Below are 144,179 nucleotides of genomic sequence, written 5' to 3'. Positions count from 1 at the left end.
CATCTATTTCAAAGAAATCAAAGAAGTACCATGATCGTTCTACCACCTTTACGGGATATTTTGGGAAAAAGTGAGGCTCTCAACGTTCTAACCCGAGATCTTCGTCTCCATTTGTAACAAGTGTGGGAAGTGTCGGTAACCCCAAATTAAGGTGTAAACACTGTAATAAATTTTATTTTGGGGAATGCTGTTTGAGAACTGGAGCATGTTATAAATGTGGTTCTCTTGATCGTTTTCTTAAAGATTGTTCGGAAAGGATTGAAAAAGATACTGATCAGACTTTAAAGCCAAGCAACCCTAATGCGAGAGGTAGACCTCCTTGATATCCTGGAAATGTCAGTGGTAGTTGAAGTGCTACAAAAGATTCAACAGTTAAATCTGAGGCACGAACACCGGCTAGGACATATACTATACGTGCAAGAGAGGATGCCTCTGCACCAGACGTCATTACTAGTATATTTTCTCTACTTGATACTGATATTACTGCTTTGATTGATCCTGATTCAACGCATTCATACATATGCATGAACTTAGTGTCTGTTAAAAATTTACCTGTTGAATTCACTGAATTTGTGGTTAAAGTCACAATCATCTATTTCAAAGAAATCAAAGAAGTACCATGATCGTTCTACCACCTTTACGGGATATTTTGGGAAAAAGCGAGGCTCTCAACGTTCTAACCCGGGATCTTGGTCTCCATTTGTAACAAGTATGGGAAGTGTCGGTAACCCCAAATTGAGGTGTAAACACTATAATAAATTTTATTTTAGGGAATGCTATTTGAGAACTGGAGCATGTTATAAATGTGGTTCTCTTGATCGTTTTCTTAAAGATTGTTCGGAAAGGATTGAAAAAGATACTGATCAGACTTTAAAGCCAAGCAACCCTAGTGCGAGAGGTAGACCTCCTCGATATCCTGGAAATGTCAGTGGTAGTCGAAGTGCTACAAAAGATTCAACAGTTAAATCTAAGGCACGAACACCGGCTAGGACATATACTATACGTGCAAGAGAGGATGCCTCTACACCAGACATCATTACTGGTACATTTTCTCTACTTGATACTAATATTACTGCTTTGATTGATCCTGATTCAACGCATTCATACATATGCATGAACTTAGTGTCTGTTAAAAAATTACCTGTTGAATTCACTAAATTTGTGGTTAAAGTTTCAAATCCCCTGGGCCAGTATGTTATGGTGGATAAAGTTTGTAAAAACTGCCCGTTGATGGTAAAAGGTTATTATTTCTTGGTTGATTTGATGCTATTACAATTTGATGAATTTGATGTGATTTTGAGAATGGATTGGCTAACCTAACATGATGCAGTGATAAATTGTAAACAGAAATACATTGTGTTAAAGTGTTAGAATGGTGAGTTACTCCATGTTGACTCTGATAAATTGGATGGGTTATCTAATGTGATTTCAGCTATATCGACTCAAAAATATATCGAAAAGGGATATGATGCTTATTTTGCATATGTGTTAAATACTAGATTTTTTTCTAGGGACAACACCGATATCTATAGCACCTTACAGAATGGCTCCTACTGAATTGAAAAAGTTGAAAGCACGGTTGCAAGAATTGATTGACAGAGGCTTTGCTCGACCCAGTTTTTCACCTTGGGATGCACCGGTTCTATTTGTAAAGAAGAAAGATGGATTATTGATATTGTGTATAGATTACAGACAACTTAACAAAGTCACCATAAAGAACAAGTATCTACTACCTCAAATTAATGATCTATTTGATCAGTTGAAAGGTGCCACTATATTTTCAAAAATTGATATCCGTTCTGGCTATTATCAGCTACGGGTGAAGGAATCAGATGTGCCAAAGACAGCTTTCAAAACTAGGTATAGGCATTATGAGTTTCTTGTAATGCCGTTTGGTTTGACAAATGCACCTGCGGTATTTATGAATCTGATGAACAAAATTTTTAGACCATATCTAGACTGGTTTGTAGTGGTATTTATTGATGATATTCTAGTATATTCTCGAGATGAAATTGAACATGCTGATCATTTAAGAATAGTGTTGCAAACTCTGTGTGAAAAGCAATTGTATACCAAATTTAGTAAATGTGAATTTTGACTAAGGGAAGTTGGTTTCCTCGGACACATAGTATTTATAGAAGGTATCCGAGTGGATCTGAATAAAATTTCAGCTATTGTTAGAAGTTCCGTGGGATTGACTGGATATTATCGGAGATTTGTTAAAGGATTCTCAATGATAGCTTCCCTGATTACTCGATTGTTGCAGAAAGATGTGAAATTCGAGTGGTCTAATAAATGTTAGTAGAGTTTTGACAGATTGAAAGTCTTATTGACGGAAGTACCAGCGTTAGTTCAGCCTGAATCGGGTAAAGAATTTATAATTTACAGTGATGCATCGTTAAATGGTTAGGTTGTGTATTGATGCAAGAAGGTGAAGTAATAGCCTATGCATCAAGACAACTAAAACCACATGAAAATAATTATATAACACCCCTTACCCGTTACCGTCGCTGGAACAGGGTACAAGGTATTACCAGAACATAACACATACCATTAAACATAACCGAGATAGAAATATGTCATCCAATTTGATAGTGCATCTTATAACATATGTCTTGAACAATATTAGCCAACTTTAATGGCTTGTAATGAAGTAGTGGGTCGAAATCAGAACCAATATTTTAAACCTAGGCGTTATGACACGTAACAAAATAATTAAGCCTACTATACATGCCATAATTCAAAACGTTTAGTTCAAATACCCTAAAGTATTGATAGTGCGGGTAGATCTTCACGATCCGTAACTCCTGAGCAAGCTGGAGGACACTATAAGACAAAAGAGAGAAAACAAAGTAAGCTTATAGCTTAGTAAGTAAGGATGTAAATAATAATTAAAGAATCTAATATGTTTACACAACAATTCAAGTATATCTACTTTAACTTCACTATTCATTCCACTTTGATTAAGCTGTCTCTGCTGCATCATATTCACTAAATAAATCATAACTCGAGTTACAAAACTCGAAATTCAAATCTGTAAAATTTCCCTGAATCTAGACTCATAAAAATTCTTGCTAAATTTTTTCTATAATTTTTGGTTCAGCCGATTAGTACAGTTTATTAGTTAAAGTTTCCCCTGTTACACAGCTCGACTGATCTGACCTCTGCTCACTACGAATTGAATTTCTCTCAGTACACAGTTCAAGCAACCCTGAAGTATGTTTCATTTAAAACTAGTCTCAATAAGGAATATATGCATGTAAACTATATTTCTTAATTTACTTTGTACAATTTTTAATGATTTTTCAAAGTTGGAACAGGGGATCACATATTCATCCTGAGCAAGTCACGTACAATTGTAAATATCTCAAAATATAGAATTCCTTTGCTTGCTCTATTTCTTTTATATGAATGTAGACTCATTAAAATTTAATTTCACATCTCATTCAACCTCTAATTATATTCCTCCTATTTTTGGTGATTTTTCAAAATCACGTCACTGCTACCATCCAAAACAGTTTTAATGCTAATTTCACTCTTTCACACATTCTTTATGCTAACCTCATTTTATCTTATATATGTATATACCACAAATCATTTTCACCACATTTCATTCACCATAAGTGTATGTCCAAACCACAATGTCACCACAAAACCATCCCATTGAACAATTCGGATCAATCCTCGATATTTAGTGGTTTCAGCACACAGCCCCACCATCATACTTCATTTAGTTCGGCTCTCTTGTACACATGGTGAACACTTAGTACCACTCATGCGACCTAGCCGATTTGTCTCGTAGCTCTCTTGTCTACATGGTGTCCTTCACTTGGAATCACGCATGCGACCTAGCTACATTTATCTTTCACGTAGCTCTCTTGTCTACATGGGATACATCCCGTATCACACATGTGACCTAGCTACTACATGGTGTCTCGTAGCTTTCTTGTACACATGATGTGCACTCAGCATCATACATGTGACCTAGCTACGCTCCCTCTATTTTATTCGATCTCTCCAATGTTCAACCGGATCTCTCTCTATATTTATTTCCATTCTTCCAATAGTTGATTTATATTTTAACATCGCTTAGTATATTTATATAATAGGCTGAAATATAAGAATGTACATGAAATTATTGTAATATTTACATACAAACTTACCTTGGTGCAAAATGTGGAAATTTTGCAATTTAGTCCAAAACTTTTTCCTTCTCCCGTTCGAGGTCAATTCCATGCCTTTCTTGATTATGGAGCTTGAAAGTTGAAGAAACCCTAGCTATGGAGAGAGGGAGAATTCGGCAGCAACTAAGGAGGATGTGATAAATTTTGTGTTATTTTTCCCATTTTATTTCATTTAATATCCAAATGACCAAAATGCCCCTCCTTACTAAACTTTCAAAAATTCCTTCCATGTCCTAATTTTGTCCATGAACTTAAAATTGGTCAAATTGCTATTTAAGACCTCCTAATTAATATTCCAAAGCAATTTCATACTAAAAACTTCTGGGATGCAAATTTTGCAACTTATTCGATTTAGTCCCTACTTTCAATTTAAGCACTTTAGGCATAGAATTTCATCACGAAATTTTCACACAATCATGCAATCATATCATAAACCCCAAAATAATTATAAAACAATTATTTCTATCTCGAATTTGTGGTCACGAAACCACTATTCCGATTAGGCCCTAATTCGGGTTGTCACAAATTACCCGATACGTGATTTTAAATTAACAGCCACGGTTTTTGCACTAAAAATTTGGCGGCATTACCTGTTTGGTGAAAAATGTCACATCTTTATTGATCATAAAAGTTTGAAATATCTAATGTCACAAAAAGACTTGAACTTGAGACAGCGCATGTGGCTTAAGTTATTAAAAGATTATGATCTGGTTATTGACTATCATCCGGGAAAAGCTAATGTGGTTGCAGATACTTTGACTAGAAAATCCCTATTTTCTTTGCGAGTGATTAACACCCGGTTGTCTTTATCTGATGATGGTTCAGTTATAGCTGAGTTAAAAGCTAAACCGACATTTCTGCAATAGATTTGTGAAGCTCAAAAAGATGATAGGAAGTTACAAGCAAAACGGATACAGTGTGAATCAACTTCTGATTCAGAATTTCAGATTGGGTCTGATGATTATTTATTATTCAGAGGCAGAATATGTGTATCTAAGAATTCAGAACTGATACAGAAGATTCTACTTGAAGCTCATTATTGTAATATGTCTATTGATCCTAGTAGTAATAAAATGCACAATGATATGAAAAAAATGTACTTGTGGCCGGGAATGAAACGAGATATTTCTAAATTTGTATGTAAATGTTTGATATGTCAGCAAGTAAAAGCTGAACACCAGGTGCCTTCGGGATTATTACAGCCAGTTAAGATACTAGAATGGAAATGGGAAAGAATTACCATGGATTTTGTATCAGGGCTACCCCTGTCTCCAAAGAAAAAAGATGTTATTTGGGTAATTTCCGACCGATTGACAAAGTCTACACATTTTATTCCGGTACGTATGGATTTTTTCTTGGATAGATTGGCTGAATTATATGTTTCTAATATTATCAGATTGCATGGAATGCCAGTTTCTATTATTTCAGATAGAGTTCCTCGATTTACATCCCGATTCTGGAATAAGTTGCAAGAAGCTTTGGGTACACAGTTACATTTCAGTACTGCATTCCATCCTCAGACTGATGAACAATCAGAAAGTGTTATACAGATTTTAAAAGATATGTTTCAGTGTTGTGTGCTTGAATTTGAAGGTAACTAGGAAAAGTATCTACCTTTGTTGAATTTTCTTATAATAACAGAGTCCAGCATTAAAATGACACCGTACGAAGCTTTGTATGGTCGGAAATGTAGAACTCCATTGTATTGGATAAAGCTCAGTGAGAAAAAAATACACGGGGTTGATTTAGTTCGTGAAACTGAAGAAAATGTGAAAGTAATTTAAGATAGTTTAAAAGCAGCCTCATATCGTGAAAGTTTTCTAAATATCAAGTGGGTTAAAGAAATAACCCAATCTTTGAGTAAATGTAACTGCAACAGTGCAACTACGAAGTAAAATTAAATATGGTTATAACATACATGGTTATAACATACTTATAGTCCTTGTAATTTTTGAAGATTAGGAATTCGGTCTTCTATTTTTAAGAAGTGTTAACAGTTGGACTTGAATTTTAAAATTTAAAAAGTAGAGGGACTCAATTATTAGAAATACGTGTATAGGGACTAAATTCTTAATTTTCAAAAAATACAGGGACTATAGGCACATTTTAACCTTAAAAAATATATGAGCGTATACGTGCAGGTGCAGGGTTGAGGGAGTCCATGCACCATTCATTGGCTGTGGAGGCAGGCAGCAGGTAGGTAGGTAGGTAGGGCTGTGTAGACATATATTAAAGTAAAAAAGGCCAACAACAACAGTACACCCCAGCCAACTCCATGTACAATTTGATCTACTTTCCCTTGTTGGAGACAGCCTCTAAATTTTGCAAGCTGTCGGCCTTTAAACCTTAAAAGTATTGGCTGGCTAACTAATTTCTGGTTTTTGAGTCGGAATACGCTTTGTATCTGCTATATATAACTGGACGAGGTTTTGGCGACACATGCAGATAACGAGAGAGGTTGAATTGAGTTTTTTTTTATATAAATTTTGAATATTATACAATATAAAACAATAAAATTCTTTGATTTGATTGTGGTAGCCATAACCTCTTCTTTGTGTTGAGAACCAAAAACGGTGGGTTGGATAGATTTTTATGGTTTGGCATGAGAGAGGTGCTATCAATCTTATCCAGATTCTTATTCTTCAACAATCAAACGTTCAACAGTGGCGATTGTCCGCACTTTTGCCTTTGAGAGGGTACTGCTGAAGTGTGATATTAACCGTTGGATGTATCTAAATATATATTCCCATCAAATCTAAGGAGATGATCAAATAGTCTCATGGTGGTGAGTTCCCCTAAATATAAACACATTTTCCCTTTACAAACCATCCACTGAACATGTTTAATTTATAAATGGTAGTTATATTGTAATTTTAAGTGTATAAACATCAAGTTGATATGCTATCTCCTCTGTAAACTAACTCACCATCTGAGTTAACCCCATTAACATGGTTTCCCCTACCTTCGATGTTCACCATTGAAAAGTTCCCAAATTGTCTTTCTGTGGTTTCAACCATTGAGATACTTCCTCAACAATCCCACATGAAAACCCGAACTCGGATGTGATTTTACCCATTCTGAGATTATCGTTGGGTAACTCTTCAGTGCTACTCTCCGTTCTCCAGCAGGTTACCGGCGGTGTATTGTTCGTCTCCGTAGCGCAAATCAGTTCGTCGCTGACAAAGAGGGATTGGAGGAGGACGATATCGTTATTGTAGAGGCGTTTACCGGGTAAAGACAACAGAGAAGGCTGTAACCGCCGGACCAGAGTGCGCAAAAGCTCGTTCGCCACCAGCGACGGCGGAGTAAGAGATGTTAGGGGCAATTGGGATGACAGCAGGGGAGGAGGAGAAACCACCACCGGCGCGGTAGCAGATAATTCTCTGGTTTATAATTTTAACGAAAATAAAAAAATAATTCAACTAATATGAGTGTTTAAATTATATTTTTATTTCAAGTGTTTAAAATAAAAACTTTTAAAATTATTGATCATATGTGTAATTTATTTTAAATTATAATTTTTAAATTATGACTTTTATTTTAAAATGGTCTTCAAATTTTAAAATATTTTAATTACATTCTTAAAATTTTAAAAGTATATCAATTAAGTCATTACATTAGTGACACATTAGTTTGTATGTGGGATAATTTAAATTTGAAATTAAAAAATGAAATTTTAAAATAAAAATGGTTAAAAGTAAAAAAAAAAAAAAAAAGAGTGTCCACTGCCATGATTTAAGCAAGCTCATACGAAGTTCTCATTTGTTGGAACTAATAAGCAATTGAGACTTTTAAAATTTTAACCCAAATGTCAATATATTAGATCTCACACAATTGATATACTCTAAAACTCAAAATCCATAATTATAATATAATTGCATATGAAATTATACTAGCAAAATTTGCTGTTTTACTTTTATATATAAATATATATATATATATTAAGACTTTTTTACTTTTCTAATTTTAAATTATGTCATGTAGGATTTGATATATTATTTAACGGTAAATTTAATAATTTCAATAATAGAATGACTTAATTGACATAACTTTAAAAGTTTAGGGATGTAATTAAAACATTTTAAAGTCTAAGGACCTTTGATGTAATTTATCAAACACTAATTATTATAAAATTATCAATAATACTCGAGAAAGAGATTCTCCAAACAAGTAACAAAACATAAAATCGAATCATCTTATATAATGCGATAGTTGGAGAAAGTATTATGCAATATGATTACTAATAAAACTAATAAGAAAAATAAACATACTATGCAATTATCGAGTTACTCTAGCATTACATATTTGTGAGGTTATTCACTCTTTTACATTTAACATGTATTATTTGTTATTATCTATTGGTTATTGATTAAGTATAAATAATTAATAATAAATATGATCTAATTTAGTATAAATAATTTATAATATATACTATGTAATTTAGTAGGTTAAAATATATAGGAAATTATCTCTCATCAATCAAAATTTTTAGCTCTCAACATTTCCTGTTTTTGTCAATTTGTCATTACCTTTCAAAAGTCAATAAAATATTTTAAAATAATTCTTTTTATATTTTAAATAAAAACATAAAATTTATTTTAAAAATAAAATTATGAAAATAACTCTTTAAAATTTAAAAATAAAAACTATTTTTAAAATATAAAAAAATTTCTAAAATTTGATGTTATTTAAACCGAATCGGGTTGGCCAATTGGACTGAGAATTGGTTGGGTATCGGTCCAATGAGAGGTAAAAGACCAATTGACCCACAAATTGGCATGGACTGGCTAAATTCTACTAAAAATTTGATTGAACCGACGATTGAACCTATTTGAACTAGTCTAACCAATTGGTTCCTAGAACAAATGATCTGACCAGTTCAAAGCAAATAAATTATATATAAAAGAAACCAAACATCACAATATTTAAAAATAATAATTGGTTCAACTACTAGTTCAACTAGTTTTTTTAGCTCGATTCTGTAACATCCCTAACACCCCTTGAGATGAGAATATTGTTATTTCAAGATTTGCATATGTTAGAATCTTCGAAGTAAATAAATATAGGAATCATGGGTGCTAGTAGAGAAGGTAGTTCGATACTGTAAGGAAATTAAAAAGACTTTTACATTTAGAGAAATTATTTGAGTTATTGACTAGGACCTAGTTTGGATGGGCAGTGTGTTTACCTCCGGTGAGGTTAAAAACAGTGGTGGCGGTGAGATTAGTTACTGTAGCGGTGAGATTAGATACTGTAGAGTGATATTAGAAACAATGGTGGAGTGTGTGTTTGGATTCAAACGTAGTTGTAGCGGTGAGGTGAGAATAAAAAATGACTATTAAGGACATCAAATTAGAATTGATATATAATAGAAGTTTTTAAATTATTTTACATTTTAAAATTATTAAAATATGTGAATTATAAATTCATTTAATAAAACATTAAAATGTATCTTCTAATATTTTATTATAAATATTTTAATGAATTATATAATCAATTTAAATTATTTATTAGATAAAATGATAATTTTTAATTTTTTATAATTAAATATTATTTTATAACAATGACAAAAATTATTTTCACAAATAGTAACATTATACTTGGATCAAATTTTGAAGTATCTAAAAGGATGATTTTAATAAAAAATATAGTAACATAAAACATAACAAGTTTCATTATTACTAGAAATTTGGTTATGATACAAAATGTTTTTATAAATATGGATTCATTAAACTAGTTGCAATGGTTTTATGTGTGTTCACCTTTCCGTCCGATATAAAGTATTTGACAAGAAGGCGAAATGCATGCTTTTATGTGTGTTCCATCTATGGCCCCAATACAATCCTTTAAAATAAATACAAGTAATGAGATAAAAGTTAGAAATAATTTATATTTTAAAAATATAAAGATTGTGTAAATTTTACCTTAAAATGAGGCCAATATCTTGTATCATGTCGAATATGGTTCAGTACTTCCTCGAATTGACCTTCAGTGGGTTTAATCGTGTCTATTCCCATTCGAGCAAATATATGCAACATATCAGTAAAAATTTGACTAATAGTTTTCCCAAATCGTTGAAATCACTCTGTTGCATTTGAATTTGATTCTCTATTTCCAAGAATGTACAATGATAATGCTAACTTCTGCATCGCCGATACTTTCCCATGCTTTAAGCCATAATTTATTTGCAAATCATGCAACAAGCTGTGAAATATATTTTTTGGCATCCTAAAACTATTCATGCAACGATCATCATGCCCATTGAATACTTCGTCCACCCACATTTGACCTGTATAATTTGAATCCATACGTGGTTGTATAGTGAAATAAGTTTCATGGTGTACCCATACACTCCTTAACATATATTCTTCCTCTTCATGATAATTGTTATGCTCAACTTGGGTAATAATTGTGGCTATTCTTCGTTGAGCTTTTTCACTTAATTCAGGGGTATCATAATTCATATCAAAACTATTATACGTATTGTTAAATTCATCCATAACCTGAAAAAGTAATCAAATGAAAATAAATTAATATTTTATGACATTCTATACAACACCGAAACTTGAATAAAAGCATAGCATAAAAATACCAAACATAAAAAATATCATACATTAGTTTTACATATAAAAAAGTAGTATAGTTATATTACAATAATAATTCTAAGGAACTTATGGTGGAGGTGGTTGAGGGTATGGTTGGAAGGGAAATGAGGATGTTGCTACCAAGGATGAAAATGATGCAATTGAATTTTGTTCAGCATACTCACGTCGAAGCCACCAAACCCTAACATCTGGATCTAATTCAAAAACACTTCTCATTTCACCGGTATTTGGAACATTTTGATGGCAAAATAGTATAGTTCATCTTTTTTTGGAATTTCATCTCCTAAAGCACGCAAAGCATCCATTACATTTGAAATAGTATATTGAGATTGAGGAAAAATAATTTCATTCACTGACTTCCTTGGACTAGCCATACTCTTACACAATTTCTCAATTTGAGTAGTTAATGTATTTCTTGGCGATTTTTTACTTGAACTTGGCTTTTTTCATTTACCGTGTACAGCCCCAAGTGTTTGCTTTCTTCGATTAGGAGTTTCATAAGAAGCGTTTGATGGTACCTTATTAGGTCCGTCATTAGGTGTATCATCTCCCATAGGAACCCTACTTGGAAGAACACCAGACGAAGGTGCCCATGCATTCTCTCCAGTGGCTACAATGCCACCAAACATTTGCCACGTTAACTCATTCAATCGTGGTTCAATTCCTTTCTTCTTAAATCCTTTAAAATCAAGATTTTCCTACATAACATGTTAAATGTTAAATGTTATACTAAGATTTTTAAAATTGTAAATTATTAATTTCAATAAACTTTATGCATTAAAATAATGATAAAGTTAACACTAACCTATATTTTTTCATCCCACCATTATTCAGTAGCATCGACCGTCTTTTTAGATGGACACCATCCAATACCTGTAGATTCCTTAAGCAACTCCCTCCATAACCTCCATTCCTTTTTTAATGTATCCCACTTATTTTTCAATTGAGGTTTTCCATAATTTTTTTGTGTTTTTGCTTGAAAAAGAGCAATGACATTTTCCCATCCTTTTTGAGTTTAGATGAGTTGTCGGTCTATTACCAGCATTGACTTCATTCACGCAAATTGCACAAAATATCAACGTCAACTCATCATCCCAAATAGCTTTTATTGCTAAGGCATTGTCTCCCTCCACAAATTTTCGTGTCTTTGCCATCTATTATTATTATTTTAATTTTAAATGTCAACCAACATAAAACCATAAATATATAATTAGATATAATAATATAGTTTCATAAAAAATAAGAATAATACATCACGAATGGATAAAAGCCATAAGATGAACATTAAAGAAAAAATTCTCAAAGATCCATGGTAAACAATAACGAGGATATAGAAAGGATAATTGATTATGACTATCTTTTCAAAATGAATAAAAGCTTTTTTAGAGACATTAAACTACATCTTGCTTTTGGATGGATTTAGATAGCTGCTTTTGTCGCTGCAGATATTAAAATCAAAAAGGGGAAACATTAGGATAAATAAAGAAGAGACAAGAATCACTAGCAGATTCAAGAAGCAACCATCGTTGTACTGCTTGAAGCGAAATTGAATGAGAGATTACATAATTGGTTTTCTGAGGGCGCCTTCCTTCCTGACTCTTTGTATTACCACAAGAACATCGCAGAATTCAAATTGTCAAAGAAACCATCGTTAGAGCTTTGTTTGCATGTTCTATGTAGAAGTCTATGACAAGAAATTAATGAAAAATACCTTCAAAAAGCAGTCTTTAAGAAAAGCAAAGGATAAAATGTAGTAGCCAAAACCAAGAACAAAGCAAAAAAGAGGGGAGAAACCAGCAATAATCACTGTTTTAGTTCTCAAATATGAAAAACAAAACGGCTGTTTTGTTCTCAAATCTGAAAACAAATAAGGTTGGGAAATAAATTAATTTAACTTTCAAGGATAAAATGGTAAAATAATAAATAAAAGTATGGGTATTTTTTGTCTGCCAAAAATACCTACTGCCCCAGTAGGTAGACTGGAGCTTTTAGCACTAGTCAAGATATCTCTATCCAGTATAGCACGTTTGTGCCACTGTAAGTGTCCCAAACAGCCATCCAAATCACTGTGGTGCAGTGAGATTGAAAACCAAGACAAAATTATATGGAAGATTCCAACGCACTGTGTGCGCGATGAATCCAAAGGAAGCCTAAATTGTAGTAGTGTGAAAAGTGTTGGGGAAAAAGTTTGAGCATTAAAAATAAGAATTATTAAATTAAAGTGAGAAAGAGGAAGGACTAGAAGTGTAACTATACCATAAAAGTGTCATAAAGCAAAGATAAAATCATAGAGATTGATAAGGGGTAAAATGGTCTTTTCATAATAGATAACTAAGAAAAAAATACTTATATTTATTGGAAAATGATGAACCTTTAAATGATGTTGGAAATTTGGAATAAATTGGGGCTGTTAAACTTGTAATGATGATGGATAGAATTTTTTATATAACATTTAATATTTTATTTATTAAGTTAATTAGATAATTCAAAAGAAGGATGTAGAATATCACCATTTTTTTCTCTCCATGTTCACGTCACCCTTGTTTCTTATTTGAACAAAATTTCATTTTATTTCATTTTAGTCCTTTCCACCATTTCCAAGCACCTCAACTTTAAAAACTTTAAAATTTTCTATGAATTTTTAATGAAATCAATAGCGCAATCTCATAACAAGTTTAGTTTCTTGTAAAGTTAACTAGTACTCATATTGAAGAAGAGAGAAAAGCAAAGTTAGGGATTTGGGGAAAAGTTCAAGGTAAGGATGAGAAGATATCCTTAAGATTTTCAAGTTTATTTCATTAAAAATGCATGGAAGTGATATGTGATTATTGTTTTGATATTAAATCTTGTATATGTCTGATATGTTAATGAAGAGAAAGATAAGAAAGGTGATCAACAAGGTCTTGATAAGGGGAAAGAAGTAGCAAAAGAGTGAAGAAGAAGAAAGAAACGCAATTAAGCACTTGATGGTAAGTACTTCAAGAATTTTACAGTACCTATAAAAAAAACCTAAGTAAAAATTTGTTAAAATAGTTATAGTAATACTTATGGGATTAATCTATATAAGAAAATTTTGATAGCTATTATGGAATTTATTTAAAAGTAAAGGAGATAGAAGTTGAATTTAAATAACAAAGTGAATAACTTATGTGTAGTGTATTTGAAGTAAAAAGGACTAAACTCAAAAGTGCATAAAAGTTAGGTAAGTGGAATAAAATAATTAGATATAAAAATTAAATGAATTTTTAAAAAATAATAAATTAAATGTCAAGTGATATTTTGCATATGTAGGCAAGATGTGAACTAGTTGAATATAAATGACATATCATTAGGAATCTTTTATACGCGTTAGTGATAGTGGCACTTTAGTGCAATTCAGTGATTCCGTACTTCGATGCTAGTGACAATGGCATTTAGTACATTTCATTAACTCTACACTTCGGTGTAAGATAGTGTATGTGTCACGGGCCATAAAGTTCTAGCCCCATGACATATGTACATTTGTGCTAATGATTCAGTGTTCATTCCACATATCCTACGTGGTTTATTAAGCTTACAATTGGGCTAAAAATTTAATGGTAAGTGGACTTAATAAGGAAATAAGTGACTTATAAAATGTTAGTTCGAGATTTTACTATTGTTATTCTCTATTTAACTTCATTGTATGTTATTATTAATTCATAAATTTATATGTTAACATTGGTTGTTATTGGGGATCGACTCGTATAAACAATGAGATAATAAAAGTGGAGAATAACAAACAGAAATATTTTACTTGGAAATCCTTCAAAGAGGGAAAAACCATAGGCAAAGAAGGCTTCGGCTTTTCACTAAATGCGCAAGCAAACAAGACTACAATATGGAACAAATTAACCTAAATGTACTAAACGTATATTACCTAAAACCTCGAATACAAAGCTCAAAATCCCAAAGAATAAACCAGTAAATAAAACTCTAAATCTCATAGGCACTCATAAAAGAGGTATAAAATACTTTCCACAATTACAACGAAACTCTCATCAAAACTTATATGCAGCTACATCTTGTCGCCTCCAAAGAAAAATAATTTTTTCTAATTGGCATCTTGAAACAGGGATACAAGGCCCCTTTAAATAGGCTAAGATTAGGGTTCTAATCATACTAAAATATCATTAGAATAATTAGAGTTTAACTAGGAAAATATAGTAGAGTTTAATTGGGAGAAAAATACGAGGCACACCCCACAAATCTCCACATTGAGTCTTATTTATCACGCCTCTTTTTTCATTCCCCGTCATAAGCTTAACTCAAATTTTGGATAATGTCAACCAAGTCTAAATCGTGTTTGAAATTAGAAACTGAAAGACTCTTAGTCTTCAAATAAAAGTTTTATAATGCAACAAGGGCCAATAATACTTGAACAAGAGAGAAAACATCAACTCTCACCATTTAACTGTAACCCTCTGCAACCAATATTGCCTCAAAACATTCTGCGAACTATCTGGGTCCTTAAAATGAGATTTTTCTCTAAATCAGGCACATGCTTAACATTTGGCATGACTCCACCTTCAATCATATTATGTGGAGAGTAACGAATCATCACCCTTGTCTTCTGCGACATCAGCTACCTCTGTAATTATCTAAAACTACCAAAAACTAAAAATTTGTGGTCCATCGAATTTCTCGATATCCAAAGACATTGTTGTGCCACCAAACAAGTCGATCTACGAAAGCTAAACTATAGCTCTGATACCAATTTATTGGAGATCGACTCGTATAAATTAGGAGATAAAAAAAGTCGAGAGTAACGAACGTAAATATTTTATGTGAAAAACCCTCAAAGAGGGAAAAACCATAGGTAAAGGAGGCTTCGGCTTTTAACTAAATGAGCAAACAAATGAGAGTAAAATAAGGAGAAAATTAACATAAATGTACTAAATGTACATTACCCAAAACCTCGAATACGAAGCTCAAAATCCCAAAGAGAAAACTAGTAAACAAAACTCTAAATCTCATAGGCATTCACAAAAACCATAGGTAAAGGAGGCTTCAGCTTTTAACTAAATGAGCAAACAAATGAGAGTAAAATATGGAGAAAATTAACATAAATGTACTAAATGTACATTACCCAAAACCTCGAATACGAAGCTCAAAATCCCAAACAGAAAACTTGTAAACAAAACCCTAAATCTCATAGGAATTCACAAAAAGGGTATAAAATACTCTCCATAATTACCACAAAACTCTCACCAAAACTCATATGCGGCTACATCTTGTCACCTTCAAAGAAAAATCCTTTTTTCCTAATTGGCATTGTAACACCCCTAACCCATATCCATCACCGGAATGAGGTTACGAGGCATTACAAAATAAATACAAATTAAACTGACTTTTCTTACATTTCATATCATCAAGAATATCAAAGAATTAAAAACTTATCAAACTCAAATTACCGCAATTTACTATTTACAATTTAAAATACATTAATCATAATTCCCATGCAGAAATGATCATACTTTGCTGAATGGATATTGCAAATAAGCACATTCAAAATTTCAACTAATTCAATTCAAACAATATCAAAACTCAAATGATCATTGTAACGCCCCGTACCCGAGACCGTTACCGGAGTCAAACACGGGGTGTTAACGGACTTAATTCATTTGCTTACACAGTTTATTTTAAAATTTCCAGACAAGCCGTCTAACTGCATCACAGTCACTTTAAAAATCATATCTCGAGTTCCAAAACTCGAAAACCAATTCCGTAAATTTTTCCTGAAACTAGACTCATATATCCATCTAAAATTTTTTTCTAGAATTTTTGGTCGGGAAAATTAGTACAGTTTATTAGTTAAAGTCTCCCCTGTTTCAGGGTTTGACTACTCTGACCTTCATGCATTACGACTTAGATATCTCCCTGTACAGGGATTCAATACTTATGCCATTTATTTCTAATGAAACTAGACTCAAAAAGGAATCTTTACATATAAATCATGACTTCTAATTATCTCTGGTTAATTTATAGTGAATTTCCAAAGTCAGAACAGGGGATCCAGAAATCACTCTGGCCCAGTTTCACGAAAACTTAAACATCTCATAAATTACAGCTCATATGGTTGTTCCGTTTCTTTCATATGAAAATAGACTCATCAAGATTCGATTACATAATTTATTCGTTATTTAATTACATTTCTACTATTTTTAGTGATTTTTCAAACTCACATCACTGCTGCTGTCAGTATCTAGTTTAAGGTAAATTTCACCTATTTCATAGTTTTCCATGAATCAACTAGCCATTTGTCATACATAGCACCAAAATGATCGTGATTAACCATTCCAATGGCTAATCATTACCAAGCATTTCCATACCACTCAATGAATAATATACAAAATGATTATAATGCTATGCTCAAAATATATATAAGCCATTTTCGCATGGCTATCCGAATATATACATTACCAAAAGGTACTTGATTAACAACAAAGGTCATCCTATACATGCCATTATCAAAGTTCAACTAAAAGAGTACCAAAAGGGCTTTGATAGTGTGGACGACTTCGACTTTGACACTCGAGTCCGATGGTGACGAACAAAATCTATAAAAGAGAGAATCAAAGCAATGAATAAGCATCTTAATGCTTAGTAAGTTTAAGTAATGAAATTATTTACGACTAAAGTATAGCGTTCATATGACTAAATGAATAATTGCATATACGCATGTTCCCAAAATCATACTTACTTCACGCTTCCACCAGTACATTCATACACAGGGGATCAAACCTAACTAAGGCCGGAAGTTTGTTAATCAATTGAGCGAATACTATTTAAAAGGAGTCAACTTTCCGATGCATAAACGAAACATACCTTATCGTTTGGATTTTATGAGCGTATTAATTGAAATTATTACAGCAAGATCGCTCATTTCCAAACCCAAGTACCTTCGGGATTTAGCGGATATAACAACTCGCACAAATGCCTTCGGACTTAGCTTTGGATATAGTAACTCGCACAAATGCCTTCGGACTTAGCCCGGATATAGTAACTCGCACAAATGCCTTCGGGACTTAGCCCGGATATAGTCACTATCACAAATGCCTTCGGATCTTAGTCTGGTTATCATCCGAATAATCATGCACATATATCAATAAATCATAACACATCTATATTTCATTTTCATTACTAGAATTCAAACACAAGACACTTATCAACCATTACCATTTTTGGCTCAATAGCCACATGCTTTATAACATAATCTCTATACGCATTCAGCTGCCCGTCATAAGTATAAACCAATTACCTCAATATATAATTCAAGTCGAATCATTATATCACCGTTTATTTGTTATGCTTATATGTCATGACTTAATCAAATCATAAACTAAGTTCCATTACTCGAAGACTTACCTCGGATGTTGTCGAACGACTTCAATGGCTATTCAATTACTTTTTCCTTTCCTTTATCAGATTTAGTTCCCCTTTGCTCTTGAGCTCAACCTAGTTACAAGCATGGCCGAACTTCTTCAAACCTTTCTTTCTTTCTTTTACTTGGTTTTTCGGCCAAGAAGAACCAAACTCTCCCTTTGTTTTCATCACCCCTCAATTTCCAGTACTTTATTACTAACCTTTTATTTTATTATTTCTAACACAAAATATTAACACAAAATGTTTATAATATGTTTTAACCCATAGCATGGCCGGCCACTACCTAAAATTTTGGGTAATTTGACATGCAAGTACAAGTATTTTCTAACATGCATTAATAGATCCTTATAGATTAGCCTATCACATTTCAAAAGTGTCACACATAAGTCCTATTAACTAAATTCACATGCAATCGACTAAATCGAAGCTTAAAACTTTCAAACATTCATATTCACATATTTTTGACAATAAATATTATATTCAAATACTTCGCTGACTCGGTTTAGCAGTCCCGAAACCACTTTCCGACTAGGGTCAATTTAGGGCTGTCACAACTCTCCCCCACTCAAGAAATTTTCGTCCCCGAAATCTTACCGGTAAATAGGTTTGGGTATCGTTCTTTCATAGAGTTCTCGGTTTCCTAAGTAGCTTCTTCGATCCCGTGTTTGAGCCATAACACCTTTACTAACGGAACCCTTTTGTTTCGCAACTCTTTCACTTTACGAGCTAGGATACGAATCGGTTCTTCTTCATAACTCATATCGGCTTGAATTTCAACCTCGGAGGATTTATTATGTGAAGGATCGATCAGAACGTCAAGCATCGAAACATGAAAAACGCTGTGAATCTTCTCGATATCGGGGTAAAATCAATCTATATGCCATGGACCAACTCGTTCGGATATTTCAGATGGCCCTATGAACCTCGGACTCGGTTTGCCCTTACGGCAAATCGAGTATCTTTTCCAAGGTGAAACTTTAAGAAACACTTTGTCTCCCATCGATACTCAATATCTCTTCGCTTTTAAATCCGCGTCGACTTCTCGACGATCCGATGTCGCCTTCGGACTTTCACGAATTATTTTTACTTTCGCTCAAAGATCTTTAATCAAATCAACTCCGAAAATTTTACTTTCACCGAGCTCGGTCCAAAACAATGGTGTACGGCATTTACGACCGTACAAAGCCTCGTAAGGTGCCATCTTAATACTTGATTGAAAACTATTGTTGTAAGCGAATTCAATCAAAGGTAAATACCGCTCCCATGTACCACTAAACTCAAGGATGCAACATCTCAACATATCCTCGAGTATTTGAATTATTCGTTCGGATTGACCATCAGTCTGGGGATGGAAAGCGGTGCTAAAATGCAACTTGGTACCCAAAGCTTCTTGCAATTTCCTCCAAAATCGCGAGGTGAATCTCGGATCTCTATCCGACACAATAGAAATGGGTACCCCATGTAATCTTACAATCTGAGAAACATACAATTCAGCTAGTTTATCCAATGAATAATCCGTACGTACGAGGATAAAATGAGCCGACTTAGTCAGTCTATCAACAACAACCCAAATCGCATCTTTCTTACTTGCCGACAATGGCAACCCAGATACAAAATCCATCGTGACTCGATCCCATTTCCATTCAGGTATCATGATCGGCTGAAGTAAACCTATAGGCACTTGATGTTCCGCTTTCACTTGTTGACATATTAAACACTTCGAAACAAAATCGGAAATGTCTAGTTTCATACCATGCCACCAAAACTGACGTCTCAGATCGTTGTACATTTTCGTACTCCGGGTGAATTGACATTCGGCTACAATGAGCTTCGCTCGAATCATCAAAATAAGTTCAATTTCTTGGAACACACAAACGACTTCGAACCTCAAACAATCGTCATCGTCAATTTGAAACTCGATTCCATATTCAAAACACATTCACCCGCTTTTGCAACCAATTCATCATCAACTTTCGAGCTTCACGAATTTGATGAATCAACAAGGGTTTGGCCTTTAATTACGCTACTAACACATTGTCGGATAGAATGCATAAGTGTACATTCATCGTCAGAAGCAAACGGTGATTTACGACTTAAAGCATCCGCAACCACATTAGCCTTTCCCGGGTGATAGTCAATGACAAGCTCATAATCTTTTAACAACTCAAGCCAACATCTTTGTCGCAGATTCAAGTCTCTTTGAGTCATCAAATATTTGAGACTTTTGTGATCCGAATATACATGGCACTTCTCACCAAATAAGTAATGTCGCCATATTTTCAGAGCGAATACGATGGCAGCTAGTTCGAGATCATGGGTTGGATAATTTCTCTGATTTCTAAATGCCAACATATAGTTTTATATCATCGTTCAGTCCATCTTCGAAACGTTTACACATTACAGCTTCTGAAGAAATGCATTCTCTAGCGTACCGGCTAAGCCTTACAAACTTTCGTTCATAGTCAGTAACCGACATGGAACCTTTAAGTTCAAGAAATTCTTTCCGTTTTTTATCAATGAATCTCTGGCTGATATACTTTTTTCGAAACTTGGTTTGGAAAAACTCCCAAGTTACTTGCTCTCTGGGCACAACAGAAATCAACATATTCCACCAATATAGGCAGAATCACGTAGCAAGGAGATAGTACACTTTAGGCATTCATCGGGTGTGCAAGATAGTTCATCAAGTACCCGAATAGTGTTGTCCAACCAAAATTCAGCTTGCTCGGCATCGTCATTGTCTCGTAGCTTTAAATTCAAGAGCCGTGTTTTTAGATTCTCATCAACTGGGGCTTATTTAACCTTATTTGGTCGATTCACGGAGGTCTCGCAGGTGTAGGAGCCAGTATTAGTCGGGAATGGGGTTTGTGGAACACCGTATTAGTTCGAATATACCGATTGAACCAATCATTCATCACGCTATAAAAAGCCTGTCTAGCTTCATCATTCGACATTAGCAATAGGTTGAGAGTCCACCGGTCTGTCCCTTGTACGGAGCAGCGCTACACTCTCAAGATCATCACCACCGCTTCGGTTGGGATCGGATCCATTTCTATAAGTAAACACATTTTTAACGCGTAAATCACCACACTATCAAATAAACACATAACGGCATGTATAGCTAGACCCGAACGTATTACGGTAGTCCTAGAATCGACTAAACCATAGCTCTGATACCAATAAAATTGTAACACCCGCACAGAGACCGCACGAGTCGAACACGGGGTGCTAACGGACTTAATTCATTTGCTTACACAGTTCATTTTAAAATTTCCAGACAAGTCAGCTAACTGCATCACAGTCACTTTAAAAACCATATCTCGAGTTCCAAAACTTGAAAACCGATTCCGTAAATTTTTCCTGAAACTAGACTCATATATCCATCTAAAAATTTTTTTCTAGAATTTTTGATCAGGCCAATTAGTACAGTTTATTAGTTAAACTCTCCCCTATTTCAGGGTTTGACTACTCTGACCTTCATGCACATATAAAGCATGACTTCTAATTATCTCTGGTTAATTTATAGTGAATTTCAAAGTCGTAACAGGGATCCGAAATCGCTCGCCCTGTTTCACGAAAACTTAAACATCTCATAAATTACAGCTCATATGGTCGTTCCGTTTCTTTCATATGAAAATAGACTCATCAAGATTAGATTACATAATTTATTCATTATTTAATTACATTTCTACTATTTTTAGTGATTTTTCAAACTCACATCACTACTGTTGTCAGCATCTAGTTTAAGGTAAATTTCACCTATTTCATAGTTTTCCATGAATCAACTAGCCATTTGTCATACATAGCACCAAAATGATCGTGATTAACCATTCCAATGGCTAATCATTACCAAGCATTTCCATACCACTCAATGAATAATATACAAAATGATTATAATGCTATGCTCAAAATATATATAAGCCATTTTCGCATGGCTATCCGAATATATACATTACCAAAAGGTACTTGATTAACAACAAAGGTCAGTCCTATACATGCCATTATCAAAGTTCAACTAAAAGAGTACCAAAAGGGCTTTGATAGTGTGGACGACTTCGACTTTGACACTCTCGAATCGGATAGCTGACGAACAAAATTTATAAAACAGAGAATCAAAGCAACAGAATAAGCATCTTAATGCTTAGTAAGTTTAAGTAATGAAATTATTTACGACTAAAGTATAGCGTTCATATGACTAAATGAATAATTGCATATACGCATGTTCCCAAAATCATACTTACTTCACGCTTCCACCAGTACATTCATACACAGGGGATCAAACCTAACTAAGGCCGGAAGTTTGTTAATCAATTGAGCGAATACTATTTAAAAGGAGTCAACTTTCCGATGCATATACGAAACATACCTTATCGTTTGGATTTTATGAGCGTATTAATTGAAATTATTACAGCAAGATTGCTCATTTCCAAACCCAAGTACCTTCGGGATTTAGCCGGATATAACAACTCGCACAAATGCCTTCGGGACTTAGCCCGGATATAGTAACTCGCACAAATGCCTTCGGGACTTAGCCCGGATATAGTAACTCGCACAAATGCCTTCGGGACTTAGCCCGGATATAGTCACTAGCACAAATGCCTTCGGATCTTAGTCTGGTTATCATCCGAATAATCATGCACATATATCAATAAATCATAACACATCTATATTTCATTTTCATTACAAGAATTCAAACACAAGACACTTATCAACCATTACCATTTTCGGCTCAATAGCCACATACAAAGGGCATGATTTTGATTTGCTTTATAACATGATCTCTATACGCATTCGGCTGCCCGTCATAAGTATAAACCAATTACCTCAATATATAATTCAAGTAGAATCATTATATCACCATTTATTTGTTATGCTTATATGTCATGACTTAATCAAATCATAAACTAAGTTCCATTACTCGAAGACTTACCTCGGATGTTGTCGAATGACTTCAACGGCTATTCAATTACTTTTTCCTTTCCTTTATCAGATTTAGTTCCCCTTTGCTCTTGAGCTCAACCTAGTTACAAGCATGGCCGAACTTCTTCAAACCTTTCTTTCTTTCTTTTACTTGGTTTTTCGGCCAAGAAGAACCAAACTCTCCCTTTGTTTTCATCACCCCCCAATTTCCATTACTTTATTACTAACCTTTTATTTCATTATTTCTAACACAAAATATTAACACAAAATGTTTATAATATGTTTTAACCCATAGCATGGCCGGCCACTACCTAAAATTTTGGGTAATTTGGCATGCAAGTACAAGCATTTTCTAACATGCATTAATAGATCCTTATAGATTAACCTATCACATTTCAAAAGTGTCACACATAAGTCCTATTAACTAAATTCACATGCAATCGACTAAATCGAAGCTTAAAACTTTCACACATTCATATTCACATATTTTTGACAATAAATATTATATTCAAATACTTCGGTGACTCGGTTTAGCGGTCCCGAAACCACTTTCCGACTAGGGTCAATTTAGGGCTGTCACAATCATGTTCCATAATTATCAATTTTGAACCAAAACTTGTATTTATATATATATATAAAACCATGTTCACATATTTAAAAATTCTCAAAGCTTGTTTCTCTATATCAATCACCTTGATGCCATTTTTATAAATAAATCATATTTCATAATAACACATCACTGCATACATCAATTATATGTCAATTTCCATTTTTTTACTTTTGTATCAAGCAAATCAGTTATCAACATTTGCACAAACTCATATTAAAACCAAATGAAATCATATTGCATAATTTAATATACAATTACACATGCAACTTGAGCACACTATAACATGGCTGAATATACTAATATTTCATATATATATATATATATATATATATAGTATGTAACCTACCTTAAAGTTAAAGGCCAAACTTAACATTTGAATACAAACTAAAACAATCAACCAAAATAATCATGAAACACATTAATTACTTACCATTTAACAACCGAACTTATCAAACTGATATACAACCATCCGTCACTTTAATTATATCACATTTCATAATCCCGTCATTAACATATATTATACTAAATACATATTATACTTATTAACTTTCATAGCCAAATCATGTTACTTAAAACTACACATACATTCAAAATTCCCATCACCGAATTTCCAAAACATAACTCATTAAAAATTTTAACTAAGATCATAGAAGACTAAATTTTAGCATAATAAGCAAACCATTTTCAAAACACATGGTACCTGTAACATCCCGATTTTGGGCCTAGTCGGAACAGTGGTTTCGGGATCACAAATACGATCAGGAAAATTTCATTTTGACTATATTTTTATGGTATACAATTTTAGGGAATGATTTCATGAAAATTTCGTTCAAAAAATTCGATGTTTGGGCACTCAATTTGGTCAAAAGGACTAAATTGTAAAAAGTGCAAAAGTTGAGTTCTACATGATAGAGGTGTCTAATTGTTATTAAATTTTAAATTGGATGTCCTTAAATGGTAATTAGAACATTTTATAACTTGTTGTACAAAAATGACCTTGGTTGGGTAAAATTTGAAAGAATAGTAAAAAATACATTTTGGTCAATTAGGGGTAAAATGAATTAAAAGACAAATTTTAAAACCCAAATGTGTCCCTTTCTTCTTGCTTCAGTATAATATACCAAGAGCAGCCATGGATAGGTTTTTACCAATCTACCAAGCTCAATAGTAAGTGATTCCGAGCTCCGTTTTTAACGTTCTATGCATTTTTGAAGTCTCGGTAACATGTTCTAGCTATTTCTACCATTTATTTGAGCTAGGGTTTGTGTTTAAAAATTTAAACATGAATTATATGCATGTATTTTGATGTTTAATGGTAGAATATGAAGTCTCGGCATGTAATAAATGACTTTTACTAAGCGATTTTCGATGAAAACGTCCGAAAGGACCGTTTTGTAAAAGTTGTAAAATTGGTCATAAAAGGGTGATTTAGTGCGAATTGGAGGATTCCATAGTTATGAAAAAGATTCATCTAGACTTAAAATGTAAGGAAATTGGATAAAAATCATTTTACGAGCATTGGGGAAAAAGTGAAAATATGTGAAAGTTTAGGGGTCAAAATGAAAATTTGCAAAAGTATGATTTTTAGATCCATATGAATAATGTGACTAATTATTAGGCTAAATGTGATATTATAGATCAAGGAAATTGAGATTCAGGCTTAAATCAAGAAAATACAATGTTATGGACTAAAATGGTAAATCGCCGTTTTTGGATCCGAGGTAAGTTCGCGTGATTTAATAAGGCTATTATTCATGTTATTATTGTTATACATGAAATATATATTTTTATAATTGTATTGAATTTGATGGAAATAGAAATTTGGTGGAATATGATATTTTAAATGAAATGATTGGTTACCGTGTAAATGAGGTCCTGCATGTGTTGCAAAAAGCTTGTCCCGAAGGGTAATCCTTTTATCTCATTATGAAAAGGAAATGCACACCTTGTGTGTACAATGTGAAAAGGGATAGCTTCGGCTATCAAATGTGAAAAGGGATAGCTTCGGCTATCGAATGTGAAAAGGGATAGCTTCAGCTATCGAATATAAAAAGGGATAGCTTCGGCTATTGAATGTGAAAAGGGATACCTTCAGCTATCGAATGTGAAAAGGAAAGGTATACTTTGTGTATACCACTAGAAAAGGAAAGGTATACTTTGTCTATACCATTTGCAAAGGTTATGTACACTTTGTGTGTACACTTGGAAAGGTTAGGTATACTTTGTGTATACCACTAGAAAAGGAAAGGTATACTTTGGTATACCATTTGAAAAGGTTATGTACACTTTGTGTGTACACTTGGAAAGGTTAGGTATACTTTGTGTATACCATTTGAAAAGAAAATGTATACTTTGAGTGTACCACTCAGAAAGAAACGTACACCTCGAGTGTACAACTGGAAAAGGAAACGTCCATCAGAAATTCAATAATTCAGCGGTAATGACATATATAGTGATATAAAGAAAAATGGCATGATAAACTCATCTATGCTTAGTTGATTTTTGTATGATGCATATGGTTGTCCTATTTGGATGAGTAGTTGTGCTAAGAGATAGCACAGGTACGTACTCGTAACTCATGAGTATGTGCTTGACATGTGAAGTGAAATGGACTTGTGCTAAGAGTGCAAATGAATGAGTGATATTTATGAAAATAATTTCTTTGACAAACTTGTGATGGTTATCATTATGTTGCACTAAGACAGATTAGGACAATAGCAGTGGTATGAATTTGAAAATCCACTAAAAATATTGGAAATTGAGTTAGAGGCTGAATAAAATATGGAATTAAAGCTTAATGAGTCTAGTTTCACATAAAGGAATAGGTGTATGCAAAAGAATTTGTTATTAGGAGATATTTTAATTCTTGTGAGATAGAGTCAGAATGAGCTCGGAATCCCCTGTTCTGACTTGGGAAAATCACTAGAAATTTTAAAAAAATAATTATGAGTTATAAATAATATGAATCAAATCATTAATGAGTTTACTTTCAGGATATAGAGACGAAAACATTATCCGAGTCTCGTACTATGTGATAAATAAATTTTAGTGAAGAAAGGTCGAAGCTGTCAAGCAACAAAACAGGGGAGATTTTGAATAATAAACTGTATTTATTGGCTAGGCCAAAAATTCTTAAAATTTTATGGTAATAATATATATAAGTCTAGTTTTAGGGAAAATTAACGGATCTTGATTTGGAGTCTCGTAATTCTAGATATAAAAAATTTAATGACTATGACTCGAGAAAATAGCTTAGCTGAAATTTGAATAAATAGAAAGAATTTGAAAATAACATGTTATCATATTGCTTATTATTTTCATGTGAGCTTAATAAGCGTAAAGCTTACTCCTTTCCATTTCTTTTAGTTTTTTCAGGTTAGCTCGGGGTTGGAGATCGTCGGAGGCAGCATCACACTATCGAGCCATTACCCTTGGAGTATTGACATGCGTAAGTTAAATGTTTTCAAGTAAGTGGCATGTATAGGGACTTAGTTTTTCTATGATTAATATTATTATGATTAGCCAAAGGTATTGGCTTATATTGATTTGTTGTTTATAGCCATGAGATTTGGCTTATAATGATTTTGGCTTGTAAGCCTATTTATCCATGATATGTGTTAATGTCTTGTGATTGTGCTCGTTCACTATTTATGAGGAGTATATGGCATATGTACATGATGAAGGCCTTAGGACCGTTCGAGGTGGTCATGGTCATAGAATGATTGTGTGATATGGTAATAAGTTATTAGTGCCCTGAACATGGATGTCGATGCATAAGTTAATAACCATAATATAATGGTATAAGTGATTAATAAGATAAAAAGGTCAAAAGTATGTGTGCGCATGTGAAAATGACAAAAAGGCTTGGAAATTAACCTAAGTTTTGACCACACGAGTAGAGACACGGCCGTGTGTCTCATCCGTGTAGAGGACACGGCCTCTCGCCAGGGGCGTATACCATGGTCATGTGCCTTTAAACGGTTGTTGATCTCACAAACAGAGAGTTACACAGGCTGAGGACACGGGCATGTCCCAAGCCACACTGACGTGTGTGACCACACGGCCCAACCCACACGGGCGTGTGACTCTTAAAAGCAAGAAAATTTTGTTAAGTTGCCTAAAGATTTTCAAAATTCTCGGTTTAATCCGGAACCACCCTGATTTTCAAAGATTTTCAAAGATTTTTAAAGCAAGAAAATTTTGTTAATTTGCCTAAAGATTTTCAAAGATTTTCAAACTAACTCATACTTGAACGTTTAGCTCGTTTAACGTATTCAATTACCACATCAGCATAAAATCATTTAGGCATAAGCTTATAGTAATTCACCGGCATAAAGTCTGGTAGGCATAAAGCCCGTATCACACACCAGCATGAGGCCTGCTAGACTCAAAATCTGATTTTATACATCCGTAATAAGCCTGCTAGGCATTAAGCCCAATTTAATTCACCAACACAAGCCTTGCTAGGCTCAAAGCCCGAATATCACCATTATAAAACTGTCTCATAAACAATTCATATATCGAACATTTCAAATATTGCATATAATTCATACGGACTTTCAAATGTTATAACTCAATCGAGTTAAACTCAAATACGTTATTTCTATACTTTATTACATACGGCTAACTCAACCATAAATCCATTAATTCCAAATCAGCATATTAAACTAAGTTACATTCAAAATTAACGATGTTTAATTGCTTAAAGACTTACCTCAGACAATGAAAAACCGGTACGGATCAGCTAGTAGACAACTTTACTTTTCCCCCGATCTAAATCTAATTTTCTCTTTTCTTGATCTAAATTAATATAAATTAAATTTATTAAATCAAATATTCAACCAAATTCATCCAAAAACACACAAACGGGTAAATTACACTTTTACCCTTGATATTTCATATTTTTCACAATTTAATCCTAATTGCATAAAATACAAAATATGCAAAATCTCACAACAACATAGTTAGGCCGAATATTCCTTATACTCATAATAGTCCATATATTTCATTTATTTCACATTTTAGTCCCTCAATTTATTATTTTTATAATTTAGTCCTAATTACTCAAAATCATCAAAAACTCCAATATAAAACATGTTAATCTAAAACATATCTTTAATATTTCATCATCAAACATCACAAAACACAAATATTCATCAATGGCATAACTCAAAACATTCATCAAAATCAAAAATTCTAGCATGGGTCGGATAGTATTCGAAGCAACGATCTCAAAAACGTAAAAATTATCAAAAACTGAACAAATTACATACCTAATTTGAAGAACACAAGGGCCGAACTTTGAAAACTCTTTCTTTATATTTTTCTTTGTTATATTCTGTCAAATGGATGAACAAATGCATGGATGTTTTATTTTATGTTTTATTATAATACATATTATTTTACATTTTACTAATTTAACCTTTATAATACAATTAGAAAACCATATAATAGTTGTCTTTTACCATCCATCATATTATATCATGGTAAAATTGCAACTTAAAGCTTCCATATTAAAAGAACAACCACTATTCAGCCCCTTCACAAATAACCACTAAATTTTCATTTTACGCGATTAAGTCCTTTTATTAAATTAAACACACAAACAATTAAATTTTCATATGAAACTTTCACACATACAAATTCACATGTAATAAACATGAAAAATAATATTTAAATATTTTTCTGACTCAGATTCATGGTCCCGAAACCACTGTTCCAATTAAGGTCTAAATCGGGCTGTTACAACTCTCCTTTCTTAGGGATTTTCGTCCCCGAAAATCTTACCAGTGAATAGGTTTGGGTAACACTCTTTCATTGTATCCTCTAACTCCCAAGTTGCTCCGTCAACCCCATGTTTATGCCATAGCACTTTCACTAACGGAATTTTCTTATTTCGTAATTCTTTAATCTCGCGAGCCAGAATACGAATCGGTTCTTCCTCGTAAGTCAAATTTGACTGAATCTCAATCTCTGATAGACTAATCACATGCGAGGGGTCGGATCTATATCTCCGAAGCATCGAAACATGAATTACATTATGGATCTTTTCTAACTCAGGTGGCAACAACAATCTGTACGCAACTGGCCCAATTCGTTCGATAATCTCATACGGCCCAATAAATCTCAGACTCAATTTGCCTTTACGACCAAATCTGAGTATTTTCTTCCACGATGAGACTTTCAAGAAGACTTTATCTCCAATCTGAAACTTTATATCTTTCCGTTTCAAATCTGCATATGACTTCTGACGATCTGGTGCTACTTTCAGACTTTCACGGATCACCTTCAGTTTCTCTGATCAAATCGACCTCGTGTATCTTATTTTCACTAAGCTCAGTCCAGTACAATGGTTTACGACATTTACGACCGTACAAAGCCTCATAAGGTGCCATTTTGATACTTGATTGAAAGCTGTGAAAACTGTTATTATACACAAATTCAATCAAAGGTAGGTATCGTTCCCATGTACCTTCAAACTCGAGAATGCAACATCTCAACATATCCTCAAGTATCTGAATGATTCACTCGGACTGACCGTCTGTCTGGAAATGGAAAGCAGTCCTAAAATTCAATTTGGTACCTAATGCATCTTGCAGTTTCTTCCAAAACCGCGATGTAAACCTCAAATCTCTATCGGAACAAAGTGAGCCGATTTAGTCAATCTATCCACAATAACCCAGATTACATCTTTCTTGCTCGATGTCATAGGTAAACTAGATACAAAATCCATCATAACTCTGTCCCATTTCCATTCAGGTATCATGATCGGCTTGCCACCAATAGTGTTGTTTCAGATTATTATACATCTTCGTACTACCCAGGTGAAAAGATAGCGGACTGTTATTAGCTTCGTTCAAAATCTTTTGGATCAATTCTGAACTCATCGGAACACATATTTAGTTTCTAAATCTCAAACAGTCATCTGCATCAACTCGAAACTCTAAATTCGCATTTGAATCACACTGAGCTCGTTTTGCTATCAACTCGTTATAAACCTTCTGGGCATCACAAGTTTGTTGAACAAATAGCGGTCTTGCTTTCAATTCAGCTATTATCGAACCATCATCAGACATAGCCATATGTACATTCATTGCACGCAAAGCAAATAGGGATTTTCGACTTAGAGCATCAACAACAACATTATCCTTTCTCGGATGATAGTCAATTATAAGCTCGTAGTTTTTTAATAATTCTAACCATCGGCGTTGTCTCAGATTCAGATCTTTCTGAGTCATCAAGTATTTCAGGCTTTTGTGATAATAATAAATATGACATTTTTCACCAAACAGATAGTGACACCAAATTTTCAATGCAAATATAATAGCTGCCAACTCTAGGTCGTGTGTCGAATAGTTCTTTTCATGTGGCTTTAACTGTCTCGAGGCATAAGCTATAACTTTTTCCTCCTGCATCAATACACAACCCAAACCATTTAAAGATGCATCACTATAGATAACAAAATCTTTACCCCGATTCTGGCTAAACTAGCACTGGAGCTTCGATTAAAAGGGCTTTCAACTGATCAAAGCTTTTCTGGCACATTTCTAACCACTCAAACTTAACATCTTTTTGCAATAGCTTGGTCATCGAGGTTGTAATCATCGAAAACCCTTTCATAAATCGTTTATAATAACTAGCAAGTCCTAGAAAACTTCGGACTTCAGAAACGTTTCTTGGAGGTTTCCAGTCAAGTATTGCTGAAATTTTGCTCGGATCAACCCGAATACCTGATGCTGAAACAACATGTCCCAGAAAGCTAACTTCATGTTACCAGAACTCATATTTACTAAACTTCACATACAATTGTTTTTCTCGCAAATTCTATAACACAAGTCTCAAATGCTCAGCATGTTCGGTTTCATCACGGGAGTAAATTAATATATCATCAATGAACACAACCACAAATCGATCTAAATACTACCTGAAGATCCGATTCATCAAATCCATAAAAACAGCAGGTGCATTAGTAAGTCTAAACGGCATAACCAGAAACTCATAATGTTCGTACCTCTTTCGAAAAATAGTTTTTGGCACATCGGAGTCTCTGACTTGTAACTGATAATAACCCGATCTTAAATCTATCTTCGAAAACACTGAAGCCCCTTTCAACTGATCAAACAGATCGTCAATCAGTGGCAATGGGTATTTATTCTTTATAGTCACCTTATTTAGCTGTTGGTAATCAATACACATTCTCATAGTTCCGTCTTTCTTTTTCACAAATAGAACTGGCGCACCCCAGTGAGAGAAACTCGATCGTACAAAACCTCTATCTATTAACTCTTAGAACTGTGCTTTCAACTCTTTTAATTCAGTACGTGCCATCCGATACGGAGCTATTGAAATCGGAGTCATTCCCGGTACTAACTCAATACCAAATTCTACCTCTCGGATACGTGGCAAACCTAACAATTCTTCAAGAAACACATCCGGATACTCGCACACAACTGGTACGGATTCAATCTTCTTTTCAGTTACTTTACTATCAAGCACATAAGCAAAGTAAGCTTCACAACCTTTTCTCACATACTTCCGAGCTAACATCGAAGATATTACTGCTGGTAAACCACTCAAATCATTAGATTCAATTCGAATAATCTCATTGTTCTGATATCTCAAATCAATGGCCTATCTTTTGCAATTAACAACAGCATCGTGTAAAGTTAACCAATCCATACCTAGAATTATATCGAACTTGTCTAAAGGTAAAAACATCAAATCGGTCAGAAAGCATAAATCTCGAATTATCAACGGGCAATTTTTACATACTTTATCAACCAGAACACACCGGCCCAGGGGATTTGATACTCGAATCACAAACTCAGTAGATTCAACAGGCAAAGTCTTACTGGATACTAATGTTTCACACAAATAAGAATGAGTCAAACCAGGATCAATCAAAGCAATAACACTAGTATCATAAAGAGTGAAAGTATCGGTAATAACATCAGGGGAAGAAATATCCTCACGAGTGCGTATAGCATATGCTCTGGCAGGTGCTCGAGCCTCAAATCGAACTGCTGTATCTTTCTTCCCTCTCTGACTACCACCTACATTACCCGAATGCCTGGGTGGTCTACCTCGCGCTAACATATTACTCGGTCTTGCATTCTGAACAGTGTTTTGCTCGGCTAACATCGGACAATTTCGGATAAAGTGATCCATCGATCTACACTTAAAACAAGACCGATCATGCAATCTACAATCTCCAGAATGCCATTTACCACAATACTTGCACTCGACTCTATTCTGTCGAACATTGCCAACACTAGCTATCGAAGTGGCTCGTGAACTCACAAAGGGTCGGTCTCGATCTCGTCTAGAAAACCCCGCAGTCTCACTAGATCGACTGGAATCATCTCTGAACTTCTTCAATGTTGAGTGAAAAGTCTTACCCGATGATCTTTTACGGGAATCTCTAGCTTTAAAATTAGCTTTTCTTTTCTCTTTCCCGAGCTCTTCAGCTTTGCAAGCTTGCTCGACAAGTACCGCGAACTCTTTGATTTCAAGTATGCCAACCAGCAATTTAATGTATTTGTTCAAACCGTCTTCGAATCTTTTACACATGATAGCTTCAGTTGAAACACACTCACGGGCATATCGACTGAGCCTCACAAATTTTCGCTCGTATTTTGTCACAATCATACGACCCTGTTTTAGTTTGAGAAATTCCTTGCGTTTCTAGTCAATGAATCTCTGACTGATATATTTCTTACAGAACTCAGTTTGAAAGAATACCCAGGTCATTCGCTCCTTCGGAACCACCGATACTAGTGTATTCCACCAGTGATCTGCAGTGTCTCGTAACAAGGATATAGCACATTTGAAGCACTCATCCAGGATACAAGATAACTTATTAGCATCATCATCATTAGTTGCTCTGAATTCTTTAGCCTCGTGTTTTCTGATTTTATCAACAGGAGGCTTGCTAAATCTCATCGGATCAATCATCGGAGGTACCACAGGTATCGGGGATGGATTATTCAGGGTGGAGGTTGTTGTCTAGCCAGGTTAGTTCAGATATATTGAGTGAACCACTCATTCATCATTTGATAGAAGGCTTGTTTAGCCTCCCCCTCATAACTACTCGAGATCGGCCGAGATTTAACTGGCGTTGTCCCATGCGCGGAAGCAAGCGCTACACTCTTTACATCATCAGCTACAACTCTGTCGGATCCATTTACTATACGAAAACACATTTTCAAATGTCAGAAGTCATCACACTATCGCAGTAAATATTATGGCATGTATAGCTAGATTCACACATACTACGTTAGTCCTAGAATCGACTAAACTGTAGCTCTGATACCAATAAAATGTAACACTCCTAACCCATATTCGTAGCCAAAATGGGGTTACGAGGCATTACCAAATAAATACAAATTAAACTGACTTTTCTATATCAAAGCATTAAAAACTTATCAAACTCAAATTACCGTAATTTACTATTTACAATTTAAAATACATTAATCATAATTCCCATGCAGAAATGATCATACTTTGCTGAACGGATATTGCAAATAAGCACATTCAAAATTTCAACTAATTCAATTCAAACAATATCAAAAATCAAATGATCATGTTCCATAATTATCAATTTTGAACCAAAACTTGTATTTATATATATATAAAACCATGTTCACATATTTAAAAATTCTCAAAGTTCGTTTCTCTATATCAATCACCTTGATGCCATTTTTATAAATAAATCATATTCCATCATAACACATCACTGCATACATCAATTATATGTCAATTTCCATTTCGTTATTTGTGTATCAGGCAAATCAATTATCAACATCTGCACAAACTCATATTAAAACCAAATGAAATCATATTGCATAATTTAATATACAATTACACATAGAACTTGAGCACACTATAACATGGCCAAATATACTAATATTTCATATATATATATATATATATATATAGTACGTAACCTACCCTAAAGTTAAAGGCCAAACTTAACATTTGAATACAAACTAAAACAATCAACCAAAATAATCATGAAACACATTAATTACTTACCATTTAATAACCATCCATCACTTTAATTATATCACATTTCATAATCCCATCATTAACATCTATTATACTAAATACATATTATACTTATTAACTTTCATAACCAATCATGTTACTTAAAACCACACATACATTCAAAATTCCCATCACCGAATTACCAAAACATAACTCATTAAACATTTTAACTAAGATCATATAATACTAAATTTTAGCATAATAAGCAAACCATTTTCAAAGCACATGGTCCCTGTAACATCCCGATTTTGGGCCTAGTCGGAACAGTGGTTTCAGGACCACAAATCAGATGAGGAAAATTTCATTTTTTACTATATTTTTATGGTCTAAAATTTCACAGAATGATTTTGTGAAAATTTCGTTTGAAAATTTCGACGTTTGGGCACTCAATTTGGTCAAAAGGACTAAATTGTAAAAAGTGCAAAATTTGAGTTCTACATGTTAGAGGTGTCTAATTGTTATGAAATTTTAAATGGGGGCTTAAATGGTAATTATACCATTTTATAACTTTTTGGACAAAAATGGCCTTGGTTGGGTAAAATTTGAAAGAATAGTAAAAAGGGCATTTTGGTCATTTAGGGGTAAAATGAATTAAAAGACAAATTTTAAAACCCAAATGTGTCCTTTTCTTCTTGCTTCAGTAGAATATACCAAGAGCAGCCATGGTTAGGGTTTGGCCAAGCTACCAAGCTCAATAGTAAGTGATTCCGAGCTCTATTTTTAACGTTCTATGCATTTTTGAAGTCTCAGTAACATGTTCTAGCTATTTCCTCCATTTATTTGAGCTAGGGTTTGTGTTTAAAAATTTACCCATGAATGATATGCATGTATTTTTATGTTTAATGGTAGAATATGAAGGCTCAGCGTGTAATAAATGACTTTTACTAAGCGATTTTTGATGAAATCGTCCGAAAGGACCTTTTTGTAAAAGTTGTAAAATTGATCATAAAAGGGTGATTTAGTGGGAATTGGAGGCTACCATAGTTATTAAAATGATTCATCTAGACTTAAGATGTAAGGAAATTGAATAAAAATCATTTTACGAGCATTGGGGAAAAAGTGCAAATATGTGAAAGTTCAGGGGTCAAAATGAAAATTTGTAAAAGTATGATTTTTAGACCCATATGAATAATGTAACTAATTATTAGGCTAAATGTGATATTATAGATCAAGGAAATTGAGATTCAGGCTTAAATCAGGAAAATACAAGGTTATGGACTAAAATGGTAAATTGCCGTTTCTGGATCCGAGGTAAGTTCGCGTGATTTAATAAGGCTATTATTCATGTTATTATTGTTATACATGAAATATATATTTTTATAATTGTATTGAATTTGATGTAAATAGAAATTTGGTGGAATATGATATTTTAAATGAAATGATTGGTTACCGTGTAAATGAGGTCCGCATGTGTTGCAAAAAGCTTGTCCCGAAGGGTAATCCTTTTATCTCATTATGAAAAGGAAATGCACACCCTGTGTGTACAATGTGAAAAGGGATAGCTTCGCCTATCAAATGTGAAAAGGGATAGCTTCGGCTATCGAATGTGAAAAGGGATAGCTTCAGCTATCGAATATAAAAAGGGATAGCTTCGGCTATTGAATGTGAAAAGGGATACCTTCAGCTATCGAATGTGAAAAGGGATAGCTTCGGTTATCGAATGTGAAAAGGGATAGTTTCGGTTATCAAATGTGAAAAGGAAAGGTATACTTTGTGCATACCACTAGAAAAGAAAAGGTATACTTTGTGTATACCATTTCAAAAGGTTATGTACACTTTGTGTGTACACTTGGAAAGGTTAGGTATACTTTGTGTATACCACTAGAAAAGGAAAGGTATACTTTGTGTGTACCACTCAGAAAGAAACGTACACCTCGAGTGTACAACTGGAAAAGGAAAGGTCCATCAAAAATTCAATAATTCAACGGTAATGACATATATAGTGATATAAAGAAAAGTGGCATGATAAACTCATCTATGCTTAGTTGATTTTTGTATGATGCATATGATTGTTCTGTTTGGATGAGTAGTTGTGCTAAGAGATAGCATAGGTGCGTACTCGCAACTCATGAGTGTGTGTTTGACATGTGAAGTGAAATGGACTTGTGATAAGAGTGCAAATGAATGAGTGATATTTATGAAAATAATTTCTATGACAAACTTGTGATGGTTATCATTATGTTGCACTCAGACAGATTAGGACAATAGCAGTGGTTCGAATTTGAAAATCCACTAAAAATATTGGAAATTGAGTTAGAGGCTGAATAAGATATGCAGTTAAAGCTTAATGAGTCTAGTTTCACATAAAGGAAATGGTGCAAGCAAAAGAATTTTGTATTAAGATATATTTGAATTCTTGTGAGACAGAGTCAGAATGAGTTCAGAATCCCCTATTCTGACTTGGGAAAATCATTAGAAATTGTACAGAAATAATTATGAGATAGGAATCATATGAACGAAATATTTAATGAGTCTACTTTTAGTATAAAGAGACGGGAACATTATCCGAGTGTCGTACTATAAGATAAATAAACTTTAGTGAAGAAAGGTCGAAGCTGTCAAATAGCAAAACAGGGGAGAATTTTAATAATAAAATGTATTTATTGGCTAGGCCATAAATTCTGAAAATTTTATGGTAATAAGCTATATGAGTCTCGTTTCTGGTAAAGTTAACGTATCTTGATTTGTAGTCTCGTAACTCCAGATATAAATAATTTAATGACTGTGACTCGAGAAAATGGTTGAGCTGGAATTTGAATAAATAGAAAGAATTTGAAAATAACATGTTATCATATTGCTTATTATTTTCATGTGAGCTTAATAAGCGTAAAGCTTACTCACTCCTTTCTATTTCTTTTAGTTTTTTCAGGTTAGCTTCGGGTTGGAGATCGTTGGAGGCAGTATCACACTATCGAGCCATTACCCTTGGAGTATTGACATGCGTAAGTTAAATGTTTTCAAGTGAGTGGCATGTATAGGGACCTAGTTTTTCTATGATGAATATTGTTGTGATTAGCCAAAGGTATTGGCTTATATTGATTTGTTGTTTATAGTCATGATATGTGGCTTTTAATGATTTTGGCTTGTAAGCCTATTTATCTATGATAAGTGTTAATGTCTTGTGATTGTGCTCGTTCACTATGTATGAGGAGTATATGGCATATGTACACGATGAAGGCCTTAAGACCGTTCGAGGCGGTCATGGTCATAGAATGATTGTGTGATATGGTAATAAGTTATTAGTGCCCTGAACATGGATGTCGATGTATAAGTTAATAACCATAATATAATGGTATAAGTGATTAATAAGATAAAAAGGTCAAAAGTATGTGTGCGCATGTGAAAATGACAAAAAGGCTTGAAAATTAACCTAAGTTTTGACCACACGGGTAGAGACACGGCTGTTTATCTCATCCGTATGGAGGACACGGCCTCTCGCCACGAGCGTGTACCTTGGTCGTGTGCCTTTAAATGGTTGTTGATGTCACAAATAGAGAGTTACACGGGCTGAAGACACGGGTGTGTCCCAAGCCACACAGACGTGTGTGACCACACGGCCCAACCTACACGAGCGTGTGACTCTACAAAGAAAGAAAATTTGGTTAAGTTGCCTAAAGATTTTCAAAGTTCTCGATTTAATCCTGAACCACTCCGATGTATGTTACAGGCTTCGAAGGCCTATATAAGGGACGATATGCATGTGTTTGAGATGTTTTAATTTTAGGCAAAAAATTTTGTGGCCCAATTTTGCATGTTGTGAATGTTGAAGTCTGGTAACATCTCAAACCCTATCCCGACGTTAGATACGGATGAGGGGTGTTACAGTACCTAACACAACATTACACATACAAGGCATATAACTACATAATTAGGGTGAACACGGACCATACTTAACATAACTGAATTTAACATCAAGCTATTTTTGCATGGCTATTATACAAACCAAAATCAAACATTTCCAAAACACTTTCTAGCCTATACATGCCATAGTTTGAGTTAAAAAATTTAAATACCAAAGCTGTAGATAGTGTGATGAACTTTGCTGATGATCCCCGAGCTTGTAATATGAACCCAAAATTTATAAAACAGAACAAACATAACACACAGAGTAAGCTAACTTAACTCAGTAAGTCATAAGCAAATGAACATTCCAATAATATTATCAACTTAATTAAACCAAGCCAAATTATAATATCATAACACATTAAGTCCAAACGTATGAAGTTCATATTATATATATATATATTTGTATTTACCTTCATTCTCAAATAATCACCTTGACCGAATGCTCATAAACATATAAGCTTGTGTGTTACAGCATAGTTTCATATTCATATATTAGATATGAAATAGAATACATGTAATCATGCACGCATATTACTAAGTTTCATATCAATGATAATCTTAAGGTCTAATACACTTACCTTGTTTTAAGTAAACAACAAACTAACTCATACCTGAATGTTTAGCTCGTTTAACGTATTCAATTACCACATCAGCATAAAATAATTTAGGCATAAGCTTATAGTAATTCACTGGCATAAAGCCTGCTAGGCATAAAGCCCGTATCACACACCGGCATGAGGCCTGCTAGACTCAAAGTCTGATTTTATACACCAGTAATAAGCCCGCTAGGCATAAAGCCCGATTTAATTCACCAGCACAAGGCTTGCAGGCTCAAAGCCCGAATATCTCCATTATAAAGCTGTCTCATAAACAATTCATATATCGAACATTTCAGATATTGCATATAATTCATACGGACTTTCAAATGTTATAACTCAATCGAGTTAAACTTAAATACGTTATTTCTATACTTTATTACATACGGCTAACTCAACCATAAATCCATTAATTCCAATTCAGCATATTAAACTAAGTTACATTCAAAATTAACGATGTTTAATTTCTTAAAGACTTACCTCGGACGATGAAAAACCGATACGGATCAGCTAGTAGACAACTTTACTTTTCCCCCGATCTAAATCTGATTTTCTCTTTTCTTGATCTTAATTAATATAAATTAAATTATTAAATCAAATATTCAACCAAATTCATCCAAAAACATACAAACGGGCAAATTACACTTTTACCCCTGATATTTCACATTTTTCACAATTTAATCCAAATTGCATAAAACACAAAATATGCAAAATCTCACAACAACATAGTTTGGCCGAATATTCCTTATACTCATACTAGTACATATATTTCATTTATTTCACATTTTAGTCCCTCAATTTATTATTTTTACAATTTAGTCCTAATTACTCAAAATCATCAAAAACTCCAATACAAAACATGTTAATCTAAAACATATCTTTAATATTTCATCATCAAACATCACAAAACACAAATATTCATCAATGGAATAACTCAAAACATTCATCAAAATCAGAAATTATAGCATGGGTCGGATAGTATTCGAAGCAACGATATCAAAAACATAAAAATTATCAAAAATCGAACAAATAACATACCTAATTTGAAGAACACAAGGGTCGAACTTTGAAAACTCTTTCTTTATCTTTTTCTTTGTTATATTCGGTCAAATGGATGAACAAATGCATGGATGTTTTATTTTATGTTTTATTATAATACATATTATTTTACATTTTACTAATTTAACCTTTATAATATAATTAGAAAACCATATAATGGTTGTATTTTACCGTCCATCATATTATATCATGGGAAAATTGCAACTTAAAGCCTCCATATTAAAAGAACAACCACTATTCAGCCCTTTCACAAATAACCACTAACTTTTCATTTTACGCGATTAAGTCCTTTTATTAAATTAAGCACACAAACAATCAAATTTTCATACGAAACTTTCACACATGAAAATTCACATATAATAAACACAAAAAATAATATTTAAATATTTTTATAACTCAAATTCGTGGTCCTGAAACCACCATTCTGATTAGGGTCTAAATCGGGCTGTTACAGGCATCTTGAAACAAGGATAGAAGGCCCCATTAAATAGGCTAAGATTAGAGTTCTAATCATACTAAAATATCCCTGGAATAATCAGAGTTTAAATGGGAAAATATAACAGAGTTTAATTGAGAGAAAAAATACAAGGCACACCCCACAGTTGCTTTCAATGGTAAGTTTAATTTTTGATGTACTTACTAAACTTTTATAAGTTTAACGTGTTATTTTTTTCAACACGTAGGTAGAGACTCAAATTGAAGCTTTAGAGTGAAGATATTACCTCAACTCATCACATCACATTCCAAAGCTTGGAAGAGAGTATAGGTTATGGCATGTACATAGGTTAAAACAAAGTATGTGTACAAGATTTCTAGATAAAATTCTTAATGAATCTTGATCATTTTGTTAACTTTATGAACTTAGTTAAGCTTTAATTGAGTTATATGTTGAATTATATGATGTTTTGATGCGGTCGTTGAGAGCACCAAAAATAACCTATTCCCTGTAAAATAATAAAAATAGAAAAAGAATAGTAAAGAGAAAGTAGGGTCGAATCCTCAGGGACCGGATTATACGAATGCTTGTTTCTCGAAATCCTGGGCAGAATTGTGTCAAGAAAACCTACGTTCCTGGAAAAAATAAAAAAAAAATAGATTTTAAGAATTGATTTTGGAAGCGAAAATAAAATTAAAACAGATTTTAAAGTTTACTGAAATTATGATTACGAAAATAATAAAAATAATAAAGAGAGTTTTAAGTGAAAAGAAATTCTTATGGGAAAGTTCCAACCTCCGGTTGTCTCATTCCGCCTTGGGCTCAATCCTTGGCTTTCGGATGATCCTTCTCGACTCGAGTAAGCCAGTTATAGTGGAAGAGGACGCCTCGACCACCAGCTCCAAAGATTAGACTTACGATTTTAGGGAACCCGACTCTAGCCAAGAATCTATGCTAGATCAACGCTTCTCAATGGCGAATCCACGCCATTTTGTCTCTTTGGCTCGCCAACCTCGACGATAAGTTAACGAACCGACTATGCAATCCTTCCAAAACATACAAAGCGCCGCCTTTGCATATGCTGAAAAGCTTACTTCTTAAGGGCCATGGACTAAGCGTCGGCCAGTAGTCTTGAGAAACGATGAATACTTGGCGAGAAGGCTAAGTACGGATTCTAGGCCTCAAGAACCTTTTCGGGAAATATTGACAACTTTTGGCTAGAAGGGTTTTAGTGGCTCATGATAATTGTGGGAAAGAAAATAAATAAATATATGGAAAAAGAAATTTTATTGAAAAGAAATATGAAAAAACAAAAGACTTTTGGGGGAGAGTGTTTTCAGAAAAATATCCTCCTAATAGAGTCACTTCACCCCCTATTTATAGTGCTAGGGAGATAGTCTAATTGAACTTAAATTCTAAAAAGATAAATACATTTAATTAAAGATAAATAAAGATAATTAAAATAAAATCCTAAATTTGAATAATCCTAATAATTATCTTAATATTAATTATCCTAATAGAATAAAAGAAAATAGAGTCTTCCAAAATAAAATCTCTTCTATTTGCTTTTAAGTCCTTGTGCCTTCCATGTTCGCACTTTTGGCACCATATTTGTCCCACGTTGCATATTGGACCATTTAATCTCCAAATTGACGCTTTTTCCCTTGAATTTACTTTTCACCTCCAATTTAGTCCCTAAAAGATAAAAAGACATAAATAGCTCAAATTAGTAGGCTCAAGCTCAAAATAAACACATGATTAATATATAAAAACACGTCATTTTAGAGTATTATCATGTTTTGATGGAGATTTATGTTTTTTAATGGTTAGAAGTGTTATGGAATAGCTTATGAGAGTTCAAACTTGGTTTTTGGTGTTTCAGATATGTTTTGGGTAATCTGCCATCAATATCGTGACATTGGATGACATAAGAGTAATTTGGCCTTAGTGTCACGACACCACAAGTCAGTGTCGTGATATTAGAGCATTCTGCCCTTAGTGTCGCGACACCCATTTTCTTGTGTTGCGACATTGACTCTGATTACCCTTTTTTGACTTAAATAAGTCTTGAATGGTCCCTGTTTGTATCTAAACTTTAAAGAAAGCCTAGAAATAAATTGAATAGCTTCAAATTAATCTATTTATGTTAAAATAAAGTTCTGAAATTGATGTTCAAGTTAAGTAATTTTAGGGTCCAAATGTGACATCCCTTACTTGGGATTTTTCAGTTCATAACGGGAAGGGGTATTACATGTTCAACCAGTCCATACTAGTTCGCAAGTTAACCATGGTAATCGATATTGTTTAGATACCGCCCATACTGGTTGGAACACTTTGTTTTGGTTGTAATCCAGAACAATAAACTTTAGGTTCAATTCCGGTACAAATTCCTATCAAAATTGATGCATACTAGTTGATTTCACTTGCACGGTTGGAATATGGTGTACCAACCAATACTAAAAAGTTAATCTTAAAATATATTTTAAATTTAATTTTTATTATATATTTGTACAAAAATAATTTTAAAAATATTTTTATTATTTATTTGTACCAAAATATAATTATAAATTTAATTTTTGCTTATTTATTTTGAGTTTGTTTAATGATGGATTGCATTTGTGAAGTTTATTAAAGAATATTATATATAATTGATGATTGTTTTTGGTATCTTAAAATTTACATATGGTGAGATTTGAATCCATGCCATCAATATTTTCGAAAAATTTCTTTACCACTTCAACCAAAATTTTATTTTTATGAATATTTTATATTAAAATTTATTTAATTTCATTGTTTGATATTTTTAAATACTTTTTATGTACATATATTAAATGTTTTTAAATAATAATAATAATAATAATAATAATAAATCAAAACTATACACCGAAACAAATCGGAACTGTTATGCACCAGTATCAGTTACTAAAACATCCTAAATAAAATTAACGAAGAAGAGTAAGAAGGTAACTTTTGTTTTTGATAAAAAAGAATAAGAGATTTTTGTTTCACGTGTATTCACCCATTTCTGTACTTCCATACTTGTACTAGAGTTTAATCAACTGAATATATTTAAAATTCTTTTATATAATTAATATATTTTAAATTTCATATTATAATTCATAAACATTAATTCTTTTAGAGTTCATTATTATTTCTTTCATCTTTAAAGTTTAAATTTAAATTTTCAAAGTTTTTGAAAATAGAATATATTTTCAATAATATATTTCTCAAAATCTAAAAAACCCATAAAAATGGTTGTCCAAATATGTAGCAATTATCAGATATACCCTAAACTTTTGGGTAGTGAGTACTTTGTGTGTCTTCTGTTTTTGTGCAATGCAATGTAGTAGTACATATGCAACACAAATCGGGTAATATTTGCTGCCCAAATATTGAACAAAAGCTTGTGTTTGGTTTCTTTTTCCTTGTAGAATGGAATGAGATGGTCTATGGAGCCTAGTAGTCCTGAAAGAAAAAGAGGGAAAGGGACTTATTTGCTTTTCCTTTTTTTTTTTTTTTATATAGGTACAGGAAATTATTTCATAAATCATTCATATCACGTTATTTATGTGCCTAATTAATTAAATTTCTCTGTCCCATATTTATTTTTACCAAAAACTTCCAAATTACCTAATTTATTTTTCTCCAAATCAGTTAAATTATTTTATTTGCTTGGCTAAAGCTTGCCGAGAATCCAGGATTTCCAGCTAAAACTACTTCAAATGTCAGACGGAAATACAAACATCCTTCTGAGTGTTTGGCTAACTGACACTTGATAATTCCTTCTTTTTTTTTTATATATATATGTATATATTCGATAAAACCAGTGAAATATGAACGGAAATACAAACATCTCTAATTTTTTGGAACTCCATTTGACTCAGCTTAGAAAAATCCATGTATATACGAAATACTCGTTTCTTTATATATATAAGAATCGACCCAAGTGCTGAAAATGAGAGGAGCAACTTAAAGAATTGATTTGGCATAGAAATGGTATTAATTTGTAATTCCATAATCACTGATTCTTTCAGTATCTTTCCGGTCTCATTCAAAGGTGGTCGTTTCTTAGCATCACTGCCATTGATGAGATTGCTGTAAATAATGGATTCTTGGCAAACCACACCTGTCCAATGCCAGCAAGCAAATTAAGGCTATTAGGTCTTTCAATAGATTTGGAATAAGATTTTTGTTCACTACCATAGAAAAAATATATGACATGGATAGATTTAGTTGGTTAAGCTCATAGATGATGTGGTAAAAAAAAGGTGTATAAATAATGTCTCCAATCAAAAGGACTAAGAAGACTCATCACAGCCGGTCCTCGTCTTCCAGGGTTTGCCCTACCAATTTTATGCAGCAAATGCAAGTCCTTAGATAGTAGATACACTATGAATTAACACAGTACATAGATGAGAAATGAATGCAGCTCTTTCTTGGTAATTGTTAAAGCAAGGAAAAAGGAAAAGATGGCTACGAGTAGCAATGGGAAGCATATAAAAAATTCCCCCGATCTTAACGTCCACCGCTCCACCACTAATAGTAGTAAAGCCAAATGTAAAATCCCCCTAAATTTTAAACCCATTACATATAGTCACCACAATTTCGAGCTACTATCTCAGGTCTAAAATGTTCTAATCCTCCATTTTTTTTTCTAGGAATTCTAGAAATTGCCTTTCCTTTTCTTTCTAGTCATGTTTTCCCAACTTAGCAACCTGTAAGATAAATCATATTCCATCATGCCAAGGCAAAAACTGATGTCTTTCAAATCACCCTCAGCTCCCGGAAAGTTTAGCAAGCATAAGCTCTCCAATGCACAATTAGTTTATTATTAGTTACTCGCTGCAACACTTTGAGCACTCACAGCTGTTCCCTCACTGCTGAATACCTGTGACCGATTATTGAACTCCCCAGATGATGATCTATCTGATAGTCCAGCACAAGCATCTTCTTGGTTCCTTGAACCACTCACGTCAGCAGTTCTCTGATCCAATGAAATATCCTGAACACGGGCAACCAGCATATCCTGACCAGACATGGCAGGGAACTTAACAGAAGGTGGCAGGATCCATTTCATCCAATCAATCCGCTTCCTTACTTTTTCACCCTAAAATGTAAATTCATAAGTGAGTAAAGAAAAAGAAACAGTATCATGTGGAGCTCAGTTCTAACAGAACATCAAGTTGTAATCTGTATGCACATATGTGCATGTCTTGAAGACGGATTAGAGAAGCACATATTAAGGGGAAACATTTCATTATTGACCAAGCAGTGAGGAACATACAACCCAGGACTTCAATCTAGAAGATACCTGCACTTCCACAACTGTTGAACTTCGCAGAGCATCCCGTATAAGCTGAATATTATCTGTCAAAAGTGAAACCTGAAAAGAAGAAGCCATAGAAAATGTTGCTTTTGCAGAGAGTCCTAAAATAAGCTCACCTTCTAACAGTAGGCATAGCAATAGCATCAGCATACATTTCACAAGAAAGAGATGTAAATTTTAGAAACCAAACACAAAAGCTAGACTTCCAGAGGAAGAGTATATCACTTCTACCTATAGGACTATCATTGCTCACTACCTTACCTGGCAAAAGGTTTAAACATTATATGATCAAATCCTAAAATATTTAATTTAAGAGAAAATTTCACAGAATAATCAAGTGAGTAAATTTACACCAAAAAAGAGTAAAACTTCAACTGGTAAAAGAAGAATATCATCTATCTGACACAGGCAAATTCTGCTCAATTAAAAACGTTAAGTTTATGATCATGTAAAGAATATACAATTTTTAATATTTAAAAATTATAAAACTTAAAAAAAAAAAAAGCAAAGTCGTTACCCGTTGTGGTTGATCCAGCTCTCCATGAATTAAAAAAAAAAAACCATTGGTAGAATTAGTTGGAGCAAAAGCAAATGGAAGGACTACAAGATCCAATGTACCTCAATACAAGTAATGTAGACAGGTGCCTATGCACTAAATATCTCTAAAAATAGAGATTACTTTGAATAGTATCTAAAGGGTGGGCATGAATGCGTATAAGTGGGAAATGTCCATTTATAGCAAGACATGTATGAATTTGTAGACCGTATGAGCATGTGTTAACTGAATGCTAATGTAATGTATACATATACAAACAAGAAGAGAGTATAAGAAATTGTGATTTCTTCATCATTGATGCATATAGATAGTCAATGATAGACACCTAACATGCGACATTACCTTTACCTAACAGGATATCACAATCAGAAAATGAAACCAGCTCCAAAGCCTCTAGAAGCTTACCTTTCTAAAGCCAGCTATTAATTTAATAGGAACCCATCCCTGGTCATCCATGTTCTGCCGCAAGTAAGTGTCCTTGATAAGATTTTCATCACTACCATAAAGATACAGGCAGTTAGCCTCTTATCTGACATAAATACCAAGATGTTGCCATAGAATTAACCAAGCTGGCCTAAGTCAACATGCAAAAAAAAGCATAACCTGAAGTAATAATCAATCTGATTCACTATGTTAGCATGCAACTGGCGGTCTGGAGGCTCTGGAGCAGGGAAAAGCACTGGGGGCATTGGAGCAACAAATGGCACACCTCTAAGTGATTCTGGAGGAGGAGCAGGTATGAAATAAAATTGAGATGCCAATTCTGCAAGAAGATAGAGAAATAGGGAAAACTTAGAATTCCTCCCTTCCTCAACCAGAAAAAGCAAAAACAATTAGAAAAATATAGCTTACCAGGATATCCTACAGGAGTGCCAAATGGCCGTACAGGTGGAGGAGCAATAAATGGTGCAGCATTAGGAGGTGGAGCTGGTGGCTGATGCCTCATTAACCTGGGAACAACTCTTGGTTGCATATGAGCATCCCTGCTATTAAAGTTTCGACCATTCCAGTCTTGATTTCCTAGGGCTGGATTGCGCCTACCTCCATAATTCTGATGGTGAGAGCCATCTCCTCGAGGACGCTGCCCAGCATTACGATGTCTGAATGAATTCCTTGGGTGATCATTACCAGCCAGTGACACAAATCCACTTCTCTGTATCCTAGAAGATGGGCCATTCACAGGTGCTTCAACTAGAGGACCTTCAGGTGGTGGCTGCAGGAGTCCACCACTAGATGCTGAGTTATTACTATTGCGCTTCATTGACCTCTGGCGTGCAGGCATTGCATGGTTTGGTGTTGAATTTAAATTCAATTTTTCAACGTTCTTGGCTTGTTTCTGTGAAGATGATAACACTGATGTGCTTCCACTCCCCTACAGGTTATGGGACGTAGCAAAACCATCAAGACTAAGGCTCCATTTGGGTTTAACTACAGCTGCGGTACAGTGCATTTGGAGTGCTGTTTTCTCCAAATGCACCATTGTTACCCGTTTGGCAAACACCAGTGCAGTGGAAAGTTAATCACAAATCTCACTGCACTCTTAGTGACTGGAGCATTATGGGTCCAGCGAACACTGATGAAAATTGGACAAGAGTGTGCTTGTCTTTTACATTTTTTCTTTTGTCCTTGCACTTTTAGGATTTATGTATTGTAGTAGATAAATATATATTACACTATTATCATATGACATAATTTATTGTTATTTCTGTTAAAAATAATACAATGAATATTATAAGTATTATTTCTTCAAATGTTAAGTGTTTTGTTCTATTTTTAAATTTTAACACATAAATTATAATTCTTATTTTAATGTAAAACAATGTATAAATATTTTGATAGAACAAAATTTTTAAAATAAATATGAATACATAAAATAATTTATAGATATTTATAATTTCATACTAGTAATAGTCATTTCCATTTTCATTTTCATTCCCATTTCATCGCTAGCACTGCATTTGGATCCAAACACATATGCCACCATTAATTTAAATCTCACTGCTACAGTAACTAATCTCACCATCATTGTTGTTTTCCTGATCTAATTGGAGCTAATCTCATTGCCAACCCAAATTGACCCTAAGTAGCCTCAAAGTCCAAACAAATCCAATTTACATGATATAGATCTTTGAATAAGTAAAGATCTATCATTCAGATTCCTTCAAATGATAAATAAATTCATGCATAAAATCTATTATTCAGATTCCTTTAAATAAGACAAAATTCAAGTAAACCCTAAAGTTAGATTAAGGGTTTAAGATACTTACCATTTTTCATCCAAATAAGACTCTCTGTAGTTAATTTCTTGCTTACCAAACAGATAACTAAACAAGTTGGAAAACTAATTTCACTTACATTCAGTTCATTTGAAACATTTATTTTCAGCTACTTAAAAGTTGGTAACAGAACATTCGAAATGATAACGATTAAATTGAATTTAATAAAGAAGGCCTTAAAATTTTAGAAACAAACCTGGGAAAAGGGGACAACAGAAGGAGATCCATCCGGTAAAGCTCTGGATGAATCTGAAGAGGGTTTCGAAGAAACCCTAGCGGACTTAGACAAAGCAGGCCACGCGTCGGCCTCTATAACGGGACCAAACTCGGTAGCGCCGTCGGAAGGCTTGTTCCAAGCTGGCCTCTTACCGGCATTGCCATTGGGCCCAGCACTCACGTTGTCTACGCCTTCGCCTTCGACCGCCGTGGTAACAGGTGGTTCAATCACAGCCGTCGATGACGAAGAAGATGAGGAAGGCGATAAAGGAACACCAGCGAGCGGTTCCGATTCTCCAAGGACGATTTGGGACCAGGAGGCAGAAATAGGCCTCGTGGCAGGATGTGATTGGTCAGGGCAACCGGGAGAGTGATTAACTGCTGTCAGCACAGCGGAGGTACTGAAATTAGCCATATTAATATTTGCGCCCATATAAAACCCCAATTACTTTTAATTTTCTAAGGGGAAAAGTTCATCGACGGAGAAAAACACTTGAAAACAGAGAAGAAAATGTTGATTAGTAAATAAAATTTAAAAAAATAATGGGACGAGAAAGATGGAAAGTGAGTTCAATTCAATGCTCTGGTTATGAAAATTTTGGGATTTTTCAGGAAAAAAAATGTAGGGATTTAATCGAAGAAAAACGAATGCTACAATAATAATAGTTTAAAAAATAGAAAAAGGGGAAGAAGAGGAACGGAGGCTCTGTAGGACTGTAACCTCGTCTACTCTCTCTCTCTAACAGTTTTGCTTTCCTTATTTCACGTTTTCAGTATTCTTTGAAATTTAGCTTAGTAAATACGTAAGTTAGAATCCAATAAAAATATTCCACGTAACCATGTTAACGGGGTCATAAACCATCGAATAGCTGAAATATATTATATTTTTTACAAAAATAAATTATGTTTTTTTAAATATTTTAATATAAAATTAATTCGCCGAATTTGAAAAATTTGTTAGATTTTAAAAATATTTAGAATTTTTAGCTGATTTTTGAAATATTTAAGAAAATAGATCAAATTTAGAGATAATATGGAGTGAAAACACATTCTATAAGATGGTTTTTAACTTTTAACACACCTCTTTCAGTCAGATAATTAAATATTAATAGTTTTATCTTCAAATCACAAGTTTGATTTCTCTTCTACTTCAATTTGTATTTTTATTTAATTTGTTTGAAGCTTTACTTTTATTTTAAATTACTATTTTTAATATATTAACTCTTTTGGTTAGATGATTAATTAATAGTGATTTTATCATTGAGTTCAAGTTTCGATTCCTTTTTTAAATACATTTGTATTTTTTATTTTATATTGTTTTAAGCTTTTTATTTTTAACTGTTTTTAATTAATAAATATATTGTTTTCAAATTATTTATTTTTAATTTATCTTTTAATTAATACTCTTTTACTTAAACATAAAATAAGTATTGCAAATTATATAATAAAAATATATTTTGATAAAATTAATATTTATCATTATATTAAATATATTTTATTTTGTAAAAACATCAACTAATATTTTTTTATATTTTTCTTTATATATAATATTTATATGTGAAATATTTACTTTCTCCACCTATATTATGAGTATGGTGATTTCTAATATTATAAAATTAAATAATTATTTCAAATATCATTATTATTTTTATATGTAAAATATTTCAAATATCATTGTTTTTTCATCCACATTATAGATATGATATTTCAAATATTTTTATAAGTGAAATATTTCAAATAGTTATTTCAAATACACATACAAAAATATATAATACTGAAATTTACAACACTCGTGATATGAATTGAAAATAAATATTACACATATAAAAATTATATTTACTAAAACTGAATATTTATAATAAATATTTTATTTTATAAATAAAAATTTATTAATTAAAAATTAAAAATTTAAAATAATATATTTATTAATTAAACAAAAATATAAATATGCTTAGAAGAGGAAATTAAACCTAGGATTCAATGATAAAATCATTATTAGTTAACCATCTAACCAAATGGGTTAATCGTTAAAAATAGTAACTAAAAATAAAAGTAAAGTTTGAAACAACATGAAATAAAAATATAAATATGTGTAGGAGAGAAATCGGACCTGGGACTCAAAAATAAAATCACTATCATTTAATTATCTGACCAAAGGAGCTGATATATCAAAAAGTCAGAGAGTGTACCCTATAAAAAAGTTTTCCCTAAATATCCCAAAAATTGACCCAAAACCTTAAAAATTTTCAAAATAAACATTTTTTTCAAATTAAAAAAAAATCAATTACTTAAAATTATGACACGAAAAATTTATAAGAATATGTTGGAGAAAAAATTTGAGAAACTAGGTTGTTTTTCTAAAAATTTATTGATCTACACTGTTTTTGGAAAGAGAAAGGAAAACGCACCTTGTAGGACGTGTTTTCAGGAGAGAAAATAAAAATGCATACTACAAAGTGCATTTTCATTGATGTGGCAATGAAAATGCGCCTTGTAAGACGTGTTTTCACTTAGCTAATTCTTTTCCTTACGGTTGGAAATTAGAAGTTTGTAGATTTGTTTTTGTTTGTGTACATGGTTATAGTTTTAAGGAATGTTTGAATTTACGATGATGTCGTGGAGTTGGGTGACCTACAAATTTCATCTGCCATTTGGGTATAGAGCCATCCCCTGGGAAACCAGATCACGGTTCAACTCAAGGTCCCAGTTGGCGGTGATTATATGGTCTAAAGTTGAAGTGTAACTTAGTCTTGAAGTTTACAAAGGTTATGTTGTCAAAGAATGAAGCATAACCTGGGCCCCAATTGACAATGGTTAAGCAGACACGACAACCAGTTTTTCCTCGTCAGAGGAAGATGCTTTATAAAACCCAAACAGGCGTACGAAGAAGAAAACTGCAGTGGCCTTTTAGTATAATCAAGTATTTCATTTTATCCATGTCCACCAAAGGTGGTGGCCCCGTTATTATAACATGTGACATAATTGGGGTGTAATATGTTTTACTAACAGAGTCATTGCTTTTGGTGGATATGAACAACATGAATTACTTGATTATATTGGAAGGCCCCTGGGTTTTTCTTCCTCACACTTTTTTATGAGTTTTATAAAGCATGCTCCTATAACGAGGAGAAACTGGTTGTCTTGTCCGCATAACCATCTTCAACTAGGGCCTCAATTATGCTTTATCCTTTGACAACATAACCTTTATAACCTTGAAGCCCTAGTTACACTTTAATCTGAGATGGTATAATCACCGCCAACTTGACCCTCGAGTTGCAACCTGAAAATACGATGAAAATAAAATAAAAGTAAAATCCATATAGAACTAGACTTCTTTTATTTTATTTTAGAATAAGGTTTTTAAACCTTATTAAACTCCATCTATTTTATATTGATTAGGATAAGGTGTTTCAATCCTACTAGAATATGGCTTTGCAAGCCTATAAATAGACATAGTCTATTCCTCTTGTATTTGAGTAAAAATTTTTCGACATAGTAAATTTTCTTCTCCTCTGCTGTGGTTTTTTTCCGAAAGGGTTTCACGTAAAATTTATGTGTTCTTTATTTTTATTTATTTTATTCTATTTTATTTTTTCACAAATTGGTATCGAGCTTAGGGTTATTCATCTCGATCACGGTAATGGCGTCTTTGAAGTATGAAATTCATTGTTGGATCGCAACACCGATTTGCGTTGTGGCAAATTAAGATGCAAGCGCTTCTTGCACGATGGATCTAGAGGATGCCCTGCTAGGATAGATAAGATGCCTTCGACATTAACAGATGAAGAGAAGAAGCGTAAGGATCGAAAGGCATTAACACAATTACATCTGCATTTGTCCAACGAAATTTTGCGAGGATGTGATGAAAGAGAAAACCGCCATTGCATTATGGAAGAGGCTAGAACAAATATGTATGTCGAAAACTCTAACAAGCAAGTTGCATATGAAGCGGCGTCTTTATGCTCATCGTTTGGAGGAAGGTGCGTCAGACACGAACACTTAACAAAGTGTTTAAAGAAATTCTCTCAAACTTGGAGGCCATGGAGGTTCAAGATGATAAGGAAGATCTAGGGTTGATTCTACTTTGTTCGTTGCCCGTCTTATTCAACCTTTAGAGACACGATTTTATATAGCCGCGAGTCTCTCACAGTTGATGAGGTTTATGATTCTTTAACCTCGTATGATAAGATGAAGCATCTTGTGGTTAAACCCAACTCTCGGGAGAGGGTCTCATTGTTCGTGGGAGACAAGACCGAATGTTGATGATGATCGTGGTAGAACACGAGAACGGAATCCTCGTGGTAAATCTAAGGGTAGATCGAAATCTTCAAACAGAGGTAAAACTTGCAACTTCGCAAGAAGAAAGGGCACATTAAATCTGAGTGCTATAAGCTACAAAATAAGATTAAAAGGGAGGTGCGAATCAAAAGGAAAACAACCGAAAAATTCGGTGAAGTGATGTTGTAGAAGACTACAGCGATGGTGAACTTCTAGTTGCTTCATCAATGATTCTAAAGTAAGCGAGGTGAATACTTGATTCAGTTGCACCTTCCACATGAGTCCCAATCGAGATTGGTTTACAACTTATGAAACGAGATCTGAAGGTGTTGTTTTGATGGGAAATAATGCTTCATGTAAAATCGCAGTGTTGGAACAATTAAAGTTAAGATGTTTGATGGAGTTGTCGAACACTTAGTAACGTCTGGCGTGTTCCGAATTGAAAAGAAATTTAATTTCGTTGAGTACTCTTGATTCAAAAGGGCAGATACACAATGAAAGTGGGTTTTAAAGATTTCAAAGGGTCCTTGTTGTGATGAAAGGGCAAAGAAAGATTGCCAAGTTATATGTTTCTGAGGTTCTCTTCATTCTTGGTGATGCAATTGTCGCTTCCTCTTCCTTGTCGATGATGATATTACTAAACTTTGGTATATGCGCCTAGGGCATATGAGTGAGAATGGCATGGCGAAATTAAGCAAAGAGGACTTCTTAATGGGCAAGGAATTTGCAAACCGAATTTCTGAGCACTTGTGTTTTGGGAAGCAAAGAGAGTTCGATTCACTAGAGGAATCCATAACACGAAGGAAACGTTGGAGTATATCCATTCGATCTGTGGGGCCGTCGAGTGCCTTCGAGAGGTGGAGCTAATTATATGCTAACCTTTATTGATGATTTTTCCGAGAAAAGTTTGGGCGTTCTTCCCAAGCGAAAAGCGATGTGTTTTCCACATTTAAGTCTTGGAAAATTATGATTGAAAAACAGACGGAAAAGCAGATAAAATACCTCCGCATGCACAATGGCTTAGAGTTACGCTCGATGAGTTTAATAGATTGTGCAAGTCGAAGGATCATGAGACACTTGACGATTCGTCATACTCCACAACAAAAGCGGCGTTGCGAGCGAATGAACGAACGATCATGGAGAAGGTTCGATGTATGTTGTCAAATGCCAACTTACCGTCATTTTGGGCGAAGCGACCTCTCTTGCATGTTTTTGATCAACCGATCTCCATCCGTTGCCATTGAGAAAAGACTCCACAAGAGGTATGGTCCGTAATCCTGCTAATTATTACGATTTAAAGATTTTTGGGTGTCCTGCGTATGCTCATGTTGATAATGGAAAATTGGAACCGAGATCCATTAAATGCGTTTTCTTGGTTATAAAGTGGTGTAAAAGGCTATAAGTTATGGTGTCTGAAAATAGAAAAGTTGTGATTAGCGAGAGATGTTGTTTTTGATGAAACTGCTATGCTACCTAACTTATCTCTTAAAGACTCTTCCAATAAAGAAAACCAAAAGCGGTGGAGCATCGATTAATACTGAAATCAACTCCTCAAGCCAAGACAAAATTGAGAATAGAGTTGCTTCTTCACCGCAATACTCTATCGCCAAAAACAGGACAAGAAGAGAAATTAAACCTCCAAAGAAGTATGCCGAGGTTGATCTAGTTACTTATGCTTTAAATGTGGTGAAGATATAGATGCGAATCAAGAGCCATTTAATTATTCGAGGCGATTAGTGTGAAGACTCGAAAAAGTGGATGTTTGCTATGCAAGAGGAGATGGAATCACTCCACAAAAAGCAGAACATGGGATCTTGTAAAACTTCCTAAAGGTAAAAAGGTCATTCGTTGTAAATGGGTGTTTAAAAAGAAAGAAGGGACTCTAGGAGTTGAAGAACCCGGATATAAAGCAAGGCTTGTTGCAAAGGGTTACAGTCAAATTCCGAGTGGACTTCACGATGTGTTCTCTCCGGTTGTTAAGCATAGTTCGATTCGAGCTTTGCTTGGTATTGTTGCCATGCATGATTTGGAGCTTGAGCGGTTAGATGTAAAAGCGCATTTTGCATGGAGAACTTGAGGAAGATATTTACATGCAACAACGGAGGGTTTTATAGTCTCGTAAAAAGAGGACTATGTTTGCTTGTTGAAAAAGTCCCTTTACGGTTTGAAACAATCACCAAGACAAGTGGTACAAGAGGTTTGATTCCTTTATGACTTCTCATGATTTCAAAAGAAGTAGTTTTGACAGTTGTGTCTACTTTAAGAAAAAGCAGTGATGGTTCTTTTGTGTATCTACTTCTTTATGTTGATGACATGTTGATAGCGACAAAAGATAAAAGAGAGATAAGAAAGGTTAAAGCCCAACTAAGTGAAGAATTTGAGATGAAAGATTTAGGACCAGAAAGAAGATACTTGGTATGGAGATTCTCGAGATAGAAAAGCAAGTAAATTGTACCTAAGTCGGAAGGGTACATTGAGAAAGTTCTTTGCGGGTTCAATATGCAGAGTGCTAAGCTCGTTAGTACTCCTTTAGCGACCCATTTCGGACTTTCATCGGCCTTATCTCCTCAATCGATAATGAGATTGAGTACATGTCACATGTTCCATACTCTAGTGCGAGGGATCTCTCATGTATGCTATGGTTTGTTCACGTCCGGTTTATCATATGCGATCGGTCAGCTTAGCGATACATGGCGAATCTGGTAAAGAACACCGGAAAGCGATTCGATGGATTTTAAGATACTTACGAGGCACTACTAATGTTTGCTTACAGTTTGGAAGAACTAAAGATGGAGTTATAGGGTATGTTGATGCTGATTTTCTTGGAGACCTTGATAGAAGAAGATCTCTCACGAGTTACGTCTTTACAATCGGAGGTTGTGCAATTAGTTGGAAAGCCACTTTGCAAACTACGATCGCTTTGTCTACCATCAAGTTGAGTACATGGCGATTCATGAGGCTTGTAAAGAAGCTATTTGGTTGAAGGGACTATTTAGTGAACTCAATGAAGACCTTCAAATCAGCACGATATTTTGTGACAATCAGTGCCATCTTTCTTACAAAAGATCAAATGTTTCATGAGAGAACAAAACACATTGATATTCGGTATCATTTTGTTCGTGATATTATTGCTCGTGGTGATATTGTTGTGAGCAAAATTAGCACTCATGAAAATCCTGCAGATATGATGACTAAGTCACTTCCTATAACCAAGTTTGAGCATTGCTTAGACTTGGTTGGTGTTCATTGTTGAAGTTAAACCCTTAAGGGTTTTTGGAAGAGGTGAAGAACTTGTTTATTGAAAGTTCGCGATGAAGAACTTGTTCATTGAGAATTTGTGTCAAGGTGGAGATTGTTAGAATTAAGTGACCCAAATTCTTATTTAAATAAAATACGATGGAAAATAAAATAAAAGTAAAATCCATATAGAACTAGACTTCTTTTATTTTATTTTAGAATAAGGTTTTAAACCTTATTAAACTCCATCTATTTTATATTGATTAGGATAAGGTGTTTCAATCCTACTAGAATATGGCTTTGCAAGCCTATAAATAGACATAGTCTATTCCTCTTGTATTTGAGTAAAAATTTTTCGACATAGTGAATTTTCTTCTCCTCTGCCTGTGGTTTTTTTCCGAAAGGGTTTCACGTAAAATTTATGTGTTCTTTATTTTTATTTATTTTATTCTATTTTATTTTTCACACAACGTAATCCCAGCTTCCCGAGTGATGGCGTCATACTCACACGGAAGGTGAAATTTGTAGGTTATCGAGCTCCATGACATCACTGTGAACCCAAGAACCCAAGCACAACTTAAAATTATGATTATGTCTTCCTTAAAGCAAGAGAAAAATAAATCTTTAAACCAAAATTTCAACACGTAAGAAAAAAAAAACAATTTAGAAAAGACTGAGATGTGGGTGAGTAAGGGATAAAGAAGGAGCATTTATATAGGGGAAGGGGCGGGGTATAAAGGAAAAAAAATTTATCTCGGGAATCCCAAGTTGTAGGGGCTCAAAAGTAATCAAGTTAGGCTAGTTGAAATGGCCAGAGAGGAAACGCTCCTTGTAGGGGCGTTTTCATCTGACATGGCAGTAAAAACGTGACCTCATTTGCATGTGCGCATAAAATAAATGATTTTATAAAATAATTTTAAAGCGCGGTTTTACTACAAACGTACAAATTACTTGTAATATTTGTAATGTTACAATGGAACACTGGAGTATTCTAAGGATCGAACCCAAAGGAGATGGCGATTGAGTGATAAATAGCATACATTATAAAGTCTAAGTGATTACTAATATGATTTTTATAGTACAGCAAATCATAACAAGAAAATTTTACAAGAAAATTAAATATGCTAATCTAAGAACCAAATTATAAATAGTACTGTAACACCCCTAACCCGTATCCGTCGCCGGACTAGGGTAACGAGGCATTATAGAACATAAGTACAATTCCGAACATTCTCATGTTAACACAGTTCTTATTCATATATATATACAGATATATCATTAAATTAACTAATTAAACTATTCAATGATTAAAACAAAAATGTACTATTTTAAACTAAACAAAAACCAAATTAATCTTTACTTATTCGACCGGCCAAATTACCTATACAAACTTATTGATTTCGGTTAATTAACAAGCCACATAATTAAGCATATTTTTATTTTATAACCAAAACATATGTTCAAAGAATATTATATACATATATATCTAGAAGTCATGCACTTATATATATATATATATATATAATTACCACGCCATGTATAAAAGCATACCAAAATTATACATTAATAGAACCCACAAAACTATATACACATAATCACTCAATTTGATCAACTTATATTCGACATTTGTACATTATATCATGTGCAATCAATTTTATAATCGTAATTAAAGTACTAACATATACATTATACAACTTTCATATAACATTAAATCACTTTAAGTACACATACATTTACCATGCAAACTATACCAACAAAATCAATTCATATTCGAACATCCACGTATCTCATTAACATTTTTAAAACATTAATAATCAAACCAATTTCATTCATTAAAACATAACATAACCTATTTATCCATATCATTTACGAATACAAGCACATAACATAACTTATAATCAACCATGGTACTCGGCATAATAATCAAAATAAACTTAAACTATAATTTAACCAACACCGAACTCAAGCATAGCAATTAAGCCATTTTCGCATGGCTCACATTTAACATAGACCAAAAATACAATATTCCAAAACATAATCTAGTCTATACATGTCATAGGTTCGAAAATTCGCTTATTAAAATACCGAAGACAGTCGATAGTGTGAAAGACTTTGCTGACGATCCCCGAGCTTGTAACTTGAATCCAAAATCTATAAAACAGAATAAACATAACACACAGAGTAAGCTAACTTAGCTTAGTAAGTCATAAGCAAATAAACATTTCAATAATATTATTAACTTAATTAAAACAAACCAAATATCATTATATATCTAAATATACTTCCACACATTTACACAAACTCACAAAACAAAATTAAACTTCGTATACCAACATCACTCATTTGACCAAATATACAAGATCAGATATAATATCACATGTGTGCTTACCTATATGGCCAAATATGCAAGAACAAATTTAATATCACATATGTGCTTACCTATATGGCCGAATATGCAAGATCAAATTTAACATCACATATGTACTTACTTATATGGCCGAATATACAAATTCAAATATAATATCACATTTGTGCACACTTTCATGGTCGAATATTCAAGATCCAATACAACATCACATATGTACATACCTATGTGGCCGAATATACAAGGTCATTTAGGTCAATTTTACTTGCTCAATTCCCACATCAACTTGAAATCTTATAGGCATAGGCTTGAAAATAAATCACCTATAAAACCTAGGTTTTTAGGTCTATTCGATTTAGTCCAATTTATTATGATTTAGTCCATTGTCCAAAAAATCAATTTACCCACATCTTGATCAACCAACCTCCTTTTTAGGTTTAGCTACTCATGTTAAAAATGAAGAGAATGGATATGGAAATGAGAAGCAAGGAAGTCATTGAAGTGAAGCTTAAGAAAAATATAAAAGTTTGGATTTTTATACAAGAAAACTTAAAGAACATGAAACTAAAGGCATTCAACAAGAAAATCTAAAGCAGTAAACATAAAAAGAACAAACTTTAACTAATTTAAAGTAAAAGAAACTGAAATACATTAGACTAAAGCTAGAAATATCTTACAATCAAGGTACAATGTGTAACGACTAGATAGTCACGGATATCGAAAAGTGTATTTTTAGGTCTTTGTTTCTGTAAAACGGATTCGTAAATATTTTTTAAAAATATTTACGAAGTTAATTGTGTGGTTAATTAGGTTTTGGCTAGGTGAATTAGCTTGAATTATAGGTAATTAGGTATAAGGACTAAATTACATAAATAGTAAAAGTTTAATTATAGATTAGAGAGAAAGTGAAGGACTAAATAAGTAATTAAGCCAAATTTTGAAAAAAGTATGGTAATGGAAAATTTCATGTGTAATAATAATATACATATATTATAATAATTATATACATTTACTTATTATTTAAAAATTATTATTATATTATTATATTATTATATTATTATATTATTATAACTAAAACAAATAAATAAAGAAACAAAAAGAATAGAAAGAACATAATAGAAAATGAAACAGAGAAGGGGAAAGGAGAAAGAAAAAGAAAAGGAAAAATTAGGGTGTTAAGGTTCAAACTCAAATTGGTAAGTCAATTTAGTCTATTTTCTTGAAAGTTTCATGTTTTTAGAATCTTAGAACTAAATACTACTTGATTTATGTGGAAATTTTAGAAATCATTAGATTTTTAGATGATGTTCATGTTGAATAATTTAAGTAGTTAGGCTTAAATTGATAGAATTTTAAGTTAGAAATGGAAAAAAGGATTGAATTGTAAAATAAATTTTAAGTTTTGAGTAATAAGGACTAAATGTGGAAATTTTCAAAATTTAGGGTTTTATGGTGAAATTAGAGAGTTACGTTTAGTTTAAGTGGAAAATTGAATGAAAATATAGAATAAATAGTGAAGAAAATAAAGTTAGTTTAGGTTAGGGACTAAATTGGAATTTAGGCAAAAGTTGAATATAAATTGAAATATTCAATGTGAAATTGTGTTGTATTGATGATTTTTAATTGTTTAATTTTTGTAGCTAACGTTGTACCAAAACCTCGACTAAGAAGGGAAAGAAAAAGTCGACGAAGAGTAGTTGGAAATTCTGGTTTGTATTTCTATAATACAAATTTAATAATTAATTGTTATAATTATTACTTAATGTGTATGGTAAGTGAATTGAGGTAAGTAATTGATATGATGATATTGAATTGAATTGAATTGATCTAATGAGTGTCTGTGATTATTTGAATTTATATGAATATTGATTGAAATTGAAAAGTGATTTGAAACCCTATTAACGATATCGGGCTGAGTCGGATATAGATGGCATGCCATAGGATTGGAAGAGTTCAGGGATTATTTCGACTTTGAGTCGATTAGACACTGGGTGTCACATTAATACTTCGGATAAATTCAATTAGGTACTGGGTACCAATTTACTTCGGCATAGCCGATGAGACACTGAATGTCAACTTGATACTTCGATTTATCCGATAAGGCACTAGGTGCCAAGCTAGTGTGTTTTGGTTGGATCCGTGTATCCGTCCGAGTCATGTTAATAGGGGTAAATGAATAAAACAGTGTTGTGATTGAAATTGATTGGAGAATTGAATTATGGTTGAAGTCATATGAATTATGTTTAATTATGAAAAGCTATCTGGGATAGAAAATGAAGAGAATTGAATGTGTGATATATGATTATCTATGAATTGGTTAATTGAGTGTTGATGGATATTGTATGATTTTAAATGTACAAGTTATAATATTTTCTTAAAGTATTCGGATTATAGAAATACCACTGAGTTCATACTCAGCGTACGGTTTATTTTTCGTGCGCAGGTTAGGTTAAAGTCAGACTGACGATTCAGCATCCATCAGAGATCCCGAACTCAAAACATGGTGAAGCATATTACTTTTTGATGATGGCATATACCTAGGATGTGTGTTTGTCATTTTGGGAAATGTTTGTAAATTATGTTGTAATTTGATAATGGTTGGTTATTTATATATGATATGTTGAAGTTATCAAATGATATGTTTTAGTAGAAAATTAGTATGAAATTAGAATTGGTTTGAATGGTGTTCAATTGGATTGATTTGAATAATATATGTGAAGTGCCTATGAGGGTACATTGAATAGGTCATTAAATTGATTGTTTTGAATTGTTTTAGATGTATTTGAATATGTTTTGGATTGGTTGAACTATTGGTTTTTGAGTTGCTTGTTGCTCAAGATTGCAGGGTTGGTAAACTTGATGTTTAAGGTTCATTTTGAGTCCACACGGCTATCACATGGGCGTGTGGTTCAGACGTGTCCAAGCAAACTGCTCAGATAATTTCACACTGGCAGAGACACGGGCATGTGTCTCATCTGTGTGAGGCACACGGTCTAGGACACGGGTGTGTGGCTGGCCGTGTGACTTAAGTCAGGGAGTTACACAGGGTCGGACACAACTTAAAACACAGGCATGTTTGATGGCCACACGGGCGTGTCCTTTGACCACACAGATGTGTGACCCCTGCACCTAGGAAAAATTTTAAAATTTCACGAAAAACTTCTAGAGTACCTAATTTGGTCCTAATTTTTTTCTAACACGTTTTTTGAGACTCGAGGGCTCATTAAAAGGGCTATATGATTGAATTTTGTTGTTTATGTGTGAATATTTATGTAATGTTTGTATTTGATCTAAAAGGTCTGGTAATGCTATGTAACCCTATTCCAGTAAGGGATAAGGGTTAGAGGGTGTTACACAATGACTGAAAGTGTAAATGAATATAAGCTAGAGTGATAACTAATTTAACCAATACTAAGAACACTAAGAATAAGAAGTACATGTAGAAAAATAAACTTTAAAATTAAGAAAGAAGAAAAAAAATGAAAACCTTAGAAAAGGTGCAGAAAAAATTAAGGAAAAACCTAAAGAAACTAAGGCTAAAACTAAACTAATGTGTGTGTCTCTCCTCTTCAGCCAAAATTGGTTGTTTTAGGCTAAATGCTGATGAATTATTTTTGCCAAAATTACCCTTATACGGGCCTTGGGTGATTGGTGGACCCGATGTCCCCTTTTTGTCCAATTTTGTTCCCCTCACGATGTCAGTGTTGCGATACCCAGAAGAAGATATTGTGATACCTCAGGAAATTTCGAATTTTGGGGTTTTCTTTGAAGGGTGGATATAGCAATATCCAAAATGGATATCACGATACCACCGATTGTGGTCTCTAATCTTCTATGTTGTTAGATGTATCATGATTCCAAGGTATGGATATTACGATACTCTTTCCTTTGGTGTCGTTTTCGCTCGTTTTCAATCTCCAATACATCTCGACACCACTCAACCACATGTTAGGCCCCCCAATGACACCATTGGCCAAATTAGGTCACAAAATAAGTAAAAATGAGACATTTACACTTGTTAACTAAAAATCTAAAAATTACGAAATACTCTGAAAAAACGCTACTTTACTGAACTCAATTACTTCAGTATATGCACACAACCAATGAGCATCGATGAGAAGAGCTAATGACTACATGGTAACTCATGCAATGAAAACACTAATTTATTCATTTTTTTTTCTATAAAGTCTAAGTTAATATTAATTATTGAAGTAAGATATATTATAATACGCAAGACAAAGTTTTAATTTTTTTCGAACCTTCTGAGCAATTCTTTACTTTCTAAAAATATTGTACTTAACAAATGGACGAAGGAAAACTTAAATGAAAAAATAACATAAATAATTGTAAATTTTAAACTCACGATATGATTTTGTATCAATCAAACCAATTTAATAAATTTGTTTCGTATATTTTAAATAAGTGTACATTTGGGGTGTAAAACAAAGTATATAAAAATTAAAAAATTAAAAAATAACATAATCATCAGCGTCCCAAATGTGTGCTATAATCAAATAGGCGTTGGGCACGCTTAGGGTTCTGTCGTAATATTTAAGTTGGCGACTCTTCATTGATTCGTCTTCTTCTTCACGTGCACGTCAGGGTTGATTGTCACAATCAACTGCTTCGCCCATCGTTGACTGCGACCATGTTGTAGTTGCCCATCGTACATCCCCCATGTTTGAGTCAATGGTTACAAAGATAACCCACCTAGGTAGAACAAAGATGTTGGTAGTGCTTGTGATATTATCATTGGATGACTATATGATGTCACACGGGCCGCTTGTGGATGAATGGTGAGAATTTTAGGTGATACTGGATACGTCAGTGTTGTTGGCGGGACCGACATGTAATATGATACAGTGGGTGGCAGTCGTGCAAAATATATCCCTAAAGAAGGTGTTGATGTAGGGAATGATTGTGTGTGCTATAGTGCTTGTGTAAAATAAACTAGTGTTGAATGTGTTGATGCAAGAATGATTGTACATGCCGTAGTGCTTGTGTAAAATAAACTGGTTTTGATGCGGGGAATGAATGTGCGTGCTGTAATGCTTGTGACAAAAAAAAAAGGTTAGACCCAAAAATAAATTAACCATACTGATTGGGAGGTTACACGACAATTGGGTCATTAGGTGCAGATGAAGTAGATCTTGATCTTGCCACAACATCTTCTCTCGATCTAGGATTGATGGGCCCTTGTCTTGGCCTCTTGCGGCGACATTGTCTACTCCTTTTTAAAGCCGCCAATAGATACGACTTGTCGTTATGCCTAAATCAGTCCATGTAATCTAGAGATGTCACCAACTCCAATGTGAGAAATGGTTCACGCGCTGAATGTTGGAATGTTGGCCAACTCCTTTTTGAAGCTACCACATTTTGATATACTTATTGTGGAATGTTGGTCAAGCTTTCTTGAGTTTCCCTTGCAAGTTGATCTTATGCAGGTCATCGAGCTCTTAGGTGGCGGTGGAATACGTTGCGTACACCCAAACTACCACATCACTTGGTTAGATTCATACATCACGATTGTTGCAAAAATGATCAATCTCACTTTAACATGTCAGATCTTTTGATTGGCCAAAAATTCAATTGGGACACATTCTTGAATACTTGGATCCGCATATGGCAACCGTACAAACTTTAGTACAAATTTCTAAATTTTAGCACATGTCTAATATTAAATTTCAAATACTAGAATAAAAAATCGATAACTTTGAAATTTATAAACTAACCTCCTTTTTGGTTTGTTGATCTAATGCTAGTCGAATATCCTTGAGCTCGGTCGATATACTGTTGTGTCTCGCAGGGTTATTCCACCTTTTCAAGTAATATGTTATTTCAAAATTACAATAACGAAAAATAAAAATGATAATGATATTATCAAATGAATTTTACCATATTAAGAGTGGGAATTCGTAAGAGAATTTCACTCAGGAGCGTAAAAATGGAAGAAGGAGCATAAAATAGCCAATTTTAAATTTTTTGGATATCATCGCTCAACACATTTCTCGGTATAATGTCACTAGCACCGCTGATCCCCAACTAAGTCATTCTGCTTCTTTCAAGTCTAGTAGTAGTAGTCACCTTAAATGTACCAGATTGTGAGATTTATCTATCATTAGCCAACCCTCGATCAACCTCAAGATGAGTGCATGTGCAAATTGTTCCTTTTCAACACCACTCGCAGAAGCCTCGATAGTTTGAAAATTATCCTCCAACCACTCGATCCGGCTACCCCTAAATTTGTTCGACACCTTCCCTAATAGTTGCTCACATGTTACACTACAATCAACACTAATAACTGGCCTCATAATGACTTCCCCATTGACCAGTAGACGAAGTTGTAAACTAACGTCCTCTAGTGTAATTATACACTCGTCGTATGGAAGATGGAATGTGTGTCTCTGGTCTCCATCTTTTGACCAAAGCACTGATAAGTGGGTGGATCCAATTTAACCCCTCTGAGCATGTGAGCCACGTATAAAAATCTTGCATCTCGCAAGTGTTCATAAATAACATTCAGTGCACCTCCACTTAAATTGTTTATGTACGTCTCCAAAATCAAACCTTCGAGCCGAGTATATAAACATAAAAAATTAATAATCTAAACAACATAATAATTAACTATTTAAAATTAAATAATTTAATAAATTTTCTTATCATTTGTAATTGAACGTCGGAGATATTTTTGTCATCCAAACAAATAAGTTGATTTGCCGTTTAAAAATTATAACGAATAAAAAAATTAAAAATATAATTGAGGATTGAGAATATAGGATGGAAGAATGAGTATTGGGTATTTGGTTGCAAAGAATGAAGTTTGAAAGGGTTTATAGACGCATCTTTCTTCCTCTCTTCAAAAACAATACAAATCAATAAATTAAAAAACAAAAAAAAAAAACCCTTAATTTCTCAAAAGTTTTTTCACATATTCTCATAAATTTTTCATTACTACACCATAACTTTTAAAACCTAACTTTATCCAACATTTAAAAAAAAAAATCAAAGTTTTGTTTGATTCTTACGTGAAATTTCAATAAATATATATTTTGTATAAATTATTTTTCACCCATATCACCACCCACACCAATATATGGTTTAAACAAATAAAATTCGAGATTCCAAAATTCTTAAAGCTTTGCTTAGCATTTTTGAGTAACACTTTCACCGCAAATCATGATTCTAAAGAAAATTGGTAAACCAATGAGATTCTAAGCAAAGCCAAAAACATAAAAAGTACTTTTTAATAAAATTATTATTATTTATCTTTTTATTAAATCTATCATATTTAAAATAAGCAATCTATTTTTCAAAAGCATTTATTAACAACAATAATAAATATTATCAATTTTTCAAAAGTATATTTTCGCTATTTTTAATCTCAACAATAAACTAACCCTAAGTATAAGTGATAAAATAGACCTGAAACTTGAAAACCCATCCTTATCAATCCAAACTCATGACAATTTTAATTTAAAAAATTTCAAACACAACAATCCTAACCCAATAGTTGAGGAGCATCCTAAACATTGTAATATATGATTTTGTAGGTTGATTGGAAAAGAGGATAAAATTTATGAGACAGTTTAAGTGGGGAACTGCATTTGACTTTGGTGGCAGAGTGAGCTATCATCCTGGGACTTTGCTCTACTTTTTCATCTCAACTACTTTTACTAGGAAAGTACCACTACATCAATTTTCTATTAACTTCCTTTTCAATCCATTAATCTCCTCTCTACTTTTTTAAATCTCAAATTTGATATTTAAGTTTAATTTCCTGATATGAAATATCAAAAAATTTTATGACAAAATTTAATAATTAATTAAGCTTTTAATTGAAAACAACATCCAATTGAACTTTTAATCGAATATAAGCAATCAATTAAGCCTTATATTCATTAACTTTACCATGTGGCATGCTAAGATTGTGCTACATGGCAAAATTTGGTAATTTTCTTTAAATTTTGTTAATTTTTAAATTTTAGAAATTTCTAAAGTTATAAAAATTGAAAAATATATAAAAATTTATTAAAATAATAAAAATATTTAAAATACTTAAACTTTCAAAAAGTCACAAAAAGTAAAAACAGATAAAAATGAGAAGTTATAAAAATATTAAATATATTAAAATAATATAAAATTGCAAAAATATTAAAAATATAAAAACTATTAAAATTATTATAAGAATTGTAAAAAATTATATAAATTTATGAAAACAAGTTTGCATGGTTTGCTAACATGCCAAATAAAGAGTTGATTGTTGAGAAAAAGAACCAGAATTGGGTTAAGGACGAAAGGAAGAGGTTTAGGTTTCCAACTGATAACTCTAGATTTGATCACGGGTTGAGCCATCCGCCCAGGCCCAAAGGCCAGTTCGAAAAGTGAGAGGGTTTAGGCAAAAATATAAACTTAAAAAGTAAGCTTGTGTTGGGGATTAACCCAACTAAGCAACGATCAAGTGAAAATTGCAGAAGAAATTGAGAAATCGAACACACAAATTTAATGAGTAAAAATCCCTCCAAAGAGGATAAATATCACGGGTAAAAATAATTTTACTATAATGGCAAAAGAACGAAGAGTACAAAAGATGGAGATAAAAACTAAATCCCTAAACCCGAAAATAAAAAAACCCTCAAAATGTATTTTCTAAGGTTGCAAAAGAGCCTTTTTATAGGCTAAATTCGTAGGTGAAATAATAATAAAATAATCTAGACTAATCAGAGTTCTATGAAAACAAATAAACAGAGTTTAATTGAAAAATTATCTTTTAATTTTGATTGAAATATGAGGCATACTCAACAGCTTGAACAAAATTTAAAGCCTGTTTTCCAAATGGGTCGGGCCTTGAGAAATATTTTTTGACCCAGGCTTGACCCTACCATGCCTGAATGTATTATATTGTAAAAGTAATTATATTAATTATATATATTAAATCACTAACTCAATTATAACTAAATATATTACCTAAAAGTTAACTAAAAAAAAAAAGTACCCAACCTCCTAATCTTAATCTTTGTTGCTTTTAATGCTGTTTCGTTGTTTCTCCCTACCATTTTGCTACTGATTTATTGTCATTCTGTTATTATATTGATACTATTTTGTTGTTGTTATTGTTTGAATATTGTATAACTCTTGTTTTATTATTAATTTTGCTGCTATTTTAGAGGCAGCTATCTTAGTGTTATTTAAGTATAAAATTTTTTTAAATACATTTACAATGTGGTGGGAAATATTTATTTTAATATTTTTAGTGTATTTGATGTATTGTATTTTTTAAATTTGTTTTTATATAGAAAATCTAAAAAAACTAATACGGATAGATTGGGTCGAGCTTGAGTTTATAATTTTTTTATCTAGGTTAGGTTTGAGCAAAATTTTTTCTCATTTTTTGGGCTGAGTCAAGCTTAGGCATAGAAAATGGGCCTAGACACTTAGCATCAGCCCGATCCATGCCAAGTCTAGATGGCACCATGTTCCCATGCGACATCGATGGTTATAATGATTATATCAACAAGTTTATCAATATCAAAGATGAATCCATAAAAAATATAATTTGTTATATTTTAGAATTTTTATTTAATTTTCATATATTTGCATTTTTATAATTTTTAAAATTTCAAAAAAATTAAGTGCAATTTTTTCAATTTTAAAATTTTTGCAAATTCTCTTATAATTTTATAATTTTTTAAAATTTCAAAATTCTAGATTTTAGTATAATTTTTAAATTTTTATGATTTTTAAAAATTTTAAACAATTTTAAAGAAAATTATCATATTTCGCCATATGGCATAACCCTATCATGCCATTAGGCAAAGTTAACTGACATCAATAGCTTACAAGGAAATTAGTTTTTCGAGGACTTGATTGATTGTTTATATTCAATTAAAGGTTCAATTGAGTGATGTTTTCAAGTGAGGGTTCAATTGATTATTGCACTATTTTACAAGGACTTTTTGATATATTAAGCCTTGAAATTGTAAAAATATTACATTAAAAATAATATAAATATTTTAAAAAATAAAAACATAAAATCTAAAATGGGCTTGGAGAACTTAAGTAAAATTTTAAACGTATATTTGATGAATACCTCAATGTGGAGGCTTCAAGTTTCGATATGTGCTTAAAAGCGTAGCCCGTTGAACAAAGGGCCCTCATTTCTTTAAGCATAAATATTTTACAACTTGCTTTGAAAAAAAAAAAAGGTTAAAATATGTTTTAAATTTCAATACTTTTCAATTTTATATATTTAAAATTTAGTTTTTTATTTTAATAAATTTAATCTCTTTATCTTTTAGATTTAAAATATAAATATAATTGTTAATATTGTTTAACAAATTTAACAATTAGACTTAAAATTTGAAATATTAAAAATAAAGGGATTAAATTCATAAAAAAAGTAGGAGAGTAAATTTCAAATGCACAAAAAGTACATGGACTTGGAGTCTAATTTAACAAAAAATGTTTAAAAATGTTCTAATCCTATACTTTTTTCACATTTGAAATTTACTCCATGCTTTTATTTTAAAGAATTTAATCACTCTACTATTCAAATTCAAAAATGTAAGTCTAATTATTAACACCATTGAAATTCTTCTACTGAATTTAGATTTATTATAACGTCAACCTTTTTATTTCATGATTACGAGTATTTTTTTTTTAAGTTAAACAGGTTGGATTATATTAAAAAATAATAAAGTAGCTCCTAAAAAATAACTATTTTTGGAACTTAAAATAACAATCGTAACACCTAACAAAAGAAAAATGAAAGAGAAAAAAAATCAAATCCAGCCATCTAATAAGTCACTTTCCTTCCTCTCGAAGCGTTTAAAACAGCTAAAATTCCAGGTGAACCATCGTCTATCTCTACCTGAGCTTGGTTGTAAAGACTTCCTTCTCGTCTTCCCATCAACGTTAATTAATCACAAATTCAATTAAATTACTTAACTGAATTTCAACTTATCTATACACTAACTCCATAAATATCTTTATTTAATATTTATAGACTTGATATACGGAAACGGGGTCCTGAAACTGTATTTTTTCGATACCATTGAAAACTATGTCGTTATAGTAGTGGTTTTCAGGATTATATATCCATAGTGGAGTGGGACGGGTGGTGCAACAAAATGTGCCAATTGTGAAGCAGTAATGGAATTAGTAATATCCGCTCCATTGTCATCTATACCTTAACTTCTTAGATTTCAAAACTCAAATTCAATTGTTAACGTTGTTAATTTTTTTTTGTTAAATTTATTGATGTGACATTTTAAAAATAAAAAATACTTAATTGATAATAATGTAACTATAAGAAATGACTTTGTAATGAATTTGAATTTAACAAAATAATTTTAATAGTCTTAAGAATTTGACTAAAGCGGTTGGTATGATGAAAAGTAATCACTTTCTTAAAAAATTAATCTATTGGAAAGTGATTCTAACGTATGGTATGCCAAATTTTATTTAATTTCCTTAGAACCTGGCTTTCCTTTGAGAGTTACTTTCCTATAAATATGGCATTGTGATTCCCATGATAACATACGAGAAATTTACTTCCTCATGTAGATTGAAAAGTTCAAAAAATATTAAGACGAAATTAATCCCATTTCATATTGGTTTAGGGTATTAGTCTATTAATTAATATAAAAACTAGAAGCTACAACTATTGTAACACCCCTAACTCGTATCCGTTGCCGGAGTAGGGTTACGAGGTATTACCGATCAATTCACAATGTAAGGCATACATTTATCAACTGTAAATCATTCATTCTCATAAATCATTCAACACAATCACATTGTCCCTTATAAGGGCCTACGAGGCCTTGAACATGCTTTAGAAGTGGTTCGAGACTAAACTGATATCATACGAAAATTTTGGAAACTTAATAAAATTTCAACCATACAGGGGTCACATGCCCGTGTGAACATGTCGTGTGCCTCACACAGCTCCAGACACACCCGTGTCTCAGGCCATGTGGAAACAGGGCATACATACTGACTTGGGTCACACGGCCAACCACACGGCCAGTCACACGCCCGTGTGTGAGACTGTGTGGAACATACTGACTTTATTTTAATAACAACAGCAAGCGACACACGGCCGTGTAACATGACCATTTGCAAGGGAAACTCAAGACACACTTGTGTCTCTGCCCGTGTGGACAAAAATAGGCCATTTGCAAGGCCAGTTTGCCACTCTTATTCATGCACACCTAAACAATCAAAATGGTACCATTTCATCATTTAATTAGGCAGCCAAAATTATCAACCAAATGCACAATTCATACAATATCCATTTCAACCAATTTCAATACTCATTTCAATGTCATTTACCTAATCAAATACTTATCAACTCAACTTCTAAAATCATATTTCATGAAAGCATTTCTTAAGCATTTAAACTCCACAATTCAAATAACCATGCTCATACCATACATGTCAAAATAAACCATTTCTATTAGCCAAACACACATCAACATTAACATCCTTTACAAGTCAACTCTCATGGCTATAAACACAACCAAAATACTACATCTAACCTATACATGCCATATACCATATATACACAACCCAAAAGTACCAAATAGATGCCCGATTGTGTGATGATGTCCCCGATGACTTTCGAATCCGAGCTAGCCTTGATTCACTATAAAACATAGAAAAAATAACATGAAGTAAGCTTCATAGCTTAGTAAGCTCATGTGAATAACTTAATTCATCAAATAATTACAAATCAACCAATTATACATAACATCATCATATACACATTAACTACAAACCTTTCTCATGCCTCAAAACATGATCAAATGCCATCTCATCGAACTTTCTTTATTTAATACTCGAATAGGTTTTGTACATACTTGTATCGCCTCGTACTAACCTCTTTCTCAACCATATCATTCGTTTACCCGTTGAACCATTTAGAATAAAAATTAGATACTCATGAGTGTTGTACGATAATTACCTATACCATGGCCCCGTAGCCAAATCAAGGTAACTTATCCGAAGAACTATTTTCATGGCTCGAAGCCAAAACATCCGATATGCATGGCCCGAAACCAAATCGGTATAACTCGCACCCGAAGTGCTAATATAATGGCTCAAAGCCAACTCATGCGATATGCATGGCCTGAAGCCAAATCGGTATATCATCTTATAACATGTCACAAGTATCCAAATCTATTCCTAGGTTCAATCAGGATTTCTAGCTTATCGATTCCATCTTCGAATAATTCCGTAGAGTTGTATTTACAATTCATACATTAATGAAAATCTCATAATCACAGTTTAGGCAATATCAAAGCATTTAACATACATTTATAATGAAATCGTCACATACGAACTTACCTCGGGTATGAAAACGGTAAAATGAGTATATTACTCGATAATCTTGCCTTTCCCCTAATCTAATTCCGGATTCCTCTTTTCTTGATCTAAATATATTCAAAATTAACTTCTTTAGTCAACCAATCATTCAATTTAGTCCAAAACATGCATTTAGGCCTATTTTCACTTTAGCCCCTAAACTTTTTCACTTTTAACAATTTAGTCCTTATTTCACAAATACACAAAATTCACATATTTTCAATAAACTCAAGCTTGGCCGAATTAAATATAAGTCCCTAGCAGCCCAAAAATTTCATTTATTTCACATTTCAACCACTCAATTTGTATATTTCACAATTTAATCCCTATTATGCAATTTCATCAAAAATCACTTTACAAAACATGAAAATCTATCATCAAAAATTCATATTTCATCTTCAAACATTAAAGAACACATAAACTCATCATCAATGGAAATTCTCAAAACCTTTAACAGTTTCGAAATTAAATGTACGGGCTAGCTAGATGGGGCTGCAACAATTACAAAAACATAGAAATAATCAAAACCGAGCAAAAATAGACTTACAATTGAGCAATGAAGTAGCCGAAACTTTAAGCCCTAAGAATGGCTTGTTCTTCTCTTCATATTTGGCCAAGAAGATGAGAATCAAGCTTAAAATTGATTTTGTTTTAATTAATGCTTCTTTAATAAATAATTTACCATTTTAATCTTAATAAAACATTAATATATAACATCAATTTCATGTCCATTAATGACCATTAACACTACCAATGGTCTAATATCATCATAAGGACCTTTGATTTATTAAATCATAACAATTAAGCACTTTAAACAAATAGTATGCAACTTTTACATTTTAAGCGATTAAGTCCTTTTTCTCAAATTGAACAATAATGATAAAATTAGCTCACGAAATTTTCACACATACATGTTGTAAACACCAAAAATTATATTAAAATAATTTTTCAACATTGGATTTGTGGTTCCGAAACCACTGTTTCGATTTAGCTAAAACTAGTCTGTTACAACTATTGGCCCATTTCTTCTTCCTACTACTTTATTTTTTCTATTACTTCAACAGATTCTTCGCAAGTTTTATTAATTTATTCCAAAATAAATTTTATATATCAATGATTTTATATATGCATTATTATATGAGTTAGTATTTGGTACACTTGTCTAATAGTTCATTGTATTTATTCCACTAGTAGCTTTGAAAAATTGACAAATATCTCTTTTTTAAAATATTTTACTATACTCTTATAAAATACTTGCCAACCCCTTGATCCTATTTGCGGAGTCTAAAAACTCCACCGACAGTGTACCAAATAATTTCCTTTATTTATATTTAAAAAAAAGGAAAGACAAATTTGAAACGATTTTGTTTTCAATTAAAACTATAATTTTTTTTAGTATTGATTAAAATTATAAATTAAAATAATAATTAATACATGAATATCATATTTTATTTAGGAAGGGTAAATTCAGAAATTATCATTACATGCCTAGAAAAGTAGTTAGTTAACTAAATGTGATAATGTAACTTTCTTGAGATTTTAATTAATGCCTTCCAATGTATACCAAGTGTTGTAAAGTAAGATTCCAAGGAATCACATTCTATTGGAGTTATCCTTGGAATCATAATATGGGAAAACACCAAATACTATCTAAAATTTAAAATCTAAAAAGTAAAGGGACTGAATACCTAAAAATAAAATTATATGGCTTAAATTTCAAATTTACGAAGAGTACAAGGACTTATGACATATTTTAACCTAAAAATTTCAGGAAAAAAAATACAAAGAGATTTTTCCAAGTGAAGATGGGGGGAATTATCATGTTAGTCGATACTATTTCAGTACCATCCATACCGATTGGAACGCTCCGGTCCAATAGTAACTAAAACAACAAACTTTAGGTTTCGTTTTGATGTAAATTTCGGTTGGTACAAGTTGTATTGATGCGTACTGGTTGATTTCGCTCGTACTAACCGAAATATGGTGTACCAACCTGTACCAAAAAATTAATTTTAAAATATATTTTAACTTTATTTTTTATTAATTTAATTATGAATTGTTATATGGAATAATTTTATTGTTTAATTTATGGAATAATTTTTTTGCTTGTTTAATTTTTTTTCCTGGTGAGTTACAAGAGGAGGGCAAGGCCCCAACAACAATGCGACTAGCACGAGTTAAACCTAAGCCATACTTAGGATGGTGAACACTTTGGTCATCAGGCCAACACACAATGTTCTGTTTATTTTAAGTTTATTTAATGATGGACTGTATTTGTGAAGCTGCTAAAATAAAATTTTATATAATTGATGGGTGTTTTTGTTTTTTTTTTATCTTAAAATTTATATAGAATGAGGTTTGAACTCATGCCACCAAGATTTTAAAAAAAATTACTACTTCAACTAAAATTTATTTTTTGTATATTTTATATTTAAAATTTACTTAATTTCATTATTTGATATTTATAAATATTATATGCATACATCAAATATTTTATAAAAAGAGTGATAAATCTAAAAGATGGTACGTCCGCTCTGCAATACTGACTACCATGAGAATTATATTAGTAGCTATATATAAAAAGAAAGTGGTTTGACTACCTTGGACCTTCCTCCTACTGAAATGTGGATACCCACCCAACTATTTTTTTTTTTTGCATTTTACAAAAGTTGATTTAATTTTAGCTGTACTCCTTTTATTATATTTAAATTTTAAATTTAATTTCTAACATAGATGTTATATTTTTATAATGTTATCAGTTAGCTCAAATAGTTAATATTATTAAAATTTTTATTAAAATGTTATGAAGTTTACTTTATTTTTAAAAGAGCCAATGGTTAAATTTTAAATTTTGGCCGTTATAATATGGTAACATTTAGATTAAATTTATATACTTTATTTTTTACATAATTAGAATTAGTCTGAATAGTTCATATTATTAAGTATTTCAATTACAATGCTATAGCCATTTTTAAGAACACTATTCCAACAAAAAAAATCTATTATGATTAATTTGAGTGCGTGTTTTAAGAAAAAAATCACATAAGCATTTTCAACATAATTTTCTATTACATCATTACTAAGTGAGTTTTATTTAATTTTAAAATGTCACACCATTAAATTTAGCTGAAGAATCTAAGGATGGTAATAACTGAACCTAAATTCTTAATTTTAAAAAGTAAATGAACTAAATTCCTGGAAAATAGATTAGAGAGACTAAATTTCAAATGTGTAAAGTCTATAAAGACTTAGATCATATTTTAACCTTCATAATTTGAGACAAACAAATAATCAACTCATTTCAAAATGTCACAACAGTAAATTTAATAGAAAAATTTTAATAGCAATAACAATTGAAATTAAATTTTGAAATAAAAAAAATAAAGAGTTTGAATCTTTAAAAATAAAATATATTTTTAACCTTCAAATTTTTAATATAAAAAGAAAATCAATGAAGAAGAAGTGGTGGTTTCGATTATACCGAAGTAGTGTTCCATGACAAAAATTCAACACAAATATTTGTACTAAACCTGGTTAAGGTTATTTTAATCATTATTAATGTAAATTCAACACAAAACTAGAATTAGATTTTAGCGAACAGCCATAGCAATAAAAACAAATATTTGCTTTCACATTTGCCTGCGGCATATCTAGTAATTATAACAATGGGAAATTAATTGGAACTATGCGCGAGCTTTAATTTGTATGCAATGCATTTACTTGAAGCATATTTATTCTCATAGAAAGTACCACTGCCTCTGCTCCTACCCATAATTCCATTTGTTTGAGCAAAAAAAGGAAAGTAGTCTACAACCTGAGTTCGTTCACCCCATGGATGAGGTACAGGGGAAGAAGGATTACGTAGACCCGCCACCAGCTCCCTTGTTGGACTTGGAAGAACTTAAGAGCTGGTCTTTTCACAGAGCTGTCCTTACCGAGTTCGTTGCTACTCTTTTATTTCTTTACGTGGTAGTTGCCATTGTTATCGGTCACCAAAGGCAACCTGCTTGTCAGGGTGTTGGTCCCCTTGGTATTGCTTGGGCTGTCGGCGGCATGATCTTCGTTCTCGTCTACTGCACTGCCGGAATCTCTGGTAACCCTATGTACTTAGCGAATCAGCTAAGTTAGTGTGAAAAAATAAAATAGAATAAAATAAATAAAAATAAAGAACACATAAATTTTACGTGGAAACCCTTTCGGGAAAAAAAACCACGGGCAGAGGAGAAGAAAATTCACTATGTCGAAAATTTTTTTACTCAAATACAAGAGGAATAGACTATGTCTATTTATAGGCTTGCAAAGCCATATTCTAGTAGGATTGAAACACCTTATCCTAATCAATATAAAATAGATGGAGTTTAATAAGGTTTAAAACCTTATTCTAAAATAAAATAAAAGAAGTCTAGTTCTATATGGATTTTACTTTTATTTTATTTTCCATCGTATTTTATTTAAATAAGAATTTGGGTCACTTAATTCTAACAATCTCCACCTTGACACAAATTCTCAATGAACAAGTTCTTCATCGCGAACTTTCAATAAACAAGTTCTTCACCTCTTCCAAAAACCCTTAAGGGTTTAACTTCAACAATGAACACCAACCAAGTCTAAGCAATGCTCAAACTTGGTTATAGGAAGTGACTTAGTCATCATATCTGCAGGATTTTCATGAGTGCTAATTTTGCTCACAACAATATCACCACGAGCAATAATATCACGAACAAAATGATACCGAATATCAATGTGTTTTGTTCTCTCATGAAACATTTGATCTTTTGTAAGAAAGATGGCACTCTGATCGTCACAAAATCTCGTGTGATTTGAAGGTCTTCATTGAGTTCACTAAATAGTCCTTCAACCAAATAGCTTCTTTACAAGCCTCATGAATCGCCATGTACTCGACTTTGTGGTAGACAAAGGGACCTGTAGTTTGCAAAGTGGCTTTCCAACTAATTGCACAACCTCCGATTGTAAAGACGTAACTCGTGAGAGATCTTCTTCTATCAAGGTCTCTAGCAAAATCAGCATCAACATACCCTATAACTCCATCTTTAGTTCTTCCAAACTGTAAGCAAACATTAGTAGTGCCTCGTAAGTATCTTAAAATCCATTGAATCGCTTTCCGGTGTTCTTTACCGAGATTCGCCATGTATCGCTAAGCTGCACCGATCGCATATGATAAATCGGACGTGAACAAACCATAGCATACATGAGAGATCCTCTGCACTAGAGTATGGAACATGTGACATGTACTCAATCTCATTATCGATTGAGGAGATAAGGCCGATGAAAGTCCGAAATGGTCGCTAAAGGAGTACTAACAGCTTAGCACTCTGCATATTGAACACAAAAGAACTTTCTCAATGTACCCTTCCGACTTAGGTACAATTTACTTGCTTTTCTATCTCGAGAATCTCCATACCAAGTATCTTCTTTGCTGGTCCTAAATCTTTCATCTCAAATTCTTCACTTAGTTGGGCTTTAACCTTTCTTATCTCTCTTTTATCTTTTCTTTGCTATCAACATGTCATCAACATAAAGAAGTAGATACACAAAAGAACCATCACTTTTTCTTAAAGTAGACACAACTGTCAAAACTACTTCTTTTGAAATCATGAGAAGTCATAAAGGAATCAAACCTCTTGTACCACTTGTCTTGGTGATTGTTTCAAACCGTAAAGGGACTTTTTCAAAGAAGCAAACATAGTCCTCTTTTTCGAGACTATAAAACCCTCTGGTTGTTGCATGTAAATATCTTCCTCAAGTTCTCCATGCAAAATGCGGTTTTACATCTAACCGCTCAAGCTCCAAATCATGCATGGCAACAATACCAAGCAAAGCTCGAATCGAACTATGCTTAACAACCGGAGAGAACACATCTGTGAAGTCCACTCGAATTTGATCAGAACCCTTTGCAACAAGCCTTGCTTTATATCCGGGTTCTTCAACTCCTGAGTCCCTTCTTTCTTTTAAACACCCATTTACAACGAATGCCTTTTTTACCTTTAGGAAGTTTTACAAGATCCCATGTTCTGCTTTTTGTGGAGTGATTCCATCTCCTCTTGCATAGCAAACATCCACTTTTCGAGTCTTCACACTAATCGCCTCGAATAATTAAATGGCTCTTGATTCGCATCTATATCTTCACCACATTTAAAGCATAAGCAACTAGATCAACCTCGGCATACTTCTTTGGAGGTTTAATTTCTCTTCTTATCCTGTTTTTGGCGATAGAGTATTGCGGTGAAGAAGCAACTCTATTCTCAATTTTGTATTGGCTTGAGGAGTTGATTACGATTAATCGATGCTCCACCGCTTTTGGTTTTCTTTATTGGAAGAGTCTTTAAGAGATAAGTTAGGTAGCATAGCGGTTTCATCAAAAACAACATCTCTGCTAATCACAACTTTTCTATTTTCGGACACCATAACTTATAGCCTTTTACACCACTTTATAACCAAGAAAACGCATTTAATGGATCTCGGTTCCAATTTTCCATTATCAACATGAGCATACGCAGGACACCCAAAAATCTTTAAATCGAATAATTAGCGGGATTACCGGACCATACCTCTTGTGGAGTCTTTTTCTCAATGGCAGCGGATGGAGATCGGTTGATCAAAAACATGCAAGAGAGGTCGCTTACGCCCAAAATGACTTGTAAGTTGGCATTTGACAACATACATCGAACCTTCTCCATGATCGCTCGTTCATTCGTTCGCAACGCCGCTTTTGTTTGTGGAGTATGACGAATCGTCAAGTGTCTCATGATCCTTCGACTTGCACAATCTATTAAACTCATCGAACGAACTCTAATCCATTATGCATGCGAGGTATTTTATCTGCTTTTCCGTCTGTTTTTCAATCATAATTTTCCAAGACTTAAATGTGGAAAACACATCGCTTTTACGCTTGTGAAGAACGCCCAAACTTTTCGGAAAAATCATCAATAAAGGTTAGCATATAATTAGCTCCACCTCTCGAAGGCACTCGACGGCCCCCACGATCGAATGGATATACTCCAACGTTTCCTTCGTGTTATGGATTCCTCTAGTGAATCGAACTCTCTTTGCTTCCCAAAACACACGGTGCTCACAGAAATTCGGTTTGCAAATTCCTTGCCCATTAAGAAGTCCTCTTTGCTTAATTACGCCATGCCATTCTCACTCATATGCCCTAGGCGCATATGCCAAAGTTTAGTAATATCATCATCGACAAGGAAGAGGAAGCGACAATTGCATCACCATAGATAGAACCACAGAAAACATATAACTTGGCAATCTTTCTTTGCCCTTTCATCACAACAAGGGACCCTTTGAAATCTTTAAAACCCCACTTTCACCGTATATATCTGCCCTTTTGAATCAAGAGTACTCAACGAAATTAAATTTCTTTTCAATTCGGAACATGCCGCACGTCACTAAGTGTTCGACAACTCCATCAAACATCTTAACTTTAATTGTTCCAACACTGCGATTTTACATGAAGCATTATTTCCCATCAAAACAACACCTTGAATCTTGTTTCATAAGTTGTAAACCAATCCCGATTGGGACTCATGTGGAAGGTGCACTGAATCAAGTATCCACTCTCGCTTACTTTAGAATCATTGATGAAGCAACTAGAAGTTCACCATCGTTGTAGTCTTCTACAACATCGCCTTCACCGGAATTTTCCGTTGTTTTCCTTTTGATTCGCAGCCTCCCTTTTAATCTTATTTTGTAGCTTATAGCACTCAGATTTAATGTGCCCTTTCTTCTTGCGAAGTTGCAAGTTTTACCTCTGTTTGAAGATTTCGATCTACCCTTAGATTTACCACGAGGATTCCGTTCTCGTGTTCTACCACGATCATCATCAACATTCCGGTCTTGTCTCCCACGAACAATGAGACCCTCTCCCCGAGAGTTGGGTTTAACCACAAGATGCTTCATCTTATCATACGAGGTTAAAGAATCATAAACCTCATCAACTGTGAGAGACTCATGGCTATATAAAATCGTGTCTCTAAAGGTTGAATAAGACGGGGCAACGAACAAAGTAGAATCAACCCTAGATCTTCCTTATCATCTTGAACCTCCATGGCCTCCAAGTTTGAGAGAATTTCTTTAAACACCGTTAAGTGTTCGTGTACGACGCACCTTCCTCCAAACGATGAGCATAAAGACGCCGCTTCATATGCAACTTGCTTGTTAGAGTTTTCGACATACATATTTGTTCTAGCCTCTTCCATAATGCAATGGCGGTTTTCTCTTTCATCACATCCTCGCAAAATTTCGTTGGACAAATGCGATGTAATTGTGTTAATGCCTTTCGATCCTTACGCTTCTTCTCTTCATCTGTTAATGTCGAAGGCATCTTATCTATCCTAGCGGGGCATCCTCTAGATCCATCTGCAAGAAGCGCTTGCATCTTAATTTGCCACAACGCAAATCGGTGTTGCGATCCAACAATGAATTTCATACTTCAAAGACGCCATTACCGTGATCGAGATGAATAACCCTAAGCTCGATACCAATTTGTGAAAAAATAAAATAGAATAAAATAAATAAAATAAAGAACACATAAATTTTACGTGGAAACCCTTTCGGAAAAAAAAACCACGCGCGAGAGGAGAAGAAAATTCACTATGTCGAAAAATTTTTTACTCAAATACAAGAGGAATAGACTATGTCTATTTATAGGCTTGCAAAGCCATATTCTAGTAGGATTGAAACACCTTATCCTAATCAATATAAAATAGATGGAGTTTAATAAGGTTTAAAACCTTATTCTAAAATAAAATAAAAGAAGTCTAGTTCTATATGGATTTTACTTTTATTTTATTTTCCATCGTATTTTATTTAAATAAGAATTTGGGTCACTTAATTCTAACAGTTAGCCTATGAAGTAGATGAATATATGAACTATGCTTATGACCTTTCCATCATTGTTAAAACAGGTGGTCATATTAATCCGGCGGTAACGTTGGGGTTGTTCGTGGCTCGGAAAGTTTCATTGGTTCGAGCGGTGGCCTACATTGTGGCTCAGTGTTTGGGAGCTATTTTTGGCGTAGGTTTAGCAAAGTCCGTCATGAAGCACTACTATAATACACTAGGAGGTGGTACAAACATCGTGGTTGCTGGGAACTCTAAAGGTGCCGCTTTGGGAGCTGAGATCATCGGCACCTTCATCCTCGTCTACACCGTTTTCTCTGCCACTGATCCCAAAAGAAATGCACGCGATTCCCATGTCCCCGTAAGTATCATAGTAGCTACCAGATATGCAAAGATCACTCTTAAATTTAATATTCATAATTATTTACATATTTTATCAAAATATTCCTAATTATATTTTTGAGTTATTTTAGTCATCAATCTTTTTTTTCTTAAATTGTTATTTTAACAAAATTTATGAAAGTAGCGTTAAAAATAGTTAACGGGATGATATAAAATTTTATATGTGAAATATTTTAATGAGATATAATTTATTATTTAGATAATCTAATAAAATAATTACATGAAATTAAAAATAACTCTAAATTTAAAGAAAATAAAAATAATTATCTAAAATAATTTAAAATAAATGTTCAGTATTTAGTGTAAATTTGTCATTAAACCAATTTAATATGAATTAAAGCATTAACTTTTCGGGTTTTTTGTGATGCGGTGTGGTTTAGGTGTTGGCGCCCTTGCCAATAGGATTTGCTGTGTTTGTGGTGCACCTGGCCACCATTCCCATCACCGGCACTGGCATTAACCCGGCTAGGAGTCTCGGTGCTGCTGTCATCTACAACAATGGACAAGTGTGGGATGATCAGGTGTGTATATATATATATTATTAATTTAGTAATGATTTTGAAAAGTGTTGTAGAAAAGTATTTTTTAAAAGTGCTTTTAAAAAATTTAGTTTAAAATTTAAGTGTTTATTATTACTGTCAAAAGTATTTTTGAGAAATAAAATGTTCATTTTAGACATATTATTATCAAGTAATAAATATACATTTAAATAAAATTTAAATTAAGTAATATTATTATATTTTAGTAAGAATATAAAAATTTATTATAATTTGTCGTTAATATTTTAATATATGAAATATAAATTTTAAATATTTTAAGTAATAAATATTAATTACTTATAAAATTTAATTAGAATATATAAATTATATTTTAAATTTTTAAATATAACCATTAAATATTTATAATTAGTATTTTAAAAATATTTTTATTTTTAATTAATAATTTTAACACCTTTGTAATTAAGCACCAAGAAAAAAAAAACGTACTATGTTATCAGAGGGGTGAAAAAGTAATTAAACACTAAAAATACTTTTGAGAGAAGAAAAGTTAAAAATTTTAACTTCTCCTTCTCAGAAGTGCTTTTCAAAAACACTTCTGAAAAACCAAAAATTTCAACAAAAAATAATTTGTTTTGCACAGTTTTTTTTTTCAAAAATATTTTGGAGCCGAAGTGCTTATTTTTAAGCACAGAATTAAAATGCCCTTAATTGTGGATTGAATGTTACTGACTTTTTAATCTGCTGAAAATAGTGGATATTTTGGATTGGCCCTTTCATTGGAGCGGTGATGGCAGCGGCGTATCATCAATACGTACTGAGAGCTGAGGCTATGAAAGCTTTAAAATCCTTCCACAGCAACTCTACAAGTTAAAGGCGTCGGCTGTGGCTGCCTGCTTTTTTTGCTGATTGCTGTGTGTGTGTTTTCTCACTCAATTGTTGCATGTGTGTTGTGACATATGTAAATGTCTTACGTTGTACTTAATAAGTGGATTGGGTGAAATAATATGTGTGTACGTTTTGAAATATGACTGCCAGCCCCAGGCTTATATAATTATACTAATGCATCCAGATGGATATGCTATGATCTACATTATTTATTACCCATATTTCCAAAAAAAAAAAAAAAAGGGACTGCCAGTTGAATTTCGAGGAACTCTTTTTCTTGCACGATTAGGCCCAAAATTTAAGTAGGTAATACTATTTATTATTTATAGTAATTATTGATATGAAATAAAATTTTAATATAATAAAATGTAAAATAATATATATATATATATATATATATATATATATATAAGAATCTCTCAAATTTCTATAATTCAAATTATTAGCTCAAATACGGCAAAAAATAACATCAGTAGGATATAACAAAGTAATGTAAAACTCTAGTTATTTAGGGTTAGTTTAATGTTGTTTTTGAAAATTTCTATAAAGAAAATGTGATTTAAAATTTAAAGTGTGTTGTAAAAGAAAATATTAAAATTAAATTAATTTAAATAATATTTAAATTTGTTAATATTATAATATATAAAATATCAATTTTAAATACTTTTTAAGTATTTAATAAAAATTGTTTATAAATTTTAATTGGAAGTATAAATCATATTATAGATATTAAAATAACTTTTATAAATTAATAAAAATTTTATAATTGATGGAATAATTCACTCAAATGTAAAAAGAAAAAAAACACTATTTCGACCTATCTTTGTTTATAATTAATATGATGTGATATTATTTTAAAATTAATAAATGTTCAACAAATTAATAAAATATAAAAAATTACTATGGTTAGTATTATGATATATGAAATATAAAATGTAAATACTTTTAAGTAATAAATATTTAAAAAAACACTATTACTAATAAGAAACATGAACAATAATAATATAAAAACATGACATATACGATAAATGATAAATAAATTACTACAAACTAATGCACAATGTCATGTCTGTAAAATAATATCAAAATAAGATAATGACAAATTGATGGTAACTCTAACACTAGAATAACTGTGAAAATACTAAAGATAAATCAACTTGATCAATCGTTTAAATTTGCATTTTAGTCTCGTCATCATCAAATTAACTTGACGTTGAACACCGATCAACCAAGAAACAACCGTCAAAGTCCCAAGAAACCCACTGTATTAGTGATGCACAAAAGGCCAAGTCTCAGATGGCCTATCCTTTTCATCATCTCGAATCTATTACAATCACTAAGATCTATCACGATAAAATCCTTTAAGAACGGTTCTTAATAAATCTGGCGGCATCTTTATATTAGTAATTCTCACATATAAAATAGAACATGACTAAAAATTAAAAGTAAAATCAAAACACCTTTGCTTTAAAAGAAATTAGAGTGGACAAAACAAAAATCGTGAAAAATGTGAACAAAATAAAATTACGAAACTGTGGATAAAACCACAATAATGTGGATTGAAATTAAATACAAATTAAAACTATGAAAAAAAATGTTGAGTAAACTGCAACCAACAATCAGCTCAAAAGTCGGGGTCGCCGATCGAAACAAAGATTTAGTTTGAAAAAATTGATATAGAAGAAAATAATTTAAAATTTAATTTAAATAAATATAAATGGGGTTGAAAATTTAAGTGTAAGTTGGAAAGTAAAATTGGAAGCAAGGATAACAAACCCTTGGCAAAAGTAGTATCGAAAGTAATGGTGGAACAATGATGAGAATGAATACAGACTCCGCTGATATGCATAAAATCACTGCTATATGATGACAAAAAGTGTGAAAATAGCAACTATTCGTAAAGGAATACAATGGAATTGGACGGAAATTAAGAAAGGGGAAGCTCCCATAAGTTATGGATATCACTCACTCTGCTACTACTTTAGTTTAAGTAGATGCATTTCATGTCAAGCTTCAACCGTCCCATGGGAAAAAAGATGCTAATTTCTAGAGCAAAGTCCAATTAGTAGAAGATGCCACAATTCACCTAGCATCCCTCAAACAAACAGATTAGAACGGAGATCACTAAAAGCCTAGGGCAATCATCTGTTCCGACTGCTACATCTTATAATGGTAAAAATAAGACAGGGCAGGGAATGAACTCAACCAGTAGATTTGCGTCCACGTGCTTGGAGCGGATGGCTTCCATGCTCATCACCACTAGATCCAGATTTAGGTCGTCCGCAACTTCGGCAATGATCGCAGTAGCCTTGCTTCCTTCCCCAAGTCGTTCCAACAACTTGAATTCCTTAAACCCACCTGTTGTTTTCTATTTTTTCACATCGGTTAGCACATCTTATCCGGAAGGAACATTTGAAGAACAAAAGTAGAATTGTGGGAACAACCGCCACCTTAGTTTCATGCTTTGACGTATATTTTGTACTAACCAATCAAATAACTATTGAGGCAGATATATAATACAAACCAGGAACAAGAAAATGCACAAGGGAACCTTTTTTAGATAATCTAGACATCTATCCTCAGGTTTATTACCAGTTTGATCACATAAAAAATATATGTATGAATGGTGAATTTTCATCGTATGTATACCTTGAGAGAAATGCCAGCGTATGCTGGACAGTTGAGTTCCATGTTCTGGCAACTCCTCTTTCTGTTTTTCATCTATAACTGCATCGTACATAAAAGTTTTTGAAATCTTCCTTTTGAAGCATGTCACATAACAACACACACATGCTGCAACGGAGAGAGGGAATGTGCACATACATACCCACGACAGTAATGTCAGCGCCATAGTTCTTGGCCAAAGCAGCAGTAGTTGCAGCTGCCTGCTCAAAAGTTTAAGATGTTTCTTAAACCGAATTGTGCGAGGACCCAAAATGCAAATCACGACAAAGCATCCTTAGAAAAACACCATTGTTTTCCCCTATTGAAGGATTTAAAGCAAATGTTGTAGAATTTGGGGTTTTGAGAAGGAAACCTGTCTTGTTCCTTCGGAAAGATACGGATTTCTGTCTGTTATTGGCAGAAGCAGATGCTTGAAATGAGTAAATGCATCAGCAACTAAGCTCACTTCAGAGTCTTGAGGTTGAGGAACAGCCTTTGCTGTCCACAATTAGACCAAAAACATACAAAAATATCAAAACGGGAGCTTCCTATAACAAAACAATAACAGTCAGCCTAAATTTTCCATTACATCCAACAAATTATGTTCCATGTTGTTTTCCTCATAAACTAAAGAACACTAAACCCAATATTGTAATATATATCAAAATTAAAGCAGCATTAAAGGAAATTACCTTTGTGTCTGATTGTAGGAAAGTTAGAGAGATTTCGAGCTATAGACAAGAGAGGAGGAAAAGATGTAAAAGCTAAGGAAGAAGGCAGAGACTGATCAAAATAAGAAGAAAAAAGTGGGTTTGAAACCTTTGCGTGCTTTGAAGTATGGACTGGAACTGTAACCAAATAATGCGCAAAAGCCATCAGAATCAGTGGAACTGAGAGAGAAGAGCAGTTAGTTGAGGACGATTTCCAGAAACCAAATGAGCTCATTTTATGCGTTGGGCCATTCTCAATCACGTATTCATCGCCGTTAATCTTGTTGCCTACACACTAGACTAGAGCTTCTAGCTTGTGGCATTTGCATAATAAAACGCAGCGTTTTATATACCATATGTCTTTTCTCCTTTAAGTTTCAATAACCATGCTCAGCAGTCATTGAAGAATGGGGAAAGACCATATCTCGTCACTTGTACGTTGTTTGTTGATTGCTGAGAACAAAATTAATTCCATTTTGTACATACAGTCGAAGTTGCTTGCTTATCTTCATCAATGGAAATTTTCATTTTTCTAAAATTCGAGTATGTGTACTAGAGTATAATGGTCACCATTGGGTCAACATGTTCTTGTCAAACATGTACTTACTCATCCACGTTTGAGTAACGTAGCCGTATAACAGAGAACTCCTACAGAAAGAATGTAGTATTTACGAAGCAATGTATGCAATTGGCCTTTGTTGTTAAGCAAAACAAACAACTCCAAATTTTATAACTTAAGAAGTATAAGCAATGCTATAATATTATTATCAATCATATCTTAAAATCAAAACATATTTACAACCACGTGTAGGTGTAGCTATGACGTAAAGTATAAAAATGCTTTCCTTTCCTGTAAACCTAAAACAGTATCTATGGTACAAGCTAAGGTGGGGTTGCTCTGACGTAAAAGAATGATTTAAATCAAAGCAAAAAATGGAATGAGAGCAAATGTAAGTGCGTAAAACAATGTTTTGAGGTGGCGTGATGGACTTGTAATGGATGGTGATGCCCCTGAAATGTTTGTATTATTAGCATTCCCTGATGTGGCTTCAGGATTCACAGCAATGGCTGGAGGGACTGCAGTTGGTGGGTTCACTGGTAAAGTGTTCGAGGCCTCTATATCGTAACCTGTTGAAAATCGGATCTCATTGTTAGACGTTTAAGAGATCAATTGGATGCATAAAACATGCGGGAAAAACAAAGACAAATTACTCACAGTCGGATGCTTTCCAGCCCAGCACCATCCTTTCACGATCAAAAACTATCCGATAACCGGTCATGAAATTTTCTGGTTTCAATGTAAGAAACAACAAAAGTGTAAGAAGCTATATTCGTTATCACAACAAATTGTGAGTGCGGTGCTATACTAGGCCATGCCGTCTGTCAGTTTAGGATTAGATAGACCCTTGGTTCCAATGACCAGATTTTAATCCCAGTAATTCATTTAATCATTATAGACTAAGCACCAAAAAATAAGCAATGTTAATTGTGCTGGAAGATACTCACGTCCAATAATATTCACATTGTCACTTTTCACAATACCTAAACAGTATACATCTCCACCCTGCCAGATCAAAAAAAGAAAAGATTAATTTCAAGGCAAGTCAAGCGCATCAATAGAAATAAAATGAACTTTTTTTTTTTTTTACCTGCAAGGAAATCACTATTATTGGATCATTAACAAAAAAATAGTCTCCACCTTTCATTGTCAGATTCACAATGGGGTACTTAAAGTTGGTTTGATTTGCACTGCAAGGTTAAAAGAAGAAGTCAGTGCTTCGAAGGGATAAAACGGAAAATTGTTTTTTGGTAGGTCTAAACAAATAGATTGTACCTTAGGTCATAACAATATTCAAAGGGAAGGCCGGAAGAATTAGATGTATGCCGCTTCTCTATGGCCAAATTGTTGAACTGTCAAACAACATAATGAAAATTTCTTAACATGGGAAGAAGAGGGGCTTCGGAAATCAGCATGGAATACGTGACTTAAACTACTCACATTCTCAGAAATAAGTGTATAAGCTGGGTCATTCAAGTATGTAAATGAGGTACCGGAGTCAAAAATTGCATTGAAATCAAGATCTGCAGTATTTCCTCCAACATTTACTTGAGTGATACTGACATTGTAAGTGGGGCTGAAAATGAACATTGAGAAGAGAAGAGATGAGTACAACCAACAACAAAAAGCCAAAACCGGAATCATTTCTAAGGCTGCATGTTCCACTAACAAGTTTGTTATCATCATCGATGGAAGCTGAAAAAAGAGTAGCTACTTACTGGGATTGCCTGAGATTAAATGGTGTTTCTCCTTGATCTGAGCTGCCCCTATCACCAAAAGTGATTCTTCCAACCCCATCAGGTCCAAAACACATAGAAAAAGAATTCGACGCAAGATTTTCATTCGCTAATATGCTAGGAACAGAGACATTGTCCATACCAAGCCCGAATAGACCATTAGGAGCAGCACCATTTAAGAATGATCCAGTCTGAGTCTGCCCACAACTGCAAAAAAGAGCAAAGCATCCTTATCATAAGAGCAACAACTCGGGAGAATCAGGTTATTTTCCTTAGGAATAACAGCGCATATCATGTTGATCAAGGGTATATTAATATCATTCATTGATGCTATTCCCCAAGACAATAGATAATGTTTGTTTATACAAAAAAGGAAGTGAAAGTTACAAACCCGAATGTGATCTTAGCTTCGACGGCTTTGGTTTTATCTTCATCTGTAGTTAAGTGCAAAACATCCTCCACCAAGACCCCAGTAGAAGAAGTGCCATTAGAGAGATAGAGAACTTCATAAGGGCAATTACTTTGAGGTGAAGAACATTGTTTTTGTTGTTCACACAGGGCGCTGCTACAGGGAACTTTGGAGCTTGTATTGGAGGAATTAAGGCTATAGATGTTAAATTCTATCATCTGAAACACAAAAAGTTTCAACATATACCCATCAAAAAACGATACTTCATGTATCAAATACTATATTAAATCCGAAAGCTTGTATTGAATACGTAAGAAGAAAAAGGGTTACCTGATTATCGGATGTCTTGAGGCCTCGCACGCATTTGGAGCAATCGCATGGCAACCAAAATAGATCGCTGCCGGTGTCTAGCGCCACCAAAAATGACACAGCAGGCGTCCCTATTGATACATTCGCGTAATGCAAACTGTAAAATTCCCAGAAATTGGAAATCTATTACTTTTAACAAATTCAATCCAACAGCAATAAGAAAGTTCTAGAGATTTCAAATATATGTATGGCAGAGAAATTGATATAATTTTTTTCATAGTATAAACTCTTAGTCACGCGTTGTAAAAAAAAGGCGGGAATTTTGGCTTTATTGAAGTTTCCCCCTATTCAACTCCCAAATTAAAACGAAAGGAAACTACTCCAGTTTTTCTCAGCTAACAAGCAGGAAAAAAAAAAACAAACTTGTTCTAAAACCAGAAAAAAAAAACGAAATGAAATGAAATGAAATTCCAACAAGTGTTGAGCTATTGCAGAAGCAAAAAAAAAATAATAGTAATAATTATCCAATAACAAAATTACTTTTTTTAAATATATAAAGAAAAAAAAAGGGAGAGAGAGAGTGAGGTGGCAAGAAATCATACAATCCCAAGTCATCCAATCGATAAGTTTCGTTCCCGTCGAGAAACGTAACAGGCGTCTGATCATTAGCCGTCGCCAGTCGACGGCCCTTGATTATTTTATCACGGTGAACCATAGCACTGTAATATTCCGGACTTCCCTTCGCCGGTAACTCATCAACGGCCAGGATTTGCTTAACCGGATCCGAATACCTATGATGGATATCAAACCCGAAGGTACCGAATCCGTAACAACTTCGCGCGCTTAATCCCAACACCACTAACAACAACACACAACTGTAATTACTAAACTCTCTCATGTCTGAAAACTTTTGCTGTACTCTAAGTTTGGCCGTCGTAACCAACAAAAAAAAAAAGGAATCTGGGGGAAAAAAATAAAATTTTGGTGTTTGGGAGTTGAGCTTAAGAAAAAAAGGAAGGTTTGAAAAGGTTTTCAGGTTTGGTTGGAGTTTTGAAAGGAAAATGAAATAAAATAAATGGCAAGGAAAAATAACAAAAGTCAAACGAACGTTTATTTTTTAGTTTTGATTTTGCTGAGCAGACGAAACCGCTGCAGTTTGGTACCCCAACTCTAAGTAGGGTCCAGACGTGGGTCCCTTAGCTAGGGGTTTGATTAATTAATTAATTATTCTATTTCCCGAAAATCCCCTTGTATTTTGGAGATTTTACGCTTCTGGACCTCATTCTTTTCCCTTTTTAATAATGAAGCCGTATAAATGTATGTTGGATTAAGATTCCTTTGTTAATTGGTGCGCTAATTTGGTATTATTCTACAAGTTTAATGCCAAAAAAAATCTCATTTTTCTAAAAAGAAATTGAGAATTTCTAATATAAAAGTATTAAGTTTTAACTCTTCCATGTTTATATGTTTTGCTAATTTGAGAAATTTATAGTTTCTTTAATTATTTAGTGCGTCGGAAATATACATGAGAACATGATCTTTTTTTTTGAGTGATTTTATTCTCTACTCCTCGTAAAATTTAGTTCATATATTTTTATTTTAAAATTTTAATCTTTATATTTTTAAAATTTTTAAATTTTAATTTAATCATTAATATTATTATTTGTTAAATCCATTGATATAGCATTTTAAAATAATAAAAAACCTAATTTGTAGCAATGTAATTAAAAAGTTGATCAGAATGAAGCCGGGCGAAATTAAATTTTAATTTTAATAGATTATATATTTATAACTTTTAAAAGATTAAATCAAAATTTTAACTATATGTACATGTGTTTTTTTATAAAATAACTTGAATTTTTTATTATTTACAAAATGACTCACTTTTTTTTATTATGTACATAAATAACCTGAAATGAATAGTAAAAGTTGGTGGAGCTAAAAAGATTGACGCCACCCACTTGCCACGTCAACCAATCATTGGCTGCTAGAATTAAAAAAAAATTAATTTTTTGGGTGGAGTCAATCTATTTGGCGAGACCTTTATAAATATTACTCCAATACGAGTATTTCTGAATATTTCAGAGGTCAAAAAATAAATAATAGTTGTGGAGCCAAATATATTAGTGTTACCACCTTTATTATGTTAGAATTTTTTAAATTTTAAAGTGATTTTTATTTTTATTTTGAAACTAAAATTATTATTTTATTTGGTGGAGTCATAGAGAATGGCGTGACTACCTTGCTACCATTTTTTGGCGAATTCAACAACTTTCTCTTTTCATCGATTTTCAACTCATTCTTGATCTAGAATAATAATTCATTCAATTAACCAATTCAGATAGTAAAAATTAACTCATTTATGCTAGTAAGTCCTTTTATACATTTTTACAAAATTACCTTAATATTTTTCTTTTATGCAATTTAGTCCCTAAATTCAAAACACGCAATTTAACCATTTTTAATTAAGTCCCAGCTTAGCCGAACAGTCAAGGTCTGCACTACAGTCCATATTTGCAATTAATTCACAACAAGTACAAGTAATTTCACTAGTTTTTCATTTTAGTCTTTAAACATTGAAATCATCAAAAACTGCTTTACAAAATAGTCTTATCTAACAACCAAGCTTAATAATCTATCACAAAACTTCAAGAATAACTCAAACTCATCAATGGCATAATCCTTAACATTTGATAGTTTTACAAATTAGTCCCCGGGTTATTTAAACTAAGCTAATAAGAGTTCAAAAACCTAAAAATTACAAAAAACAAGCAAGGTCTCACTTACCTATTGACGATTAAAACTTGGCCTAATGGTCTTCTCTATCTCCTCTAGGGTCTTGGTTTTGAAAGTATAGGGAAGAAGGTGATAAGAATTTTATCATGTTTTATAATAATATAATTATTTACCTAATTTTCATTTTTAACATACATTTAATATTCACTAATTTTAAACCCATTACCATCCACTAAAGTAGTGATGATTTATTTGCCATTCAAGTCCATTGATTAATCTTTATATAGCTATTTGATAACTTTAACTAATAGAAATCAACTTTATCAACCTTTACAATTTAGTACTTTTTGCTTAATTAACTATCCAAACGATAAAATTTCCTAACCAAATTTTAATACAACTCTAATGACCTTGTAAATATTAAATAATTAATACTTACGGACTGACACTATAGATTTTTTATCCCAAAAATAGGATTTTTGACACCACTGAAAAACGGGTTGTTACATAAACTGATGACACTAGACGACCATCATTCACACATATACCATTCATGCATAACTGAAGAAGGTTACTTACCCTACACAAGTTATATAACAATGAAAGCTACAACACATGGAAGTAAGAAAGAATTCACCAGAAACTCTAGCATAAATCTACAAAGCAAGTCCTTTGTCTTTATTGCTTGAACCTTCGTTAGCTTCTTAAGCTAAAAAGAAGATAATTCTACACATCAGATTATTAATATATCAAATCTTAACATGCATGCAAGAATTGACCATGCTTAATCCAAAATCAGGAAGCTTCCTTTCTCACACACCATTCTAACATCTATTCATCCAATATGAAAGATACGTAAACGACTTAAATAATAACCTAAAGGTTCATCAGTAATTACTAGAGAGCTGGTACTAACATAGATGTTAGTTAAATACTGCGAACCTTCACTTCAATAAACTTCTTCTAAACTTAGTTTTTAAAATGATTTACAGAAGAATTCAAAAAAGAAGAAGATGTAAAGGTGTTTTAGAAAGACCACCTCTATTATTATGTACTTAAGCAACAGAGACAAAAATTAGTAGAAAAATCAGATAATTCCACTAAAACTCTTGATTCCCATGATTAAGTGCACTTAACAAGTTTTAGGTCTTACAATCTATAGTAGTCTAGTTCAATTCTAATTAAATCTCAACTTGACTAACCAAATCATCTTACATTAAAATAATAAACAAATCTAAATTACAAAGAACTTAAAAAGTTCACCCAAAGCATCTGAGGTGGGTGGATATTTAATAGAAAAGTTCACCAAACCTTAAAGCTTGCCAAAACTAGAAGTTCGCCATTTGGCGAATTACACAGAATTCTATACTTAGCCATGACAACTACTTTACTTACACAAATCTATCTTTAATTTACCATTTAATGTCAAACAGTAACCAAATACGGAGACTCCACCGAGCGGGCTGTTCAAAACCTGACCCTAAAACTATAGAAAACTAAAGGAAACTATCAGCTACCAAAATCTAAAATGAAAGGCTTATAAAGTTCTATTTATAACCTACTAACATTTAACCTAACATTGACCATTTTACCCTTAAGTAAAAAGAAGACATAAGCTTGTTTGGATACAAATTTGCCCCTGTAGTTTTTTTCACTCGTTAGGCTTAGGTATCGCGATACCCACAATAGTCTTAAAATTAGAAGTCTTGGGGGTATCGGTATCGCGATACCCGTGGTCTGGTATCGTGATACCACTGTAAATGGCATCTATTCTCCTTATTTTAACACTATCAGGGGTGTCATAACTTCCATACTTTGATATCGCGATACATTTTTCTAGGTGATACTTTCTTCACGTTTAGGCCACCATTGACTCTCTACAACACTCAACTAACTTGTTAGGTTCCCCATGGAACGGTTGGCCAATTTAAAAAGAAATTATTAATAGTAAAACTAAAAATTAACCAAAAAAAACTTAAATTGCTTAAGAATAAGCTTTTTAAATGTAATGGAGAGCATAATTTGATGTATCAAATTACAACAGATCATCATGTCATATAATTACTTTTATATTATTTAACTTGTGTTATTATAACCAAGTTATTAATTATGCAGTTCGTGTGAATGTCTTATTTTGCCTTAGATATTGCAGTTGTTATTCCCCCGTCGGCTCATATCCACTCACACTTATGGTGTATTAACGCACCCATATTGAACTTTTGAACAGTCGAGTGGTACAATAGGGATAAAGTTATGCGACATTTCAAGTGCAAACAAGATGTTTCAAATGTTCCACAAAATTTTGACGATGTCCATGTAATTAACAAAATGAGGAAATAATCAAAGAATTAAGCATTAGAACATCAACAATATCTTGCATTATGGAACGGTCAGATGAAACGGACACTTCAGATAGATTTTGATTTTGATTTATGGTCCTTGATTGAGTACCAACATTGGTACATCGAGAATGGGAAATTGTATTTATTTGGTAGCAATTGATGGTAATCCCTCTACACATACACCCGGCGAGGGCACCAATAATGTCGATGAGGTCATTGGCCTCCTATATCCCAACTTGAGCCTGATCTTGAGCAGTCTTATACACAATCTTCCAATAGTTCTTATCATCCAGATTTAGGGGTAGATAACTATCTTTCGGAGTCATCAGGATACGCATATCAATTTGAGATTTTCAGTTCTAATTCTGATCATCAGCAACCGAGATCATAAATGATGTTTGAGACCTTTAGCCCATTACCACCTCAATACTCCACCCCTCACGGGCAAACCTTTTGAAAATATGATTTTTCAAGTTTATTTAGCACATCCTAAGATTCGTTGATGGATGCCGTGAATGAAGGTTTGGGTGAGGAGAACAATGACCGTCGCAAACACCCTCAACGGCAACGTCGGACACCACAACAGTTTACCTCACGGAAAACTCCATCAAACTATCAATTTTAGTACGTCTAACATTATTTTTATTGCGTGTATTTTATAATATTTTATAATTGTAATTTGAGTTTTAAAGTTTGTATAATATATAATTTAGTCATATTTTCAATATTCCAATATAACATTATTTTATACTTGAGCAAGTTTAAGCAATATCAAAATTACATCATAATTAAATAAATTTTAATAAAATTAAAAGTAACATAAATTCTACATAAAATGAAATATCACTTCAATTAATAACAACATTTCACATATATTTGAACATGGAGTACATAAATTCATATTCCATTAGATCGAGATGATTATCCATGATGGTAGGTTTGATGTAGGCATTTCCCTCGATTATGACCAACTGTTTTACACAAATCGTAATGTTTAGGGTTAATTTTCTCCCTCAAGTCTATTTCACCATGAATCTTGGTGATGTATAAGCAATAACCCCACGTCTTGGACCAATTTGAAAGTCAGTAAAGGCACTTCCCATGTTGACACATCATGTAAAATGGGAAACGAGTTTCCCCAAATATGCAATGTGCATTTTAGAGTGTACACCTCATCAATATATTATTCAACATTGATGGAGGTGCTGGCATAAGCTATTATGACGTATGTACAAGGGTACCAAAGTGTCTAGTACTTCTTGTAGTTACACCATTTGTTTCGGGGATCAACTTCATAGGACCTAAGTGGGATACTGAGTCAACGGTCAATGGACTCTGTAAATTGAAAAGTTTCTAACTGTCGAAAAATAATTCTACATGCATCGACCTCGCTCTTTGGGCGTTGGCATCCATTGCCTTCCTGACCTTCTCAAAAATATGTGTCCTACATCTATTTGATTTACTTTTTTTAGCCCCATTCTTGCCAGTCTGTAAAATATAGTTGAGAAAATAGATGAAATTGAAAGATGTCGTGTTTGCTTCAAGACAAAGTTAACAACATTTGTCAGGTTGGTAGTCATATGACCATATCGAGATCCGTCATCAAAATTTTAAGCCGATTACCACGGCTCTATGGTACCCAACCACTCTCGAAAAATAGTATTCGTTTCATTGTGGATATCAGCCTCAAGCTTGGTCAACCTTTACTTGAAACAGTGTTGTTCCAACTCGTACGCTACGTATGTATTTAAAAAAGACATGCTACCTTTTTCGAATTAATTTGTGGAAGTATTAAGAATATTTAAAAATATGTTGAAAATGAAATTTACCCATGCTCACTACTTGTTTGCGCTAGTCTACATTCTTGTAGTTTTAGTGGTAATTGGCGGCGATATGGCAGATACAGTAAACAGATTTTCATGGAACACCGGACGCCTAATCGCGGCAATTAGTCTCTTCTATCTATCAAATATGATGCAAATATTGCCTTCTCTAACAACATACGTTCACAAGTTCGTCAAGAATAATTTTGACGATTTCATGTTCTCCAACTCCACAATGGCAAACACTATCGGTAGCAAGTTCTGGTTCCCGTCTTGTGCAACCACAAAAAGAAGGATCTGCTTATATTTTTCGTATAACCAGGTGTCATCAACCTGCACAAGCGGCTTGTAGTAGGGAAAGACCCACATGCATAGATCGAATGTCCAAGATATTAGGTGGAAAATTCTTCTTCTCGATTGTAGTTGGTAGTCTGAGCTCTAATAAGGTCGTGTCTGCAACTCACCGATTGTCCTTAGCACATACTCCTGCATAACGACTATCCACATTTGGAGTTCATTGTATGACACATCTCAATCTCAGTACAATAGCTCTATGGCCATTTGTTTAATTATTTATACTTTCGAGTATGACACTCGATACTAAAATCGTTCTTGCATTTCGGGAATTAATACCGATATAGGAATGGTCGACATGTCCTTCACCATTGACATGATGCAGTTGTACATAGTTTTCGCATCAAGTTTGAAATAATCTTGCGTCATAAGTGCAGAAGTGCATGTATGAGGCCTAAAAATTTTCCAGATCTCTCACATTTGCGATCTCTAAATAAATGCTACTCGTACTCGCCAATTGCACCATTTTGTCGACCTCCAACACTTCCCAATATATAATGTTGGTTTAAACACAACGACTTTGTAGTCAATTGACACATTCATACTATATCGCTTAATGAAAAATACATAGTTTTCCTTGGTCGTGAATTTTTTGCCCACGAACAACTCCTTTCATTTGAAAGCTGTGGCCAATAGGTGAGCAAGTAGTATATCGAAGGTACTCAGGAAACTCGGATGCATACACCGTATCGGGATTTACATTTGACATGTGGGCCCTAGGATCATTGCGTATAATAATGCCTTGAATCGAGTTCTTGACTGAAGACACGTAAACATTTTTATCATTATTCGCACATTCGTTATTGATATCATCCTGGACATCATCTAGATCAGGTTCACTATAATCTTCAACTTCGTGATCAAAACAACTATTATTATCATATTCATCTTCACCATCTATATCAGTCTCAATCAGCACCAGATATATTTGTAAATGGAGGCCTAGGTTAAGGTTCTCAGATGCAGGTGGAGAATTAAGATCGATGTCAAACCTGTGTATAGATGATTGCCTATTGACAGACACTCTCGGAACCTCCGTATACGGATCTTGAACTACATATTCTTCATTTAATTGAGTAAAATCTTCAATTGGCTCTACATTAGCTAACTCAGCAAACTGAATCGATTCAATGTTGACACTTCCAATCTAGCAATAAAGTGCGACCATTATCTCCACGTCTTCATCGTATATAAGTTCCATCTTAGTATATTTGATGTGATTTGATGAAATTGGGAATTTGTAGAATAGTTTCGACATCCTCCTTCCATAACGTGTAATAGTTTTTGCATTGATCCTTTCTTTTATATCATCAACAGGCACATTTCTATTAAATCTTATTGCTATTTGTTGGCGAGATTAAAGAATACAACCAATTGTTGCTCTTAAAATTACTCCATTGAAGTAAACACATACGAATAATTGATTATCCATCTTCAATACTAAAACTATAAAAATAATTAAATTTCTCAATAATTATTTGAAAAATAAGATTTTACTATAAAAATTATAATAAAATAAATTTAAGTACTAACCTTATGAATTTTTCATTCTTTTCTTCCTTATTTTCTCCTCTTTTCCAATTTTTTTCTTTTCTTCTTATCAATTAACTGCTAAGTTGTTTAAGAAAAAATGAAATTTTGATGTTTAAATAGGGGTCTAGTGTCATCTGACAATGCTCCTCCCCCAAACGATACCTCCTGACAGCATCTCTCTACCTAGGTGCCACTTGACAACTCTTCTCCATTCCCTTCCAACCCGTATTTTACCTCTCCACCCATGGTTACTATTCAAAATATACCATTTTGGTAATTAATTTGATTGAGATACCATTTCAATTATTAATTTTATTTTTTGTATTATTGGGATAAAAAATGCGTAAAGACTAGATCCATATTTGAACTTTTTTTTTGATAGAATGATTGGGTATTTTATTGAAGAAAGAAGAAAAACAATTAGAGGCCCAACAGACCATTGGATCTAGACCTATTACATCAAAAACGAAACAAATTCGGTCTCACTATAATGTTAATAGTGAATACCTTCTAACCGGCAATTAAAGTTTAACTAAATGGAAAAGCAAAGCAATAAATGAAAAGGAAGAAAAAGGAACCTAAATAATTACCCCAGATAGTTCTTACAGCTGGATACCGTTAATTCTCTTGATTTGTCTTTTCAAAATCCAATCCGTTCTGACGATAACAATTTCCAAAGGATAAAACTTTACTTGCCATCTTCTTTTGAAATCATTTCCCTCAAACTCTCCTTCAGTCTGGATTTCTTGGCCATCTTCTCTCCGAAGCGAAGCTATGTCGATTCAGCTCTTCTCCCATCAGGTAAGAGGTTTCTCCGCTATCAAGAGCGTCTTTTGCTAGTCTATGTGCTTGCGAGTTCACTGCTCTGTGTATATGTTGAAAGATGATCTCTTGAAAACAAGATTTCTTATTCTGAATGTCTCTGATAATGGCTCCAATCACTGATTTATCTGTTAAAATCGTTTGACATTTTTTTATTATTGTTTTGGAGTCTCCCATAAGTTTAATCGATTGAACTCCCAGTGAAATCCTTAATTTTGTGCCTTCCAAACATGCATATGCTTCTGTTGCAAATGGGGAGGAAACATTGTTGTGAATGATTGTCTTTAAGACCAGTAGTTCCCCCCTCAGATCCCGACACACTAGGCCTGTTGTTGACTTAAATTACAATAACAAAATTAAATATTTGAACTAATTTAAATTTTATTCAAATAAGATTTTAATTAGTTTATCGCATTTTTTCAATCTATTTTTTTCTAATTTTTTAATCCAATTAATGCAATTTAAATTATTTATTTTTGATTTAATGGATTGAAGCAAATGACAAGTATGGTTGAAGGAGGGCATGTGGCATGTTTGAAAACAGAGAAAATGACATGAATCAAAAGTAAAAGGCAAGAAAGGGGGAGTTGGAGGGTTAGTTGGTGAAAGTAATCGAGAGAAGGGGAAAGGCAAAGGAAAAAGCAGAGGCCATCACCCCCTTGACCTTAGTTTTAAACGCCACGTGGTAAATGATTTTCAGTTATTATTAAAAAGAACCAAATAAATTTAATATTTAAAGTATAAAAATATTTTAAAATTATTAAATTTTAATTGCAATATTATTATAAATGAAAATTGTATTTATAAAACCATAAAAACTTAAAACAAAAATTAAATTTGTTAAATAGTAAATAATAGTATTTAAACAATATTTTATGTTAACTCTATTTTATTTTAATATTATTTAATTCATTTTAATAATACAAAAATTCCGTCACTTTTATTTTATAGGGTCAATTGGGAATTATATTTTAGTTTTCTATGTTTTATTTTAATCTTTATGTCACTATAATAAATTTTTAACCATACATTAATTTAATATTGATTTTTTGTTTGATGTGATCTGAAAAAATTAAGTTTTAATTAAAATAAAAAAAATCATTTTTCTATAGTTTTAACATTTAGCAACTACAGTGGTGACATTTGGCATCATGTAATCTTTGTTAAATAATTAATAATATGAGTCTAACGTGTTTTATGTTAACAGAAAAAGAAAACAGAGGGCAGCTTTAATGGCTCTTAATTAGGCAATTTGTTTAACTGTTCATGATCGTTATAATTAACAGTTAATTACTCGTTACTCTTGAGAAAATTATTCTTTACTAACTTTGTTTAATATTAGATTTGATTTTAATTAAATTAATTATGTTATTTTATCTTAATTTAATTAACCATCAAACGTTAATTACTTTTGTTGTATTTATTTTGATTTTTAATTTTATTTTAATCAAGTAATTACAAAAGTTAAAATCTTTCTATAGTTTTATGCTTAATAAAATGTAAAAATATTTGTCCAGGAAATTATTATTTTTTCAATATCAACAAACTAACTTTAAAATATATTTCTTTAAATTGGAATATGTATTTGATTTGATATATTTTACTTCATGTTATTTATTTCATATATAATATATATAGTCAAATATTTTTAATAAATTTATTAATGTTAATTAAGTACCCAACAATTTTAATGATTTTTCCCATATAATTTCAAGTCTCCTATAGCTTACAAATACTATTTAAGGCCAATAAATGAACAATCAGCTACCATTCCTTTAAAATAGCAAAATAAGGAACAATTCGTAACCAGTATGCAGTTCCTCCATATTTTCTTGCTCATTGGGAAACATCGCGATGACTACCATATTTGAACATCGATTGTATTTTGTCTTCTATTTCAAATTCTATTATTAGTTATTCTATGTTAGAGTCTTCTTAATTAATTCGTTCATCATTTAACATACGATGTTAATGCAAAAATAATGAATATTGTTGTTGATATAGTGCACAACAAGATAAAAGAGTATTGAAGAAAGGAGAATAGTTGTTGTGGAGGTTGGTTCACTCAGTTGAGACAGAGAGTCGGAGGTTATGGATAGTGGTGATAAAGAGAATGTAAAGGCTGAGAGCTGAAAGTGTGTTGACAGGGTGCAGGCTTAATATTCTCGAAGTGTTGATTTTTTCTTCATCGTTCTTGGGGTATTTATAAGCAGGGGTCTCGTGTAATATGGTGTTAACGTGTTGGACGAGGATATTTGTGACAAGATAAATCTTATCATTCATTTTGACTCTGATGAAATAAAGTAGTTGTGCCCATGATATTTGGTAACCAAACAACTTCATGTTCCCAATGAAAATTAGACCATCCGTTGTTCGAGTAGTCATCTCGAAAGGATGAGTTCACCGGTGGCCTCTTGGCTTGCTGGAGGTAGGTTTATTGTTCAGGCCTTTTCTAGGCTTGCCATGTGTCCAAACACAGATGGGGGTATAATAATATCCCCTTCCAGAATCGAGAGAAGGGTTATAAAGTGGCTTTCTTCGACACACTTTGATATGATAACTTTCTCTTTTCCATGTTATTTCGAATAGTGGCTTTATTTTATAGTGAAACGTTATATCCAAACGATACGTGATAATGATGAACAACAGTCTTTTAGAACAGGTGGTAAGTTGCTATTGGGTGTCATTTTTTCTTCAAAACGATATGTTTTGAGAGATAGGTCTATATATTCTCTAGGTTTTTTCTTCGAAATTATTTTGCCTCCATTTTCTTTTAGCGATTTACTAGTCATTGTTTGTTTTTTGGAACGATTTATGCATTTTTGAAGTTCTTTCGCTTCAGTTCGCTTTATCATTTTTGTTCTCTGTAGCTATCAGAGTTATTTTCACCATTCTACTAAAAATTTGTTACAAATGGCTAGGGGAGATGAACAATCTAGCATAACGTGGCCTTCTTCGAAACACTTTGATCTGATAACTTTCTCTTTTCTAAGGAATTATTCAGTTGTGACGTTCATAGTATGACATACCTAAATCCTAAGTGGATGGTGAACTATGTATACGTGACTCGTACACTTTGATGTAAGCAAAAGCCTGAGTTCAAATAGATAAGGAACCGAAAACTAGTGCGTTAAGTGTACAACAGTGAAATTTATAGCCCAAAACATAGGTAAATAATATTCTTTTATTGACATTACATGATTGATGAAAAGTAAATGTGGTCACGAGTCGTCCATCTTTGTGATAGATGACTTGATCACTAATTGATAGTGATTGACTTTTCATGAAGGAAGATGTAATGGTTACCATGAGATAAAATATGATCATACTAGGAATAGTTATTATCTGAAAGAGATCAAGAATATTCTATGAAGGTAACACACTAATGACAAAGTCATTGAACGAGCACTAAGTAGTTGCTTTCGTAATGGTATGTCGTTGGGAAGAGCTCAATCACGATAATCTAGTGGAATGACTTCATGACTAAATAAGTTTATAATTAATAAGTAAAAAGTCAAAACTTAATTATAAATCATTTGAGCCTCAACTTCATATTTCCAATCAATCCCTTCGATAGCTCGTTGAAACTAGAAATGAATTAAGTATTTGAATAGAAATGAATTGAATGAATAGAAAAAGAGAAATGGGATGTCGCCAACGATTCATTGGAGTAGTTGTAGATAAATTCATCTGATTTTCCCTCTTTTTACCTCTTGCATCAGCTTTGCCTTGAAAGCCTTGAGTTGTTTTTCTATGGAGATGTTGTTCTTACCTTAGGAGTGTTGGGATGTCGCTGGGAGGTCGGCATTGTGCCTGTGAAGACCTTCCAAATTGTTGCGCTCGTTACCCCCTTGGAGCATAGATTGAGCTTCCTCCTCCTAATGCTCTAGGTTTTCTTACCTCGGGACCTTTCGTGCGGCTCTCAACTCTATAATAAGCTGCTCATTTTGAGCACTCCTTTTGTCAAGGATATGTTGTTGCTCATTGAAGGGACATTCTTGATAAGAGAATTGCTCTTCTAGACGTCACAGTTTCTTTTGAGTCTCTAAGTCATGAGGCTGAGGAACTGATGCTTATTGGTGAGAACCCTAGTCTAGTAGGATGGGAGTTGTGATTGGATGAGAAGGTACGATTGTGAGATAGGTTACAATTTCTTACAAGTAGTGGGCTATATGGTCGAAAGGTCCAGGAGGAATCACATTAGGCTATAACTGATGCATTGTAATTGCTAGGGAGTCAAGGTGACTAGTGGAGCTACTCCTGCTGGTGAATCAAGAGTGGTAGAGTTGGAGGCTAGAGAATCTTCTAGAGCCTTTGCCAGTTGTTCCAAAGTGAGAAGAAGGATGCTTACATATTGCAATTGAGCTCTAGCGAAAATGGAGGAAGAAAAAAAGGTTTGTGTACAGATCAAGCCAGTAGAAATACCTGAAATAGGTGGGATGACGGTGTTGAGTGGAACAAAAGAGTTGACTTGGTCAGTTAGGTTTTTGGTCTAGTTGGTTTAGTTAGTTGAGGTGCCACTTTAGGATTGAGAAGTCATGTAATCTACACTCATCGCACCAATTGTTGATATTACTGAGGCGAGAAGAACAGTTATTAATATAATATTTATATTTTAAAAATAATTTCAGAATATAATTTATTCTGATATCAATTATATATTATTATGTTTTAATTTTAAAGGTATATTATTAATAATAGGTTACAAAATTTTAAAAAAATATATATAATTTAATTAATACATACAAAATTAAGAAAACTCGTTAATGAATAAAAAACTATTAATAACTAATACTTTCTTTTACTAAAATTTTATATAAAGTTGAAGTTAAAGTTAGTATCTTAATAACACATCTTAAGAACTATTTTTTTGGAATTTTTTTTAAAAGTATCCAATACCAGTTGCAAATATTCAATCACATTTGCGTACAACAACAATAAAGGATAGTAATGAATTTCATCATATTTGCATTTGGGTTTGCAATGGAAGGAGTCAACAATAAAAAATAAAAAAAGAAGAAGAAGAAAGCCATGGTAGCTTAGCAATTGCTCTGCCTGCCTTTTGGTTAATATTTAAAGCCAGAAAGCCACCTTTCACTTCTACTTTAGGTTGGTAACCAATCCATATCATAGACTGGGATGCGGTCAATTATATGAAAATTTATTTAAGTCGCACGCAATCCTTTTATATAATAATTATTTGATAAGAAACTATCGTCATGTTTTTAATTATTATTATCATTTTAAGTGTGGAATTTTTCAAAGGGAAGGTTCCAAGATGGAGCTGCAAAGCAAAAGCGGCTCGAGTTACGACCTTACCAAGTTGATTGAGAGATGACTTGCAAATTCTATCCAACTATTTCCTATCTACCCTAGTTGTGGACTGTTTGAATATTCAATTCAGTGGTTGCCCCATGATATCATATCATACGCTGATCAACACTGATTCATGGTTTTATTTTCCTGCAAAACTGTGACGATACTGTCTCTGTCTTGGACTCGGTGTTCTAAAATTCGACAATGATCAACAGTTCCCTATCCTTTGCTAAATCTGTCTGCCATATGTGCCTTAAGACAACAACAAGATAGACATCTAAGCCATATATGCCATATGCATGTGTATGGAGACAACTCCGAAGAAAGCCGGAAGAGAAATATGGAGATGGCAAGTTCGCAAGGGAACACAACTGCCAGAATCGGTATTTCTGATATCTTTACTAGTTGATTCTGGGGTAGAATAATTATGGATTCCGGCAGAAACAGGTGGAGGTGTGGAGACGGCATAAGATTCTACTTCAGATGTATTAGTTTCCTCAACGTCGTAGCCTGCATGAAAGCCATTGAATTTCGTAAGCAAACAAGGTCTAACTTACTAAAGCATAGAGGCAAAGCATCACTTACAATCATACTTCGTCCAGCCCAATACAAATCTTTCTCGGTCAAATATCACTCGGTAACCAGTCATAAGGTTTTCTGTTTAGCGAAAGAACAGCCCAATAAGCAAAGATATAAAATATTGGAACTTAGTGACATCATCTACGGTGTACAGGGAAGAGCATTAATGAACCTCATGAAATACATTGCTAATTCACCTATCTTCATACAGTCGAGCAATAAAGGAACAACTGAGGCTTGCCTTTTAATCAGTTCCAACTTAATAACCTAGCAGAAGCACTCGATTAATCACATGCTATATGCAAGACTTACGTCCAATAATATTCAGTTCCGTACTCCTGATGACAGCCAAGCAGTATACAAGTTTACTCTGCAAATCATTAGAGATCAATGTGTTTAACACGATTTTCACTCCCTATGTACGAAATGAAAGAAGTCCAGGAGAAGGATCCTACCTGAGTAGAAATGACAATGATCGGGTCATAGACTGGAAAGTCACTTCCACCTTTCATTTTTAAACTCATACTGGGTATTAAAGTAGCATTTGCCTCCGGGCTGCATGATGCAAAGAGAAAAAGATAAGATGTGCAGAATTCAAGTTCAACCCCTAATGAAGAAAGACAGTGTATGAACAAGACTAAAGAATGTACCTCATGTCATAACAGTACTCAAAAGGGATCCTTGAATCAGTTGGGCGGCGCCTATCTTGTGCCTGAGAATGGAACTGTAGGAAAGCGTAAGTTACTAAAGTTGGGACATCAAGTTTTGTTGGTTTTTAAACATGCAAAATACGTACATTCTCTGCAAGGTTTGAATAAGTTGGGTCAACCAAGTATGTGAACGAAGTCCCAGAATCAAAAAGAGCTGTAATATCACCAACAATTATAGCTGTCCCCACCCGAATTTGAGTTATGGTAACGTTATAGGTTGGACTGCAGCATAAATCATGACTAGATGTTAAAGAATAACATAAAATGTTCCATCAGCATCATTAATACATCAATCTAAATTCACTATTTATCAAGCATCAAGTAAATAAGAAAATTACCACTTACTGCGGTGGGTTAAGATTAAAAGGAGTCTCTTCCTGGTCAGGGCTACCTTTGTCTCCAAAACTGATCCTTCCAATTCCATCGTGTCCAAAACACATGGAGAAAGAATTAGCTGTCAAACCTTCCTGTGATAAAATGCTCGGAACTGCTATCTTCTCCATGCCAAGCCCAAATAAACCGTTGGGAGCTGCAACATCCAGGAATGAGCCGCTTTGTACCTGCCCACAGCTGCACAATTCATATTGCATTTTCATCTGAACCTAGAAAAGCGTTCGGGAAACAAATATTGGCCTACATAGTGCCTTTCAGCAAAAGGGAAGGATGGCAGAATAAGGCATACAAAATGGTTAAGCTGCATACTACAAGAGCTTACCCGAATGTGACATATGCCTCAACCAATTCTGGATGACCATCTTCAGTTGTTAGGTGAAGAACATCCTCCAGTAGAACCCCAGAAGTAGAAGTTTGAGCTGACATGTAAGAGACTATGTATGGACAACTACTGAACGTGCCGAGACATTGGTTACGGTGTGCACACAAGCTACTGTTGCAGGTGACTCTTTTGCTGGTGGATGATCCTTTAGGGTCGTATATGCTAAGCTCAAAATCCTGCCAGCCTCCAAAGGAGATGCATAGTTTAATATAAATTCAAAGGACAACCAGTGTAAGAACTGATCTCCACACTAGCTGGTTAACTGCAAGCCCCAGCAGTACTTTTCCCATTGACTCAATGTAGTTAAATTACAGCATCCTTATGTGGTTAAATGTTCTACTATACCAACAAGCTGTAGGTTGAGCCGTTGAGGTGGTAGCGGCCTTGCCCTCGTAAGGGTGAAAGCATAAGTTCAAACCTTGAGAAGCGCACTTGTTGAGAGGGACCTCGAGTCCAATGTGGCTTGGGATACCCTGCCCTTTACACACACACAAAAGAAAATTGTTCTACTATACTTCTTTGGACTACATATTTGGATTTGACTTCTAGAATGAACAGAAAAGGATCTGAGAGCAAAATTTTGCTATAAACTGTGAAATTCAAAACAAGAGCTGCATTTGAGGGGACAAGTTGGGGTATAGTCTTAGCGTTTTCAAATGCATCAGGAACATGAAGAAAACATAGAAAATCAGAATATAAAGGGAGAAAAAAACGAAAAGAAGAAAACATACAGAAGCATAAGTAGTTCCTTCAGTTGGAGCACATTTGGTACAATCACATGGCACCCAAAAAAGATCACTCCCTGTATCAAGTGCCACCATGAACTTCACCCCGGGAGTCCCCAATTGCACTGTTGTATAATGTAAACTGCACCCAAGAAAACCCCAAGCAAGATTATAAAAGAATAAACAATGCCCTAAATCTAAAACTTCCAAGAAAATACAAAAAAAGAGGGGGCATAAAGATCGTTACAATCCCAAAGAGCTGATGCGGAAAGTGGAGTTGCCATCAGAGAAAGAAAGGGTTGCATTGATGTCAGAGAGTTTGCGGCCGCGGAGGAGGCGGTCCCGGTGAGCTAGAACGGCGTAGTACTCAAAAGAACCTTTTGCAGGCCAATGAGAGAGTTTCCCAGTGGAGTTGGACCAGTTCTTGACGGGTTCAGAGAAAAGGTGGTGCATCTTGAAAGTGAAGATGCGGCCATCGCAGAGCTTAGTGCTTAAGACCCACAAGAAAAATATAGTCTTTGTGAAAGATGACATTTTTCTTTTAATCATTGTATCAGGAGAATTCAAGTGGATTGTCCACAAAGATTTGCATTTGGAACAAACAAAAATGGATATTAAAAAAGAAGGAAGTAGAGATTGGGTTTGGATCTTGGGTTGCTTTTAGTTTTTAAAAGAGAAAAATCATTACTTATTTTTGGTAGTATTTGGATTTATGTTGAGAGGATTTGAAGATGTGGGGCCTAACTTTCATTTATTGTATGACAGTTAAGGAAGTTGAACTGGCGGTGGCAGTTATATTCAATGCAATAATTTCTTCTTTTAAGTATGGATTTGCATGAGCATTCATAGGCAGAACTTTGAACTTCATTGAAGGAAATCCAACTTGAAAACAATTAAGAAACCCTTTTTGTTTTTTTATGTACAAGAGACACCCCAGTCCATTTCAACTCATAATATTTACAACAGAAAATAATAATAAAAAGACATAGTGGTACTAAAATGTTAAGCTACCAAAAAAATCCCAGAAAAAGAGTAGTTTCTGCTGGTGCAGTGGACAAATTTGACATGAATGGTCTCAAACAGGAGAGGCGGAGGTGATGCCAAATTTATCTGAAAGCTTGGTTCTGGTGAAAGGTGAAAGAAGCTCCATCTGGTGAATGAAGTTGACGTCATGAACCAGAGGGTTGCCTGTTCTGCCTGGAGGTGACCCTGCATAGCAAGATGGGGAATACCCCGTGCATGCCGATTCTCTTCCATCATTTGTCTAAGATCATGTGATACTATTAGTAATCTATGAAACATATATGTGTATATATATTTATATTTTGATGAATGAAAATCCTTACCGTCTCAGCAATTATGTTCAGAACTCCACTTCTCCCATCAGTGTTGAGTTCGCTGATGATGATTTACATGAGAGGCCAAATTAGCCAATGTAATGTAAATTAAATAAAACATGGCAATGAAATTGAAACCAACCTGTGTTTGGTACATCTGAGGGGCTTGAGAAACTCGGGAACGACGGGTCCGACACGGCGAGGTTTGGGGCAAAGGGGCTGCTCGTAACCACCGAAGCCGAACTTGGTCGTCTCCGAACCTGAATCAAGAAGGTTGCTTTTAACTGGTAAATGCTGCATGGTTCTCTCTTCGGCCTTCCTCTCCAAAGAAAGAAACGAAATTCAAAGTCACAAGCAAAGACTCAGTAACTTACTTGTGACTACTGTTTTTTTTCTCTCTCCTTTATTATTATTGTTAATCTTCTCTCATTCGAATTCAAATGGCAATAAATAAATTTTTTTTAAAAAAAGACCCTTTAATTTAAAGACAAGGCAGCCAAAGAAAGAGAAAGAGAAAGAGAAAGAGAAAGAGAAGGAGAGAGATTAGTGATGAGTGAAGGAAGGCAAGGTGTGCAATGGATTCTAGAGTGAAGGAGAGGTTCCATTTGCTTGGCCAAGAGTGGATATGTTATAGGACAGGTCTGAACGACTCTTGACAGTTGACATAGTTGCCATTCATCTCCTAGTTTTCCTCTGTTTCTAATTTTTGCCTACAAATAATTACGTCCATGTTTTTCCTCACTTGGAACTTTTCTTTCTCCCTACCATTTCAGGTATTTATAATAAATGGTTGCATTATTTTCTCACTTATTTTCTCACTATCTCGTACTCATCTACCCTATCACTTTCTCTTTACCTTTTAATAGAACAAATGACACCTCATCTAAAACCAAATTCGCATGAAAATCATGAATCCTCTACTCACGTTTACAGCATGGTTTTATTGGATTTGGATACTTTAGGCCTTGTTTTCCGCTTCAAATCTCTCTATTACTGCCAAATATCGTGATATATTCACTTTTATGTATATATACAAAACAAAGGAAAATTATCCAGTTAGGCTGACATGCCATTGCCTAGATTAGAAGATAAAAAAGGATGCAAATTACAGTTTTATTTATTACAACATCAACAGAGCAAAGAGATATTCATAAATGCTATATGGGTTTTGCAATTTGATAACCAAACTATAATAAATGGATATGAAACGTTTTGACTTGAACTAAGATCATAGTGCCATTTTCCTTGTTCTGATTGGACTTGAATCAGTCATGCATTTCATGTAAATTTGCATGACGCCGTGAAATACATCCTTGAAAACACACGAGCCAGGTATGAATACAAAGCAGGTCATTACAGTAATGATCAAAAATCAACCCACGTGTTAAAAAGGGTGAAAAGAAATGGGCAATATGATACCCACATGCACCTAAAAGGATTTCACTAGAAAGCCATTGAGGTACGCTACACAAATCATTGAATTAATTAATTAGTGGGGAACCGTAAATGACTTGATAATCATAAACTATATGTATCCCAATCGAATCTAGGTTGTGAGAAAACCTCATAATCAATCGGTCCATCAATAATGCTGTCTATATTTTGCATGCCTTCCAAAAGGGCTGGTTGAAAACTATCACTATCAGAAGGTAACAGTTTGTAAATTACTAGCAACCCAAGAGTAAATATGGCTTGCAGCTTTGTGGAGTCTCCTTTGACTGAAAAGAACAAAAGCATCGAGATGAGGAACAAGTCGAGGCAGAACCGCATGATACTCAACACAGTATCCATCAGCCTTCCATCATTGCCAGCAGGAAATCCCCGGACTCTATACACAAACAGAAAGTTGTACTTATCAACCACATACCTATATCCAAAATAAACTGCACCCACTGGCACCACGAGTGGTGCAAATGAAGAATATATCAAGGTCAGGGCAAATATTGTCAAATTAAATGCATAATACTGCGCAAAGTCAAATTTCTGCTTGGGTATAGGCGAGGTCCGGCTGCTGATAGGATAGACGGAAAGATCCTGTCCCGGAATGTCAATGTCACCCATCCTAGGAGAGTCAAATAAACTTTCGGGCATCAGCGGTCTCCGCAAATTATTCAGGTTCTGATTTTCCAATGGGTACTCTTCAGTATTTTCTGGGACCAACTGGAGCATATCATTCTTCCGAAACTTCTGAAGCTTGTTCTTTATCCAAGGAACTGGAGCCAGCAGATCATATGATATTCCCAAGAATGTACTTGTGATTAGAAATGCAAGAGAAGAAAGGCAAGATCTTGAAAGGAATGAAGCACTCATGTATTGCTCAATTCTCTTGCAGTCTTCTCCATCCAGATAGCATCGACCCATCCGAAGGATTGCACTCTCTAATGATGACTCAACAAGAGCCCTCAATAGGATCAAATTGACAAGGAAGAAGCAAACCATCTTTAGCAATGCTGCTCTCTGCTCACTGGATACAGTGAGATGCCGTTCAAACTTGGAAAGATAAGAAAGAGCAGAAGGGACCACTATGTACATGCTAACAAATATAATTACATTGGGCAAAAATTGAAAGACTAGGGATGCCAGCCAGCTTGAACTTTGCACCCAAGCCAACCACGACTGTGCATTATCAATTGCTTCTGCATTAATAATCCGAGCAGCACTCTGCACAGCAGTGATTACTGCAAGAGGAGAACTGAAGAACAAAAGCATTAACAACAAACACGAGTTTACAAACACTCTTCGCAGCTTCAGCGACAATTTTGTTGATCCCAAATGGTTCCAGTAAATATCAGTGGCCAAAGGGGCTCGTTCAACTTTCCATTGGTTCCTCTGCAACTTTAACTCCATGACAGAAAAGAATTTCCCAAACCGCCTCTTTTTCTCATTCTGGAAATCTTGAACTGCCTTATTCGCTGTATATACATCCTTAAACATCACAAAAGCAACCCCAGCACCTGGTGCATGCCCTTCCTTATAAGCCGCTAATTCAGTCTCTAACTCAGCTCTCAATTCTTGCAGCTTTCTTAATTTTTCTTCATCTGTAAACCCAAATGTACCCGTAATCTGATCAAAAACTCGTTGTATTTTCCTCCCCAACCAACGAATCCAACCCAGAAACCCTTCACTTCCATTCACATCTTCACTTTCTTCCGGCAGAAGACGTGAATCGATCTTTGCTATCAACCAGGTAATTTCATCCCTAACCTTAACTAGTTCAGTGGCTAAATCATCCAAAGAACATAAATCCATAGGCATGATAACCCTGTATACTTTCCCCGGATATTTATACTGAAAATACTCGAGCACAACACCTTTGTCAACCCCTAAATTCTTAGGCAAACCCTGAACCATAATCGTAAAAATTGCAGTTGAATTCGAGTTGGGGTCACTTAAATTTCCATTCCCATCTCTAAACCTAGTAATTTTTAATCTTTCTTCAACAGCAGACATTCCATAATGGAAAATAAGAACAACGAAAACCACGAAAAGAAAATGCACCCAAAGTAACCCTGAACCTTTACTGATATGACTTACAGTGGTTTTCGAGAACTGATCGTCTAATAAAGCAGTGCCGCCGTAGAGATTAACGGGGAGCAAGACGGAAACAGCCACAAAGGCGACTGACAAGAGAATCGCGAAGCTGCCGCCTTCGATTAAGAGGAATTGGGCGGCGTCAGCTCCGCAGTGGCGGGCAATCTCACGGCCGGTGGCGTGCCAGACGGCAAGGAGCTTAGCGAACAGAGCGGATGGCCCCGGAATAAGGCGATGGTCGCTGCGGAGCTTGAGGAAGATAAAGATGAGGACGCAACAGAGGAGGCCGATGGTTGAAATGTTGAGGAGATACTGGATGTTGCCATACCACGCGCCGTCGTTCGCGAAATCTTCATCGGATGAGGGGGACGGCGGCGGAGGAAGCGTCTCGCTCATTGGAGATTCCTCGGATAGAAGGGGAAAAAAATTAGGGATTTCGTAATTGGATTTTGGGGTTTCGATTCATGGGGGTGTGGGAAGGGGGAAATAATAGGAAGGTGAGATTCTTGTCGTTTTTGTGTGCGTGTTTTTTCTTTTTTTAATCTAAAATCTAACTAATAATGTGCGTCATTTTGGTTTTTATTTGTCGGAAACGGAATGCACTACTTAAGGATTTTCCTAAAAACTATAAAGTATTTGCAATTATACCCTTTTCCAAATACTGTATCTTGCAATTATATCCTTATAATTCTAAATGGCAACCTGTTGGGCTTACTTTGCTAGGCCTATTTTCGGATCCATTGATAAGGCATTTCAATGTCGTCAAAATGGGCCCATTGGGAATGCTTTGGGTCCTTTACAATTATTATTAGATATCGAAATAATCCTTTATAATTAAACAATAATTTATATTAGGATTATTTTAAAATTTTAATTTTTAGACATCAATAAAATAATGATACCTCGAGATATAAAATTATTATTATATACTTATACATATTTAATATATTCTCTAATCCAATCTATTTAACATATTTCTTTAGTTAAAACATTTAAAAATTAGTAATCTAAATTATAAAAAATTTGAAAAACAAATCATTAGTAGCCTTTGTTTTTATTTTAAATTTCTTGATCCATTTTATTAAATTTTTTGTCCCATCATATAAAAATCTAATTAGTAGTCTTTTGTTTTTTAGCCTTTGTTTTAGTTTTTTCAAAAATAATAATCAAAGCTTTGATAGGTTGGGACAATTAATTTATAAAAGGTTAAAATACACCACAAGTTCTTGACTTTTAAAAATTAAGAATTTAGTCCTTATACTTATATTTCATTAAATTTAATTTTTCTATTTTTAAATTTTAAAATTCAAGTTTAACGGTTAACATTATTAAATTTGTTGCTATGATATTTTTCAAAAATAAAAATATATTCATTTGATATCCATGTAATTTAAAAAAATGACTTTATAATTAACTTAAATTTGATAAAACAAATGTTAATGGTGTAAATATTAAATCTAAATTTTGAAATTGAAAGAATAGAGAGACTAAATTTCATGAAATGAAAGTATAGAGACTAAATTTCTAATTTTTAAAATATATAAAAATTTGTGACACATTTTAAGCTTTATAAAATTGACCAAGAAACCATATGTAAAACAAATAATACATGAAACGTGTTTGTCTTAATTTTTTTTTTTTAATTTATTCTTCGGACATATGACCACATCTTACCTTGCCAGTAGGGTTGTGCCCGAAATAATTTCGAATGTAAATTACTTGTTTTTTAAATATTTTATTATAATTAAATTGAATTAAATAATATATTAAATATGGATAAGTGCATAATATTAATTTTTATTATTAGAAATCATATACTAAATTTGCATTGAAGGATCATGGTTGAACTCTACCTATACTATTACAGTACCTTTGGTTGGTTGTAATGGAATAAGGCTGTAATTGAATAGAGCTGTAATAAGTAATTCAACTGTTTGGTTGAATGGAATGGAATAGAACTGCAATAGCATTCTTGTGTTTGGTTGAATGGAATGATGTTGTAATAGCATAAGGAAAAAAAATTAAAATGACCGAATACCTTTAGCGAATTTTTTAAGGTAGATGATTATTGTTATTTTTATTAAATTTTAATAAGATTATTATTGAAAATAATTTAATAAAAATAATAAATAGTTTAACCATATTTTAACATGATTATTATTAAATATAATTTAATAAAAATATAATTTAATAACTTTCTTAATATAATTATTATTATATGAATTAAAAAATCAAAATATATAATACTATAAAATATATATAATCTACTTTATTATTTTTAAACGCAATACATATTTAATATGTTAAAATGTCATTGTTGAAACAAATAATTTAATTATTTTACAATAAAAATAATTAAATATTAAAAATAATAAATAACTCATTGCTAAAAAGTAATAAATAACTCATTGCTAAAAAGTAATAAACTGAGATTCATAAAGATCATTTTACTAATCTAAATCTGTAACCATTTTAATAAACTAAAAAAAAATAGCAACATGTCTGACCTTTTTTAACAGTTGCTTAACTGATTATAATTCCATAACTTCAAACAAAAATAAATTATAACTCCATTAAAATTAAGAGTCAAAGTTAATAACTTGCAGAACCCAATCCACAATATTAGCAGGTTTTCTGCATGGACAAAACCCAATTTCTATATTTAGTTAACTTGTTGAAAAAATATATTTCTATATTTAGTTAACTTGTTGAAAAAATATTATAGAGAGAGAGAGAGCAAATCTGCATAAACCCTATTTTTTTGTCGATTTCTTAGCCAACAAAAATGTTTTATTTTTGCATGGAAATTCAGACATCGAATCATCAAACATATATCCACTGCAAAATTTGTCATTGCATGACAGCTTAAACACAAAAAAATCCTCATATATGTATGTTCAATAATAATAATAAAACACTTGAAGTTTCATTATTCCAATGTTTGTACCGATCCAGAAAGGCTTCATCTTTTGCCCTCTATATCCAAAACTGAAGTATCTTTGGTAATAAAACTGGTGTATACGTTTGACCCAAAACATAATATGCTGCTTCTTACCCTCGACAAATAGGATCATTGTTGTCCATTCTGTTTCAATATCTCTTGCTCCTCTCTTGTCTCGTCCTTCAAGGCTGTCAATAGTCTCTTCCTCGAGGCGATCAGGGTTGTACTTTCCCAAAAGCAGGGTCAATTCTTTTTCAAACCCTTCCTCAAGCTCAATCAGCTCTTCCCAGTACCGCTGTATGATTGCCAACCTTCGGTCTTGAGGAAACTACCGAAGAACCGACACAAAAGAAGGCTGAATGGCAGAACCTAATCAAGGAAAAGGAGGAGATGGAAAATCACTGTAGATCAATGGCTGAAGATAAAAATGGGCTACAAAAGGAAATTCTGGAGGCAAAGAGGACCGTATATAGCGCACTGGTCAAAACTACAATGATCAGCTAATAAAAGAAGAAATGTATATAGTGCACTGGTCAAAACTACATGCTTTTTCTTGTAACAAACAACCCCATTTAAACAAAGACTCACTGACTCGAAACATAACCAAAGATTCCCATCACTAAAATCACCACCAACAATTTGCCTCATTAAAGACACTAACAAACTATCAATTCCTGTAGCAGAAACATCAATCATTTATTTAACCCAAATTAATTGTTCATTTACCGAATCAACAAGCTTTCTATACAATTTATTAACAATTCCAACAAGTAAACTTAAAAACAACTTATACCTATCAATGACAATAGCATGTAAGTGCTTAATAGGGTTCGATTAAAACAGTATTCTTGGGGATCTATGATAGTTAACGAAAAGGGGGGTCTTAATTTCGATTGAAGAAGGTCAAAAGCTTACCTTGTCAGCTAACTGCTTCACTCGATTCAGCACCAATTTAACATCTGGGTGTTGGATCGTTAGCCCTTTCCTCTCACACCAAAGTCAGATTTTCTCGAGAAAACTGAGAAATTTGGATTTCAAGCTGCGTTTTTGTTAAAAGGAAATTGAAATCGTTGACCCTGATTTCAACCGGAGCTTGAGGATGAATTTGTGGAGACTAAGAAGACTGTTCGTCGGTAGGTAAAATTTTGTTGGCTTTTAATTTGAAGTTGAATCTGGGTTCAAGCTTAGATAGGGTTGGAAATGATGCTTCAGAAGTGAAAAAGAGGGAGAAGGTTGGAAGGAAATGGGAATCAGAGGTGAAAAAAGAAGAAGAAAATACTCAGATGAGAAAGAAATGAGAAGGGTAAAGATGAAAACTTTTAAAGCTGAATTTGTATTCCGTGGGGGGAGGCATGAATTGTAAATGGTGATTTTGCCTTGAATAAGACTGTAATGAATAGGGTTGTAATAGCCCATTCAACCAACCAAACAATGTAATAAGATTGGGCCCACTGAATAAGGCTGTAATGCTAAACTACTACAGCCAACCAAACAAGCTGTTAGTATTATTTTTTAAAAAGTAACTTTTATATAACAATATTTATAATAAAGTGGGGTTTTTTTTATATGTGCAAGTAAATTTAGGGTGAGTTTGGATGGACAATTTATTTATTTAGAGTTACTATAGTATTTTTATAAAAAGTAAACTAAACATATAACACTCTACCATTTATTTAAACCCACCCTTAAATGTAAGAAAAATAATTGGTTTTCTTACTGTCTTTTTTTAATTTATGAGGGGAAAAAAAGCATTAAAGATTCATAACAACCCCTCTCTTCCTAAAGAAGTTGAAAACATAAGAAGTGCAGTTCTTCATTATTATTAAATTGGAATTGAGAAATGAGATTATATGTGTGTTAAAAAGATAATAGATTTGCACCTTTTTTTAAAAGGAGACATTGACCTATTTTACGAAGATAGAGTAAGGTAGACGTAAACCGTGTTAATGCAGATCCCAAAGAGGCTGTGGTTAACGAGGGGGGTTAAGTAAATAAAGAAATTAAGAAAATAGCTGGATTTCACCGGACACACAGAGAAACCCAGTTGGATTGCATGCACTGCGACAGTGAGGCAGTAGTCGACCCTTTTTTTTTTGACCTTTTTTAGTTTTGCGTTTGTTTGCTGTTAGGGAAGATGGCAGTCGCAACAGCCGCACACAGCAGCCACGTGTGAGTGTGAGACCAGATTTCTTTTTTTAAACATGAAACCAACCATAAAATAATGGCCACTTGCTCATCAATATTGATGCGCACGTGTGGCACAGAGAGAGATGGAGTTGGAGCAGTGGTGGAGGACACCTATGTACTTATGTCATCTCTGCTGGATATAATGTAACTCTAATTCCTCGTATTCAATATTGCCTTTCTCTTTTATAACTACGTACAAAGGAGATTAATTTTACATGTATTACGTGTATGTTTAAAGGAACCTTGCTTTGCTATATTTATCAATTATCATTTGCATGTCAGCTACGTTTTTCTCGTACAAATTATATTTGTTTAAAAACTAAGAAAGGGATAATTAAATATTTTAAATTAATTTGAAATTTAACATATAGTTTATTTCATGGTTGTTTGAATTGAATTAGATCGATTAATTAGTTCAGTTGATTTGAAAATCAATAGGAATATCGATTCAAGAAATATATTTGATTAGTTAATTTGAGAATTGATATGAATAGATTGAATTAGGTGGTTGAACTATTTTTTTTTAATATTTTAAATATTTATAATTTTAAATATTGTTTTAATCAAATCAATAAATTAATTGTTTGATCGATTCGACTACTAGTCTATTTTTGAAATCCTTACTTTATTTATCCGAACATATGAAATTGAATATCAATTCCTCAGGTTATATTTTACTTGACACATATAATATATTATTGTCATACCAATAAATTTAGTATTTAATATTTACATTTCTTTTGTCGATTTAGTCTCTATTATTATTTTAGTTAAACTTGATCTTCAAAATTTTAAAAGAAGTTAGATTTGAACATAGATCTTTTAAAAAGAGTCAATTTATTTTTTTAAAGGAAATAATTTGCTCATATTTTATTTTAATTTTTATAAAAAATTATAATAATTTTTATTTTAAATATTTTATAAGTTTTATATTATTTTATAACATAATATATAAGATAAATAGTGTATATCAGTATGAAATATAAACTGTCATGTAAATTACTTAACAAACATAGTTAAAATTTTAAAGTCTTAGTCAGAATTTTCCTTAAGGAAACAGAATTTAATTTTTTAAAAGGTTAATATTGATAAAAAAATATAAATATTAAGAGTTAAATTTATCATCATGCATATATTATTTTTTAGATATGAATGTGCGTGGAGCCCATGGCTACCCACATGCATAGCGGGCTATCGGCTATGGCTTTGTTCCTTTTCCATTTATAAGCCTTTGTCTACTGAGAATCGAGAAAGACCACACACCCAGCGACCAGACCCGAACCCAGTTTTAGTTCCTTCATTTTCATTATCATTATCATCCCGATATTCATTCATATCTCTATTTTTCTTTTTCTCCCTTTCTATCTTCTTCATCTCTAAGAAGGGGGAAAAACCGTAGAAAGGGAAAAAAAAAAAAAAAGAAACCTAAAAGCCCATGATTGTTGATTTGATGGATCTGTAGATCTAACGCTTTGAGGAAAAAAAAAAAAACCAACACGTATCGCTCCGTTTCTTTTGATCTCCGTTGTTTTCACCTGCTATGATTCAGTAGCTGAAAACCAAACAGCTTAATTTCTACTGTGAGTTTATTTTTCTTTTCCTTTCTTTTTTTTTAATATATTTAGTAATTTATGTGATTGATGTTTTTAATCTCGACTTGGTATGTTTTCCCCTAATTTTTAATTCCAGTTTGTGATTCAACATTTATAGTTGTATTATTTCGACTGTTGCTAACGATTTTTACTGTTTTGTTCAAGTTTAGGAATGTAAAGGTAGATTTGACTTTCTATTTGTTGTTCTTCACTCTTCTTATTGACCTCAACTTATGTCGCGTCTGTTGTTTTTTATTTACTTGGCTGGTAGTAGTAGCTTAAGGGTTTCGTTTTCTTTTCTATTTTTCCATTTTTAGGCAGAAATGGATGTGGGTTTTACTCTTTTTTTTTCTTTTTCTGAAAGTGTTATTACCAGTTAGATGTGAGATATTATTTGTTCGATTGCATACCAATTTAGCAGCTGTGTATATTCTTTTTGGTGTACAGGAGACCGCTCTGATTATTTATTGGTTTAAGTATCTTTTGGTCGGTATTTTGCATCCAATTTGGATGTTTATGGGGAATTGGAGGCTGGCTCAGGTGAGATGAGGGATGTTATCAAGGTTGGTCAACTTTCTGAGGGCCTGCTGGTGGCCATCCTTGGACCGTTATGCGCACAAAGGTTCGGATGCATCCGGCTGGCAAGATGGGCTCCTATGGTACAAAGACAATGGGCAGCACTTCAATGGTGAGTTTTCCATGGCTGTTGTCCAGGCCAACAATCTGCTTGAGGATCAGAGCCAGATTGAATCTGGCTCCTTGAGCACTCTTGAGTCTGGTCCATACGGTACCTTTGTAGGAATATACGATGGTCATGGTGGCCCTGAGACATCGCGCTATATCAACGATCACTTATTCCAGCATCTAAAGAGTAAGAGACCTTTGGAACCATTGCAATCATTGGCATATCTGACTTTTTGTGCATAAATTATAGTATTTATTCCACTATCTAAAGACCAGCTATTAATTTTAAAGTAGAATTTTTCTTTAATGCCTAAGATTTACGTAGAGAGGCAGGTTGGTGCCAGTGTGGCTCAGTTGTTAATATTATCTTGCAGGGTTCACCACAGAGCAGCAATCAATGTCTGTGGATGTCATAAAGAAAGCATATCAAGCAACAGAAGATGGATTTTTCTCTCTTGTTACAAAACAATGGCCTATAAATCCCCAGATTGCAGCTGTCGGATCATGTTGCCTGGTTGGTGTTGTTTGCAATGGGACCCTTTACATTGCTAACGTTGGGGACTCTCGTGCTGTGCTTGGAAGGCTTGTCAAGGCAACTGGGGAGGTTCTTGCCATCCAGCTGTCATCAGAGCATAATGTAGCGATAGAGTCTGTCAGGCAGGAGATGCATTCTTTGCACCCTGATGACTCGCACATTGTAGTTTTAAAGCACAATGTATGGCGTGTAAAGGGCCTGATACAGGTAAGCTTTTGTGCTTTTGTTAGACATACAAAGGGTCTATTCTAATGATATTTTCTTGTTATTATTGAATTCTGTAAATGTTTTGAAAGCATTACAAAGGTAAATTTTCCATGCTTAGTCACGGAAAAGATACATGTTGTAAGTTGCTTATCTTTGTCCCGTATTATGTGGAAATCTGCATTTTACAGCTTTCATTGGCTGAAATGCTAAAGTTAAGCAAGATAACTTCAAATGAATTTTTATATTGTGGTTGTTGAACTGGTTTTGTTGCTTAGTTTATTTTCCCTTAATAAGCGCAAGTTCTTTTTTGGGAGGGACGTTGTGAGTTGTTTGTGCATATGACATTTACAGAACCTCTTTGTTGCAGATTTCTAGATCAATAGGTGATGTTTATCTTAAAAAGGCTGAATTCAACAGGGAGCCTCTATATCAAAAGTTTCGTCTACGTCAACCTTTTAGGATGCCAATTTTGAGCTCAGAACCATCAGTATCAATGCATGAACTCCAACCTCATGATCAGTTTCTCATATTTGCTTCTGATGGGCTCTGGGAACATCTCAGCAATCAGGTCGCAGTCGATATAGTTCAAAATCATCCACGCAATGTAAGATATACTTGATGGATAATTTAATATGGTTTGAGTTTGTAGATTACTTTTTAACTTCATGATTTGCGATTTTTGGTGCTTAATTGGAAAATTTGGGCATGTATACATGCTTTGAATGAGTCATGACATCATGTAAGCTAATCTTTTGGTTTTTGCTTTAAATAATTAATTTTTTGTTGCTTCAGCTAGTGGGACATCAGCACTCATGAACTTTCATTCTGTCCTGCTAGACTTCTAATGTTGCTTTGAGCAGCTCATTCTTGATTACAATGGTTGTTTGTTAGGTTTTTCAGCACAAACTGTTCCTTGTTTGAATGGTGACATATGCACATAAATGAAAGTTTTGGGGAGAATGGAAACTTGATCTCCCAAGACCGCATATTTTTTTTGTTTCTGTTGTCGTATGTGTTATTATAATCATTGGACAATGGCAAACGAGGGTTATAAATATGTTTTGTGGATGGATGGACATCTAATACAGTTTTACTGCAGCAATGCTCTTACAGGAGGAAAGTAATTGTTATTTGACTGTTTTGTGTTTTTCACTCTCACAGGGGAGTGCTAGGAGGCTTGTGAAAGTTGCCTTGCAGGAAGCTGCTAAAAAGAGAGAAATGAGGTACTCAGATTTAAAGAAGATTGATCGAGGCGTGCGGCGTCATTTCCACGATGACATCACAGTCATAGTTGTATTTCTTGATTCGAATCTCGTGAGCAGAGCCAGCTCAGCAAAAGGCCCTTCATTATCCCTGAGAGGAGGTGGAATCAAACTGCCTGCAAAAACCAAGGCTCCCTGTTAATGGGGTTGGCCACATATGCTGTTGTACTGTACCTACCAAGTGCAGGATCCTTTTCTGAACTTCCATGATGCCAGCAGTTATTATAAGGCAATAGAGAAGGTGCAGTGGGTTAGTCTTTAATTTTTAATTTTTTTCTAGTGTATAATGTAACATTTTAACTTGAGGAATATTCTATTTAGTTGATAAGCCGTTGAGCTGGAAAGGAAAGAAGCAGGAAAATAGAGGTGCAAAGGTGACAGAAGAAAGATTCTTTTCTGTAGGACTATCATCGTTAGCATTCATTTCGTATATTTGCTGGCATTTTGGAGTGTTTTTGGGTTTGTAAATTATGTTTTACATCCCCTAAAATCAATCAAAATTCCTGTAATCGTTGTTTGCATGTTGACATGAATGGACACTAGTGGAACAATTCATCTCCTTTTCAGTAACCTTTTTCAAACACCAACACAAGGGACTAAAAGCCAGGACGATGAATTCAAATACCAACTATAACACAAAGACTTATCTTAAAGCTTAAAAACACTGATTACTTGTCTCCTCCGTAACTGGTGTTAAATTCTTCTTATCAACTTCAACACCGTCATTAGTGTTGAGCTCAAAACATCTTAAGCTGCTACTACTTTGCAATGAAACACTATCCATTTCAATACGGAACTTTTGAAACCCAACACCGTCTATGCTTACGAAGCTTTGAGAAAAATCCTTATCCAATGATCTATGATGTACTCGTTCTGTAGGTGGAGCAAATTTGCTAGTTGCTCTTCCACTACTTCTCCAGGGCTGTTTGTGCGTGGAGTTGTCCACTAAATGAAGTATATCTTCTAGTTCTTGCCAGACCCGAGCCATGGTAGGCCGGTTTTTAGGCATTTTCTCCACACATCTTAGGCCGAGTTCACCCATCTTCAGCATCATCTCCATATTGCATGCCTGGGCCTGAGATAAAAGACTAATATCAAGGATTTCTTCGATGCTGCTCTTCTCTATACTCGGCCTTGCCTGCATAAACATACAGATTTAGTTTACCAACATGCTTTTTTTATTGCATAAATCCATTTAATTAATAAATGAAGTAGCACTAACCCAATCGATGATATGATAATTAGGTTGACATCTTGTACTTGAATCCACAGCCGGGCGGGCAGATACAAGTTGCAGAAGGATGACACCAAAGCTATAAACATCACTAAAAGGAGTCAAATGGAAGGTGGTACAATATGTAGGGTCAAGGTACCCTGGTGTTCCTTTTATTTGACTGCTAACATGTGATTCATCTCCGACCGGTCCTAGTTTCACAAGTCCAAAATCCGAAACCTTGGCTTCCATACCATCTCCAATTAAGATGTTGCTCGGTTTTATATCACGGTGGATTATGCTAGGCTTAATCCCATCGTGTAAGTATGCTATTCCTGATAATTAAAACAAGAATCATTCAATATTTTTCTATCTTAGAAATTAAATTGGGAAGTGGATCTACCTTTAGCTGCTCCAATAGCTATGTTTACTCGTTGCCTCCACGTCAAGTTTCTTCCTCCTCTTCCTACACTCCAAACAGTAAGCATTTCGGGTTCCTTTTTATTAATTTATGACATGAAACAAGTAGGGGGAACTTACCCATAATGTACTCAAGTAAAGAACCATAGGGTACGTATTCATAAACCAATATTTTTGCACCTTTGGGTTCTGTTTACAACTTGCAAATGCAACAAGTCTTGGATTATTCTTATCTTTAATACTAATTTGAAAAACAATTCAATGTTTAACTTGCGTACCGGATTCTTCACAATACCCCACCAAGCCTACCAGATTGGGGTGATTTACAGTCGAAAGAAGCCTCACTTCTGCTTTATAAGAAAACCATTACAAAAATTCACATTCAACAAATCTAAAAAACTTGAACCAATTGGCCAAAGCTTATTACCATTTCTAAATTCGTCAACGCTTTGATAGGAGTCGGCATGAGCTATCTTGATTGCTAACGTACCATGGAGTTCAAAGGTTCCTTTATACACATTCCCAAATGCTCCAGACCCCAATAAACACTCTGCACTGAAATTTTTGGTAGCCTTAGCCACCTCCTCCAACTGGAAACGCCTTAACCTTGATTCCTCAGCTTTTAAACTTCCTGTTTGAGAATAACGAATGATATTAAATCGTTTTAGCATTCTAAAAGTTGTGAGGGGGGGGGGGGGTAAGTGATTTAACCTTTACGGCTCCATCTTTGACTAAGCTTTCTTCTGCAGAAGAATAAGGAGGAACCCAGCAAAGCTGTTAAAAGGGCGATGATAAGAAGTGGCCACATTTGCTAATGACTATGAGCATGATCAGAAGATGCTTGAGAATGAGAACCCCTCTACCAAATGAAATCTGTGCATGTAAATAAACAAGTCTATGGTCCTACCTCAAAAAACAAATACCAAAATATGTTTGACGCAATCAACCTCATTTCTTTCATTATTAACATTTTTCCTTGCCGGCAACTTACTTTCAAACACAAGCGAGTATAGGATCTTGGAACTAAGTTATTGGCTTAATTAAAATTTTAAAAATTTTGTAGGTTTAATGAGAATGTTTTTAAAATTGAGATCTAACTAAATTTTTAAAAAGAATTTATGAAATTAATAATAATTACAAAAAAAATTAAGAAAACTTTGATTAAAATTTTCAAAAGATTAGAAGGCACAATAAAATTTTTAAAGGTTAGAACACCTAATTAAATTTTAATTTTTTTTTATCTTTTGGGTGCTTGAGGATTCCCATCCGCCCCTGTCAATAGCCATTCTAAAAGTTTTTTTATATAGTTTTTTGTATTTTTTGTTTGTATATTTAAAATTTACACTATTTTCAAATTTTAACATGTAAGTCCAGTTCTTGGCACAGTTTTTTTTTTTTGCTAAATTTAGATTTATTATAATGTCATGTTTTTGTTTCATGATTGTTAAGTGAGTATTTCTTTCATTTTGAAATGTACATCAGTAAATTTAATAGAGGATATTTAATGGTGTTAACAATTGAACTTAAATTTTAAGATTTGAAAAAGTAAAAGACTAAATTCCTATAAATAAAATTAGAGGGACTAAATTTCAAATGCATAAAGGGTACAAAGACTTAAAAAGCATATTTTAGAAATTAATTTCACAAAATTGAAAAGGATGTTAAAAAAAAGCTCTCAACAAAAAATTTTAAAGAAAATTCAAGTAAGCACTTATGAAAATTTTATTCCCAATTGAAACCCTACATATTGAATTAATGTTGATCAAGTTTGATTATTAAGTTTTGTTGATATAGTTGATAGACCAATCGGACACAACATGTGGTGGCCATGTGTATTATACTAACTTGGTATTGTTGTCAAGTTAAAAAATGTTTAAAAACATCCTAAAAACAAATAATTATTTAAAAATTTGCATCTAAGAAAAAACATGGAGAAATGGTTTTGTCTGTCCTTTAGATAACTATAAACACATTATATATAAATCATTAAGAAATATAAAAAAAATATTAAAAAAATTAAAAACTGCATTCATGGACTGGTTCTTCTATTGAGAGACGGCACATAAGCCAAAAGAAGACAATAAAAAAAATCTCATGCCATTTCTGGAGAAAAGAAATAATAAAGGGGCATAGAAAAGAATCTCCATGTTCTTAAGGCCAGAACCTCAGATGAGATGAGACAAGGAAAATCAATGACTTGCATCACCTCTTTCATGCAGATGCAAATAAAGAGGATTAGCGAGGACCACATTTAAAAGAAATTATTTAGCCCAATTAAGTAGTAGACCATGGAATATTAAAACAAGTTGATCAAGTAATTCCATGTCCTTTTGTGATTGCTTTGAAATGTTGACTTCATTTTCAATCGCCAGGTTTTGTTGTTGATACGTTTTAGGCCATTTCTCTTTTGTTGATAAGCTCACAGGATGAGCTATGTGGATCAGATTGTGGTTGTTAAGTCGGAAAGTGAAATTTTATTGTAGTAATTTTGAAACAATTCTCTTAAGCTTAACTATCGCTTTACCTTACAACTTGGGCTGCATTTGACTCTTTAAAAGCATCTGTTGACAATTAAATAAAGATTTTTTACAATCAAAAGTTTGGTGATGGATGGGTTAGCAAAAACAACCCCGAGTTCTTAAGTGAAACCATTCCTTTTTCAATCTCTTCATGAGACAAAATAGTGTTCATATAGCTCTCATGATGAGTCATGAACTTTGACTGCTAATTATACATGTATATTTATGGCCCCTAAGACTATATTTGAAAATGAATCATGTGAACCTCATCACATGGTTCAAGACTAGATTTGGAACCTCATCATGTGAACTTGGTCATGTATCATTTTCACCTGCTTTATCAACTATTTCAGGTTGCAATATGTCCATCAAAACAATCAAATCCATGTTTATTCGGAAGCGAAGAACCATAAAAAATACTGACCTATTGTTTTAAGTCTCTTGATGAAACGTGTTCTAAGTTGCTGGGAAGTTTCTACCATGAATATAATTCAATATACAAGAGTCATTTATTGAAAGCACAAGAGTCAATATCAAGATAGGCAATTAAAAGTTTGAAAAAGTGTAAATCAAAAGCTTTATACAAAGGGCTAATTGAATTACAATGTTTGATTCTGCGATATAACGTAGGCAGACAGAGTAGGCAAAGCATTTGATTCGATGAATAAATACAAGCAGCCCGGGTAAGTAACAGCAGTATAAACAAAAAACATAAATAACTCATCTAGTGGTATAATTTACAAAAATTAACATTACAGATCCCTTCTGCATAATGGACAAGAAGCATGACTAACAAGCCACTTATCTATGCAAGGAAGGTGGAACATGTGATGGCACTGCGGCAAGCTCCTAACCGTTTCTCCGAGCTGAAAGTCCTGCATAAAGATAAAATGAAACACCAGACGTCAACCAGACAAGCTTCTTTGATGTTACTAGTTCAAAAATCGAAAAAATATATATGGTTGGACCTGAAGGCAAACTGTACAGGAGACTTTCTCCCCAGAAGCATCGACATTGTTATTTTTAGTGATTATGATCTTTGGGATTTTTTCAACCAAATCTCCAGCCAATCCTTTAACACCACCGGTGTCGAAGATGTTCTGAACCTCCTCAAAAGCTGTTTCAGAAGCTCCCATCTGATAACAGAAACTGAAATCATTAGCAAATGGCTGATTGATGGAACCATCAAGTTGTGGCACACAAACGAAACTCCTCAGCATATTACCTGACTTTGGACTGCACTCAGCATCGCCGGACCAATTCGTTCTCGGACAAGCCTCCCACTTAGAAGGCTTGCAATGACATCAATCTGCAAAATTATTTTATCACAAACTCATCAATTTAGATAAACCAAGTCCAAGAGTTGTGTTTTATATCCCTCTTTTCATTGACATAGAAAGCACAAATCAAACCAAAACAAAACTGTAAAATCAGGTGAATAAACAAAAGTGCTCACCAAATACAACAAGCATCCGATCCCGGATTCATCTGATTGCCAAAGAACAAGAGAAGATTCGAAAACTTCGATTGAAAAAACAGCTCCAGATATAGCCCCAACTGCGGCGCCTCGAACGAACCCACTCTCGGTCTCTTGTCCTATCAAAGCCCCCGTCATGGCACCTAACAGGGTGCCCACTGCACACAAACAATGTCAATCTCATTCCCAATACTTGAGTACATGATGGTTAAGCTTAGTATCAAGCATTAATTCTAAGAAACCAAACAAAAAGTCATTAATTCTAGGTGTATTTTAGAAATAAATGTAAGACAAATTAATCCAAACTGCTTTGTCTGCACGCAAGATATTCTCATAGTATCGCAATCCAACAAAACAGCAACATGAAATAATAACATCAAAGTAATATATATATATATATATCAATTTATTGCAAAACCGACATCGAAGGCCATGAATAGATCAATAATCAAATGGCTTGAATGAAACAATATGTACATATAAATTAGATCTACAACGAGAAATTGAAACGCTTCGAGACGAGAGAAAGAAACGAACCTAATGCAAAGAAGAAGGTTAAGATCGCAGAGAAAATGTTGCCAATAATGGCGGAAAAGGCGAAATTGCAAAAATCTTTAAGCTTTTCAAGGAAATCCCCAAAGAAGGAAGGTGGAGGCCTCGAAAAACGAATTTGGTATTCATGAAATTCCATTCTTTTTCTCTTTTTTTTTTTTTTTCACTTCCCTTGGATTTGGGTGACTGTTGGAAAATGAGACCGGTTATGGGTGATCTACAAGTACAGGATTTAAGAACGAAGAAAGCTTATATATATATAAGGGAATTAAAGAAAAAGAAGAGAGAAAGGGTATGTATGCTTAGTGCTTAAGAGATAAGAAGAGAAAGGAAATGAACCAACTCGCATTTAAAGCTTAATTTCTTTGTTAGACCCTCGCTCCCAGTTTTTCTCTTTTGAGAACATGAAAATTTCTGACTTGTGGATGAAAGAGACGATATTCTCTCTCTCTCTGTGAAGCAGTTTAATATCTTTATTTAATACACGAAAAAAAGGGTTTTAAATGCATAAATAAAATTAAAGTTATTAAATTGTAATAGTGATCATTGTCAAAAACTCATAAATGAAGTGGACTTCAAATATTCATGGTCTAAAATGTTCATTGTAAAAACTCATAATCACTCTCCATTTTCATCTTTAAAATTTGGATGATTAGCACTCATTTTTTTTAAAATATCAATTGGTTTTACTTTGCTTTTGATGTTTTGCCAACTCTTTATTAAGACATGGATCCCTTATCTCAAATAAAAAAGACATGGATCCCTTCAAACTTCAAATAACCCCATCTCTCTCCACATTTAGCAATTTTTCCACCATTTTAAACATGATTCCTAGCTTCCCCTTTTTCTTCTCTTTGTTTTTGCTTTTGGTTGGATGACTATGATTTTCCTAATATCCCCAATTATTACTTTTTTCCCACTAACCTAATAATCACTTTTTAAGTCACCATTAATATTGTAACCATTGTCGTATTTACTTTCTTTTGCCGATTAATATTATATACTTGAAAAGAGTTGGGAATTAAAGGGGAAGGGATGCTTCCTTTCTTTTCTCTTTGCTTAAATGATAGATTATTTATCCGAGTCTATCAGCATATTTCCTTTCTATGTATGGATGGGGTCGGATTGAGGCTCATATTAACATATAGGTCTATTTATATTTAGGAAAGAAAAAACAAAATTTACAAAAAAAATCATTTTAATTTAATATTTCACATTTTAATATATATATATTTTAAAACTTTACATATAAACAAATTAGTATATTGTTTATATCATAGTATTATATATTTTATAAATTTTTATTTTTATGTGATATAAAATATATTATATATAAAATAAAATAATATGACAAAATTTTAAAAATAAATAAAACTCAAGTCTTAAATGTGGAGTCAAGTTTGAAAACAGAAGCTAAATAAGTCATATATGTCAAAAAAAAGTTTATTAACTAAATAAGTTGATATTTTAAAATTTTAGGGAAATAGACTGTTTTTTGAGAGAAAGTAAAAAAACGCTCCAACTGGACGCGTTTTACCTTTAAGTTACATTTTCTAACTTTTTTAATATAATCAAATTCTTTGGTGAAATGATTAAATGTTAGTCATTAAGTTTCAAGTTTGATTCTTCTCCCACCCACATTTATATTTTTTTTTTTTTTTAAAAGTTTTTATATTTTTAATTAATGTTTTTAACATATTAACTTATTTAGTTAAACGGTTAAATAATAATAATTTCATTCTTTATACTCAAGTTCAATTTCTTAACTAGATGCAATTTCTCACTTTTTTTAAAAATTCGACCTATTTAACCAATAAACTTTATATATATATATATATATGACTAATTTAACAGAAAAAATTATTTTTGCTCAAAAACAAAATTTGAGCTTCTACATATAACCCAATCATTGAATAAGCATATATTTATATATATATATATATATATGCATGTAATTCTTGTTACTTGCACTCCAATGGTAACGGTCATAAGCTCCCAATGAGTTACGTTGGAGCCAATGCAAAGTCCCAAAAGAAAACAAAAACAAAAACAGACATACAAGTGGGAGGGAAAATATCTCATTCGTTTATCAAAGAAGGAAAAAGGAAGAAATGTTAAAATTAATTATTTTAAAAAAATAAAAGGTAGGCGAAAATCAAAAGAAACCAACTAAAGTGTTGCATGCCTTTCAAGTTAAGATGATGATGGCATTGATGAAGAAAATAAAAACGATGCAACATCTAAATCACAACCGTCGCATGCATCACCCTTCCTCTTCCACGCACGATTTTAGATTATATTCATCCTTCTAAGTTTCAATTTAACAGTCCCATTACATCATCATCACCTTTGAAATTCAATTTTAGGTGTATATTGAAATGACCTCTATTTTTTTAATTTAAAATGTAAATTTAATTGTTATTATCGTTAAAATTCTACTATTAAATGTCAGTTTATTACAATATTATTTTTTTATTATATAATTATAAAGTGTTTTTTATTTGAAAATGTCACACAAATAAATTTAAAATAAATAAATTTTAATAGTGTTAATAATTGAACATAAATTTTAAAATCTAAAATGTTAAACAAATTAAATCCTAAACATGTGAAGAGTGTTGAGATTTAGAATAAAATTTCACCATATATTCTTATCAAGAGATAAAAGAAATTTCATATTTGAACCGGAGATATGATACCAACATAAAAGAAAACGAGTCATTTATCACTACACCAATTATTATAGTTTTACCATTTTCTTCTTCTCTTATACATGCATACATATATAGCGAAATGATCCACTTACATCAATTTGAAATTTTAATTAATTCAATATCTCTATCATATCAATTTAAAATAATATCTATATATATAATTGTTAAAAACTTCTTTTTAATACTTAAAACGAATAGTTAAAATTTTCAAATTTATGTTAAACTTGACATACATTACTTACATAAATGAAACAATAAGTTGAATGATTGAATTGTTAGAATATTTATACTACTTTAATTTTATACTTAACATCCCTCCGCATATATATAGACAATAAATTGATCAAATCACCAAAATATATAAATTTTTGTAATTGTATTTGATTTTGGCCAAATTTGTTGCATTACTAGTGAAAGTTTGAAAATGTTGTAGTAAAATTAATGCAAATAAATAAAAGAAGCAACAAGAAATTTTATGTGATGACCTGATGATTAAGAATATTTACGGTTCTATGTGTGTCATGAATTCGAGTTATACTAGTCGAGCTTATTATTCAAACTTTATCCTATTATTGTAATTGAGTAAAAAAAAAAAAAAAAGAACGAGAAAGAAAGGTTAGGAAGGTCAGGTGCTTTGATCTCCAAGAAAGGTCCCCATCAAGGAGATTATGCATACATGAACATGGTATCCTACTCTAGTCAACAAAGCTCCAGAGATTACTATATATGACATTGATACGATATCAGTTTTCTGCAAAATTTGTCAACAACAAAATCTGAAATTTCTGGAACAACCCTGGTTAATATTAAAACAAATTCTGGGATTTTTCTGTTTGATGGAACACCAAAAGATTTACTGATGTAATGCTTTATTATTTTCATTTATATTTCTTCTGCAAGAGAAGAAATATCTGCAGCCTAACCACCACCATTGATTTTCTTTTCCGAAAAACTTCACATTTTTCCGCCTGCTTTCCAATCAAAATTCAATAAAAATCCTTTTAGTTTAACAATAACTTCCTAAACCCTAATTGACATCTGCTGAAAGAACAAGGCTGGGATGGGATCCCTTAGCAAAGCAATGTTGATTATCCTTTGTAAAGGGCTAATATTAATTTTTATATCTTACAATTCTCCTCTCACTCAAACTGTTGTCGTATATATACATATACATGCACTCTTGTGTATTTGCTGGAACTGTTTGTAGATGTTTCTTTCATATATACATTCAGCAACCGGATGTATCTACACCTATTCACGGTCGGGCTATCCGCTCAGACTTGAAAGTTTGTTCAAAATTTGAGAGAATTTGGGTAAAAATATTATATTCAAAAAATGAGCTTGGGTAAAAAAATAAACCCGTTTAAAATATGAGTTGGGCTCGGGCTTAAATATTCAAGACTCAAGTCCATTCGGACCTAGCCCAACCCGTTTTAAGTTTATAGTATTTTATATTATGTTATTTTTATATGTTATGTTATATTATGTTATTTTTTTATGTTATGTAATTTAGGACAAATTAACAAAATAAACATATACTAAATATATAATACTACACTAATGTAAACATTAAAATAATATTAAGATTACTATAAAAATTTCAATAAATAAAAATGTATAAAATTATTAAATATTAAAATAAAAAATATAAATATTTTTTTAAAAAATTTAAAAATATTATGAGCTAGTCTAAAATGAGCTTGGGTTAACTTTTTACAAATATGGGTGGATTCAGACAAAATTTTAGGCCCGAATTATGGGCTTGGGATGGGCCTCAGGTAAGGCCTTTTGGCTCGAGCTTGGACCGATTTTTTTTACTATTTTGTTGATTTTTTTTATTGTTTTGTTGCTATTTTCTTGTTCTTTCACTATTTTTCTACCATTTTATTATTATGTTGTTACTATTTTGTTATTATTATTTGGATTATGTATAACTATTACTTTATTGTTAATTTTGTTACTATTTTAGATACATTTGCTTGTTAAGTTGCACCTATCTTAGTGTTATTTACGTATACATATTTTTTAAAAATTTATTTTCAATTTATTGAGAAATATTTATTTTAATGCATTTAGTTTTTAATGTATTATATTTTAAAAATATATAAATAATAAAAATAAATAAATATGGGTGGTCTGGACTAGAGTCTTAACATTTTTATTCGGGCCGAGTTTGGATAAAATTTTAGGCCTATTTTTTAGGTTGGGTCGGGCCTAGCAAACGGGCTTAAAATTTTAGTTGGGCCCAACTCGAACTTGACCCATGAGTTGATCTAGATATATCCATCCATCTATCTCCGCTCTTAAATTAATGGTCACTTAATTATTAATATGTTTCTATTTTGATCAACAATTTATAGGAAATTTTAACTTTGTCACTAATGTTTTCAAACATTTCTATTTTGGCCACACTCGTTGTGGCTTTTTTAATTAGTAGAATAATATATTTAGTCCTCAATACTTACACATTTTATCCATTTAATCTTAATTCTAAATAATTTAATTCTTCATATTTACACATTCTCATTCCCTTTCTCACCCTCCCAATATTGTCCATCACCAACACCCTTGTTGGATTCATCGGTATTTTTTGTAGCAGCTATTGATAAATATATACTTAAACAACTACTGAAACTCGCTCTCTCTTTCTTAAAACAGAACTTTCAATGAACCTTAAAGCTCAAAACCAAAGAAGCCAGATTTAAATAAGGTAAAATTAAAAAGAAGTGTGAGAGAGAGAGACCCGAATACGAATTCATGATCTTTGACCCATCCCAAAAATATTAAAACCCTAGAAATATAAAAACATAGACAGGGTTTTTTTTTACTTCGATTAAATATATATTCATATTTAATTATATGTGTTTGAAGATTAAATTAATATGATTTTTAAATGTGAATAATTAAATTAATATAATTTATAAATTATTAAAAATTAAATGTATTATTATACTCGTTAAAAATCACTTTTATCATTTTCATATTTAACCGAAGTGATGAAAACCATTTAAAATATTAATGACAATTTAAAAAAAATTATAACTCAATGACTTAATAAAATTAGGTAACTATATAGGTTACCCCCAAATTAAAGATGTGTTGATGTTATCATAATTTGGCTGTTTTTCCTTTTAGGACTTTTTTTTTTTTAAAATCAGTGAAGGAACAATTAGATGCCTTCTTCATTACAGTCATTGTTATCGTAATTAATGGTTTCCACAACCCCACGGCTACAGCCTACAGGGAACGGGACGGAGACAGAAATTAACTATCCGGGCCACCGATCTATGCCCACTTTGCTTAAGGGTTAAGGCTAGGCTTGAATTTTATTTGGGTAAAATATATGATAGCTTCTTGCAATTCTCACAAATTTGAAATTAAATTAATGTAGCTTTAATTTAAGGAATTTAATATTTCTATTTTTAGTTTTCAAAATATTGTTAAATTTGTTGATGCATCATTTTGAAATAAAAAATTTATTTAGTAGTAATTTAACTTAAAAAATGATATTATAATAAATTTAAATTTAACAAAATAATTTTAATATTGTTAACAGTTGAATCTGAATTTTGAAATATGAAAAGTATAGGAATTAAATTCTTAAAAATAAAAATATAGATACTAAATTTTAAATTTACTGAAGAATACAAAAACTTATGACATATTTTAACATTTATATTTTTACGGCCTGTTTTTATATTAATTAATTTTTTGGTATCTTCCATTTCCATTTTGTATTAATTAATGACATAATTATTATTTCAATTTTAAGAAGAAAAAAGAGAGAAGAAGATCTAGTTTGAGCTGCTTAAAATAAGAGATAATGTGAACTATAACTTGTTTAGCAGGTAACAGATTAAATTTTTGAATTTAGTATGTTATTGAATATTTTACAACTTTGTAAGTTACTGAATTTCTCATAAAACTACAAGAAAACTCTTATTGAATTTCTTCTAATGTTGTAAAGTTTTAGAAAATTATTAAATTTCTTACAATTTTGTAATATTTACCTAATTCCTTATAACTTTGTAAATTACTGAATTTCTTGCGAAATTACTAAAATTCTTAAATACAGCTTAATTTCTTATAGAATTACTGACTATTTTACAAAGTTACTAAAGTTCACTTAATTTCTTACACCTTTGAAAGTTATTGAATCTCTTACCTCATTATAATGTTTACTTAATTTCTTACAACAATGTATATTGCTGGATTTTTTACTATATTTCTTACAAAATTGTTGAATCTTTAACAAAATTATCCTTTTTTTTTTTACAAATTTATTGAATCTTTTACAAATTAGTCTCTTTCCACCATAATCATAAAATTCAAGCTAGAAACCAAAAAATTTTCATAGAAATCCTTAGTGAAACCAAGAATACTACATTATAGCAAGGTGATTTTTAAGTGAAGAATATGTATGTTCATGTTGGAGGAGAGAGAAAATCCAACTAAGGTTTGAAATCAAGAGAACAAGGTATGAATATTAAGTTTCCATAATATTTTTGTAACACTCCTCATCTAGTCCAGTCGCCAGACCCGAACTATAGGATGCTACAATAATTAACGGAACAATTGCTTGCGATTCTTAAATCAAACACCCATATAAACATTTAAATATCTCATACATTCACTCAAATCAAGATTTACAAACTAATTCGGGTCACAATTGAGCTTACGAAAGCTTCTAAGTTGACTCGAGCACAAACAAAGACCATACTGAAAACTTTTCAAAAAGTAAGGCAATTCTTCAAAGTTAGGGGCACACGACCAAGTGCCCAGACTATGTTACAAACAGTGGCCATGCAGAATTGAAGTCACATGGCCATGTATCTAGGTTGTGTGGGTTAAAAACATAAATTTTCCATTAAAAGTCACACAGTCGTGTGGTTGGACTGTGTAACAGGCTGAAACCGTGTGAAAATTAAATGTTCCTATTTTTCAATGAGCACACAATCGTATCACCTAGCCCTATGTGACACACGGTTGTGTGTTAGCCTGTGTGGTGAAAAAATGTGTCTTTTTGTACAAGTTACCAAAACTAATCTTTCAAATAGGATAACCAAAAACATCTATCAACTTTTATATCCTATCCAAAACATATCATATAACAAGCCCTATTCTTCTAACCAATATGCCTCAATGGCATCATCACAATTCAAAATCTCAAATCACAAAAAATCATTCAACTAAACTTGTACCATTCATGCTATTCATATTATGCACCAAAACATACCATTTCCATGTAGGAAAAACGAGTTTTGAAAAACGCAACAGAAAATAAATTTAGGAAAAAACCAGAGTTTTAAATTTTTTCCAAAATAAGATCTTGGTTGTAATATATAAAGTAATAAACACTTAATCAAAATAGTACCTTTTCGATTCGTCTAGGATGAGCACTTCGACCGAGTAGTCTTCTCCGCTATCCTCAAGATCATGTCTGTTGAGTGTGGGCTCGCTTCGAATCAGAAAATTTTTCACTAAAATTACCAATGGGGTAATTTTTTAATTTTTCTAAACTTTTGGGTTAACTTGTAAATCAGAAAAATATCTCTAGAAATATTTTTTGGAATAATTTCTTCAAAAAAATTTCTCTCTACAACTTTCTCTTGAAGTCAAGTATATGTAAATAATAATCCAAGGCTCTCTTTATATAAGGAGAGTTTAGAAAGTTCAACTATGATTAAACTTAATCACTTTAATATTAAATTAATAAATATCTTGATAAATATTAGATTAAATTTAATATTAATCTTATTAAAATAATACTATTTTTTTAAATAATTAATCTGAAATCAAATTCTCTGGTAGAATTCTAGTAGGAATGTAACTCTTGCACCGCTCAAACACCGACGACCAACCGCCACTGGTCACCAGGATGCCGTCGTCGCAACCACCGGCATCGTCATGTTCGGTGATACAAATGCGACACCCTTACAGCACCCCGAGCTAGTTTAGTTGCTGCCGATTCAGTCCGGGTCAGTGACGATCCTACCGGTCCGGTCTAGCCACCGGTTGGACCATTGACCCAGTTTCACATACTAGGCTCGGTTCAACTAGTTTTTGGATTTTGGTCTCGATTTTGGGCTCTTAGGCTCAATTTACGATCTCAGGTCCAAATTTCAAGTTCAATTACCTATTGGGCCAATTTTCTAACTTGAAAATTAACTTCCAAAATATCATATTAATTTTAATTGATTTGATTAATTTAATTTTACTTGATCAAAATTAATTTTTCCAAAAATCACTTAGATTTTCCAAATTAAATTTTCAAGAAATTTTTTTAATAAAATTCTCTAGTTGAACAATCTCACAACCACCTAATTTAATTCCACATGGAATAAATTGACTCAATTAAACTATTCCCAAAGTCGTAGAGTTTTCTTCTGATTCAACTGCAGTCCGATCGAGCTTTTGTTAAGCTAGTGGAAGGACCAATCGGACATATACAATTAGGCTCTAGTGATTGCAATTATGTCCAAAAACATCGTTCTGATAATTCGCAATTACTTAATCATAGAGTTAATCCACAAGAAGTACCATGATTGAAAACTCCTTATTGTATACTCTTTACAAAAGTAATTCATCCAACTGCTTTGTCCAATGACCTCGTCATGTGTGTGTTACCTTCATATGATATCCTTGATTCTTTTGAGTTAAATCCGTTCATTCAATACAATTTATCCAACTCTTTAATGATTAATATGATCACTGTCAACAAATTATTATGATAAATTGCTCGTTTGAGAACAAGCAACCCGTGACCACGTTTCATATTTATCAATCCACACAATGCTAATGAGAGGATATTATTAACTCTTTAATTGAGATATGAATTCCACTGTTGCTAGTAAAGCCATGCCATACACAAGTCATGTACCCAACATATCGGTTATGGGTTTAATCATCTTTAGAGCATAAGCCTCCACTTATATCAAAGCACATGAGTTTCATACGTATTGTCAGTGACTAACTCAGGATTTAGGTAAATCATACCATGAACATCACAAGTAAATTAATTCACAAATGGATTCAAAATTAATTCATCTTGGGTCCAGTCAATGTATCATTCTAAAAAATAAATATATTTATACCTCTATTTGTGGAGTCAACCGATAGCTAAGACTAGTCATTTCCTCAATTGGAATTGTAGACGATATAATAATCCTTCTCAGTATTTGAATCAAATGCTCACTTTGATTCTTTTTACAGGATTACGGGCTCATTTAAATTATCCACTAAAGTAAGTCGTCTTTCTCGCAATGTAAACGTTCTTTACAATGCCACTTATCTTCAATTTGAACTTTAGGCAATTAATGAGCTAATATTTACTTATCACAATTTCGCTATGCATGCAAAATATAAAAGATAGAAAATGCAAAAGATATAATAGTGAAATGTCAAATTAACTTTATTTATTTATTCATCGTTCAAATAAATAGAAAACAGTTACATGTTCACTACAATACGGACACATTTTCTAACATTCCAAATGCCATAAACTTATATTACCATTTCACATACTAAGTCATCCAAACCAACTTCATTCTTGGTTCAATTCTATAAACCCACAAGTAAACAAATTTATAATGCAAATCATATATGCATATCATCAAACCATTCAAAACAACATTACATAAATAAACCATTCTTCTTACCCAACAAAGGTATACACATTGTGTAACACCTTTAAATCATCTCCGTCGTCGGATTGGGGTTACAAAGCGTTACAACACAAATCAGGACATTTATCATCAAACAAAAACAAAAATATAAAATAAATGATAACATTCAATAGCTTATAAAAATCAGGGTAAAAATATATTTACAGGCATTAAATCGAGCTTACGAGGCCCTAAAAATAGTTTGGGAACAATTCGAGACTAATTTGAATCAAAACAAAAAATATGCAAAAATTTAAAAATTTTAGAAATAGGGGTCACACGACCGTGTGGAGTAGCCTAGGCCATGTGGCTTTCTCGCATGTATGTATGGCCAAACCGTGAAACTAACTATGACCGTATGAAAAATCCTGCACTTAAAAATTAATAAGACACATGGCCGTGGAATAACCCAGGCCGTGTGCATTTTAAAAAGCTTCTAAAACAAGGCAAATTTTCATCCAACACTTAGGTTCCAAGCCAAATCAAAATCAACCATTTCCATACTTTAAAAACACATTTAAACAAGCCTAAAACATGTCAAAACTATCAATCTATAGGTTCTAACCTCTACACCATTCAAAGGCACCTCAACTTAAAACAATTTACTATCACTCAACAACTATAAATATTTTAACCACACATATAAACATCTCTAAAACTTACATTTACATGTCACCCAAAGTGACAAAAAGACACTTATTTACAAAGGTTTACAAGTCCACCAAAAAACATAATCTCCAAAAGATATGACTAAACCAAATGGACCAAGTAACATATTCATGACACCTATTACATATGAGCCTTATACATGCCATTTATAACTATAGCCAAAATGTTCAAAAACTACCAAAATGATCAATAGATAGTGTGATAGGTCTCTAACAATATTCCAACCGAATGTGTTTTTTGATGATCTACAAAACAAAAGAATAACAACTACGTAAACATATAATGCTTAGTAAGTTCGTATAAGGGAACTTAAACTTACCATTCCTTAACATTAAATCATTTAGCACTTGCCTTTCCTAACATCACCATTCACATCATTATTATATATATTAACAATACATCCTCTATGAACATGATATACAACATTATAGAAATATATGAACTGTTGTCATCCCTTCAGTTAAGGGATTCTGTGTTGTCATCCCTTCAGTTAAGGATTCTGTAAATATTCTTTTTATTACAATCCCTTATTTTAAGGGATCATAACTCCTAATATTAGTATCTTTCTTAACTTAGATTTTCTTAAATTAGAGACATAGTTTGTATATATAAAAGATGTAATATGTTCTATTGAAAAATAAGAAAAGATAGAGAATTACTCTTATTTCTACATGGTATCAGATTAGGTTACGGTTTCTTTCCAACCTAGACCATGTCTGACACTTCTTCTTTTAAATCTCCTTCTCTTACTCCGGAGATTACTTCAAATTCAGAAAATTTTTCTGGTTCTGATGCTCAATCAGATTCATCTGGTCTGACCATCACCTGCCATCGATTGAATGGTAACAATTTTCTTGAATGGTCCTAACCGGTTAAGATTTTTCTCTTGGGCAGAGAAAGATTGGGATATGTTACAGGTGAAATTAAGAAGCCTGCTGTGACTGACACTGTTTTTGCTAAGTGGATGCGTGACAATGGTCATGTTATGACTTGGCTCCTTAATTCTATGACCCCGAGTATAAGCAGAAACTTTCTTCTTTACACCACAACCGTTGAAATCTGGAGTGCAGTCTGTGAAACCTACTCTAGCACTGATAACATTGCCGAATTGTATCATATTGAAGATTAGGCAGCCACCCTTAAGTAGGGAACCATGCCCGTCACTCTCAACTACAATACCCTTACCGCTTTTTGGCAGCAATTAGATTTGTATGCACAGCATGATTGGGTAGATCCAAGAGATGTTGCCCTTTATCAGTAAATTTTCATTCAACAAAGGCTTTTTCAATTTCTCTAAGGTTTAAATAAGAACCTGGACGAGGTTCGCGGTAGGGTCCTGGTTATTTCTCATCTTCCCTCCCTTCGAGAGGCTTTTTCTATAGTCAAGAAGGAAGAAAGCCGAAGGTCTGTGATGCTGCCTGATGAACCATATTCCACTCCTGAAGGATCTGCCTTATTGACCCATCAATCATCTCCCTCTTCCAAACGGGAGAGAACTTGGTGTAATCATTGCAAAAAGCCCGGCCACTACAAGGAGAAATGTTGGAAGCTTCATGGTAAGCCTCAGGACTGGAAGTCCAAGAACTCTCGAGATCATAAATCTAGCATTGTCGCTGTCATATCTGTCACTAGCTTCACCAAAGAACAGATTGCTGAACTTCAAAAACTATTTGGAAAGTTCCAAGGGTCTTGTGAGGGTAATCTGGTCATAAAAGAACCAGAAGGTAACCCCTCTTCTACAGTATTTTTCTCCTCCCAGTGCACTCCTAATTGGATCCTTGATTCTGGTGCTACGGATCATATGACTGGCAACAAGGCCTTGTTTTGTAATTTTTTCCAAACTTTTGGTAAAGTTGTCAAAACGGCTGATGGTTCCTTGTGCAAAATAAAAGGACATGGCACTGTTGTTCTCAATCAACAGGTTGCTCTTAAAAATGTTCTCTTTGTACCAAATCTGGCTTGCAATCTCATTTCTGTTAGTAAATTTTCCACAGACTTGCACTGCTCCACAATTTTTAATGATCTTGATTGTACTTTTCAGGTATTAAACTCAAAGAAAAGTATTGGTAAGGCCAGCTTGCAGAATGGCCTCTATATTCTCCATTCCTCTCCTAAAATCGAGATCTCTAAATCTTTCACCTCTTTAAAAAAATTGATACTGTTATGTTATGGTATTTTCGTTTAGGCCATCTAGTTTCCAATACCTTGCAAAATTGTTTCCTACTCTATTCATTAATAAAAGGCTAAATTCTTTTTCTTGTACAGTTTGCTCTCTTGCCAAACATACTAAATCATCTTATTTTCCTTCTACATACAAGCCTTCCTACCTTTTTGCTTTGATCCATAGTGATATTTGGGGTCCTTCTCGGGTGAAGAATACTGATAATTGTAAGTGGTTTATCACTTTTATTGATGATCATAGTAGGATAACTTGGACTTATTTGCTAAAAGATAAATCTAAAACTGCTAGTGTTTTTGCGCAATTTTATAACATGGTTCTCACTCAATTTGGGTCTAAAATCCAGCTCTTTAAATCTAATAATGGCAGTGAATTTTTTGCTAGGTCTTTGGTTGATTTTTTAGGGAAAAGTGCATAGTTCACCTTAGTTCTTGTGTTGGAACCCCACAGCAAATTGGCATTGCCGAAAGAAAAAATAGACACCTTCTTGAAGTTACTCATTCTCTTCTGTTTACCACTAATGTTCCCAAATATTTGTGGGGGGAAGCCTTATTGACTACCACATATTTAATCAACTGAATGCCTAGTAAGGTTTTAAGATTTCAAACACCTCAATCTATATTTTTGCAGCACTTTCCCAATTTTAAGCCTATCTCCTCTATTCTGCCACTTAAAATCTTTGGCTGCACTATTTTTATCCAAAATATTGCTCCTAATAAGTCCAAGTTAGATCCTAAGTCTTTAAAATGTGTACTAATTGGGTATTCTTCAATTAAGAAGGGTTATAAATGCTATCATCCTCCTTCTAAATGATTTTTTACCATTATGGATATAACATTTTATGAGCAGGATCCCTATTTCACTCCGGCTGAAATTCAAGGGAAAATATGGAGTGATTTTCAGCCACATCAGGTATCTCCTCCTAATCTTCATTCTCAACCTTCAGAATTGCCACCATTTTCACCTGCAGATTTGTCATCCGTGACTACTCCCATTCATTCTCCTGTAATACCTATCTCTAATTCAACCACACCTACTTTAAATACTCTTCCTGAAAATACACGTACTCCCATTGAAAGTCTTCCAAAAACAATACCACCCAAACAGCTTCGTGTCTACACAAGAAAAAGAAAATATATCCCTGAGACTATTTTGCAATCTGATTCTTGCCGAGAATTGGATTTGGGTCCAGCAGTCGAAATGGAAGGAAAAAATAAGTAAGTCTACTACTCTAGATGACTTCCCTATTGCTATTAGAAATGGGTTAAACAGTGCACCAAGCATCCTATTGAAAAATTTGTTGGTTATAATTCATTGATGCTTTCTTTTCAAGCATTTACAACAACTTTGGATAAAGAACAGGTTTTCACAAGCATGGCTGAAGCTCTAAAGGATCCAAAATGGAGAAGGGCTGTTGAAGAGGAAATTTGTGTACTAGAGAAAAATGCTACTTGGACCATTACAGACCTTCTTCAAGGAAAAACAGTTGTCAGTTGTAAATGGATCTTTGCTATAAAGTATAACTCTAGTGGCAGTATCCAACGATACAAAGCTAGACTAGTGGCCAGAGGCTTTTCGTAAACATATGGGATAGATTTCACAGTAACTTTTGCACCTGTGGCAAAGCTTAACACTGTTTGAGTACTCCTAAGTTTGGTGGTAAACTGCGATTGGAAATTACACCAACTTGATGTAAAAAATGCATTTCTTAATGGAAAGCTAGAGGAAAAAGTCTATATGAAATTGCCACCTAGCTTAAAGTCTTTTGAAGGTAGCAACAAGGTTTGCAAGCTCAACAAGTCTCTATACGGGTTAAAACAATCACCTAGAGCTTGGTTTGAGAGGTTCACTAAAATCATTCTTAAAAACGGCTACAAGCAGTCCCTTGCTGATCATACTCTTTTTATCAAGGTAACTTCTACAAATAAGAAAGCTATCCTAATGTGTACGTGGATGACATAATTCTTACTAGAGATGATAAGGAAGAGATTAGCAATTTGAAGAAGCTGTTAAACAGGGAATTCGAAACCAAGGACTTGGGAAAGCTAAGGTATTTCCTAAAAATGAAGGTGGCAAGATCAAAAGAAGGACTTGTGATCAACCAAAGAAAGTATGTACTTGATTTACTCAAAGAAACTGGTTTTCTTGGTTGTAAGTCAGCTGATACACTAATGGAGGCAAGCTTAATATTCAACAAAGAAGATGGGACCTTAGTAGACAGAGAGAAATTTCAAAGATTAGTTGGAAAACTAATTTACTTATCCTTGACGAGGACAGATATAGCCTTTCTCGTAAATGTGATAAGTCAACACATGAGTAATCCTACTGAAGAGCATATGGCAGCAGCAAATAGAATTCTTAAGTACTTGAAGAAAACTCCAGGACACGGCTTAATGTTTAAGAAGACACAAGACAAAACTGTTAAGATTTTTACAGACTCTAGTTGGGCCGGAGATCTCACTGAAAGAAGATCCACTAGTGGCTACTGCACTTTTGTTTGGGGTAACCTTACAACTTGGAGAAGTGAAAAACAATCTGTCATTTCAAGAAGTAGTGCTGAAGCTAAATTTAGAGCACTAACTTTGGGAATATGCGAAGGAATTTGGCTACTTAAGTTACTAAAAGAACTTGACACTAATCAGGAGGATCACTTTGAAGTTTTGTGTGATAATCAATCTGCCATTCAGATTGCTAAGAACCCAGTTCAACATGACTGAATAAAGCATGTTGAGATTGATAGGCATTTTATTGCTGACCAAATCAACAAAAAGACAGCCATTCTTTCATACATTCCTTCAGAAGGACAGATTGCATACATTCTTACTAAGGCTTTACCAAAGCCTATTTTCAATAAATTCCTATTCAAGCTGGGATTATACAATGTATATCTTCTAGCTTGAGGGAGAGTGTAGGAATTATAGAAATATATGAATTGTTGTCATCATTTCAGTTAAGGGATTCTGTAAATATTCTTTTTGTTACAATCCCTTATTTTAAGGGATCATTACTCCTAATATTAATATCTTTCCTAACTTGGAGTTTCCTAAATTAGAGACATAGTTTGTATATATAAAAATGTAATATGTTCTATTGAAAATAAGAAAAGATAGAGAATTACTCTGATTTCTACATAATTACTCATATTGCATCACATTTGTGATTAGTGCCCTTTTCCATGCATTATTAAAGCTCACCTTACCATTTTGCACGGTCATTGTTATCCATAATTTCATATATAAGCTTTTCTATTCCTTTACTTACCTGTTGAATTGTATAGAATAACATCGGATACTCGGGAACAACTTTCCACAGAATCATATCCTTTTCAATAATGCTTACACGCACTGTGAAATGGATCTGCTCACATGAGTTGTGGGTCAGGATGTTAACTACACGATGCTGCTCACACAAGCT

At 33.1% G+C, this 144,179-nt stretch overlaps 9 protein-coding genes, 1 long non-coding RNA gene and 1 pseudogene across 12 annotated transcripts; 3 read left to right on the top strand and 8 right to left on the bottom strand.

The window, feature by feature from the left end:
- Positions 1-6,449: 6,449 nt before the first annotated feature.
- Positions 6,450-7,749, top strand: LOC128284311 (uncharacterized). The gene is made up of 2 exons (XR_008274709.1): positions 6,450-6,969; positions 7,310-7,749. It is a non-coding gene; the product is annotated as an uncharacterized LOC128284311 (long non-coding RNA).
- A 37,185-nt stretch (positions 7,750-44,934) lies between these two features.
- LOC108474225 (la-related protein 1C) lies at positions 44,935-49,874 on the bottom strand. Its single transcript, XM_017776160.2, has 6 exons — positions 49,061-49,874; positions 47,441-47,960; positions 47,192-47,351; positions 46,994-47,084; positions 46,018-46,089; positions 44,935-45,813 (listed from the first exon to the last, which is right to left on the bottom strand). Exons 1-6 carry the CDS (start codon positions 49,511-49,513, stop codon positions 45,538-45,540), a joined length of 1,572 nt encoding a protein of 523 aa, XP_017631649.1. The 5' UTR covers positions 49,514-49,874; the 3' UTR covers positions 44,935-45,537.
- Positions 49,875-76,153: 26,279 nt separating this feature from the next.
- On the top strand, positions 76,154-82,966 carry LOC108472021 (aquaporin PIP2-7-like). The gene is made up of 4 exons (XM_017773549.1): positions 76,154-76,415; positions 81,259-81,554; positions 81,976-82,116; positions 82,847-82,966. Exons 1-4 carry the CDS (start codon positions 76,154-76,156, stop codon positions 82,964-82,966), a joined length of 819 nt encoding a protein of 272 aa, XP_017629038.1.
- A 1,878-nt stretch (positions 82,967-84,844) lies between these two features.
- On the bottom strand, positions 84,845-87,049 carry LOC108473010 (uncharacterized). Of its 2 annotated transcripts, none has more exons than XM_017774580.2 (5): positions 86,337-87,049; positions 86,018-86,142; positions 85,808-85,865; positions 85,630-85,707; positions 84,845-85,338 (listed from the first exon to the last, which is right to left on the bottom strand). In XM_017774580.2, the coding sequence occupies exons 1-5, from the start codon at positions 86,587-86,589 to the stop codon at positions 85,145-85,147; spliced, it is 708 nt and encodes a 235-aa protein (XP_017630069.2). In that variant the 5' UTR covers positions 86,590-87,049; the 3' UTR covers positions 84,845-85,144. The 2 variants fall into 2 exon arrangements, with proteins under 2 accessions (XP_017630069.2, XP_017630071.2); XM_017774582.2 differs by having other exon boundaries at positions 85,206-85,348.
- A 30-nt stretch (positions 87,050-87,079) lies between these two features.
- LOC108472535 (aspartyl protease family protein 1-like) lies at positions 87,080-90,505 on the bottom strand. Its single transcript, XM_017774072.2, has 10 exons — positions 89,970-90,505; positions 89,389-89,524; positions 89,041-89,276; positions 88,632-88,856; positions 88,354-88,489; positions 88,189-88,265; positions 88,004-88,103; positions 87,861-87,918; positions 87,571-87,642; positions 87,080-87,482 (listed from the first exon to the last, which is right to left on the bottom strand). The coding sequence occupies exons 1-10, from the start codon at positions 90,263-90,265 to the stop codon at positions 87,271-87,273; spliced, it is 1,548 nt and encodes a 515-aa protein (XP_017629561.1). The 5' UTR covers positions 90,266-90,505; the 3' UTR covers positions 87,080-87,270.
- Positions 90,506-104,199: 13,694 nt separating this feature from the next.
- Positions 104,200-107,761, bottom strand: LOC108472805 (aspartyl protease family protein 1). Its single transcript, XM_017774360.2, has 10 exons — positions 107,330-107,761; positions 107,089-107,224; positions 106,298-106,533; positions 105,928-106,152; positions 105,669-105,804; positions 105,523-105,596; positions 105,328-105,427; positions 105,185-105,242; positions 104,879-104,950; positions 104,200-104,803 (listed from the first exon to the last, which is right to left on the bottom strand). Exons 1-10 carry the CDS (start codon positions 107,629-107,631, stop codon positions 104,571-104,573), a joined length of 1,572 nt encoding a protein of 523 aa, XP_017629849.2. The 5' UTR covers positions 107,632-107,761; the 3' UTR covers positions 104,200-104,570.
- Positions 107,762-107,932: 171 nt separating this feature from the next.
- On the bottom strand, positions 107,933-109,532 carry LOC108474001 (uncharacterized). The gene is made up of 3 exons (XM_017775852.2): positions 108,562-109,532; positions 108,429-108,480; positions 107,933-108,346 (listed from the first exon to the last, which is right to left on the bottom strand). The coding sequence occupies exons 1-3, from the start codon at positions 108,717-108,719 to the stop codon at positions 108,158-108,160; spliced, it is 399 nt and encodes a 132-aa protein (XP_017631341.1). The 5' UTR covers positions 108,720-109,532; the 3' UTR covers positions 107,933-108,157.
- Positions 109,533-109,629: 97 nt separating this feature from the next.
- Positions 109,630-112,544, bottom strand: LOC108474000 (CSC1-like protein At4g35870). The gene has a single exon (XM_017775850.2). The coding sequence runs from the start codon at positions 112,344-112,346 to the stop codon at positions 109,938-109,940; it is 2,409 nt and encodes an 802-aa protein (XP_017631339.1). The 5' UTR covers positions 112,347-112,544; the 3' UTR covers positions 109,630-109,937.
- A 5,690-nt stretch (positions 112,545-118,234) lies between these two features.
- Positions 118,235-121,909, top strand: LOC108473879 (probable protein phosphatase 2C 46). 2 transcript variants are annotated; one of them, XR_008274485.1, is made up of 6 exons: positions 118,235-118,658; positions 119,118-119,541; positions 119,729-120,096; positions 120,464-120,700; positions 121,258-121,599; positions 121,680-121,909. XR_008274485.1 is itself a non-coding variant. In XM_017775677.2 (5 exons), exons 2-5 carry the CDS (start codon positions 119,223-119,225, stop codon positions 121,498-121,500), a joined length of 1,167 nt encoding a protein of 388 aa, XP_017631166.1. In that variant the 5' UTR covers positions 118,235-118,658; positions 119,118-119,222; the 3' UTR covers positions 121,501-121,909. The 2 variants fall into 2 exon arrangements, 1 of the variants encoding a protein (XP_017631166.1); XM_017775677.2 differs by having other exon boundaries at positions 121,258-121,909.
- Positions 121,668-123,996, bottom strand: LOC108473878 (probable serine/threonine-protein kinase PBL7; annotated as a pseudogene).
- A 2,067-nt stretch (positions 123,997-126,063) lies between these two features.
- Positions 126,064-128,055, bottom strand: LOC108471153 (NEP1-interacting protein 1). The gene is made up of 5 exons (XM_017772743.2): positions 127,525-128,055; positions 126,967-127,145; positions 126,736-126,819; positions 126,479-126,646; positions 126,064-126,385 (listed from the first exon to the last, which is right to left on the bottom strand). The coding sequence occupies exons 1-5, from the start codon at positions 127,676-127,678 to the stop codon at positions 126,263-126,265; spliced, it is 708 nt and encodes a 235-aa protein (XP_017628232.1). The 5' UTR covers positions 127,679-128,055; the 3' UTR covers positions 126,064-126,262.
- Positions 128,056-144,179: the final 16,124 nt, after the last annotated feature.

Source organism: Gossypium arboreum, chromosome 11 (assembly GCF_025698485.1).
Source record: "Gossypium arboreum isolate Shixiya-1 chromosome 11, ASM2569848v2, whole genome shotgun sequence".
In the NCBI taxonomy this organism is placed as follows: Eukaryota; Viridiplantae; Streptophyta; class Magnoliopsida; order Malvales; family Malvaceae; genus Gossypium; species Gossypium arboreum.
This window is presented reverse-complemented; position numbering and strand designations above follow the sequence as displayed.

Coding starts and splice junctions, on each gene's coding strand:
- LOC108474001 (XM_017775852.2), bottom strand. CDS start 108,719: ATGCAGCATTTACCAGTTAAAAGCAACCTTCTTGATTCAGGTTCGGAG. Junction 108,481..108,561: donor CTCAGATGTACCAAACACAG/GTTGGTTTCAAT, acceptor AATCATCATCAG/CGAACTCAACACTGATGGGA. Junction 108,347..108,428: donor TGAACATAATTGCTGAGACG/GTAAGGATTTTC, acceptor ACATGATCTTAG/ACAAATGATGGAAGAGAATC.
- LOC108474225 (XM_017776160.2), bottom strand. CDS start 49,513: ATGGGCGCAAATATTAATATGGCTAATTTCAGTACCTCCGCTGTGCTG. Junction 47,961..49,060: donor CTGTTGTCCCCTTTTCCCAG/GTTTGTTTCTAA, acceptor CATAACCTGTAG/GGGAGTGGAAGCACATCAGT. Junction 45,814..46,017: donor CAACAGTTGTGGAAGTGCAG/GTATCTTCTAGA, acceptor TTTACATTTTAG/GGTGAAAAAGTAAGGAAGCG.
- LOC108472021 (XM_017773549.1), top strand. CDS start 76,154: ATGGATGAGGTACAGGGGAAGAAGGATTACGTAGACCCGCCACCAGCT. Junction 81,555..81,975: donor CACGCGATTCCCATGTCCCC/GTAAGTATCATA, acceptor GGTGTGGTTTAG/GTGTTGGCGCCCTTGCCAAT. Junction 82,117..82,846: donor GACAAGTGTGGGATGATCAG/GTGTGTATATAT, acceptor TGCTGAAAATAG/TGGATATTTTGGATTGGCCC.
- LOC108471153 (XM_017772743.2), bottom strand. CDS start 127,678: ATGGAATTTCATGAATACCAAATTCGTTTTTCGAGGCCTCCACCTTCC. Junction 126,820..126,966: donor TCGGATGCTTGTTGTATTTG/GTGAGCACTTTT, acceptor ATAATTTTGCAG/ATTGATGTCATTGCAAGCCT. Junction 126,386..126,478: donor CCTGTACAGTTTGCCTTCAG/GTCCAACCATAT, acceptor ATCTTTATGCAG/GACTTTCAGCTCGGAGAAAC.
- LOC108473879 (XM_017775677.2), top strand. CDS start 119,223: ATGTTATCAAGGTTGGTCAACTTTCTGAGGGCCTGCTGGTGGCCATCC. Junction 119,542..119,728: donor CTTATTCCAGCATCTAAAGA/GTAAGAGACCTT, acceptor ATTATCTTGCAG/GGTTCACCACAGAGCAGCAA. Junction 120,097..120,463: donor GTGTAAAGGGCCTGATACAG/GTAAGCTTTTGT, acceptor TCTTTGTTGCAG/ATTTCTAGATCAATAGGTGA.
- LOC108474000 (XM_017775850.2), bottom strand. CDS start 112,346: ATGAGCGAGACGCTTCCTCCGCCGCCGTCCCCCTCATCCGATGAAGAT.
- LOC108473010 (XM_017774580.2), bottom strand. CDS start 86,589: ATGAGCTCATTTGGTTTCTGGAAATCGTCCTCAACTAACTGCTCTTCT. Junction 85,708..85,807: donor CGCTGACATTACTGTCGTGG/GTATGTATGTGC, acceptor TGTACGATGCAG/TTATAGATGAAAAACAGAAA. Junction 85,339..85,629: donor ACGCTGGCATTTCTCTCAAG/GTATACATACGA, acceptor AGAAAACAACAG/GTGGGTTTAAGGAATTCAAG.
- LOC108472535 (XM_017774072.2), bottom strand. CDS start 90,265: ATGAGAGAGTTTAGTAATTACAGTTGTGTGTTGTTGTTAGTGGTGTTG. Junction 88,490..88,631: donor TTTAATCTCAGGCAATCCCA/GTAAGTAGCTAC, acceptor GTTCATTTTCAG/CCCCACTTACAATGTCAGTA. Junction 88,266..88,353: donor ATACACTTATTTCTGAGAAT/GTGAGTAGTTTA, acceptor GTTGTTTGACAG/TTCAACAATTTGGCCATAGA.
- LOC108472805 (XM_017774360.2), bottom strand. CDS start 107,631: ATGATTAAAAGAAAAATGTCATCTTTCACAAAGACTATATTTTTCTTG. Junction 105,243..105,327: donor TCATTGTCATTTCTACTCAG/GTAGGATCCTTC, acceptor AATGATTTGCAG/AGTAAACTTGTATACTGCTT. Junction 104,804..104,878: donor GGGCTGGACGAAGTATGATT/GTAAGTGATGCT, acceptor GCTTTCATGCAG/GCTACGACGTTGAGGAAACT.